The following is a 121896-nucleotide window of genomic DNA, read 5'->3' as shown; positions in this document are numbered from 1 at the left end:
TCTAAAAATAAATTCTTTGGTCTATTTTTAGCTCATTCTGGAAATCGGGTTGACATTGTTTCTTACTTCTCTGGCTAACTTAAAAAGTAAAATCCGATTATGTGCTTCTTTTCTTGTTTGCTGTGTTTTCTTATTTGTTTCCAGGAACGCTCCTTTCACCGGCCGGGCAAGCAAGATGATGCGGATTTGCAAGATGAGGGTGCTGGTGTCAGACTACAGCCCCGTACGCTCAGTTATCACAACTCGGGGTGACCACGTAACTCAGAGTAAGGTCGTCTTTGATCTCCCTGCACCTGATTTCAGGGTGTTGGTTTTGTGCAGTCATTCAGTCAATGCAAAGTCAATGACCTGCTGCCCAGGTCATTTTACACCCTCCTAGGACTCTTTAAAGGAGACCTCTAGAATCTGTCTTCTTCTAAATCCACCACTGAAGCTACCACGGCCAAGGTTATTGCCAGTTCTGGCTCACGCCTGTTACAGGAGGTCCAGATGGCCTTTCTTTGCTCCTGGTAGCCTCAGAGAAGCTGGGATGCATTTCAGCTTAGCCTTTAGCTTCCTCTAAGACGTAGTCAGTACGACTCACAGCAGTACGCCGTTGTTTGCCATTTTGTTCCACATACAAATTGTGGGAGGGCTAAAACACACTTTCTCTTCTGGAAGTAATACATTCACTTGAACAGGCCATTGTGGTTTAACTGTTAAAAAGTCCAGGAATGCCTGTGTCAGTTCTTCCCTTCCAACATTTTATTCTATCCTGTCATTTTGTCAATTATCTTTAAGGCCGTTCTGCCAGTTCAGTGCAGTCAGCAGAAAACAAAACAGAGGGGGAGATGAAAAAAAGAAAAAAGTACCCAGCATCCCAAGCCATTTTATGCCTCTGAAGTGGTAGAATGACTCAGTAAAAAATGAAAGCCAGCCCACTCAACAAGGTATCTTAACCAAATGAGATCTTACAAAAAGATTAAATGAAAGTTGTCTTAAATAAGTAAAACATATTCACTCACACAGACACACATACGCATGCTTAAATCTTGCAGTCAGAAGTTTAGCTCAAATCTTTCTTTCCTTGGTCATCTTAAACAGGGGAGAGGAAAGAGTCCTGGAACTGATGTCACACTCACTGGGGATCATACAGGGTCTTTGCAACAGTTACAGAATCATTTATTGGATTAACTCTTATCAAAACTGCATCGAAAGCTGTTCTAATTTGGATGGGAATATGCAATGCTGCTGCGGGATAGCTTTGCACCTTTCTGCATCAACAAGCTCTTGTTGCGCTACTGTAGAATGCATCTTTGGAAAAAAAATAGATCCTGCCAGGGAGAGCAGCTCCATTTAGCACAGAGTTTCTGTTTCCACAGAAACCACACCACTGAAGTCTGCAGAGGGCATATGTAGAATGAGAACATCTGTGACCACTTAGGTTAATTGCCTTTCCCAACTCTTCCCCCACTGCTGGTCTCTGATGGTCCTCTGAAGATCAATGGCAGATCACCAGACATCTTGTTGCAGGCTTTCTGCCATCCTGCCCCATCTCCTGGGGTTATCTAAAGACAGTTTTAAATCTGTACCCAGAGGGTCCCAAAGGACTACTCATAGAGAGTCTGCTGTCTCCTTTGTCCCTGGCTTTCTCTCTGTTCCTGAATAGACCACTTAGTCCCTTCGCTCCTCAGATCTACAGCTGAGCACCAGCTAGTGAAGCTTCCCAGGTCCAGTGCAGTGGTGCATTATGTCTTGTGTGATAGCTCTGATACAACTGTGACAGGAATCACGCATGTACCTGCTTTAAATTGTTATTTTACTCTTTAACATGCTTTCGTAACAAATAAATATTTTTCACATAAAAGGGATACCAAGACATTGCATTAAGTTACAGGTATTCCCAACATGCTACACGATGTTTTAATTGTTATTACTCTCTAATACATAGCCTAAGAATGCTAATATTTAAAAAAAAAAATCAAAAAATATATGGTCAGTGCTGACACATGAAAATGATTAAAGCCTTACCTCCTCTGCCGATATACGTAATCTAAACTCGAGCTACAAAAAGGAAAGAAAGAAAATGAGATTTTTTTTCTAAAGCAAGTTTGAAACCACTATTGAAAGCCACAACAGTAAAAAAAAATACTGCAGCAAATGGAAACAAGGGCTGAAATTGATACAGTTGCCATTGCCCCAGGTTTCATTGTGGTTGTACCTCAGCGCTACAGTGGCTTGGTAGTTTCCTTTTTGAAACTCGTCAGATGTGGGAAGAGGTTGGCTGTGACTGTAGCAACTGGGGGCATCAAAAGAAAGATGAGATATCAAAGCTGAAGGAAACAACCAAAACTAGTTATTTTTAGCAATGATTATGAAGAGCCAGTACAGAGATCTTTAGCAATGTAGGACCAATTTATAACACCCTTCTGTTTTTTTCAAGCCATACCTAGGGATGGAGCCTAGATTCTTCAGACCATTGCCAACCCACTTGTTCTAGAGGTGGTGAAATGGATTGGATTCTGTAAAATACATTGGTTGATACCATGCTAGAGGCCTTGGGGATGCTCAAGAAAGCTCTAGAACTACAGAGCTGTATTATGATTTTATTATACTCCTCCCAGAGGTCCAGGCTGATCTGTGGCAAATTCTGCTTTTATTTACTGTTTTCATACAAAGTTCTTACATGGACATTCTTATAGTTGCTCCTCATAATAGCATCAAAACTATAAAATCATTACCCAGAAAATGTGAAGACACAGACTTATCTACATATAGTGACAAATTTCAGTACAACTGTCGTTGAGACAAATTCTGGCCTATTAAATGTATTTAAACCTTTGTTTGCATATACTTCATAAGAGTATTCACAAAACATATGTGTTCCTATTAAAATAGAAAAAAAAAAAAAAAAAAAGCTCATTTGTTTGGAGGCTTAAGGTATTTGGGGCTAATTATACATTATTTAACTTTTAACCAAGACTGTACTTCCTAATGATTCTTATGGCAAAACTGGAATCTTGACTGTAACTAATTATATATTTCCAAAGTCTACATATATTCAGGGTACATATAATTTTGTCCTGTGTCCCTCATGAAAGTAAATAATCCATGTATCTGTATCTGCGGTTTGTAATGACCTCAGGAGTTCTTAATGCTATTGCAGTCTTATTACATGCAGATGGAGGTGCATCACTCTTGCATATTTGCCAGGTCTTTAATTTAATTTTCCACAATACAGTACATGTCCTGGTGCAATGAAAGGCAATAAAGACCAAGATTTTGCTATGTTTTATTAACATCTTAATGGTCATCTGTTCCTGCATTATTTTTGAACCTCTCACCCTTTCACTGTTGAGTATTCAATTTGAAAATTGTAGGAAAAGCTCTCACTCAAGTTAGTGTCTGAAATTGGAATTACAGTTGTGGATGGGATTCAGTTACTGTTAAGATCGTGGACAGGGCTGAAGTTCAAGCAGGTCATTAAATGAGCCACAGACCATCTGAGGTGGGCCCAGAGGAAGCACTGGAGCCTTGTGCCAGGCTGGAGGGACCAGGGTTTCTGTGCTCACCTGGCTGCGCTGCTCCCATCCAGCACATCCCTGCAAACAAAAAGAAAAGCGAGCGTACCACCCGCCAGCCGGCTTCATGGAGGAGAAGGAGGAGGTACATGGGCTTGGCTTTGACAAGGCACGAAGCAACGAGTCTGTTCTGCCTGTGTGCGGGGAAGCTGCAGCTGACTCACTGCTGGAGCTTCCCTTGGGAGGGACCAGTGCCTACAAAGCTGATTGACACCTTAGTTTCCTCACTGAACAAAGTTGTCTAGTCGTAAATAAACATGTCATTTCTGGCAAAAAATGCAGAGGATGAGTGCATTTCAGAATAATAATAATGGTGTAAGAGCTCATGTCTTGCACTCTGCATCCTCTCTCTTTGCCTGAACAACCAACCAGGAACAAAATAACCCAGTACTCACTCAGGCTCAAGCACAGGCCTGTGCAGGTTTCTCAGAGCTTGGGGTAAAAGATCTCAACTATTGCCCAGAGCTTTCTATGAATACAAGACTGTCCTTTTCACTTCTGATATGAGGAACCAAGGCTTCCTCCAGACCCTCAAAACATGGATCCCAAGTAAAACGGCCCTGCTAGTTCCCACCTTCCCAAAATGACAGCCTTTCCCTTGCTGCCTGCTGTTTGCACCCCTCCGCAGCCACAGAAGCTGTGCTGCTGCTGCCAACCAAGCCCTGCTTGTGCTCTCTGACTCACACTGGCACCAAGCAGGACTTAATGCTGTTTGAAGCAGCAAAAACTTTCTGTGTATTTCAGCACAGGCCTCAGACAGTTTGGAGCATCCTTCTTCCAGGCCATTCTGGCACTCAGCCCATTGCCCACTGTCTGTTTTGTCTCTTTGGAGAGCAGCTGGAGGACGACAGGACCATCTCTGTGGTTACCTTCTCCTCCACACAGCTCCTCAGTTCCTGCATTTTTTCAGTCGGGGAAATGAGAGGCCTGTAGTAATAACCGGACAAAAGTAAACCAAGCTATTAAATGAATGAGTGACCTTATTAATGTGAAAGAAGATGATAACAGTAGCAACTATGGCCAAAACAACTGCAAAGCAGATCTTCAGCTAACAAGAATTATTCCATTACTATACTTTTAATTTCTGCTGAACCAACATTCTCCTACGAATAACTGACCAAAACATATTCAAATCCTAAGGCAGGAAGTCTTTCTAAGCTTTCTCTTAGTGGTGCCATTAAACACATTTAGAAGACATTTGATTTTACACAACTCTCTGACCACAAGCACGTACACAAATCCATACCATGTCAGGCTCGCATCAAGAGTTTTGACCAAGTAAGTGTTGCAGAGTCAGGCCCCATGCAGAGCCCCAGACACAGCCTTGTTCTTATTTGGGATAAAAGTGAATGCATTTTGATGAGCTAAGCAACCAAACTGGGTTAATATCCAGTTTGTCAACAAACTTGTTTTGGCATGCTGGCTAGACCATGTCTGTTTACCCCAAGTAAACCCAATCCTGGATTATTTTCTTCCCAGGAAAATGAAGGACCTGGAAATTTTCTTTGCAGCTGATATTGCCAGCTATGTGAGGAGAGAGCCAGGAGGTCACAGAGGCCCTTGAAAGGATTTGGGAGGCTTTGGGCCATGGACTAGCTGGGAACTTCCATCATTCCAGACAGACAAATCATGCCTGCTCAGAGCAATGTGATGCTGAATGTGCAAAGAGCGAGTCCGGTCGCACTGCTTGTACAACGAGGGGATGTTCTCTGCCTGTGCCTGCATCAGCTACAGAGGAAGAGCTGTTCTCCCAAACATCTGGAGAACTCCACTGTTGGCTAACCAGCACTGAGGAGCTGAGGGCACCTCTTGAATCACACCAGAACTAGCACAGCCAGAACTAAAAATGTTCTATTTAGTGTGTTTACATAGAAATACAGGGACATATATATATAAAACCTATAAATATAGGTAATAAATGACAACCCATGACCTTTCACAAGCACATAAGGGCCTCCCAGACACAAACATAGGACCCACCAAGTGCCTTCCAAAGTACTTTTCATACGGAAGGCCTTTCAGAACATGGACTGTGTTAACAGTACTTATGAAGATGTTTACAGCCTCAGCTATAAAAAAATATGTCAAAATATTGCAATGGAAATTCAGGCACATTGTTTTTATTTTGGTTTTGGTGCAGGGGAGTTTTTTCTTTTTAATTTTTACAGATTATTTTTAGAATTCGGTGAGGGGTTTAGTTGGTTTAATAGCAAAAGCTGCTGTCATGTAAAAACCAGTGACTTTTCAAAGACAAAAATGCATGTATGGTTCTAATTTAAGTACATGAGGTCATCAGTCCAGTGTTTGAGGACCGTGTGCTGGTTGGACATGAGCAGAGGGATGTGTCGTACAGTCTTGTTGATCCGATTTCAGCTTCAAGTGGGTAAAGGAGGCTGGCTGGCTCAGGTGGACAAATAAACGGCTTGATTTACACAGATGCTGACACAGGGTTTTAGGAGCCTCCAGAAAATCTGCGACCTGTGTGGGAGAGAAAAAGAGCTGCCCCACTCTGCCCTCTACGAGGCCGGCTCCTGGTAACGGGAAAGTCCCCGAGGAGACCTGCTCGCCAAGCCGCACCGAGCCCCTGCACTCCCGTGGGGCCTGTCCCGCGTCCCTCAGGCAGGAGGCTGGGCGGTGGCCAGCGGGGCTCGGAGAATCAGTCACCCCGGGAGCCCCCAGCCTCCAGCCTGAGGGACGCGGGACGGGCCCCACGGGAGTGCAGCCTCCCGCCATCCCGATAGGCGGAAGGACGCGGCCGGCCCTGCCGGCGGGCCCTGATCCGGGCTCACCGGGACGCTCGCTCCCCTCGGCTTCCCGCACCAAGCAGCACACCTGCCCCGACCCGCTTCACCCCAGGCCCGCACCCAACGCGCCCCCCCGACCGGCCCCCACCCGCAAGGGTGCCGCGGCAGGAGGGACGGTGGCGCCGGCGGAGGCCGCTCGCCCGCCCAGCCCGCGTTTGCCGCGCCCGTCCGCACCGCCCGGCCCTTCCTGCGGCGCGGGGCGGTGAGCCTGGCCGGCGGGGCGGGGGCAGGCAGGAGGAAGGGAGGGGTGAGACGGCGAAGGGAGCGCGGGGCAGCGGCGGCAGGAGGAGGAGTCGGTGCCGCCGCCGGATGCTGCGAGGAGGCGCCGCGGCCCCCCCTGCGCTGCCAGCCGCTCACCTGAGCGGGCAGGAGGGAGGAGGAGGAGGAGCCGGCGGCGGAGCTGCGCGAAGCCCAGCGGCGGCGAGGCGGGCGGGAGCGCGGCGGGCGGAGGGTCGGCCGGGCGGGCGAGGCCATGGCGCCGGGCGCCTAGCGGGGCCGGCACCGCGGCAGGAGGCCCGCGTCCCGCCGTGAGCGCCCGGCTGCCGGTGGGGGCAGCCGGCGGCCTCTGCCGCGGCCTAGGAGAGCAGGCGGCCTTCCCTTCGGCGCGCCGGGCGCGGCGCCGTTGCGGCCCACAAGATGTCCACTCGGACGCCGCTGCCCACCGTCAATGAACGGGACACGGAGAACGTGAGTACCGCGCCGGGGCTCCCTCCGCCGTGCCCCTTCCCCGGCCCGCTGTCCTCTCCGTAGCCGCCTCTCCCCGGCAGCTGGCAGCAGCCCGGCCTACGCTGCCGCCCAGGCCAGGTGCCCGAGGGATGGGCGGGCCGCGGCCGTCCCCTCGCCCGCCGGGCCGGGCGCTTCCCAGCGCCGGGCCGGCACCGCCGCCTGCCCGCGCCTCAGGCTCCTCCATGCGGCGCTGCCGGGGCGGGTCCGGCGCGCTGGGCTCCACGTCGTCCCGGGCCTCCCGCAGGGTCGGCGGCGGCTGCCGCTCCGCACGGCGGCCGGGCAATCCCCTTCTACGCGTTGTTGGGTCGGGCCGGGCCGGGCTGCCCTTATATGTACTTGGCTGTAGGCGCACACAGGCGGTTGGCTTCGGTCCCCCGCCGCGGAGAGGCCTCCGGGGCCGCAGGCCCAGCTGCCCTGCCTTCACCAGGCCCCCACGCCAGGCACCCCAGTCCCTGGGTCGGGGCACACACTCCTGGGCTTTCTGACCGCCTGGCACTAGGCCCTGTCTCGCCTCTCTGGGGTTCAGACCTAGTTGCTCTTTGTTTGGTCCCCGGCGTTGCTGTTACTGTATTCCTTCCTCTGTTTTGCTTTGTGTTGCGTCTGAGAAAAGCTGTGGTCATGTCCTTGATAGTTCCCGAGCTGATTGTTTGTATCTTCCTTTGTATTCTGTTTAAACATCTTTGTGCTTTTCCTTTGCTCTGCCTGGGCTTGATGGAGGGAGTAGAAGCAGCGTTGTTCTCTGTTGTGGTGGTCTTCCTGCAGTCTTGGTTATGATAGATGTGGTACCTGAGAAATGGTAAAATCCTGGACCATGTCTGGTCCTGTCCGTCGGTGGTGATTATTTAAATAGCATGAGAGGTGTGAAATTTTCGTCTTAAGTGTGGGGACCAATATTTAGAGAGAGGTATGTTTGGAATGTGTGCTAGATATCGTTCGTTGCCTTTAGGAAGGTGGCAGAAGGTGCAGGAGAGAAAAAAAGAGTTGTAGGAAATTCGGGGTGTGCAGTCACATCCAACTTCCACTTGAGTGGAAAGTGACCAGTAAGAAATGAAGGAAGATGGCCTGGTGGGTTGAAATGGGTTGAAGAAGATGCTTGTTTGTATTGCATTAATCTATAAAAGTTCTGGCCAGCAGTAGGAGCTCATGTTTGTTACTGTGCAAGCCAAAGCAGCAGTGTCTACTGCATAGGTTACTGAGTTATATTAAATGAAAAGTGAATATGAGAAGAGGGTTTGGAAGGCAAAGGTAACAGAAATGAGATAATATAGTTAAAGAAGTAAAACCCTGGCTTACTGTCTTCATATCAGCCTGGTTACTAGTTAAAGTTTAAAGCAAATAGGTACACTTTATGTGTTGTTACTTTTTGTGGACTGATGAGACCTGTATTAGTGTCAGAAAAAAAGCAAGTCCTTGAAGTAAAAATGAAATTTTAGATTTAATTAAATGACAAAGTCCAGGTTTGAGTGATACATGTTACTCATGAATCTCCATTTTAAGTATATATCGGAATGTAGATGAGAGAGAGATGACAGGAAGGGATAAGAAATATTTATGCGCATATCTAGTAATATAGTACATAAGACTTGCAAATTACATTTGTACAAGGCTAATGGAAATATTCTTACACATCATCAACTTCTGTAGATGAAGACTTCAATTAAAGCCTTAGTAGTTCATTTAGAAAATATTACGCTACTTTTTAATGCTCTATTTTTACACCTAGAGATAAGTGAGGATGATATTATTATTATTAATAATAATAATATTTCAGAGGGTGCATTTGGTATGTAAAAAACCCCAGGTTTGTAAAGGATATCAAAATATTGAAAATTGCAGATTTGCTCCTGCAAATCTTAGCATAAGTCTGTAGCCTAATACTAATGAATATAATCCGCCAGTAAAGAGCTGTGTGGTAGTAAGTTCCCATGTCTGCACAAAGTAATTCTAGTGCTGTCATGATTATGGCATCTACTGGGTTTTGGAGCAGGTATCTCAAGGAGGTAGTTGCTTCTGCCCTGTGGGGAGCCTTGGGAAGCCCTCTCTGGCACCTGTGGTCTTCCTTACGTAGGACTTTTTGCTCCTGCGTGTCAAATGTGGGATGGAAGAGGAGGAGATCTCTTACTGATTTCCCAAACAGCAGCATTCCTTGGTTTGAAATGGACTCTGCCAGGGTGAGGTGAGACTCTTAATTTGCTTTTAATGTGCTTCCTCCTGCTAATAAATACTAATGGGCCAGGGAAGTGTTTGTGCTGATGTGTCTCGATGCAAAGTGTAGCTAGTGGGCTATGCATAACTGAGGTGGTAGAAGGGAGAAGCTATTGGAAAGAGTGAGGAGTTAAAGCACAGTGTGTATACGAGTGATTTTGTCCTGGTACTTCCAGTTCCCAAGTAAATATATTAGTGAAGCTCTCCCAAGTTCTGCAGCTAATGGTGATCTTTAGGAGAGCACTCTTTTCTTCTGTCTCATACATGTGGCTGTCTCAGCCATGTTGCTCCATTGTGTGACTCTCAGGGGACAGACTGTAGCTCTGTGTCCCAGGGAAAGCTGATTGATGGTTCTGAGTACAAACCTACATACACATCCAGCTGTGCATTGCACGTGGCGTGAGGTCGTTGCATGAAATCATGGGGAGCTATCCTACCACTACCACCCTCTGTCTCTTGGCAGCTGCTTTCCATGCTCTTTAAAGTAGAAAATAAATACAATTTCAACATATGCTCTTCTCAGTGAGTATTTAAGCATGTGTCTTGTCATTAAAAAAAAAAAATTATAGCAATTTGGTATAGCACCTATCATAAGAATATACATTCCTTGAGGACTTACTGGAGCTCCTGGTAGGATGGGTGAAAAACGTGCATATTTCTATCATTCTTTGCGCCTTTTATCCCACGGTGCCCTTTAAAAATAATCTAGAAGGCAGAAGATCGTGCGGCAGATTACTTGATAAGGTCTTATCAGAAAGCTGGAGTGAAAGGTACAGGGACCGCTGACAAGAGACAAACAACAGGTGGAGGGAAACGGTTGTAGTTAAACAGTCAGTATGTGTGTAACTGATATGCCCATGTTACAGAAATTCACCCCTTTTCTTTTCCTTTACTTTTTGCTGTTCTTTAGGTCTCCCAGTGCTATGTTTAACTTTCCTAGCATATGTCCATAAATATTTTTCATTAGAAATACTATTTTTCTTTCACAAAAGCTGTGTTTAAGGGAAAAAAAATAGAGTATGATTGTCCTTATTCGCATTGAACAGTTTATTGGGAAACTTGGGGAAATTACTGTGAGGATGCAGTGCAATGGAGATTATTTTTTTACTTATTACCAGATTTCCTTTTTTTTCAAGTGAGAGGCAAAAGTGTTCAAAATAATAATTTTCCTGTGTTTTGATTTTGTACATGTATCAAGAGGAAGCTGTAAATACTTAACATTTTACATAGGCTGTGGTAGGTAATGTTTCAGTGCATTCAGACACTTGCAGTTGGGTTTAGTTTGGATGATCTGAGCTTCCCATCTCTGAGGTAGAGAGAGATGGGAATCAAACGTTTTGAACTGGTTGCTCTTTTGCTTTCATTGGGTTGGTATTGATTGAGGAAAGTGGGGCTTTTGTGTTTTTCCTTCATGTCGTGTTATATCATGTCATTGAATTGGGGAATGGTTTTCCTGATTTAAGGCAAAATAAAAGAAATACATCAGTATATTATCTAAAATGTTGTTTGGGAGCTGCGTATAAGAAAAAGACTCGCAGTCGGCTGTATACTACTTGCTTTAGTAAAATTAATGGAAATGAGAATGCTGTAGTTTGCATTTTCTGACATAAGGACTGCTTAGTCTGGCATAAGAATACTTTTTCTTCTGTAGTAAGTGGAGTTTAATCTTTGGGAGGTGTTACTATTATTTATAAAGGTATTACTGGTTGTCTGTCTTATGGTGTCACCCACCTAGCTGTGTTTTAAGGTACTATTTTGTTTTGCATTTTTCAGACACGGGAAAGTTGGTCAGTTCTGCTTCAGAGATGTTGAATGTTTATGGCAGAAGAAGGACCAAGCAAGGCAGAAGTACTGGATGATAACACTAGCTGGAGTCAAGGAGGAATGTGGGAACTGTGGTTTATCTTGCCTAGGCACTGCCATATGAGAATGATTAAGAGATGTCATGGCAGAGGGAGTTTTAAGGACAATACAGTGACCTATGATCATGTGATTTGCTTCATTATCATACAAATAATTATAGTTTTAACACACACACCCGTTTGCAGGCTGGCAAGCGGAGGGTGATGTCTCAGATGGCAGCTAAAGTGGGTGTGGTTAAGAATGACTTTTTGGTAGTGGAGACAAGGAGACAGCTGCTTTTTTAAAGAGGAAAAAAAATTGAACAGGGTTAGAGGTAAGAGGATGGAATGGAGTGGCCAGGTTAGGGTTATAGTAATTATATCATGTTTAATTTATTTCTGTGTTTTTTTCTTCTGGAGTTGCTTTTGCACAATAAGAACACATGGTTTTGATTTGGACAGAGGGGGCGTGGGAGAAAGTATCTGACAAGAATTCTTTCTTTCAGTGCCTTAAGCAGAAGAATGGCCTAATTTCCAAGCCTTATGGGTTCAAGAGTACAGCTGTATCTTTCTTATCCACAGGAGATGGGCTTTAGCAAAGTGGAGAATGCCTGTGTGGTTTTTTTTCCTTGTAAGATTATTTTTCTTTATCATAAATACACCAGTAGGTCATATGTTTATTTGAATGGTAAGAACAGGGCATGTTCTCCTAATCTTATTTTGAAGGTTTGTGTTTTCTCTGTGCAGACTTTGGTTTTTTTTTGTTTTTGTTCAGGTCTTGAGCAAGCTCCTAGGTTGTGGGGAAAAACACATGTTTAGCTAGAACATTATGCACGGAAAGAGCAGGGTTCGTTTTGTTAGGAAGCGGGTTATCCATTTTGAAGTTAACCTACTGTGTAACTCAGAGTCATGGCACAGGTGATGCAGATCTTCAGTCTCATTTTCCCTTGGTAAAGATAAATATTTTGGAACAAATGAGTGAAAATGTAGCTTCACACTTCATTGTTCTTTCTAGGCATTGTAAATATAGCCATATAGGCGTGTAGTGTTGAAGTTCAGAAACAGTTAATGCAGTTAGATTGTACTGCTTGTTTCACTTCACTTGAGGTTCATAGGTAAACATGAAGTTGGATTGTTTGTAGTTGGCATTCTGAAAACTACTTACATGGTCAGTGGAGTTAAACACTGAACTAGAACAAGAAGATTATGTTCCATGGAGCCTTGTTATCGGTGGGGTCTCTACCATCATATTTTTCTGATCACATGGACTTACTGTTTACATCAATACAACTTTTGATTTTTCTAATTCTGCCCTTAAAATGTTTTGTTCATCAGTAAAGGCAGGATTTGTTTTTCCTTACAGCATCCAATTGTATTTAGAAATTAATCTTTCCACTAGAGTTGTGGTTTTTACCATCACAATTGCTGTTGCTTAGCAGAAGGAACTTTTTGTAATTGATATCAATATTTTAAACATAGATAAAGTAGCAATCAGTTTTTTCTTTTATGTGCATGTACAGCCATTTCTTTAAAACTATGTTCTCGATCAGGGCTTTGTATTTGCACTTGCAGAATTTTTTCTTGTTCTCAGAATTTAATACAGACCTATCCTTAATGTTTGAGAGAGAACTTTAAGCACTGTTTTCCACTAGTGCAGATTCATTGAGAAACTATCTTGTAAAAAGGAGAGATGCTTGTGGAGCTAGAAATCTATGCTGCAAATAAAGCCCAAAGGTGGATTTCTTACAAATTGGCCTACTAGCAACTTGAGAGTTTGAGCAAACCTTTCACATGTTGTGATATGCGAGAGAAGATATTTTATCACTTCTGTTTAGATATTATTTTTTAGTAGCTTCAACCTTTTTTTGTGTTTATTTTTTAAAAATATACAGTTTTGCTCTATGCTGTCTTCTGGGTTAAATACACTACTTGTAAGTTGCTGCAGACAGTGACATGTTTCAAACTGAGCTTATTTGTCTTGCGATCATGACTTGATCTATTGATTTTATTTGTTGTTGGAAACACAATGCTTGCTTACTTGCCTTCCACTCCCTTTTTTTTTAATCTTCCTGAAATTTCAGAGTCACCAAAACTTTTTATTTTTATGACTTCATAATTTTTTTCTGGGTCTTCATTTTCAAATGTTTACTTCTCTCTAGGTAGTGGTAAATTAAGTAGTGTTCTCCACAGTTGAATATTTCTGAAAAAACTATGAAAGCAGGTTTCACCGAAACATTCACATCATTCAGTGTAATGAATGTAATGCAACTGAATCTCAGTTTTAATAATAAGCTCTTTCTCCACATCAGCTACCAAGCCTGTTAAATTGTTAACATGTTTTTGTGTTCTCCTTGCTCAGTGCTAAGGAAGAAAATTTCTCTTTTCTTTTGTTTTTTTGCTAATGACTTAGTAAAATACTAAAGCTAAAAGATTGCTGAGAGCTCAAGGTCAATTTCAGACTTTGTAGCTGTATGTGATGATGCAGCTTAGGCAGTTTTGGTGTGCATCCTAGTGAATCTAAGGTTAAAAATTGCAAGAGACTAAGATTTTTTTTTTTTCTGAAGGCAGGTCTCCTTGTGCTTGTTTCACCTTATTTTTTGTAAGTAGTGACCAAACATGCTGTAGCTATCATGGCAAAATAGTTTAAGGCACAAGCAGTGGAAAGCACTCTCTGTGCTTATGATAATCCTACTTCTTTGTGAACTGAGATAGCAGTTGCAAAAGAAGTTGTGTTTTTTGGTGGTTTTCAGATGAGCATTTTGTTAGGGATTTGTTTATATAGGCTTTCAAAGAAAATGCAACTTATGCGGAAAGGCGCATGTTCATAGTCATAGTAAGGCGTCTGCACGGTTGAATTCAGCTGGGCTGCAGTTAACCTCTAAAACAATAAACTGGACGTGCTCTTGAAGCCGGGGCACAGCTTAGGCTGTAATGATTGATCAATACACTGTATTTATGTAAAAGCCAAGAGTGCAGGTTTTCTGTATATCTCTGTAGAACAGAAGATCATGATGTTATTCTAAAATTCTCAGTCTTCTCAGGACAGCTGATCGACAGTCACTTCACATCACTTAAATCATCATGGAAAGCAGGCTCTCTGTTCTGCTGGAATGAATGCATTGTCTGTGTGTTTTCAAGTTCTTGTGTTGTGTTGTTTGTTGTATATGAATAAAGGAAAAATAAATTTTCTTTCTTTCATCTTTCTGTTCCTGTGCTTGTGGGGCACCTTAGGTGTAGGCTGGGGGTGATACAATGAGAAGTTGCCTGCACTCCGCTTGTTTTGTTAGCATTAACATGGCTTGCTGTCAAGGTGATTTCTGTAAAGACTTGAGTACCAATGACTCCTGACCATTTCTGTGCCAACTATCTCAAGTTTGCAACATTTTGTAAAAATATAAGACGTATACATTCATAATACAGTAATACAATGTGTTTTGAAAGAAAGGGTTATTTTTTTTCACACTTGCATTCTTCAAAAGACAGGCAATATATCAGAAAGAGGACTTTTGGTTACAGGAAGCTTTAGCTGGTTTCATTGTTTTAATTTCCAAGCTGTTTACCCAACCTGCACTTGCAGAAAAAATAAACAGTATAACATTCTTTAAACTGCTCAGTCATTTTGGATGCCCTGTAAGTATAATACCATGACATGTGTGTTCATACTTCTAATGGTTTCCCAGGTAAGGATTGATAAACATAGTTGAGTTGTACTGAGGAGACAATGAAACACGTTAATGACTTCAGGTCAGTGTCTGTCTTGTTCACCATGACCATGGTGTTGTGTTGGCAGTAAGTGGAGTAATAATCCTGGTTTTATGTTTAAACATCTGGCATGTAGAATCCACAAAAATAGGGAAATAATCATGTTAATGAGAGCAGAGAATGATATCCAAAGTTGTTATATATTGTAATTGATTCTACATAGGAGGTTTGTCCAGTTGTGTTGCAGAATTGTATTTTAAACATACACGGTTGTGATGTGAATAGCTTGAATAATTAGACAGAACTTTATTTCATGTCTGAAAGCACTTGTGTAGCACATGGATGTTCACACAGCTGAACATAGAGTTACCTGATAGCCCATGGCAGTCTTTTGCAAGAGCAAGTGATATTACTGGTGACAGTGTCTAATTGTTTTTGTATTATAAAGTAATAGTAGTGCATGATAACTTTTAAAATCTCAAGCAGAGACAGAATTAGGCAAGGTTGTTAGAGAGAAGTGTTATCTTTCATTAAACAGATGTGGTTGGAGAAAATAGATTAGATTTGGATAGATGAGGCTCCAGCAGGGCTTGCTGTAAAGGCTCCCGCCCAAGGCTAACCTCGTGGTAAAACCTGTAGTACTTCTGCTCCGCCGTGCTTCTGTAGGAGGGCCCCCGCCTTACTCGTGATGCAGTAAAACACGCACCTTCTTGTAAGCGGAGGCACAGCCTTAGTCACTGCGATAGAATGCTATTCTCAGCTCTCTTGGAAGCTTTCCTCCCCGCTTCCTACTTTCCTCACTGTTGGTTCTTTTCCTTCTTAACCCAATGCTTAGAAAGAAAGAAAAAGAAAAACAAGGTAAAAACATATTTTGCTTGTCTCCAAGCAGCGCCCTATTTCAGAGGGGAAAGGCCATTTATTTGTCATCTTAATGTTAAAGGTTATCACATAGACTGTTTTTCTTATTTAGTCCCTCAAATATTTGACCAATTTCATTTTAAAACTTGACGGTAGTCTGTAACCTGCCATCACAGCAGCTTTATTGTTGCATACTTCCCAAATCCATCTTTCTGAGAGTCCATTTACCCATGTTCATGAACTTGCTCGCCATTTAACACCTGTAATTTCCTATCTTATCCCATTCTTTCTCCCCCACCTTGTTTTCCACCACGTTTTGCTTACTAACGTGCTTTTGTGCTTGAGCTTACGTGCTTGTTGCCGACTTCCTTACGCTTCTCACTCTTTCTGGGACCTTTTCCAGTTTTGCTCATTTAATGACATAAGCAAAACCAATACAAAGCTTTACTGAAGCTATGTAGTTGTAGCTTCTGTTTATCCTTCAAGTAATAAATATCCTTTTGTATGAATCCCAAGGAGCATTTTATTATGGGAATAATCTGAATTGTTAAGCTAAAGGGACTGAAGAAATGTTTTGCTGTGGGTGGATTGAGGGGAATTGTTTCTGGTTTGGTGACTATTCTTGAAATTATTAGCAAGAAGGATTGTTAGGACTTTAAATACTTGTCAGACACTGTTTTCCTCTCTCTGCATTTCCTTCCCTCCCCCCCAGTAAAGTTAACTGTGCTTTCTTTTCTCAGATAACAGCAGAGAGTAACCAAAGCTTTATAATGATTACTTAGAAAGGACATACAATTTTAAAATGTTCTTTGTAGAGGGAGAGATTTTTTCATAAACTTGGTAGATACGCGAGGAATTTAATGTGCGAGAATTGCAGAATTAGGGAAAGCAAAGTGTAGGGCATACTGCAGTACGTGTAGCAGCAGTGTAAATTACTTGTGCATAAACAGTAAATATCTGAAATTCCTTTTGAGAGTGCATGCTTGGCTTCAGTTGTATATAAGTATCTTCCTAATTCTTAGATGTTTCTGTCATTACTTAAAATAAGCAGAGGCATAGCTTAAAAATTCAGAGAATCTTGCACCTTAAGAAGAGTCAGATTCTTGCTGTGGAAATTACCTTAGCCTGTTAAATGCTACATTGAGCTCTTACAGAGGATATGGTTGTTTTCCACAAATGGATTACATATGTAATGTATTTACTCATATCTCTATTCCAGATAGTATTATCGATTGAAGGTAATAGAATTCTTTGAAGCATTTGGGTTTTTATTTAGTAATTTTTTGCAACTGTAATCAGATTTTCCTCCCACTGCAATTTTGGATTGTCCACCAGTGGTTAAAAAAAAAAAATCGGCAAGATGTCATTACTTGGTGAAGGACTAAAGTAGTATTTTTCTCCTTAAGATCAGGCTCCACAAGGGATAACAATTGTAATCGTTCAATACAATGAGATGTAAATAAAAATATTAATAATGCTTTCTTTGAGTAATGTTTACCAGGTATATATATGAATGATAGCTTTTCAAATTTGCTTTTCTTAATATGACATTAAATGAACAAGGCTGGCTGCTTTTGAGAGTTCTTTCTTCCAGTGATAGACATAAGATGGCTCATGGACAAAGAGAGTTTGTGAAGTGAAAGCACTTCACAATGAAGCTCTTGCTCCATCTACTGCATAGTCCAGAGAAATCTTATCTAAAGAAAGTTATGAACAATGAGGGTTGATCTAATATAGATGCTGGAATTAGTCAGTGAAAGACATAATTATTAGAGAAAGTATGCCTACAGCAGTGTTTGTAAACAGGCTAAGGGAAATTTAATCCCTCAACCTTCGCAAAGTAGACCGATAAAATAAAAACTGCATTTATAGGTTTGTTTTAATAAAGCTATTCTTGCTTATCCAGTGATGGCAGAAGTATAGCGCTCATACAAAAAGAAAATTCAATGTTTTCTAAATATAACAAGATAAAATATTTATTATTATTGCTGTTGTTATATTTTTGTTTGACCTTTTTTAAAGCTTTGTATTTTTGTATTGTGTACAAGCTTTTTCACTGTTACTTGTTTAATCAATTTCCTAGTAATGTGTAATATTTTGTTTAGATAGGATTATTTTCAAAATGTGTGGTGTCGAGCCTTCTGGGGTAGCATAGAAGAGACAAACTGGGCACCTATATCCATCTGTATGTTTTCATTTCCTTTACATAGTAATTACTAAACTAAAGAAGCTGGATTGAACATAGCACTTGACTATTAGACTAAAGCTATTATGATAAAGTGAAACATTAATGGTGTATGAGCCATTTTCTTAATTAAAAAAAAAGACAAGAAAAAGCAAACTGGGAGACTGTCAAGTATATTGGCAGGTAGTATAGTTATCATATATTGGAGTTAAATTTACCTCCAGGTAATTTTTGAGGAAAGATGGAAAGCTGTGCCTAATTTCAGATCAGCTGTCGGGGGTAGGAAGATGCTAGAAAATGAATATATTATTTGTTAGATGTGTGGTGAAACAGGAAAGATATTTTACGCAACAACTCTCATCCCCTGGGATTGGAAGGGTTCTAGTTAGTTTGGTAAATTAAGGAAACAAAATTATAAATGAAGTTCCTGGTGAGCCTAAGATGATGTAGGGATCACAGCATTGCAGAAGGGGATATGTGATCATGTCTCCTACAGTGCTGTGCCTTTCCTTATCTCCTAAAAGGCAAGGAGCATCTTAGAACTGTGAGTGGGAGAGGGACACTTGGCAGACTGATGGTGGAAGAAAGAATATGATGTTGCTGTCTGACCCATCCGAATACTCGTAATTAGTCAGTGATACCCATTTGAAATCTGTATAAGGATAACTCTCCTTTAAGGTTCTGAGGATGGAGTCCCAGTTGCCGGTTGGTAAACTGATAATCCCTGTCACCTGCTGACATTGTCCTTGGGTTCCCATGACTTCTCTGCTTTACTGACTTTCTCTTCCTTAAGACTGAATGAAATTAATTCCTGTTTTAATATGAGACGGCATCTGATTAGGTAAGACACCTCAACTGGGGATTTCCAGACTGTAAGACGCATTGCTCTAGTGTTATCCAAACTGTTGTGATGCCCAGCTCAGGACAGAACCAACGGTTGTCACTGCTAATGATGGTCTGGAGGCCACCATTGCTGCTACTGGTTATTTGCTGTACCTAACCATATAGATAAAGAAATGTGGAAATGTCTGACTTTGGCAGCTTGCAGGCTGGGGTAATGTCTGAAGATCATAGCTGGGGATCTGGGATTCCTCGCCTGCGGATTGTCAAGGACTCAAGAGAGAAAGTCATACTTTCCTTTTTTTTTAAAAAAAAGTATACTTTTTTCCTTGCTGTTGGGTTGGCCGTCTGTTTTAATGACTGTATTCATTTTGAATGCATATTAGTTTTTGCTCAAACCTTTAATTGTAGATTCTTTGACTTGTATTCTTAAGCTTCATCAGTATATATGCACATAATTTCTTCCACGTTTTCTTACCTTTTTGTTTTAATGGGTTGAGTAAATTGAGCAGCTGTTGGTTTTAGTATTTTCTTTGCATCCTCTGATGTTTTTTCTTTTACTTCCTTTCCTGAGTTATGTAACACAGATTATTTCATTTATGTTCATTCTTTTTCTTGTGCTTGGATTTTTACATCTCAACTGTATTCACACATGATTTCTGTTTATGGTTTGAATTCAGTACATTGACAGATACCTGGGGTATATATGCAATTGTCACTGTTCATTATCTACTGTATTACTGTATCTACCAGTTTAAAGCATACAAAGAAATGTACTATTGTTTTCTAGCTGTATTAGAAACTTTGCAAAATCTTTGAGGAATATTGCTGGTGTTTGCTTTATATTTCCTTTTTTCAGTTTAGGTTCCTAGTTGCATGTATTTGTAAAGTGCTAAATTGTGATAGCTTGTGATCATAAATAATTGAACTCTAAAGGTTAAAATAGGTGGTTGCATGAGTTTAGGAACAAGGGACTTTGAGGATATTACAGTCCAAGCTCTGTGTAGAGCACACTCTTTGATCATAAGACGTGAGCTGGTCCAAGGGGCTTACAATGTTTGGACAGCTTAAAGTTAACTGTAAATCTGTACAGAGTTGGGAATACGTTTGCTGAGTTGAAATGTGGTGTAGTGTTATCCATATAAAGGTAAATGCTTACTACAGCCCAACCGAGGATATTTTATTTGATCTGTTAATTAACAGTTACTTGAAAAACAAGGCAGAAGGCACTCAGCAGAAGATTCTCTTCAGTTTGCTTTGTGTCGTTTGTTTTTGGTTTTGTTTTCTTTGGGTTCACTATGTCCCACTATACCAGCTGGCTTCAATACATCATCATAATCTTGCCCTGTATCTAAAGTATGGTTTACACTTTCAGAAGACCAACAATGTTCAATGGTGCCTACAGCTCCTACCATCAGATCAGACCCTGCTAGAGTGTTCTCTGTAGACAAAGTCATGGAACCTTAGTGCAGCTTGAGCACAGGCTCTTTGGTAAAAGCGTCCTACACCATATAAGGTGCTTCCTTTTCTTAGGAAGGTGGCTCGTTTTCCCAAACCAAAATATACGTTCCTCCTCAAAGTCAATCTTTGTATCAATGCTTATAAAAAAAATATGTGTTTGCAGAATGCTGAGTCTGATTATGTCCTAGCTTAAATATTAAAACTGCATCTCCCTGTCAGGTGTGGTCCAGTAGGCACTGTGCACTTCTGTCTTCTGAGACAAGACTTGTTAATGACACCAGAAGGCCTTGATGTAGAGAAATTGACCAGAAAATATTATCAAACCTTGAAGCTGAAGAAGCAAAGCTATTAATAGTATGCTGTAGTGCAAGAGGCCATGCAAGTGCTTCCTGGCTCAAGGACTCCCTTCCCCTCCCCAAAGGCTGCAGCTCCAGTGGAAGGCCATGGGATAGGCATTTTGATCTGCTGTAGATCCATGCATTATTTTCCTCTTCTGATTCTCAGCATTTGCTGGTTGCTCAACTACTTTTAGATAATTTTGTGTTGTATATACTGTATTATATGAAGGGAACTATTAAGATGAGTCTCCATGACCTTTAGATTAGACTTCCAAGATCCCTAAAAGCTGTGTCAAAAGAACATTGGAAAATTCTTCAGAATACTGGGTAGCTTCATTCAAAACATAGCTTGATGTGATCCTCAAACATCAGAGACTGCACTGCCCTGTTCTAGGGTTTCTTTTCTAGGACATGTGTGCATCAATGAGTATGTATTGCTATCAGTTTGGATATTTTAATTGGCCATCTCATCACTTTCTAGAAGCAGGCTTTACTACAGAAAGTTAATAAGACCTTCAGGTAAAATAATCTTCAAAATAAGATGGTGATCTATCTTGATGGATTCACCATTGGATCCATTGGATGAATCTAGTAATGGGGATGTAAAGACGTTAGAAATGCTGCCCAGCTTGCTACAGAAGTAACTTAATTTTCCCTTTTATGTAGCAGAAATGTTAAGGGTGCTTTGCCCATGCACATCGCTCCTGAATGATAGCTTTGTAAGCTCGTATTGTGTGCTCTTCTGTCTCGCACACCTTGTGCAGGTACACAACACAAATAAGCAAGTCTCCTTATTTGTTTGTGGGATTTCCTTTGGTTTGGGTTTGTTTGTGTGTGTGTGGGAGGTGTTCCCCCCCCCAGTCCTTTTCTTTTTTTTTTTTCTTTCTACCTTGTTGTAGAACGTAAGTATCTCCTAGCTTAAGTTTCACTACTGGTGTCAATTTGCCTCTGGTTTATCAAGAAAAGCGGTGTGATCAGTTTTCTTTTCCATGTGGAAGCATGCTGTCAGGACAGGAATAAGGAGAGCTTAACGTGGAGCTGCTGTGGCCCCATCTTACCGGTGCTGGGTGTTCCCCTTCCTCCTTTGGCCTGTACTGATGCTTGGGAAACTCTCTGGGGGTGCTCGTGCTCGGAGAGCTGGGGGTTACCCTGGCAGAAGGGCAGTCGGGTTTTGTCTGGCTTTGATCCCTGTGTTGACTCTCTATCCTGCTGCCCCAGTTGTGGTGCGGTTGTAAGTGGGTTGCGAGCACGTGAGCTGCTTCAGCAGCCATCATGCCACATGTGGACTCTTGCAGAGTTGTTTTAGGTGTGCAGTGGGCAAGGAGAAAATTCCCATTTTGTAACCATTGAGAGAAAGAATGAGTTGGGATTTGGAACCTGGTCTCAATTAGCTGTGTGTGTGTTTTCCTTCTGTAGAGGAAACCTCAGCTGGGCCAGAAAACTGGTTGTTTGGTCACGAATGTCAGAGAGACTTAGCTCTAGAATCAAGTAGCCCATTTGTGAGTAAACGTTGCCTCTTGCTGCCATTCTCCTCATCTGGAGAAAAGCCTCGCATCTCCAGATTGTAGTCTGCAGATTGTAAAAACAGCCTTTTCCTCTTAGTCTTGAAGTTTGGTATTTAAGCATTTTCTGTTTCTTGTAGTCCTCCAAGCACCTGAGAAGCTCCATGTGCTTGACATGATCCTGAACTGTAAGTTGTTTCATGTCTCCATTCTCCTGCCTTTCATCAGGCCGTTGCAAAATGACCTGACTGCATCATTTATAAGTGCAATAAAAACTCCTGCCAATTTTCTTTGCCAGAAGTTTTGCTTTCTGGGTGTGTTCATGTTCCTGTTTGGTTGGTTCAATTAATGATCAACGTTAGCATTTCGTTTTCTTTTCTGAGGATTTTTGAGCAAACTGTGTCATGTCATTCAGTAGCAGTACCCTGTAGCTGCCTGCATCTCTGGCTGCTGGTAGGGTGTTCTGGGTGAACTGGGAATGCTCACTGGGAGCTCTGTGCTGGAGAGTTTGAAAATCTCATGTAATAAGTTCAAAAAAAGTCTGGTGAGGTTAAACTGATCGCCTCCTGAGGAAAGAGCGGTGGCTGGCAAGAAATGGTGAAAGAACTCTTTCTGTGTGAAGGGCAGTGTTTAATTGTGTCCAGGAGGTTCCAGCAGGAATGGCCTTTCTCCTTCCTTCCCCCTCCTGTAACTGCTGCTTTACAAAAACACAGGTTCGTGTTAAGTTTTGTGGGTAAGGGACTTTAATAATTTTGTTTTGACAAGCTAGGGAATGTTTTACTCTTTTGCTTAGTAGGAGTGACTGTAGCTTTCAGTAGTATACCAAATTACAAATAAAAATGAGTAAATGTGAGATAATTTTAAGAAAAACTCTTGTTGTTGTTGTTTTTGTTTTTCCTTCCCTCAGTTCTATCTGTGGTTTACTGCAGCAGCTTTTAGCTGGCTTGTCTCAGTTTTCACTGGGGCTACAGGGAGGGCTCAGCTTTGTTGTAGCAGTTAATGGCTATGGTATGGGCCGACTGTCCTGAATTAGCCCTGGAAAATCTTGTTTGTGTGTTTGGGATGAGTCAGGAAGGAAAGTGCCAGGTTGAAATAACTGTGCCAATTCTGAGTGAAATGGAACAAAAGCAGGAAGGTCCTGTTCTGCTGCACCTGCGTGCCTGGCCAGGCTGAGGGCTTCAGGCCCAGGGAGAGGAGGAAGCACGTTAGTGAGTTCAGGTTATGAGACCTGATTTAATGCTACAAAGGTATTTGTTTTTCTTACTTCTCAGGGAATGACCAGCATATTATATAATTTTTTCTAATACTTAAAAAGTATCTGTGATTCCATGTGATAATGAATGTCACTCTTCCATATGACATTACTGCTGTGTTAAAAACATAAAAGTGGGAGCAAGCTTACTATAACATGGACAAGGATTTATGACAGGTTAGTGTCACCATATGAAAGTTGAGTGTTCTGAAGCACCTTGTGTATGAACTTCTGAAACTCACATTAGCTATGTATGGTGCTGCACTGGTAGATCGTGGCCTCCATTTTCTATCCTAGATTGCTTCAAGTATGGAGCTGTAAACATTGCATCCTGTGTAGTTTGTGATTAGAAAAACAGTTCTGTATCAGAGTTGGCAAACTTATTTCTGATATGTCTCAGAAAGCTATATTAAGTACTTAAAAACAAATGAACCAAAACAAAACAACAAAAATGCTACCAAAACTTCTAAGGGCCTTAGATACCATAATAAGAAGCACAAGATGAGATTTACTGAATGTTCAGCATAAGTTTACCCATCACCAGCATATATTTATGCTTTTAGAAAGGAATCTTTATTGTGTATTGACATGAAGGGATTGCATTTCACCTTGCAATAGAAATATTTTACCATTAGCTTTGAAGTTGTTTTTGAAATATAGAATACTTCAATTGGGAAGAAGAAGGAAGAGATACAAGAGTAAGGGAAAGTTATTTTGTTTGGTATCTCACCTGATGCTGCATACTGAACTCCATGCTCATAGTTTGAGGGGTTTTTTTTGTTTGTTTGTTTGTTTTTGTTTGGTTTTTTTTGTTGTTGTTGTTTTTTTATTTGTTTTGTTTTTGTTTTTTAAGTATTATATAAAATGCTTTTCAGAGTTACAGCATCAGTTAATGAAATGTTTCCATATGCTTGACCGAGATAGCTTTACTCAAAATCATTATTACTTATTGCTGATAGCTTCAAGCTCTTTCAAAAGTTCATGCCTGGAATTCCTACATATTATGTAAATCTGCACATATGTGGGTTTGATGATTTTCCTTGTGTACTTCTGGAAAGCCTGCATGTGCAGGCTCAGAGTACAGGTACAAGTTAAAGACAAACATCACAATTTTGTCTGATTCTCTTCTGTCTCTGCCATACATTGACCTTGGTATTGGATTTAAAATCTGTATGTATTTTTTCCCTCACTCTGTGTGTGCTTCTTGGGTTTTCCTGAACTGAGTCCTGCATATTATCGTGTTTCAGTGGAGCAGGTTGATTGCTTTGGGCCTTGGTTGTTGTTTTTAGTTTGTTTGTTTTGTTTTTTAAATAACAAAATTTTTGTCATGTATAGACAATCTAGTATGCATTTAATTGCTGATAAGAAGTCATGGAATCATGTGTGCATACATTTAGTCTTTTTCATTGTTCCCTCCAAAGCAGTTTTCCACGTCTGAAAGATATGAAAAATTAGAGTACGTAGTGCTCTATTAATGTTTTGGTTGAGATTAGAGGTGTTTTGGTAATTGCAGTGTGATGTGATTGGTATGTGTGGCAAAAGTAAGCTGTGCAGATGTGAGATTTACCTGGAAGAGGAGTGCCAGAGCCCTGGAACAGGCTGCCCAGAGAGGTTGTGGAGTCTCCTTCTCTGGAGACATTCAAAACCTGCCTGGACACATTCCTGTGCGATCTGCTCTGGGTGAACCTGCTTTAGCAGGTGGGTTGGACTAGATGATCACCAGAAGTTCCTTCCAACCCCAACCAGTCTGTGATTCTGGGAATCCTCTTCTTCTGGCACTACCTGATGGATCAGGTACTATCATGTTGTGCAGTTTGAAGTTGCACCATGCTTCATAACTGCAAAGCTGCACCTCTTGATGCTCTTGATATATGATGCAGAACAAGCTGATCTGGAGATTTTGGTTTGTTTCTACATTGAGATTTACCAAGACCTTTCAAAAAATTGGACTCTTCTAGTTTAGTTTGATTATTTCAGCGACAGGAAGACTTGCTTGAGGTGGTTTGCTAGAAGCTCCTAGGTCCTAAAGTAGTTATGGACAGCAAGCACTTAAAACATGAAAACAGCTGGACGTCCAGGACATTACTTCCTACCTTTCTACCCTTTCCTTCCTGTATTGTGAATCAAAGCTGGTGCAGGTCAGTACTGTTCAGAAGACAGTCTTCTAAACCCTTCAGAGTTCCTCTGTCTGGGCTAGATATTTTGATTACCTTGCAAAATATGACAGGTAGTAGAAATGTTCATGTGTACGGCACATACTTCAAAATGTTTGGAATTACAGATATAAAAAATTGGCTGCAAGAAACGTAAGTTCATAACAGGAGGTAATAGTGAGAGAAGGAGTGTGATGGTGTGCCTTTTCTAGCACCATGTGTGCACACTTTGCTTTCATGGGCTGACTGTACCAAGGAATTTACCATGTAGTAATTCAAGAAGGGGAAAATTCAGGACTAAGATGTTTGTTTAATCAAGCGAGGTGTATTTGTAGGCAGATCAATGTGTGGAAGCTGCCCTGTTACTAGAGAGGCCTTCAGTGTTGTTTGATTGAGAAAGTCTTTGTGGTTTGGTGTCCGGAATGGTTTTGGGGACTTTTTAAAACTTAACTGTAAGAGCAGTTAATATATGTGATGATGTCAGTTTAATATTAGTGTCTACTCTGTGAGAAAACTACTCCAGTGGCTAAGTAACCAAAGGATGCTGAATTAGTGAAGCACACACTTTGTGTCTACTTGGTGGGGTTAGTTCTTCTGCAGTTTCTCGAAGATAATGTGTCTGGGCATCAGGTCATCTTGCTTTTGCAAAGCTGCCTGGGGTAAACAAGGAAAGCGATAGCTTTGAGTCTTGGGAAGCACTGGGTCAGGTTAGTTCTCTTGTGATTTTAGTGCTGTTGACTTTCTGTAATTAATGGGACGTGTCAGGAACAAGCCTAGTTATGAGTAATAAGTTTTAACTGAGCTCTCTTCAGTCAACAGTCTAAAAATTGAATACTAAAATTATTTTTTGGAGATTTCTGAAAAGGCGATGGATTTGGTTTTGTGTGGGATTTTTCTTCTTTTAATAGTTGCCCGACATGCACAGTACCTAAATGGCTGCTCTAATATACTGTTTCAGCGCTAAACTTTTGTCACTGATGGACCTTCTTTGTTTAAAATTTCATTTTCTTTTAAGAAACTTAGAATTTTATGTTGATTTCTAGACGTTTTATTTAGCACTGACATGAAGTGACCATACTGGAAGTCATGTTTATGATGTACTAGTAAGATAGTGTTTCCCACTAAATTATATATATATCTTGAGATATATCATCAAGGTATCTAGAGAAATATCAGAATCTTTCATTAAAATCCTGTGTAGGCAATACAGGTTATTAGCTGGAATTGGTTTTAGATGGCAGTGAACTTCAAGGAGAGTGTTGGTTTTTACAGCCTTCTTGTTTCCCGCACCCTGACAAATTTCTCAGAATTTAGAGATCGTTCTTCTGAAATGGCATTTTATGTATCAGCTACTATGTGGCTGTTCAAATGAATGAACATATTGTAATAACCAGAAAGATCTTAAAACTACATATCTTGTCTTTCTAGACACTGTGGATATTACATCCTTCTGTGGAATTCAGCTTTAGCACTGTTTGGAAATAATCTCTGAGATATCATTATTTGACCTGATTTTTTTTCAATATCTTTATTATATTTTGATTTTGTAGAATGCTTATTTGTAGAAGTTGATGAGTTTCTAGTTTAAATTCCTCTGTACTTTCCAACGATAGCAACATGTTTATGTGCAAAAGAGAGACCTATTTCGAGACTTAAGAAGAATAATTTGAATTTCATTCAGTGTTGTTAAAAATTCAAAACTTATGTATATGTGGCTTACAAGCTAAGAAACTTGACCTTCTTTATGCATGTTTTCTGTCATCCCTGTGCATAGCTGGGGCAAATGGTTGACTCTGAAGGTAATCTAGGAGGGAATAATTAAGAAGCTATCTGGAGGGGCTTAGTTTCTCCATCATAGAAAGACCAAAATCAAGAATAGTCATGACCATGAACCTTGTTACCTTTTTTCGGATTTGGTTCTGTGTTATATTGTCATTAGGATTAAATAATTGCTTTGTCTGTTAAATCTGCATTAAAATGATCTATGCTGTAAAGCCATCTTTCGCTTTGCCTATGGCATTGGTTTTGTTTGCCTATCCAACTGTTTATCTAAAAGACCCCTTCCAGTATCTCCAGGCAGTGGGCGAATCCTATGACGTGTATAAAATTGGCAATTGATATTAGGGTTGCTTCTGGTAGGCGTTGTATTACAAGTAGTGAAAAACTAATTGTGTGCATAAATGGGCTTGAAGACTTTTAAAACTTGCTTGTTTAGCATAGTGCCGTAGCCCTGGACAAGTTTCTAGGTATGGCTATAATATATTAATTATTATATTAATATAATATATTAACTATTAGCACCATACAAGTATTGATTTTTCAGGGTGTTTTCTTAGGCAAGACATATTTGGGCTCTGGTTTATTGCATGTAGGACTCGTATCTGATGTTGAAGGAATGTTTCAAAACCTCTTTGCCTGGAGCTGTCCGTCTGATCCTCTTTCCAAGTCCACAGAAAGTATTTTAATTATGTGCTTCCAAAGGATAAATACTATTGCTAGTGTGCTATTTCATGGTTGAATAAATCTGTCTGATATACAGAATCTAAACGTGTCTGGCTTGCTTGGTTCTGCAGTAATTTGGAAATTGTTCAGCAGTGGGAGTAAAGTAGTATTTTGCAGAGAGACTCAGGTAATGAAAAGACAAACAGAAAATTCTATTTAGGACTGTTCTCCTGGCCATAGTGAATAATTAATAATGCTGGAGGTGATGTAAGCAGAGTTGTGCTACATTTGGGAAGAACATTCTGGTTGTGGTCTACTCCTTGTTTTTTCCGTTTGCGTTGCAGCTGTTTGCTAGTTTTCCCAATTCTACTAGTGCTTATGTCCTGAAATAACTGTGCCGGGCTCAGTGGGACTATCTGTAAGCCTGGGTGTTTACAGGAGGGAATTGACTTAGGTCTATAATAAATGCAGTCTGAAGTTGGAAGCACTGCTTTGAATTCTGTTTTGTATAAGAAAATAGCTACTTGCGTAAGGGATGACGAGATCAGCATAGGCTGGTGTTAGGTTGGGTATTGCGAGAAAGAGTGGAACCTCCTGCCGCCTTCTGACTCTGCTTTCAGTGTCAGGCGAAAGATCTGGGGGCCTTCGGTCTGTAAAGAAACAGGATCTGTATAAAGACACCAAGATACCCACTTTTTGATTGTAGCAGTGAATAGTGGGAAAATATTCAGGTGTCTTTTGAGTTTCGTTGATGCTTTATGCTTAGCTGGAACTGGCTGAGCTGGGAGTAGGCATCCCATTCTGTTACAAAATCTAAACACTGGGTCTGAGAAGACTGTTTCTGCCTACAGTATTTGCCTACCTTAAAAGCTGTAACTTAAAAGATCAGAGGCTAAATTTTACCTGTTAAACATTTGTATCCATCTACCACTAACGTCAGAAAGCATTTGGTATACTGAAACACTTAACACTCCTTTGACATCTTCCCTTACTTTGGTTTCTCCTTGGAACGTGTCCAAGCCCCATCTGTATCTTGCCTCTTACATACTTGGAAGTAAAGAGAGTTACAGAAGCACTGCAGATTTCAGTGACTAACGTTTAATGTGGGATGATGTGTGGCATGCATTAAAAATAACAGCCTTTTAGTTCTTCAGACTTTTTGAGATTTAAAATATATTTATATCGTGGAGTTTTCTTCAAGAATATATTATTATTTTTAAAGATGTAGATTATTACTTGAATGAGAACTTCTGTGACTTACAAAAATATACAAACAGGTTTGAGGAACAAAGCTTACTTGAAACAATATTTTTCTCATAATGCTGAGTGAAGAAAGTTAAGGAAAAATAATTGAGTGAAACTTTGTTTCCAAATATGCCGAAGTACAAATATTTTTTTGTACTGTGTATTTTTAAAATACTAAATTTGGTTATTAGACAAGTTTATTTGTAACATAGTGGTGTAGTGTGTAGTTTGGCATAGTTTCATATTTTTAAAAGTCTAATTGTTTCTTGATTACTGCCTAGGTGTATCTAGTTTTGTTTTTGGAGCTGGTAAAATTTTTCTGCAGATGTTTTTTCTGGAAACATTCATCAAACTCTGCCTGAAAACAGCATGTCCTGCTTGGGCTAGCATCCAAAGTTGTCAGTTATATTGTAAAAGTAAATAAGTTACTCCCCCTACACCTCTTTATACAGTCTGTTCTGCTGCAACTGTCTAAAATCCCAGTAGTTAAATTCCCAACTATTTTATCTGTCTTCCAGCATACCTCTGTGGATGGGTACACTGAACCACATGTCCAGCCTATCAAGTCGAGTAGCAGACAAAACATCCCCCGATGTAGAAACTCCATTACATCTACCAATGAAGAGCATCCTCACATTGGAAATTATCGTTTACTGAAAACAATAGGAAAAGGAAATTTTGCCAAAGTGAAACTGGCAAGGCATGTGCTTACTGGAAGAGAGGTAAGCCTTTAAAAAAAGGCTGATAGAATGTTTTATATTCTCTTTGACTATCTTTGCTTTTATATTACCTTTCTCTTCTGAATAGAAAAAAGTGCATATTTTGTCATCACAAAGGAAAGTGCAGAAAGCTTATTTTAGAATATAGGAAAAGTTACCTGATGTGCATGAGTTTTCTCCATCTAATGGCTCCTTTTCTTAAGAATGTAAATTCTTGGTAAAGAGATCAAAAAGTTTATTGCGCATCAAGGGGTATTTTGGGGCTGGGAGTGGGTCAGTTCATCCCCAACCATTTCCAGAACCGAAGAGAATTATAATGGTAGTTAGATTTCATTGGTATTGATAATCTTATTGATAGATAGATCCTTGATATTGAAATCTATTGAGAGATAGATTGATCTTGTGTTTGAAGGCCCTGGTTTTGCAGTAGACAGGATAACATTATTCAGTCCAAACACTGACATAAGTATAAAACTGGTTCCTTGGTGGTACCATCTGGTGGCAAAGTTCTGAACTCCTGCTGGTAGATCATAATAGGTGAGGAAGTTTTGCTTGATAAAATGCATAAAAGCAGACACATACACACGTCTTATAGGCACATCTATGCTTTTGCTCACAGAGGTGTGATATATTTTTGTTCAAACATTTTTCTGAGTTTTGTAATCCATGGTTTGCTTTGTGTTTTTCCCCAAAGGTCGCTGTGAAAATAATAGATAAAACCCAGCTAAATCCTACTAGTCTTCAAAAGGTAAGAATACACCATAATATCTGAAATTCTATAAATGGTTGAACTGTGACCTTTTATTTACTTGTCAAAATGTTTGGTCCCTTTATCTTGCTAAATAAACATCTTTGTGTACCTATGACCTTAGGAGACAGTGGTATCCTACTGGCTTTGCTATAATGTGCATGTGCAATTTGTCTGAGGGCAATTGCTCTGTGTGGTTCCTATCTAAACATCACTTCTTTGCTCTTCCTTCTTCCTTCAGCTTTAATCTTTGCTGACAAGAAAATATCTTAAGTACACAAGTAGTTTGTCTACATACTAAATCAAGATATAATGCTGTAAAGGATAGTATTTTTCTTGGATTTTTCTTGAATGTAGTAATTAGGTTTTGTGGACATAAGAGTGCCAATTGTATGGCTTTAATTTTTTTTTTACCTTTTGTTTTTATATTCTTTCAGCTTGAATAAAATATTTGTTAAGCTAAATGGACCTTTAGCAAATACTTCTTGTATATAGAATTGACAAAATGGCTGAAAATAATCAGAACATTCTTGTTTATTTGTAACTGTAGACAAATACAGAAGTCCTTTCTAACCATTGTGATGAGTGTTTTTACAAAACCCTGAGGGATTTTTGTTTGGTTTGGGCTTTTTTTACTATTTATGCATATGTTTGGTTTTGGCTGAAGCACAGAAATTTTTGCATTGTCCTATTGGAGGGTGCCCCTTATTTAAAAAAAAAAAAAGAGGGATTTTTTTTCTTTACAAATACTGGACTGCTGCTGTCTGCAGCTGTAAAATGAGAGAGAGAGAGAAGCCAGGGCTTGTTGCTCTTTTATCTCTGGCTGCCATTACATTTATTTTATTGTGTAACTTTGGTTATGGGAAGTTAAATATGACTTTGCTTCAATTCCGTTTTTGCTTTGATGTCTTTTAATTCTTTGATTTATTTGCTTTAATTTCTCTTCTGTAGTATTTTTGAGTGTGGGTTCTTCGGGTTTATTTTTTTTAATTCAACGTGCTGTGCAGAGTCCATCCAAAATTTCACTGTCCTTACATTCTATATCCTATATTAAGCAAACCTCTTTGCTAATACTTGGGCTAGTGAAGAGGGCCACACAGAGGCAGGATGTGACAGAGCATACTGGGGAAATCCTCTGCTGCTCATGTAGCTAGTTTCCTACCTAGCTTGGTATTTATGCTTGGAAGAGCTAGCTGAATTTGTCTCATTGTTGAACAAAGAGAGGATAAAAAGCATTAAAACTTCCAGGAAAATGAAGCATGAAAAAGTTAGTTCTAGGGTAATTGCTTTAGTGATAAGATATATTTACACAAAAATATTCAACAATAGTTTGCTAAATCATTCCAAGTATAAATGAAACTTTCATAGCTTACAAAAGATGCTGTCACACTGCACCAGTAGTACACAAAACACTCGTGTAATAGGACATTGCTGCTGAGTGGGAAGATGATAAGAGAAACACTTATAGGTGCAGGTAGAAGCAGCTTATCATAGAGCTAAGGACAGAAATTGAATTAAGTGATTTAACAACAATTCTGTTCTTCTTCAACAACTTCTAGAAATATTTATCCCATGCATCTTCTGCTTACACTGGAAAGTGTGATAACTTGTTGGTATAAAGTTTTCCTTTGTAACATCTTAATTGTAATTTTCAGAAAAAATAATCTTTGTTTTGAAGCTCTAAGTGTCTTCAGCTTCCTACAATTTTCTGATAATTTTGAGTGAAGCTGAATATTGATTCCCTGAAAGCTTTTAAGTAAATGTAAGCACAGTTTTTGCACAGTCACTCAGGCAATTGTAGTTTTTTTAAAGCAAATAAGGGTGGGAGGGTGGTTCATCAGCATGCTTGGAATTATTTCTTATAGTATTCTGATAGATCATTTGTGTATTGTAGATAAAACAATTTAAAAAATCTTATTCTGTTCCATTAAATCAGTCATCTTTATTTTTATTTCTGCAGTGAACTATTACGTAAAGTTTGTGATTCTTTATGTACAATGTAGTATCATTGTAATGTGAATTTTTATGATTTGTCAGCAGGGTTATACTGTATGTAGCACTGTTAAGTAGTCAATTTTTATTTCAAGAGGTAACATTGGAAATGGGAAGTGGTGATAATAGGAACAGACACTTTTCTAATTACTGTTTATAGAGGAATACTGGAGTATGTTATTGCCACAAAAATACCACTCCTAAGTTTGAACTCATCTAAATTAGCATAGTTGACAGGACAGTCTTTAAAACTTCAAAGCTGGTACGTTGTATGCAGGTTGGCAAAACTTTAGGCCTTTCATCACTATTGATTATTATTAATCAAGCAAGGCGAATATGTAGTGATCTTAGGCACAGGGTTATTCACAAAACCATCCTCCTGCCATTCGCTGTACTATAAGGGATACCAAGTGCAAGTAGGTTTTGCCATAGTACTTGCTACTGACTTAATTGAGTTGAGGCATTGTAGCTTCTCCTGCATTATTCTGTTTTGTAAACAGAAATATTTGAGCACGTACCTGAGTTTCTGAAAGTGTCATAGAAGCTGGGTCTGTAGTTAGTCACGGATATGAAAGCAAAGACAGTGTTTAGTTTGTTCTTAGCCACTCTCCAATGTTATTTATGCTGCATAGTATGGACAGGGTACTTCAGACTTAGTTATTTTGACTTAAAACATTGAATGTTAGGAGGTGGCACAAGTAAGGTGACCTTACAAATTTTAAAATTTGTGTCCTTGTGCATGCAACATGATAGTCTGAAGTTATATTGTATTTCTTGCTTTAGGCTCTCTACCTCTTTAAACAGATAAACAATATTAAATTAAGGGCACTGCCTTTTATTTTGTTTTCAATTTGTTCAGTATGTGGTTCTCATCTTAGTGAGCACCCATTTAGAAGATAGAGCTGGCTTTTTTGTGAACTTGCTGTCTTGATTGTAACATAGTATGCTGACTCAGCTTTTTCCAGTCATGACTGTAATTTGTTCCCAAATGTTAGTATTTGGGTTTCATCATAACTAGAATTTATATCAAAATAGCTGTTCTATTTTCTGCATGTCTGCTACACTGGAAATGTCGTCTTGTACTGGCTGTGCTAGGGCTGTTTCTGAAGTAGCATTCTGTCGCTCTTCTGCAAAATGCTAGCACAGCAGAAGGTGGTTTTCTTTTTTTCTTAAAGAGTTTGATTAGCAAGTGGCATTTCAGATTTTCCCTTTTTTAGGGGGTTGGAGGGCTTCTTTTTATTTTTAGATGTATCTAAATCAAACTTAGATTCCTTCTCCCTACTGCACCTTTGAGAGACCCTTACACATCCCCTTGAACCGTATGGGCCAAGAACTACACAAGGTGGAATGTGGCTGTGTTCATGGTGCCTATACGGTGCTGTTCCATTACTTCTGTTCTTTTAGCCTTGCAAACAGTTTCTTTCTTTCTGGGTTGGAAAGTATCTGTCAAGCCAAGCAGGTTTAGCAAAGTTGCTTGACTTAGTTAAGTAGCAGTATTATGGAATATATGAGTTACATCTGCCTGAATTACAACATGCCTATACCTGAGTTACTTCAGAAAAAGGTCTGAAAATATCAGGTTCCAAGTACACAACTGCTAGAAGCTTGTCAGAAGCCAATAACAACTGCAAAACACTGACTCTGAGAGAACGTGGATCTCCCCATGAAGAAGGCAAACTTGTGTGCTGTAGTTTCAGCAATGGGCAGGCAGCTGGGGAGGATTTCTGTGGGGAGTACCATCACCTGGGGTCTTTCGATCTTTTCTAGGGCAAGCTGTTTAATCAGCAGGTGCCTGCAGGTAGATTCCAAGATTTCAAATATTCTTTCAGTCTTACTCTACTGATTTCTCTCTCCGTGTTCTCATATGTTTGGAGGGAGGCTGACACTGTCCCATCTGAATAATAAAATAGCCACTATCCATTCAGTTGGTGCTGGACGTGATTTGTGTGGATGAGCATCTTCTAAGATAACTTTGGCTGCTCCAGCCTTGTCCAGTAGTTGCTCTAAACATGCAAGTGCATTTCAACCAGCGCTAAAAGTGCCTTTGAGTCAAAATCCCCAAACAAACAAGAAGCCCACCTCAGAGTCACCAACCAGCAAGATTCACTTTGTGACTTTGAATACATTTAGAATTTGCCTTAGAATAGCTGCTTTCTTTCAAAAGGTTGAGACTAACTACTTCATTTCTGCAAAATATCTATTCAACGGGATGTATAATACAAGATGTTGTAAAAAATTGTATTAGTGTTTGTATGGAATAAAGCCATGCTTTAGGTCTTGGTGATGTCTTATATTCAGAATCAGAGCAAGTAAAGGTTTCTTCCATGTAACGAAGTATCTGCATCAGGCAAGAAGTCACTAATATACTGTATTGAGGAAAATAGACTTTTATTCTATTTCCTGATAGGATTTTTCCTTTATGGAAGAAAAAATTGTGTATCATGTGGAACAAAATTTAGTGTCCCTGTAAAATCAATTTGAATCTTAAACCAATTAGATCCTGTGAGAATAGTGAGTAGAATGATGCACATCAATTTATTTTCAATTGCTGTACTTCACGTTATTTGTAAAATTTGGTTTATTAATAATACTTTTTCTAGATTTGAAATTATTTTATTTATAGAAGCCAAATATTGTAATCCTGCTTATGAAGACGTTTGTTCATTGCTGTAACTGTTAAGTTATGAAATATGAAATATCTTTCTAATCTTCTGGCAGGAATTGCAGTTTTCCACATACCTGCTTGAAAGCTCTTCTGAAGCTATACCACCTACTGTTTTAGATTTGTTAGCTTCTGACTAATTGATGTTGATTTAACTGAGAAACCTTTTCTTGTGCAACAAATTGAAATACTTAGAAAAACATAAATGCACAAAGAACAGCCTGGTATGAGGGGTTTTTTCATGAGTATTACTGGCTTTATGAGGAAACAAGATTCACTGAAGTTATTTCTAGTGCATAGTATTACATACCCATGTGTTACACTTTGAACACAAGCAAATGGTATCGTACTGTTTGTGTTTTCTCAGAAAAGTGCTTTTAGAGTCTTTGATTCCTTCTGAAATCATTTTAAGGGCAATTATAAGGCAAGTGGATAGTAACTAGCTTGAAATAATTAATGTAGATCTACAATAATGTTACTTGATCAAAAGCTGAATTTCAAAAAGATGTTACTCTCTAGTCTTGTAGAATAAACTCAAAATTCTAGAAGTGTCATGAGTAACTTGCACAAATGGAGTGAAGAAACATCACTGTTGTCTAAGCAAAAGAATTTCTCTTAACTCGTAGCTTCAGGCATCATAAAATAGAAACTAAAGTGCTACTATTTGATGAGGTGTTCAGTCTCTGGCTTACATCTTTGTACCCTTTTGCAAAAGTAATATCTGAACAAATAGGACTAATTTTGAAAATGGAGGGAGGCAAGTCCCCCGAGACATCAGGCGAGCAAAATAGCGACAGTGCACTTCTGTGTGTTGAACCAAGCTTCTCCATAAGGAGGACTGTAGTGCTGAGATGTTTCCAAAATATCTGAACATTAGGCTGAAGCCAGCAAGCTTTTCTTCCTTCATTTCAGGATCCTGCTTCAGCCCAATATGGGACTAAAGAGCATGCAGCACAGTAAATGGATGTGATGATGCACATATGCTGTTCACTTGAAGTAAAACAGTGCAAGCTTAGACATCCTCAAGTATAGAGTAACAGGACTATGTAGTAGTTTAGGATTCCTTTTGTTTGCCGCCTTCCCTTCGAGTCCCTAGGTTAGTCTTGCTTCAGCTCTTATTTAATCAATAAACCCATGAATGCTAGAAATTTAAGAGCAAGGATGCCTTGTTTCTGATTTTAAGGGGAAAAAAAAAAGGCAAACTCACCATTTTCTTGAGTATATACACTTGGGGCTATGAGTTTGTCCAGTTCTTTTTAATTATGTGACTCAGGATTGTAAAGCAGACTGTAATTAATCATAAACCTTCAGGCCTTGCTGTGGGGAGAGGGGACATCTCTGTGTAAGTTTTGGTAGTTGTGAGAAAAGTGAACTCACCTGCTTTGCATCTGTGGAGTGGCAGGACTGCAGAACATCAGGATTACCGGTCTCTTATTTGTGTTTCAACATTTGTGTGTTTGACTTTTCTGTAGTGCTACACCTTATGTTTGCACCTGCAGTTATGTATGTGTTCAGGGTGGTTACCTGAGCTTCCCGATCACCAAAGAAATGAGAGCAAAGATGTAACAAAAACCTCTGTGAATGATCTGTTGGGTTTGGTCAATGTGAAAATCCAGAAAGGGCTTTAAAACTTATCTGTGTCTCTATAAAGCTTAAAAATCAGTTTGGTTTTGATATGCAGTTGGTAGTGGTTATTTTTATCTAATGTATAAGGTATAGCTTACCTGTTCTGCAGTTCAGTGCACTATATTTATCTATAGTCTATGCTAGTGCTATTTTCTGTGGCTTATGCTGCTCCTTTTTGCCATCTAAAATTGCGTATCTTGTATAACTTTTCCATCATAAATACACACTAAGAAAATTCTTTCTTCCTTAACAGTTGTTTCGAGAAGTACGAATAATGAAGATACTGAATCATCCCAATATTGGTAGGAGCCCTGCATTTCTGCAAACTTTTATTATTATTATACTGTTTATATTTTAGTCTCTTTGGCTTTATTTGAATCTTTATTTGAATGTACTTTATGTTACGCTTTTGTTCATGAAACTTTTTTGAGATAACAGGACAGTGGGCATTCAGGAAATGCTTCATTGTCTCCCCTGCTTTATTGACTCTGGTTGGAACAAGAATTTTGCTCTGAGGAGATCAGCTGCTCAGTCCAGGAAGGCCTTAACACGGAGTAGGAGATGCTGAGCGCTCCAGTCTCTTGAGGGTCCTAACTCCCCTCGTCCATTGAAATTACTCTTGAGGCCAAAGAGCATGAGTTTCTTGGGTGAAAGTAGCAGAACTCCGTTGAGTCTAGGAAAGACTCCCATTGACTGATGTTTCCAGAAAATCAGAATTGCAAAGTATGTAATTTTCCCTTTCTGCTTTAGTTCTTTCACCTGCCCCACAGCTTCAGGGCCCTACTTTGTGATGACAATTCTTCTGGCTGAGGAGGGCTGGACAGTCTTGTTCCAGAGACACTTAATGGTCCTGAATCGGCCAGAGGGCTTGTTGCATACAAGGTATGGATGAGGTGTACAAGTTATTACATGCTAGGCACTCCCTTCTCATCCCTCAAATTGTTTGTTGCTTTTCCAGCATTCTTAGCTTCTGCTGTTTTTTGTTTTCTTGGGGGTGGCGGTGGGAGTGTGTTTGCTTTAAACAAATAGGTACTATTACAAGCTGAGGAAAGTCTTTTAAACTTAACTTTTCTGGTATCCACTCAGTTTTTAGTTGGTCAGAATCTCAGATTTCTAACTGGGAGCAGTTTAATAGTGAAACAGGGAAGGTTTGTATGATCTTAAAGACGTCTGTGTCAAATTAAACACTAATTTCAGCATGAACTCGTTTGTACAGTGTGCATAAACTTTGGAGAAAATTGTGAATTAATATGCTTTATTATCAACCATGATTTAGAAATTAATTTCGCTTTTTTCCCCTCAAAAGAATGCTAACCTAGAGGATATAAGGTTTTCATATGGTTTACTATTATCACTGGCCATAAATTATACTCTCTTCATCAGTATAATTTTTTGGTTGTGCTGTGCTTTTGCTCCCTGCTGCAATCTCTCTCTCATTCATTTTTCTTGCAGTAAAATTATTTGAAGTTATTGAAACTGAAAAGACGTTGTATTTGGTAATGGAATATGCCAGCGGGGGTAAGTGGATCCTTAATTCTGCTTTAAGGATAAACTGAAATACAAAAAACCATGCCCATTCCATGGCTAGGAACGATTTGAGGATTTTATGGTCTATGGGTTATTCCAGTCTGACTTTCTCAACAGTCCCAGTGGACCTCCAAGAGCTGACTTTCTTGCTTGCATCCAGTTCTGTAAAGTAACCTGCTAGGTTTGCTTAAGGGTAGTTACTGCTCTGAGGTTTCTGCTGGAATATCAGGAGATAACCTGGTGCAGATCTTGGCAAGAACTTCACTCAGGATTTATCTGCTATATTTAGGCAACCACTGGTGCCTCATTTTGTCTTGCAAATGTGTGCCAGAGCACTTGGAGAGGCAGGTCTGGGGGATGGAAATAAGGATCCCAAGGAAAGGGACAGGCAGGACCACAGGGAGTGAGAGGGTCAGTGAGTCCCCGCACGAGGAGCTGTTCAACATCTGCATGGGAAATGCGTGAGTGCGGGAAGGGAGCCCAGCTCGCGGATAGGGACCCACTAGGAAAGACTGCTCCTCAGCCATCCCAAAGGTGGGGATCCGAGAGGCACTGAAACAGCTTTATTAGAGAATAAGAAGGAAAAAGCTGAAGTAATACAGATACTGTCAAGTGAACCCACTAGAGATAAGTGAAACAAATTTGGTAGATAAGAAATTGCCTGTTTCCCAGTTTGTCTCATATGCAATGTAGATGTTTTTCATTATTAGTCTTTGTTGTTTCAGTGTTTTTTAAGTAGATTTATCTTTTAAAATTGAAGAAGCCTTAGTATGAAGGGCCCCTTTTTTGTATGTCTTGACTATTACATGTCTGAAAAATAAAACCCAACGCAAAAAGGAATTTTTCTTGTCTGCTTCCTTTCCCACCAAGGGCGGGGGGGGGAGGGGGATGTTGTTTACAAGCATTATTTCATTGTGCATGACAGTCAAAAGTAGAACCTGGGCAACAGGACTGATGTTTTGTGCTTGTCATGGTCAGGAGAAGTGTTTGACTACCTAGTTGCACATGGAAGGATGAAAGAGAAGGAAGCTCGTGCAAAATTCAGGCAGGTATGAAATTAACGTTTGCTTTTTCTTTTTCTGTTTATGGTGTTTTCAGATAGACGAGAGTGTGAGCATACGTTTTTTGCTTTAAAGAAATATTCGTTGTTGTGATAATGTTTATTAAAGCTGGAGTGGAAAAAATCCCCGAAGAGAAAAATATCTTCTTCTTACGTATTATCTAAAAATAGTTACATTCTTTTTTAGTGGATGTTCCTAAGAGCCACATTTTTTTATTGTGACTCACTTGAGGTTTTAATCCTTTTCTGAATATTTTAGAATTTAACAGCTCTTGTATGTAGAGATGTTATGTTGACATGTATTGCTGTATCATGTCACGCTGTTTCATGTGAAGGATATTCTGTAAGAGGTTTTTATGTTCTTGTTACAAACTTTCTCATATTAATCTTTTTCTTGCCCTGTTTTTAGTGATTATTTTGTGAAAAGCTTTAATTGGATAAATAAAAAAGATCTGATATTTTTCAGAATTAAGGTATATAGTTAACATGTAAAGCAACTACTTTTAACTTGCTGTTTCAGACTTGGTTTTTGTTACACATATATGAAAGTTGATATGAAAATGTTGAGTAAGCTATTCTGTTAGGAATGAATTGCAGAGATATGCTGCAGATATTTCCGAATATAAAATCTGAGATGGTACATCCCACTATGGGGTTACGAGATGGAATAATGTCCTTTTATAGTTATTGCTATTGGATAATCTGCATTTAATATAATAGATGTTTCTCTTATTACCTTAAGGAGTATGTATTTTTTTAATAAGAACATGAGCTGCTTTTTAGGGATGTTTTAGTATTTGAGCTTTAGTGACATTTACATGAATAGTTTCTAAAGTGAAAGCTCTATTTATTAATTTCTTATGTTCTACTGAATCATATCATGAGCCAAAATTGCTAAGTCATATACAAAAACTTATACTGAGACTGAAATAAAATATTTCACTGCTTGTGGTGTTTCAGATTGTATCTGCTGTGCAGTACTGTCATCAGAAATGCATAGTTCATCGGGATCTTAAGGTAGGCTGTTACTTATTGTTCATTTGCTGGTTGATAATATAGACTCAATTTCTTTCTATACACTTGTCCTTGCCACTGTTTCTGAATGCCTCAAATATGTGAATGAGGGAACTGTAACTATCACTTGTATTTTACTCTCAGTTTTCTGAAGCACAAAAATAATGTAGCTTGCCTGTTGGAACAGGGGAGAGACAAGAATAGAACATGTTAGTTTCGTTCCAGTTTTGGCTTTAAAAAAGAGACACGCGCTTCAAAGAATTGTACCTCCTGGCATGCAGATATCTATACGCTGAAGCTATAGAAGCTCAGTGATACCAGTCAGCACTACTTAATGAAAATATTTTCAGTTAAAACATATTGCAAGATATATAAAATGGTCTTTTCTTGGTGATTCATAAGAAATATGTTCTTAATCCACATAAACTTCTCATTTATACTCTACTATTTAATTGAGGCAGAAAAGTCTAAGGTGAAGAGAAATTAGTTGAACTTCCTTTTTTTGATGCTTTGTAGTAACCTATCTGCATAAACATACCAGACCATGTTAAAGAGTTCAACGTTTGCAGGTGCAACCTAAGGCTTCAGTCCGGAGTCTTCTTCGTGCCAAGTTTAGATATCATGGGACTTGGACGCAAGATCTTCACTCACTTAAAAGTTGCCTTGTGGTCTGGCTTTGGTGTCTCTGTATATTTACAAAGAAAACACACTAGTGTAGGTTCTTTTTTACTGATGTGTCTAAATACTTGTGAAAAGCTGGGGTTTAGTTATACCCAAGGGTTTTTTTTCCACCAGTATCTTTTGTCTTAACTTTCTTATAATACACTGCAGCATATGCTCATCCTGTGTCTTACAAATCTGTTCCTTAATACCTCTCAATCTGCCAGCTCCTGTGTGTGCATATGGTGCTAGATAACACATCCTTCTCTGCTGAGTCCTCCCTGCCCCAGGACTCTTGTCATCTGCTGATGGAGATGCCTGGCCAGTGCTCTGAAGTCAGAATGCGAGGAAGGAAAGGGCTGGATCTCATTGAAATCTTGATTTAAACAAAAAAAAAAAAAAAAACAAACATCTTACATGGTGGTTTGGAGACTGTGAATATTTTGTCAAGCTCCCTGGAGCTTACTGTGGTTACTGTTGTTGAGCTTTTCAGAAGGCTGTACCCAGGGACCCAGTGGCTTGGCCGGACAAGCTGCTTTCCCTGGTTGCCTCTGCACTGTGCTTGGCTGGGAGCAGGGAGCCAGCCGGCTCCTCATGTATCTGGCACTGCCTGGCTCAGCCCAGCGATGTTACTGAGTCTTATTGCGTTAACCTCTGCAGTGATTTAGCATCCTGCATCTCATGCTTTCTCCTGGAGCCTGTTACAACCTCCACCCCTCATTCATGTCTCAGTTCCACAGCACATACACAGCTCACAGTATTGCTTGCTAGACTATCCAAAACCGCTTTGCAGCATTTGCACAGGATCCCTTTTACCATCTGTCACAAGTATTCTGCTGCTGATCTTCCTATTTACAACACAGGCAGGCAGAGTCCAAAGTATTTTCTTTGTTTGCTTTTCTCTATCATCTCTTGGATGGAGTTATGCTAGACTCATTTGAAAAATTCAGTCTTAGGTGTGATTGAGAGCCAGTCAGCCTAGCTGATGAAAAATGCATTCCCCAAATAAAAAAACGACTAAACCTGTGGCTTTGAGGAGGTGTTTCCACTTAATCTCTTCTTTCCAAATATTATGTGTCATCTGTCTCATTTAAAACTCTTTGCATGGAGCTGCAGAGAAGGAAGAAGCAACTTGAAAGTTGTGTCTGCATTCACATCTTCTCTTGACTTTCACCCTGGTATCAGCACGCTGACCAGTTGACGTTGTTAGCACTGCAAGGCAGAGCACCACTTTGGGGATTTTTTATAAGCCTTTTTGGCTTTAATAACAGTAATGGTAAATTTCATCAAATACATCAGACTAAACTAGGAAGACATGTAAGAAAATGTGCCAGTTTGTCCAGGCTGTTCTGGCAGAAGAGGAAGGAGTGCAAGGTCCATGGGTACTAAAACTGTCTCCTTTTAATTTTCTAGTATTATAAACAGCTTGCGTAGAAAGAGCTATAACCAACTCCAACTTTGCTCATCCTGTTATGCACAAAACTTACCTTTTCAGTGAATGTTAATGCTTTTTGCTCTGAACATGTAGCCAACAAGAGCATAGTCTTTCTATTTGGCACATTAAAAAGGTTTTATTGGTGGTTTTGTTTGAAGTAAGAAACCTAAAAGCGTGGGGTACTTGGGTAGCAGTGTACTGTTGGACTAGGAGGACTATTGTAATCGCAGAGCAGCTGCACTAACAGTAATGTTTTCACCACAAGAAAAATGAAGTCTTTGTGCACTAATGTAGAAGGCTGTCAAATATAGAAAATATCTCTGTCTGCAGGCACATCAGCTGGAACAAGCTGCGATTAGAGGTTATGAGTTGGGAAAATAAAGTATTTTCCAAGACAGTTAGTTTATAAAAACAGGGCCTATTTTACTCCTGAAAAAAGGCTAAATTATTAAAAACAAAACCTACAAACAAATAAAACCAAACAAAATCATGTTTACCCTTTTAAATCAAAGCAACTAACAAGTCGATTACTGTTTCTCTGATCCTGAACTAAGATACTATTTTCTGAGCGCAGTATCCGATGAGAGGTGCCTGTATTTGCTATAAAACTCATGTTTGGCAATTAGGTGAATCCTCTGCTCTGGCTGGTGTCTGTCCCCCAGTTGGAAAAGGATTCTTGCACTGCTCAGTGCTGCTCCTGTGTTGCTGATATGCAGATCAGGAGCCAAGACCCAGTGAGGTGGGTAAATATTGCCCAGTTCTGCTGCTCTCCTTGCACAGCATCCTTGCATTTTGAGAAATGCGCTTTATTTTTTTCCAGTAAAGTATTAGTATTCCTCTAACCCCACTCTTAATCTTCTGACCTACCTTTGATACTCAGTATCTGAATACTTGCATCTATGTATGTGTGATGCATTGTATTCACATGATGATTGTTGCACAGGCATTAATATTCTTAGATGTACAATACATGCATTTTTTCATACAGAATATTATACCTGAGTGTTAAACACCTTGATGCTGTCATTGCTGAAGCAAACACTGATACTTACAGGGAGGTTTTTTTTTTTTGTATACAAAATGCTGAGATACAACACGTAGCTTGAAGTGTTTCATCTTGCAAGCAGGGAGAGATCTTCTTTTAAAGTCTTAAATCCCTTCTAACATTTACCCCACCAAAATGGTAGATGATGTCTGGGATTAGATTTATGCTCTTTGGCATCAGAAGTTGGCATGAACCTGTCAAAAGCTGAAGCTGCTGTTCTGAAATGTCTGGATACTTCAGTCTAAAGCTGAACTAGGTTATTTCTTCCAAAGCAGAAAGTCTTCATAGCTGATTCACTAGTTGACTTTAAAGTCTGTTTAGCTGCTTTTAACAGCTGTATTTTCCTGAGTAAACATAGTCAGTTTTCAATCTTTGTAGTGTTTTAAGGGGGATTAGTTTCTTTTGTTCTGCAAGAAAGATACAGATGGTGAACCATTGTAGAAAAAGAAACATTCTTGCATTTATTCATAAATGATACACTCTAATATATTGATCTTATTCTGATACCTAAATTGTCCTTTTCCTCTTCTGTTTTTCTCTTAGGCAGAAAACCTCCTACTTGATGCAGACATGAACATTAAAATTGCAGACTTTGGTTTTAGTAACGAATTTACGGTTGGTAATAAACTGGACACGTTTTGTGGAAGCCCGCCTTATGCCGCTCCTGAACTTTTCCAAGGAAAGAAGTACGATGGTCCCGAAGTGGATGTGTGGAGCCTTGGGGTGATTTTGTACACACTAGTGAGCGGGTCGTTGCCATTCGATGGTCAGAATCTAAAGGTACAACTGAAGTATGAAAGCCTGGCTTTTATTCTGTTTAAATCTTCTATGTCATTAGTAGGCTCACCTTTTAAAACTTTATTTTAAAGGAACTGAGGGAGCGAGTACTGAGGGGGAAGTACCGCATTCCATTCTATATGTCCACAGACTGTGAAAATCTACTTAAGAAGCTGCTAGTACTGAATCCAATAAAAAGAGGCAGCTTAGAAGTAAGTAGTTTCATCGTGGGGGGGGGGGAAGGGGATTTCAAATTAAGAAAAAATATAATAATTGCTTAAGACTTCTTTATTTTTCATTATAGGTACTTGCTGTTTTAAGCACCCAAAAGTCTTAGTGTTTTGTTTGGTTTTTAAACAGTGCAGCTTGAAAATATAAAGTGTTAATGAATGAAAGTCTAACCTTAATTGCAGCTGACTACAGACTATCGTTTAAGAGCAATTCAAAGTGCCAACTGTTCCCACTTGTTTTGGTCAGATAATGGAGCTAGTTCAAACCGTCTGGAAAGCAGAACAAGATTGTAAATATCTTCTGCTTAGAGTTTTTCCGAAAAGAAAAAAACAAACAAAAAAACCAAAACCAGCAGGCAGTACTGTAAGCATTTTTGACTTAAGGAGTCATCGTGGAAACCGTAAAAAGGGTAGATACAAGAGGAATAACTGTGATGGAATACTACATAGGGTTTTTGTTTGTTTGAGTGCTGTAATACAGATGAAGACTAAGAACTTTTTGAATTATAAGCTAATAATTGCTAGTTATTTGTGTTCAGCCTGCTCTTGCCCCCATCTGGTAGCTTTGTTTCAGAATAGCTGAAAAATTAACATGTATAATACTACCTGCTGTGTCACTCAGCTGAAACCTGTTTTGAGATTTTTTTACAGAGTTATGATTTTTTTTTTTGTTAGTAAGTTAGGTTTTCTCTTCACAGGATATGGAGAATATCTGTGCATCATTTGCAAGGTGTCTAAAAGGTTCATTGTTTTTAAGGGGCTGTTTTCTTCGGGATTGCTGTATTGGCAGATACTTGTGCGGTAACTCTGGAGCTGATATTTAACGTATACTTTGTGTAGAGTTCACTCTAAATGCTGTTCTGTTCTATTTTGTGAGTTCTTTAACAAAGAGCCTTCTAAAAATAACATCTGCTTACCATAGACATGAAAGTAGAGCAGAAGGTAAATAGAATGGTTTTAAAATAGTCTTTGTATGAGTTAATCACCGGTGACTTTTGTTTCATCTTTCTGTGCCTACTTGTGCAGCAGTGGATGGTGTTCCAAAGAATGAATCCCATTTAAGCAGCTTTTTATTTGTAGTGGCCTGAATTACGTTTCCTGGCATGAATGCTACCTGTGCAAGGAAGCCGGCAGTTACTGAGCTCTGCCTGCATGCAGTTTATTTCAAGCTGATGCTGGTTTGTGACTTGTTATAACTAGTTTTAACGTGAAAAAAATAGGTGCTGTAGAGAATAGCGAGTGATGGCTTCTGCTTTACTGATATTCGTTAACTATGTTGTATTTATTACTGTCTAGAGGACGCAAAGATAGGAGTGTGGTCACTCAAAGGTAGTGAAAGATCACTTTTTTCCCGTGTCGTGTTTAAGTCTTAGGAAAATAGATTTTCCTTTTATTGAACTTTCCTCTGGATTTACAGCAATTTCTCTTCAAATCTAATTTCGCTTTCACTCTGGATATTTTAGTGTTCTTTCAAAATTCCTTCTTGTACCTGGAGAGAGGTGTTGGATGGCAGCCTCGTTGCAATGGTGTAGTTGTCACATTGTATGGAAGAGAGCCAATAAACGATATGTGTAACAAAGGATCTTGAGCCAGTACCAAAATACTGCTGATCGTGGACACTGATCAGTATGCTAATCTGAGGGAAAGAGACATCACAAACTTTTTAAACATTAATGTTCCTGAGGTCACATGTTTGTTGAATTAGAAAGCAGTGGTGCATGATTTGGAAAGCAATGACTATTTCTTCTGTCTGAGCACTTCTGAAAATACATATTTAGAATCAGAGTGTATACTTATTAGAAGTTCCTAAAAGTGGAAAGACTATGTCATCTTAGGTGGGGAGGATTTTTGTTTGTGCTTTGTCTTTTAATTACTTGCTCAGTCCCAGCCATGCATCTGCTCCATTCCCATGCCTGTTTTTCCCAGACTGTCCATTAGGATGTTTGGTGACATTAACACCAAAGCTGAGCCTGCCACAGACTCAGCACCATTTGGGTTAGGCTTAGCACTTTTCCTCTGGTAAGGACCAGGTAAATTTTTCTTAAAATGGTTCATCTAGACTTTTTTATGGTTGCAGCAGAGAGAACACATTTTAGAAGCAAGAGAATGTTGTTGTAACACAGTAAATCTTCACAGGAAGAGATGGAAAAAATGCATCGTCAGAAAATATATGGATCTCTCTTAACTATCAGTATTTCAACAAATTCCTCCTCTCTGCCCAGTCTTCAGTTCTTTCCAATTAACACTATGTGAAATTCCCACAGAGCAGATTTATGCTTGCAGAGAGTAATAAAGCAAATAATTTTGAGATGGACATATCTTGAGCCAGGCCAGCTTTTTTTATTTGATGGTTTTTCTGAAAATTGAGGGAAACATCATCAATAACATATAGTTGGTTGAAATTCGGTTTGGGTTGATCTTTAAGAAATACATTTTGGGTCAGATCTTTAAATTCCCTGACCAAGGCTGCTGCTCCTTAATCAGCTGAACTTAAACAGATCCTGGAACTGGATCATATGTGTCCCTTCAAAACACTTGATGGCAAGAGCCTGTTTTAAGAGTTGTGCAATAACTCAGGATGCCTACAAGATCATGTATTGAAGACAGAAGCTATGAAAAGTTTAGATATTTAACAGATCAAAACCTAGAGTAGACTGTATGGAACAATAGATCCACCTAATGAAGAGACATGAAAAACTGGAAGTGGGAATTGTTTGGTTTGCCTCTGAATTCAAGAAGGATCAAGAAAGGGGAGGTGGGATTCAAGCAGTGTGATTCCTGGCATCCAAACACCTCATTGTGCTTAAACTTTAGATTTAATTAACAGTATCTTTTAAAAACTGTAATGGCAGATGCTGCATACTCTTCGGGGAGCCTTATCATGTTACTGCAAGGCTCCAAATACATAACCAAAATCTATTGTCAAATAGATTCATGCTCTGTGTGCCAGAAATGTGATATAGCAATATGTGTTCACAATTCCTTCCCTTTTATCCCTCTGAAAAGCCAAAAAAATCAATTCTGTGCCAGAACTTTGAACAAATCTTTAAGTCTTATTGTCAGCAAAATGTTAACTGGCCCAAATACAAAGTTCTGTATTGTTCTTATGAAGATACAGCTATTTGGGTCTGTAATTTGGCAGCAGTGTTATATACAAAGAATTTGGTTATATCAGTGGAAAACTGACTCTTTTCCTCTTTGTGAGAGAGAACTAAATTCGGTGTTTGTGAGGCATATTTGGAGCCTGTGGGCAACTTGACTTGCTGGCACTTGTTTCACTCTTCTGTCAATCTAGTGAGCAGTATTAGCATCTGTCCCTAAAGAGGCGTGTGTGCCTGTTGCTGTAGGAGGTAAAATGTTTTTAGCTGATGTAAAAATATGGAATATATCCTGAAGAAGAAATTGTGGTGGTGGCTATGGATTCCAGCTTGGAATGCCTTGCAGACATATCAAAAATCCAGGCCAAAGCAGAGGAAATTTTCCGAAGAATGCATGAGAATTTTTTTTTAGGAAATATCTGCATGGCATAGAGAGAGTTAAGAGGCATTTCTCCCTCCAGCCAAACTGTGAATGTATTTAGGTCAAGTGCAGTGAGAGGATCTATAGGAAAAAATGGCCAGTTGGCATCGTGATCTAGAGAGCAATGACTGTAGGAAGCATCGGCACACTCCTGAAATATTCCTTAGCTTCTAGACGCTTCCTTTGTTATTATTTGAAGGAGTTATTTATTGTGTTAGAGTTGGTATTGTAGTAACATCTAGGCATCTCAACCAAAATTAGAGCATGAGTGTTGGGCACTTGGCAAGACAAGATTAAGAGACGATGAAAGTGAAGGGTACAAAAGATTTTTGTGTGTTGGAGCTGCAGGGTTTTTTTCTCTCAGGAGATTTTTCTGATATTTTGGGTAGGGGGATTGTATTGTAAAGGGTAAATATTAGGTGGAGATTGAACAAAAGGATGCAAAAGATAAAAGAAGAAACTAGTAAGATGTGAGGGGAAAAGGTGTGAGCGAAAGAGCAGCATTCAGATTATTATGAGTTTTAAAGTTTGTTTTTTTTTTTTTTCCCAGTGTAGCTAGCATGGATTTAATTTGGTATGGTAAACGGCATATAGACCTAAAGTTGATTTATTTTCTTAGCAAATTATGAAGGATCGGTGGATGAATGTTGGCCATGAGGAAGAAGAACTAAAGCCATATACTGAGCCTGAACCAGATTTTAATGACACCAAGAGAATAGGTAAGACTTTTACAAGGATGTTGCAGCTGAGGTACATTGGCAATTTTATCTTTAAGTCAAACTAAAATTTGAGATACAATCTCATCATACAACTGTTTTCTTTTTATTTGAGAAATTCCATTATAATGGCGCTGCTGTGACTTCACTGAACTGACATGAATCTACAAGCATAGCAAAAGACGAGATTACAGAATTTAACAGGCAGAAGAAAACAGATTTTGTTATGACGGCAACAATTTTTATCAACCGTTGTCAGAAAAAGATATTGTTTTGGCCCTGTAGCTATTCATACTTTCTATTTGCCACTATTTTATTTGTTTATTGAATAACACTTAATGTTGAATAATGTTGAAATATGTTGAATAACATAACTGAGAGTTTTCAAGAAGAAAATGACCACGAAAGAGGAGAGTTGCAGCCTTCTTGATTTTGCATAGAGAAGATGATGGTGGTTGAGTTGAACCTAGTTACCTGTTAAAGTGTAAGGGTTTTTTCTGTTTTCCTTATTCTTAAGTTGTCGGCAAACCCAAGCACTTATTCTGCTAATGTATCTGCTTCTTTTTCCTTTTAGACATTATGGTTACAATGGGCTTTTCAAGAGAAGAAATCCATGAATCTTTAGTAAACCAAAAGTATGATGAAGTCATGGCTACTTATTTGCTTCTGGGTAGAAAACCACCTGAAGTAAGTGCCATCTAATTTATATCTTCTGTTTTGGCCTTTATACCTAACTGGGTTGAATATTCTGGTAGTTGATGCTTTTATGAACTGTTCTGTAACATCTTTTAAAAAAAACAAACTGTGACTGATAACTTATTAGTGTCTTTCCTTTTTCATATCTTCTTGGATATTTTGTTAGTTCCCATATGAAGAAATAGATTGAATATGATGTCTTCATGTTTGCTTGTAAATGTGTTAAATTGTTTTTTTAAAAGGCTGGCTATTAATCTGAAGTGGCATGACTTCTAAATGCTGAGTCTTCTTCCTGTCATGTGTGTCTACAGTTAAAACCAGAAATAGTTGATTTGACTAGAGCAATTATTCTTCTAGCTACTAAGATGTGACAACCTTTGTGTCTCAGAGATTTACTCACCCTTTCTAACTCAGATATTATATTATGGTATATTTTATCATTTAATAAATAATTACGTTGTCATTAATAAATTTGTCATAGAAAACCTTTTGACTGATTTGGAACTGGAGGAATCTGTAGATCTTTTGGGATCACAGAGATTTTCAAGAAATGAAGCTCAGACCATGGCTTTTCTTTTAGAAGTATTTTTTTCCTGCTGCTTCATTGCCTTCTTTCATTTCTAAGGTAGCATAGATCTGATATGTGCATCCTTGAGTGCATTTTCCCACAACATCTCTGAATGAGAATTCCCTTGTGATGGCAGAACATGGAGGAAATCTGTCAAAAATTATTTTGACTTAAACTGCTTGGAAGAGGAGATTTGTCTTTTTCACTGCTCTTACTTAAAACTTAGGCTTCTTAGACACCAACAAACCAGTGGCTGAGTTACATACCTTATAAAGATATGTTGAAGTCCAGAAAGAATCCTTGAATCCCTAGTACTTGCCTTTTTAGCCCTTTTGACTCAGTCCAGTGCGTTTTGAAATTGTTCTGAAGCTATAAATGCTCCTTAAGCTTAAAAAAAAAAAAAGCAGGGGAAGCCATTCTTTGGTTTAGGTTTTAGAATAGCACAGTTTTTGTTGCCAGAAAGATTCTTCTAATTTTATTTTGAGCATTCATTAACTTCTTAGCTTTAGCTGTGTATTTTTTAAAGCACATTAAACACAGATGAAGTGATAAAACTCATCTTGAAGAAAATGGAACTCCGGATACAATTTTAAATTTCAAAAAATGCCTTTGATTGCAACGCTTTGCTTTATTAAGCCATGAAAGTACCAGTAATGTTGAATTTTGTTTACACTCTGAAAAAATGTTTTTCCTGTAGTTTGAAGGAGGCGATTCCTTGTCCAGCAGCAATTTGGGTCAAAGGTCTCGTCCCAGCAGTGACCTCAACAACAGTTCGGTGCAGTCTCCCGCTCACCTGAAGGTCCAGCGGAGTATATCGACTAACCAGAAACAGCGGCGGTTCAGTGATCATGGTGGGGATGACATTCCAACAAGTAAAGTAACATACACAATTAAAGTCTGAATGTGCAGTGCTTTGTGAACCTGGCAGGTCCACCACTCTGTGCATTTGTTGTGTATCTCGTCATGCTCCGCTGTGATGCTTTTATTTGTATGAGTGCTTCTATGGTAAATCCGGGTCAATGTAATCTACAGATTACGTTTTTTGGACTTGTTACTTGGTTGATTCACTAAATAATGAGCTTGAGGATGTTTCCTGTTTAGGAAGTAATAGCAAAATATTGGTCTGGATAAACTCAAAGGCAGCAAACCGTTGTGTTTATCAGTACATTTGGAGTTGGGGACAAATTGTTTGTTTCCAAGTGGCAATGATTTTACCAAGTATTCAGGAAACATTTTCAGGTGAAGGTGGTTACATCAGAAAGGATTGCGTATTTAAAACAACTTTTTTTTTTTTTTCAAAGAGAACTGTCAAATTACTAGAAATGTTTCTAGAATGTTTGGCCTTTTTCTCTGCCTAATTTACGGTTTTATTTCTGATATTTTTCCCCCCCTTTTTGTTCTTTTCCATCTGTGTTAGCGTGGTGGTGTTTTTTTTCCAAAAGAGCAACTAATATTGTGAAGATCGTCAGCCGATGGGATTTTATTTCAAGGGAATGTAAAATTATAGTGATGGAGGATTTGCCCCAAAGCATTTTTAAAGAATGACAAGAGGAAAAGAATTGCAACTTTTCCAAGTATAGACATGCTTTTAAACAAAGTCCTTGAGTTTCCAGGGGAAAAGGATCTTTCACAGTGTTTAGAAGAAAAGATATGTGGCAAAAAGTACTAAGAAAATTTTGGACAGTGTTCTTTTATGCCTTTCTTTGTAATATCGCACAAATTGCGTGGATTTAAAATGAGAATTCAAATACTCTTCTAGATTTTACATATTGATGTGAAATGGGAACTAATTCTGAACTGCAAATTGGTCTTGAGGAGCGAGTGGGTAAAAAGAGTGTAGGCTGTCAAAGCTCAGTTTAATAGGTTGGTGCTGAGTTTGCAGTCATAGTTGTTCAAATGCTTTTTTTAGACTCAGGGAATTATATTTAGACTATTTTGGCCAAGAAAAACGCAGTGATTATTTTTAGGTATTTATTAATACTGCTTTTATTTGGCAGTTGGTCCCTCAATTCCTCCTGCGGTGTCGTACACAAAAAGGGCTCAGGCAAACAGTGTGGAAAGTGAGCAGAAAGAAGACTGGGACAAGGACGTCTCCCGCAAACTTGGCAGCACTACAGTGGGATCCAAAGGAGAGATGGCTGCAAGTCCACTTGTGGGTCCAGAAAGAAAGAAATCAACCACAGTTCCCAGTGTGAGTGTGTTGTGCTTTGGGCGTATTATATTTATTTTTCCCTATTTAAACAAAATCTGCAGCATAAGGTTACTATAGACATAACGGTTACTGAATAAGCCACTAAGTCTATTTCTGGTGACTTTTACTGGCAGACAGAAATAAGCTACAGTGGGTGTCTTTTAAAATAAACCTTTCACTTCCCCATTCCATGAGAATGTCTACACTTGGGCAAACTGAAGATCTGTCAAGACAAATAGTGGATATTCAGGGAAAAAACATAAGAGCGGAGCCAATACGGAGTGTTCTTTTTCTGTTTTTTGATGCTTGTGTGTCTACAAGGAAGTCAAGGGACTTCCTGAATCAGAGATTTCATCTGAATAATCCTACATAATGTCCCTCATGAACTTTTTCTCTGTAAATTTATCTGTTTAGCTTTCTGAAATCACTTCATTTTGGACTTGAGAAATGGGGTGAGGTGAGGAGAAGAAACCCACTTGTTCCCTGGTGTGTGTGCCTGTTGATGTTATGATTTACAACCTGGTTCTTGAATTAAGAAATTATTAAATTGCTAGTTCTTCTATTATGATATCATTCATAGTTTTGTAAATTGCTATCATATTACTGCCTCAGACATCTTTGTTCCAAATAGGACAGTCTGTCTCTCCTAATGTGAAAGCATCTTTCTTTGCCTTGTAGAAGTTCATGTGCAGTAGTATCAATATTTAGGGTACACAATGAAAAAATATCGCATAGTGTTTAAACAGCTACTTAGGAGTGAGAGTTCATGGTGGGGGAGGCGGGGAGAAAAATAAATATGCATTAATCATCATTTAAGATACTTTTTTCTATTTAAGAGACACTATATTAAATACAGGAATTCTGGCCATCTTTTAGTACAGTCGACGGGCAGCAGGAATTCTCATTGTCCTTTGGGATTCTATGTGCTGGCTCCCATCTTGGTTATTCTGGGAAGATGATACACATTTCTGCTAGAATTCTCTTTAAACAAAATAAATGCTGAAGTTCATTTAACTCTTCATGTTCCACAGGCTGTGTCTACAATACATCTGCAGATGCTTTAAACTTTTTTTTTTTTCAAATTTGAAGTAGAGCTTTTTTCCCCCCACAAAGTCTTTGGAATTATGACTATGTGGATTGCATTCAGGGACTTTGAGTCTTCTAAGATTAGATTTCATATCTGAGCTTTCCCAAAACTATATTGCCCCAAAGCTGTTTACAGTTACGTGTAGGACAAGCTGATATGTCAAAAGCATTTCTCTGCTTTGTGATAATTAGATGGAGTATCTTTGAGAAATTGATGTACTTGCTAATGGCAACTTCAGTATTTGTACATTTTTAGCTCTGTTACTGTTTTGGGGATTTTGTGAAAGGCTTTGTGATGGGCATGATTAAGGAATAGTGGTGTCTGATATTGCAGCAGTAGTTAAAGTTGAGCAGCTTGCCCAGGAAAAAAAGAGTTTGTTTTTTAAAAATAATTAAAAATGAACAAAGCTAATGTGGACAATTTTTAAATACTGATATGTAACTTTGAGGATAACAGGATGTTAGGGAAGGCAGGATTTCTTTAAAACATACTTATCAGCTTGTCATATTAGTCTAACTTACGAGAGTTTCATAAACAGTTACTGCAGTTGTTAATCTTCCTTACAAACTGGCTTTGAAAACAGCTTTTTCAGTAGTCTCTGCAGGGTGATCATCATGCCAAAAAGTTCTGGATGAGGGAGACCTAAACACACAGCAAATCTCGCAGAGTTCATGATGTCCTACAGTACCCAAGTTTATTTGAAATCTTTTGCCAGCTTGCACAAGTATGTAATGTCAGTACTTCGCAAACCATCTCCAATTCAGTATTGAAATGTATTGAAAACTGAGACTTGTACCTCGTGTACTGAAAGTTAAGGCTTCAGCAGCTCGTCTGTGTGTGGCAGGGGGAGAAGGATATTTGTCGGGATCTTACGAAGTGTGGGCAAACAAAGTCTCATCAGTATTTGTTGCTGCAAGACCTATTTGCCATGTTATTGGTATCATAATTTCTGGGTTGCTGACACAGATCAATAATCTTTCAATTTTTCTCTTGGAAACTCATTTGACAGGCAGCAACAAACTGTGAAGCTGGAGGCTTGGTTGGCAAATTAATTTTCATAGAGAATCCTTTCAACCAGCCAAATAGATGCATTCTCTGGGATTCCAGTTTGTTCCTTTGATCCCAGAGACAAATAATTCAGTTAACACAATATGTGAGAATTGGATAATAACACTTAGTAAAGCAAGTGTCAGGAAAATTAAATTTCTCTGTTTTCTTTTAGTGTACTCTTAAAGGTAAACTAATGACATGGTGAAAGAGCTATTGGAAAAAAAAAACTGATGATATAAATTATTTGTGTCAACAGATTGCCTAGTACATTTGAAGATATTAAGAATATACATAAATGGCTGAAATTCTAGTTTGATTTGCTTCCAGTGCTTACATTTTTGTAGGCTGTAATATACAGTAAAAGAAAATACTTCATTTAATTTTAGTCTCAATTTTCTTCTAGAATAATGTATTTTCTGGTAGTGGAATGACAAGGAGGAACACTTACGTTTGTGAACGTTCTTCAGATCGCTATTCTGCAATACAGAATGGGAAGGACAACAGGTATTCTTCAGCTTTTCTTGCTCATTAATTTGGGTAGAAGAACTGAGGCATAGAAGAAACATGTTTCTGAAATTAATATATTCCATTATGAAGCATGGCATGAAATACATAAAGTCTGACTGTATGTTTTCAACTCATCTTCCACTGCATTTTCCAGGTTTAGGGTGAAATTTATAACTAAATGTGTAGATCTGCCTTTGCCTCTCTACATGGAATCATGTTTATTACCAAGGGTTGTCTTCCAACACAGAGTAAAGTAGCTCTGCTCACAACTAATTAGGCAGTTCTGCTGTGGACACCTTGAAATGGATTTGCCCTAACACTTTAACATGATCCTTTCTCATTTCTCCTATTAATCACTCAGAAGTTGAAATTGTTAAGACTTGTCAATCCTCTTCAATATAATTTTTTGGCCTATATAATGTTTTAGCAGTGATGGTAATCATTTATACGTGTATGTGGGATGATAGTTACACTCAGTTTAGTATGTTTTATTAAAAACAATAGTATTTAACACTGCCACAATTACTGTTTTTTTGAAATATGTTCTTTGTTCATCCTTGATGTTAGTTAACCCATGTACCTGACTGCAAAATGAAACACTGCCTTTAATGGAAATTAATATACTAGGTTTGGTGGTTTTTTTAGTTTTGTGCGTGTGTGTTTGGTTGGTGGTTGTTTGCTTTTTTGGTTGTTTTGGGGTGGTTTTTTAGTTTACAGCAATAGATGTTACTCTGATTTTTTTAAGCTGTTTGAATAAAACAGTTGTGGTAAAACGAAACAAAAAATTGCAAGCATGAAATAACATTATCTAGTAAAGTGGTTTGGTTTAGTTTTCTATTTTAATGTTTAAATTTTTTAATGATGCATTGAATTTTAAAAATAGGAAAAGTATTGGGCCGTTGATCTATAGCAAAACGAGCTGTGGAACATGTAAAGTACAGCTATTTAAAGTGCTTTAAAGAGTTGTTTTAAAAAGGCGAACACTGATTTTAGTATTTAATTTCAAATTTTCTAGATAGGTACTTTCAAATGTCATCATTACAATCTTTGTGTATAGTTTAAAATATTTGAAAAAATTTTGAACAAAATTGAACAACAATCCTTCTTTAAAAAGAATGACGAAAACATTTTTTTTTAGATTTAGGGTTAAAATATGTACTACAATAATACTTCTGACTAACAAAGACTGATAAGCTTTTTCTTTGATTAGATTTAATACCAAAAACGCTATAATGAGAAGGGATTTTATTTCAAAGTTATTCATTTCACAGTTACGGTACTTTTTTTCTATAGTATGGAAAAGACAGGCAACTCTTAATCCTTATTGCTTTCATGAGTGCAATGGATATGCCTAGCTCTTCCAGCATATTCTGAAAAAAGGAGATTAATTTTCTTTTGAGTTGTGTATTTGCCTTTCCTACAATACATTGTGTTGCAGTTGACTTTAGATTTGGTGTAGTTGAACATTTTGTCATCAGATTTTTTTGTCCAAAATCTTTACCACTTTGCTACAGATATTATTTAGCTTTGGGACTGTTGTTGCTAATATATCATTAATGTAATTTCATTTATGCTTGTAGAGGCAAAGCTGTAGTTTGGCTTAAGTGACTTTTGTTTTAAAAATTAATGACACATTAGTTTTACCACTACTTTCATCTCTTCCTTGCCACTTAGGCGAAGCAGAAATAAAAGTACTGGTAGGTGGAACTGTATCTTGTAAGAGTTGGCTCAGCCTCAGCCTTGCAGTGCCTGGGATAGTCCAGAGAAATACAACTTGGTCCTTCAAAATCGCGATCTCTTCCAAGAGATATTGTGACAGCGGTTCCAAATGTTTTAGGTGTTTGTTTTAACTGAAACTAAGGGTATTCACTTCACACAAGGAGAGTCTGTTCAATCTATTTTAAGTCTTTTGCATATTTCTTTTTTGGTATTTTTTACGTTTTCCATGTACTCTTTGTAGTCTTTCTTCAGTACTTTGAATAATGTGTGTGTAAGCTTTAATCTTGGGAGGAATGAAAAGGCCTAATTGAACACGCGTGGCGATTTGATTTATGGGCAAACATAACTGTCTCAGAATTCTGTATTCTTTAATTTAGCTGACTAAGGCAGCCTGGTCACCCCATCTTCTGGTTATTTAAACAGCACTTGCTATGTTCTGAAAGAAAAAAAAAATAGTTATTTTCCCTGTTTTCTGTGGGGTTTTACACTAACCTTTTCCCTTTTCATTTGTCCATCCCCCCCGCCTTGCTCTGGTGGCAAAAGCCTCACAGAAATGTCTGCGAGCAGCACGTCTTCTGCAGGCTCCGCAGTGGCTTCTGCCGTATCGACACGGCCTCGACATCAAAAGTCCATGTCTGCCTCTGGTCATCCTATAAAAGTTACACTGCCAACCATCAAAGATGGCACTGAAGCTTACCGACCAAGGTAATAAATTGATTTTGTTTTTAGTGACATGCCCTTTAAAAATGTGGTTGTTCAGTTCATTATACGCTTCAATATGGTTGCAGTGAATTCAAAACTGTCATGTTGCGTTCTGTTTCGGAACAGTAGCTTGCTTAAGTAGTGTGGGTATTACAGGTGATTTAAGCCTGATTTTGTTCATCACACGTGTTTGCACACAGTTAAAGAAGTTCCTTGACTGCCTCCTTCTGGAAGCTTCTGGAAAACTTAAGCAGTTAAAAATTTAACTAATTTAGACAGGAGCATACAACACAGGCCACCATGAATTCAAAAGAAATAACTGAAATGCTAACCTCTTAGTTTTGTAGATTGCTGGGTTCATTTCTGTCTAAAGGCACCATAGTATAGTTGCTCTTACTGTTACCTGCCTGTATAGCTTTATACATTTATTTGTGCCAGACGATTACTTCTTCAGAAATATCTCTTAGGTTTTGTGGAGTGCTTGTGTGTTAAAGCTTTTGATGAATATATTTTTCTGGAAGAGGGCTGTGAACATTTCAGATCTTACTACAGGCTTTTCTATCTTTTTCCTCTGGCATATTATCTGTGTATACTTTTTTAAAAACTGCTTTTAATACTTGAGATAATTTGATCTTTCAATGAAAATATCTCTTGATTATTTTGAAGTGTGAATCGTAAGAACAAATCAGTAACAGATCCAGGTTTAAAAAAAAAAGAATCAAGTGGGGATTTTGTCCTGTCTTTGAGAAATGGTTGTCATGTAGGAGGGTTTCTGGCATATAGTCTTTCTCTTTATTTATGCTTCTGTTTTCCCAGCAGTGCAACTCAAAGAGTGCCTGCTGCTTCCCCGTCTGCTCATAGTATTAGCACTACCACTCCAGACCGAACCCGCTTTCCTCGGGGGAGTTCAAGTCGAAGCACTTTCCATGGTGAGCAGCTCAGGGAGCGGCGTAATGCCACTTACAATGGACCGCCCGCCTCACCATCCCATGAAACCGGTGCTTTTGCACATGCTAGAAGAGGGACATCAACTGGTATAATAAGCAAGATAACTTCCAAGTTTGTTCGCAGGTTAGTACCTCGATTTTTAAGAGAAAGAAAAAAAAGGTGCCCAGCCTATAACTAGGGCCATAATTGCAAAATCATTGAGAATTTCCAGTTTAAGTCTGAAGTAAATGTAAATTTAGTTAGAATGCTGCTTGTTTTGTGTTTTCCTTCCAGAACCTGCCTTGTTTTACTTTTCTGTGTATATTGTAACCATTCTGTTTGACCAGCTATTCTGATGCTTTATCCTGAAGGAGCAAGAGAAAGCTACTCAGAAGGTTTTAACATTCATGCTTTACAGCTAGAATGCTAAGATGCTAAAATAAAGTTGAAATCACATGAACTTAAATACTGAAATCAGCGACTTAAAAATGAGTCATTACTTAATATTAACAATATTTTGCTTAAAGCAGTTTGTTGCAAGGGCTATATTTACAACGATGTTATTGCTGTACTTAGGGGAAATTTGTATTTACAAATTGTTTCAGAGAATTCTAAAATATTTGAATAAATGAGAAGCTTAGAAGTGGGCAGAAGTCCAGATGTCTGAAAATACTGATGTTTTGGCATCACGTTATCAGCTTTTTCACACGTGAGTTCAGGATTCTGAAAGAAGAGAATTGGCACATCCTGGACCTCCCTTCATTCCTGTGGTGATGCTACCAGTAATAATACTGTGAGGAGAGGTGCTGGGAACGATTTTCAAATACACTGTTTAATAGCAAGTGACTGACTTGGCAGTCACAACAGCTTTCCCAAAAGGGGACTTAGCTTTCAGTTTGCCTCTTTCTAACAGTGATTTACCTCTAATCCTTAAGCCTGTTTATTGACGTATCTTTACTCTGTTATTGTCAGTTTTACAGCAATTGTATCTTGGAAACTGTTTTGTTTTGTTTTCAGAATTATGCTGTTAGGTACAATTCTATCATTTGTATGTAAAAGAGTGATAAATTCAAAGCTAGGTTAAGCCAGTAGTTGCAAATTTGTAAATAAGGTATTACAAGGGAAAAGAAGCAAGAAAGCTAGAAATACATTGATGTTCCTCATAAAATTAATTTAACTTGGTGAGCTGGTACTGCATCAATGTGTATCTAATACCTCCTGCGGTGACCTAAAAAAAAAAGAAAAAGTGAATGATTTTCTTTTTTCAGAAACATGAAGATACAGGACTATGATCCTCATTGTTGGTATCTCCAGCACTCATGTAGTTGGAGGGAAAGAGTCTGTTACCTGGTTTTGGAGAGAAAAAAGTTTACAGCGAAGTTAGTCAACTGTGTTGGCAGTATAGATTTCCAAATGGGAAGAATGATATCTGCTGTTAAGTAACTCCCCAGTTCCAAGAGCACAAGATCACAGGATGTTTTTTTGCATTACAGTTCATTGTTATTTGCAAGGAACAGTGTCTTGAATTTTTTTAAGAGTCACATCAGAGAATTAATATTTTCATTATGTTAAACTACGATATTATAGTAACATTGTAAACCATGTATTTCGAATTAGCCTACTGTAAATTGATGTATTTTTAAATGATCTTTACTTTAGAACATTTTTATACCGTTTCCTATTATGTTTCATACTGCTAAAAATACATTTTCCTTTAGTGAAGGCCCTGTAGGGTTTTTGTTTGGTTTTGTTGTTATTGTTGGGGTTTTCTTGTTTGTGTTTTGTTTTTCTTTTTTTAACCTTTGGACTGTATGAGACTTTTAGTGGCTGGGATTACGTGGATGGGAGTTATGGGGGGGGGGGGTTGCTGTTCTTTTAGTTGGATCACATAACTGCATGCCTTTTAACGTCTGTACTGTTCAGGAAATAATGGTTTAAAGCATACTTTGATTAGAAGGTGTCATTAAAAGACTTTTTTGACTTTATCATTTGGCAAAGGTAAATGCTTTTCTGGTAAGTATATGAAACAAATGCATAATGAGAATGCTTAGTCAATAGGATATTGAAGTATTTTATATCAGTGGTTTATGTCAAATGATACTTCTTTGTTAGTTACTAAAGTGTTTGTGTTTTGAAGGTATTAATTTAATTAACTAATGGAAATGGGGTGCTAAAATGTACAGCAGCACTAGGAACATACCTAGGTGGCTTATACAATCTATGGATATTTTTCAAGTTGTTCCACACTGAAAAGGCGTAATACAAAACAGTTCCTTGGTAAAGTACAGCTCTAATTCAACAAGATTAGAAAGATACATTTAACCGCAAGCTCACCGGTAATCTTACCAAAGGCAGTGTAACAGCTGATTGGCTTAAAGTTAAGCAGATGTCGAAGTCATCTTCCTCAACTGGGCTCCAAACATTTGGTCTCGCAAACTCTTAGGCACGTCGTATGTTTAATTACTTGAGTGTGCTTAAGCACCCGCAAGAACCTGAGTAGGCTGGGGACTGAGGTCTAAAGGCCTGGCCAGGAAGGGTGTGAAGTGGAGCCCCCATGGACCACCTTGATCGACTGCTCCTCTGTGCTTGCTGGAACTATATATGGCTGTTGCTCTGTCTGCAGGAGGCTGAGAATAATGTGTTGATTTTACCACCAGTTAAAAAAAAATAAACAACTACATGTCAGAGCTGAAAGAAGTTATGATATAAGGGAAAATTAAAATTACAGCTATGAAAAAACTATTAAACACTATCAGGCTTGACTTTATTATACTGATTATTTTTTTTTTTTTTTGTTCAATAGCTATTTAACATTGTTTTAGATGTAGGTTATCTTAACTTTAATTTTTCACCTTTATCATTGAATCTCAACCTTAACTTTGTTTTGAGGGATCCAAGTGAAGGCGAAGCCAGTGGCAGAACTGACACCTCAAGGTGAGGAGCCACTATTAATACTTCGCTCCTAGGTCTTTCGCATCAAGGTTTAAGTGATTTCTTAGAGATTTTTAATCAGGATGTAAAATAGAATAGTGCTTAAAGAATTTGCTTTTTAAAAATGTTTTTATTTGGGGGGAGGGGGGTTTGGTGAGGTCTTTTATCCCTTATTTTTTGCTTTCTTGCAAGTATTTTATAAAAAACTTTATTTATACACATCCCTTTGACTATTAAAGCCCCTTGTAGGAGTTAACCAATCATATAGGCACTTAAAATCCTGGTTTGGCTTATAAATGTTTAATGGTGTTTACTTTTGGTTTCAGTGGAAAACGTAGTATACTTCGTGTATGTGTGTGTGTATGTATATGTATATATTAAATTCTTACCGTAGTTACATACTGTGTTCATTACTTAAGCTGCTGTTTGCCAGAAGTAAACACCTTATAGTCCCTGAGAAATGAATGTCACTTCGCTCTGGGAAATAAAATAAGTGACATTCAGACAAAAAGGGTGATGACTGCTAAATATTGAATTTGTATGGCAACTGCTGTACACAAATCTCTAGATGCTTCGTTAGTAATAAAGCATTCCTTCATGTGCTCATTTTCCAGTATATCTGCTCTTTTGCCATGTTTCAGCATTTGGTTCTGCATTTTTGGTGTGCTTAGCACAGTGCATAACATTTTATTTTTATGCTTTCTAATGAACAGGCATTGTAGTTTGCATTCTAAACTTGCCACTTCCAGAAATTATTGACTTAGTTTTGAAAACAGAAAGCCTTTATTTAAAAAGAAAAAAAAGGCAGCAAGTTCTTAACAGGATACATTGTATAATACACAATGCATTTTATCTACGTTAGCCCTTTTCAATTCCAAGTCTATTAGCTGTCAGTTTCTTGACGTGGAAAGAGAGAAGACATGAATCAAATGTTCAAATCAAGTGTGAAGTTGCTTTCAGCTCTTGCTTTCATTCTCCAGCTTCCTCTACTTTTTGTCATCCTACAGTGTCTGTTTTGGGCTAAAAGTCGTTTGAGATCTTCTCTCTGCCATGCTCTATCCCTTAATATCGATGTGGTTCTCTGGGGATCACACTGAAAGTTAAATGAAAAATGCTTGTTTTGACTCCTCTCTGAATAGCAACAGTTCATAGACTATCAAAATGAGAACAGCAGCTTTCCGCAGTGACGGATGGGAAGGCATCAGGCATATTAAATATCTGGGACAAGAGCAGAAATAGCTGTGGAATTGCCTTAAAATAATCAGTGCTGTTTCTCAGAATGCTTTCCATAATGGAATAAGTTATCTATTTGGTATGGTAACGTCAGTAAGAACATTCATTGGAAATTACTCCCTTGAAATTTTGTCCAAGTCATTTATCAAGTAAAGTACTTTGTGTCTATATGTCACTGTTTCTTCTTGTGAAAAAGCTGCTGACTGTGTACTCAACTGCTTGACAAACAAGCTGTTTACAACCAAGTTACAGCACAAAATTCTGCTTCATCAGTTAAAATAAAGTGCATTATTATGAAGTCTTTTTTACAGAGAGAGGTCAAAAATACATTATAGATGCCAAAGGGGATAAACGTGGAAAAGAGGGGTGGGAACTAACTGAAGACATGTGAATCGCAGGGTGGGATTTCTTCCTCTGCTGCTTTTACAGTATGGGTTACGCTTCAGGGTGGTGTCCCTCAACTTCAGTTTTGTTGGTGTATGGCATGCTCCAGATCATGAAATCAGCAGAACTCCAGTCATGCTTTTACATAGATTCCACTTTCTTTGGAGCAGTATGGAGTAACATGTGTCTGCCGCAGTTACCATTGCACATCTTCTCATCAGAATGTTTTGGAGCAGGGGTTTCCAAACTTGCTTTGCTTCTGTGCCGCTGCTGGGAGCTGCACCAGCGCTGGTGGCAGCTGCCAGCGCTGCGCTGAAGCGCCCGTGCGTGCGGGAGATGGTGCACAACTGTTCCAACAGTTCCCACCTAACTCTTTTTGAAGAAGCTTGCGTGTGACAATCGGAGTTTAGAAACCCCTGTTCAAGAACTGTATTTCTCTTCTGTCTCCTGGCTGAACTGCTTTTGGTTTTGACTGCTCTGTACGTCGCTTCTTCCAGGAGCACTTCTGGGGAGCCAAAAGACAGAGAGAAGGAGGATAGCAAAGATTCGAAGCCACGCTCCTTGCGGTTCACGTGGAGTATGAAGACCACTAGTTCTATGGACCCAAATGATATGATGAGAGAGATTCGAAAAGTGTTAGATGCTAACAACTGTGATTACGAACAGAAAGAGAGGTTTTTGCTCTTCTGTGTCCACGGTGACGCACGACAAGAGAGCCTTGTTCAGTGGGAGATGGAAGTCTGCAAACTGCCACGATTGTCGCTCAATGGAGTTCGTTTCAAGAGAATATCTGGGACTTCTATTGCATTTAAGAACATTGCATCCAAGATAGCGAACGAGCTTAAGCTGTAAAGAGAACCTAAATTTTTTGGGATCAGGGAAGATTCATACATGATCTACACTTTGAATGTACTGGTTACGCCTAATGTGATTGGCCTGTGAAACTCCCCATGTAGAAATTGCCCTTATTGCAATAAGGTTATACATAGTTATTCAGAATTGTAAAGTTAAATCCAGTATGACCTATATTAAATAACTGTAGCTAAAGAAGTTATGTTCACATGTACAGGTAAGTATATAGAGCATTCTGTTCATTTTATGTTCATAGAGTTGTATAATAAAAAGATGACTGCTTAAATTCAGATCTTGTATAGTTGTCTAGATTTCTGCACAGAAATGTATGTTTGATGCTTTGAGTTGGAAAAGTTCTTCCCTATCATTTACATTTTTGGTGGTTTTTATAAGTCTTACCTCTATCATGCGTTTTTTAAAAAACTTGTGTCCGGAGTCAAATGCACAAAAATAGTTTTCACAACTGTAGCCTGACCATTTTTAATTGTTTAAAGATTGTTCGTGATCTGAAGCAAAAGTCGATGAATAATCGGCTTTTGTTCTGCACGAGACTGTTCCTGCTTATCTTTGGCTCTTATCCTTGTTATTGGACAGTGGTTGGTTGGGGAAAAAACAATACAAACATGTTTACAGTGTTGGCACTTAGAATTTAAAAACTTTGTTCTGCCTTGGGTCAGCCCAAAGCTGTGGGGGAACAGAAACCAGGCGTAAGTGATGCTCTGCCTGCAAATCACCGCGCTTACTCCCATGGCCCATCAACAAATGTAGCACCAAAATGGAGAACCGCAACTATTTCATTTGAATATCATGGTGTAAAATATCACTTGTTTGCTGCCTTCAGAATACTATAAATTCCATTTTATGGAAATCTATTAATATTGGGACTGTTTAATAGCACAAGATAATCTGAAGTGTTGACCAATTGTATAAGTTACTAATACCACCTCAGGAATTAGCTTGGCTTTTGGAACATGTGCCCCCAAAGAGTACATGTAATTCCACATAATATTTTACAGCTAAACATACATTGTTTATAATGATAAATTGTTGATTTATGCTTTTGTGGTTGTACAGTTTGTTCCCATGTAACCTGTTTGTGTTTAATATTTTACCAGATTTCTTGTATTTATTCCACATCATTATGCTTGTAATGTGCAGCTTTGTAATTAGGCACTTGCCTACAGAAAAGAAGAAAAAAAACCCCACAACACATTTTTTTCCTTCATAATTAATGATTATAAACTATGTAAAACCACTAGTACTGGTACATTTTAATACTTGTTATTTTGTACTGAATTAACCATAGAGGTTGGTTGTGCAATGTTATTTAATGTCGTAATTACTGTAATATCAACATATGGGCCCCATCTGCACACTCTTGTGAAGAATAGAAAGTTCATTAAGAAATTGTCACTTTAAAAAATAAAAATTAAAAAAAAAAAGCTGTGGTAAACTCTGTAACCCTAAGTTAGAAGGCTGTAAGTGTAGTAAATGTGCCATTCTCTAATGGCTTCTTGACCGAGATGGATTTTTACATGCTGTACTGTGATGTAGCTTTCCTATGTAACAGTTATTTTTGAAAATGGACGTGTATTGTTGCCTTAGAAAAAGGGTGGTGTTTGGAAAGAAAGAACTGTAGCCCCTTTTCTTATTTTTTTTTTTTTAATCTGATGTTCGTTGAAACAAAATCTGATGCAAGTCATCTTGATTCACTGGTGCACTCTATTAAAACTTACTTGAACAGTTCTCATACTAAAATACTTGTTGTTTGCCCTTTATAAAAGCATGATAGTTACTGCAGGTAGCCAAGTAGCCTGCAGGTGGACAGACTTTGGCTTCGACACTGTGAATTTGGGTTGAGCGTTGCCTCGGTTCTGTGGTCTTGCACTGGCCAGAGAGTATCGGGGGTTCAGCACTTCCTTACAAATGTGTGTCCAGGAGCTTTTCCAGAAATTCACCACAAATCAGCTTCAGGAAGGGGTTTGTGCATCTGCTTAATTTACACATAAATGTCCGTGAATGTTTAATTATCCTTGAAAATACACCACTGGAACATAACCATGATGCTAATCGAAGATCATGTGTGAACTTAGTCATGAAACAAAACCCTTCGCCTTTTCGGAAGGTTCAGTGGAAAAAAATATAGGTCATGCTGTGAGACGGTAGATTAAGCGCTTAGGAAGGCTTCCCGCTGTACAGGCCCTGTGTTTACACGGCTGACTTTGCCCTAGATTGTCGCTGTTTTTCACCGCTTCGTGTAACCAGAGATGCATGAACATTACACAAAACAGCCTTGCAGGAGGACAGAGGTTACAGATTTTAGTTCCGCTCTCCCATGAAACATGGTACCCCAAAGTGCCAATTTAATGTTTCTGTATATGGATGGTTTACAAATGGTATTATTTCCAGTAACTGCCAGCAGTGCGGAATTGCCCTGATTCCCAGCCCCTGCTCACCTCCCTCCTTCGGCCTGTTGGATGATGAGCTGTGAACCATGTTCTGCTCCCTGTAACAGATACACCGAGAGCTTCAGCGAGGGTGCGATCTGAGTGCAAAAGGTGTAGCTGCACCCAAACGCCTCTTTTGGCTCCCTACATCTCCTGTTCCTGGCAGGAATAAGATGGGAAGATCCAAGAAAGAGGCTTTTTTTCAGAACTGCTGGTTTTATTGGCAAGAAGAGGGTACTTGGCATGGAAATGAGAGAGATGTCACACACCGAATCCCCAGGGCCTGTTTTTTGGTTCCCTCAACAGCTGCCTTGTTATGCAGCCTTTATGTGTAAGCTACTCCTTGGGTAAAAGTGAGATAACATTTGGATCTGAAGTGCAGCTTGACTTCAATATGGAAGGGAATCAGCATAGCATTTTATCAGCATGGTTTTAACTTGGGAAATCCAAAAGAATATTAAATGCCACACGTCACATTCCACGGCTCCAGGAAGGGATGGGGATGTCTTGGATCTTCAGGGGACTTACACATTCCATTGGAATTCCTTGGCAGCATTTCTAGGGGGTGGTTGGGGTGGTGGTGAGGGGGTAAACAGTTCTGCTGTCTTGGGTTGGGGTTGTGGTGTCTTCATTTATTTATTTAAGGTATACAGACACTTCCAAACTGAGGAGATTCCTTTGCATGCACGCCAGTTTAAAACGTTACAATGTATGTAGGTCAATGAAAGGACTACAAACGTGCATTCTTGCTTCTGTGGATGAAAAAATGATGCTTGATAAGCAAGTGGCATCGTTAATGCCATGTAGTTATGATAATGCTAAAATTCCACGGGCTGTTAGATATGAGACTTTTGATACCCAGGGTCATACACCTAAGAGGTACCTCAGGCCTCTCAATCTCGGTGGTTCCCCTGCTGGCCACTCAGACATGTAAATCTCCATCAAGAGATGTATTCTCTGGGGTTTTGATAGCTGAACTCTGGAAAATAAAACAAGCTCAGGTACAAATCCCATGTGTGGGGAAAGGCCTGCCCTTCTTGAGAAGACAGATTATCTTTCACTGTCCTTGCACTTCTCATTTAGGGGCAAAGTATACCTTTAGTAATGGATCTATAAATAGAAAACCTAGACGCAAACACTTTTCAAAACCCCAGAAAAATACTTAATGCCATTTTTTTTCTCCAAGGTGGCTTGAGGTTAACAAGATGCAAGATACCATTCAACAGCTACTAACACATTACTGGTATTTTATTTTTTGATGCTGCTCCTTAGTCAGCATCAGGTGATTCCTTCATCTGTCAAACTATCAAAGGAAGCAGCACATGAAAATCTACAGTCATACAAGAGCATGCAGAATTCAACTCCCCCATCTTGCTCTTTCTGGCATCCTACCTTGTGACTGTCATAAAAACAGGTATTTAGGAGGGGACCTACAGTGCTACTCTGTTTCACCATCTCTGCAGTGCTTAGGACATAGCTGCACCTCCAGGACATGGCGTATGAAACCCTGTCCTGGTGTCAGGTCTTCATCTCAGCCTTCTGGAGATTTAAATTAAAACCCTGATGATGCTAGCAGGAGTGGTGATGCCTTTAGTATAAAATAGGGGAAGAGACACCTGAGACTTGGCTCATGCTTTCCACCCTTCAGAGGACTGGCCAAGCTCTCCATTACACAGCTTTCCAGCTGGAGCCGTCACGACGGTGAAACAACATCCCCGTGACACAGAACTACACTGGGTGCAGGATTTACTTGCTGAATGTTATGGGCACGTCCCAGGGAGACTCAGGTTCAAGGCTTTGCTCCCTGGTAAGAAAATTCCACAGTAAAGGATTGATCTGTCCCTTTATTGCATCTGCTCACGTGAAATATTTGTACATGCATCAAATGCTGATAAATGCACCAACTGGATTAATAAACGATACCAATCCTCCCTGTAGAATTGTGTGTTTCGTGATTTACCGCAGCTCCACGAATACTGTTGAGGATGCGCAGCAGTTGAACTGCAGCCCGGGCAGCTGCAGAGGCACAGAGCTGTCAGCCTCCCCCCGTCTTTGGGCAAAAACTTCGCCTTTAAATGAGCGCTCCGCTATTTTCCCCTTGGCCCGGGGTAGCAAAACGGAGCCCCCCCAACCGTCGGAGATGCTGTTCACCCGAGGCTGTAGGCAGGAACACCTTTCATACAGGGATCACCAGGGCGTTTGGCCTTTTTTCTGGAGGGGAAAACAGCGTGATCTCCCAAACGCGCTGCTGGCACGGAGCGGTGCGTGGGATGCCAGGGAAGGAGCCATTGCAGTGTTTCGCTGGGGTCACGGCGCGGAGGCCGAAGCGGCCGGGGCGCAGTGCGTGGGCTGCGTCCTCCTGTCCCACCGCCGGCGACAGCGCGGGTTTCCCTCTCCCGAGCTAAGGCGGGGCGCGTCCCGGGCTCCCCGTGCAACTTCGCAGCAAAGCGGGACACGGTTTTCCGCACAAGAGCCGCGGCGGCGCCGGGGGTGCCGGTGCCCAGCGCCGCGGTCCCGCCAGCCCTCGCCCGGCTGCTCCGGGCCGGTTTCCGCGGGCACAACCCGCAGGACGGCGGGGACCGGGGCGCCTCTTCCCGCCGCCGTCCCGCCCCGGGGAGGGGGCAGTGGCCGCCTCCGGCCACACCTGTGGCTCGGCGGAGGCGGCCGGAGGTCCGCGCAGACCGGCCGGCGCCCGGCGGCAGCATGACGGTGGGTGCGCGGCTGGGAGCCAAGGTGAGGGGCAGGTACTCCCGCCGCGGGCCCGGCGACGACCAGGTCTCCATCCTGCCCGGCGAGGAGGAGGAAGAGGAGGCGGCAGCAGCAGCAGCAGCGGGGGGCAGCGCGGGGCCCCCGCAGCCGGCGGCGCCGGAGGAGGAGGGCACTGCCTCCAGGAAGGTTCGCTTCGCCCTCCTGCCCGGCTCCTACGAGCCCCTGCGCCCGCCGCGGGCCCCCAGCAAGCGGCCCTACGGGAAGCGGCTGAAGAAGTACGGCAAGGTGAGGGCAGGGCGCTCCCGGACCGGGCGGGCGGCGGAGTCTAAGTACCGGCTTCTCCGAGGGGCTCTCGGGAGGCCCCCGTGTCCTTCGGGCGCTTTAGGCGGCAGCGCTCAGCCCGCCCGCCCGCTCTTGTCCTTGCAGGGGAGCAGCGGGTCCCGCTGGGGAAGGCACGATCGTCACCGACCCTCGCCTAGATCAGAGGGTCGAAAATCTGCCGTTTCGGAGTGAAAATGACACTAAGCTGATCCATGTGACGGGGGCTTTGCCTGTCTTTGTTCTGCATGTCCCTTGGCGTCATTGTTTTGACACCATTCCTTAAAACTTCTAGTTAATTGGCCTGCGGCTTTTTTTTTCCTTCTGCTTAAGTGACCGAAAGAAAAGCTAATACCATCCCTCCAGTACAGTAATTTGCCACTTTGCCTTCTAGGTGTTCCCGGAAAAATCAGTGCTGTGAATTAAAGAAAAAAAAAATGCAACATGTTCTTTATTGTGTGACTACCATTTTGGATCAAAATTGTTCCTTTTCCTTTCCTGTGTGGAAAGTCACGGGTCCTGCAGTCTGGTGGTTTATTTTTGTTTCTCCCTCAAGGGTGGGTGCTGTTGATTACCAAAGTGATATCTGGAATAATTCGGTTATTTTTCTCTTGTTCGTGTCACTTAAATGCAGTTCGGGTATGTCTTGTAGCAGAGAATAGTTTCTGTGTTAGCAGGAAAAACCTGTTTGGTGCCTGGAATCTTTTCCTGCCGGGGAGATTACAGATATCAGTACAATACCTGACTTTCTACTGCATTCTTTTAAAAAATGATGATTTTGCTACATATATGCTTGCTATGTCTGACATGCAAAAAATGCCAGTTACGTTGGCAAAGTTACTTTTGAAATTCCCAGAGTTTACAGATGACAGCACAGTGGTGAGCTGCCTCACAACTGCTACTGTTTCACAAAGGGATTAACAGAATATTTCATTATTTCGTGATGGTTTTGATACTTGGAGTTTCTGACACTGTGATTTCCAAGTCACAAAAAACACGTAGTATGAAGCAGTCTGGAGTCCAAAGAGCTTCCAGCGTAGGCGTGATTCATACAGAGCAGTTTGGTGAGCGCCGTTGTGTCGCAGAAGTTCACAGATCTGTTGTTGTGCTATCGCTATACGTGCTGGTGGTATAAGGGTGCTTGTGATGGCATTTAGAGCACGGGGATATTCCCTTTTGTACCAGTCAGACGACATCCCCGTGGGGAAGGTTTTCCAGTTTGGCTTTGGCAGTAAAGACCAACTCGTGGAAGCATTGGTGAGGTTGGGGTGGGTAAGTTGTGTAGGGTGCAGATGTGGGAAGGGAAAAAAAAGAAAGGGAAGGCCCTGCATCTCCTCCTTTGTCCTCAGGCTCTAACGCTGGGTTCAAGCTGCCTTTTTATTTTGCCATCCATACTCCTTCCAAAAGTTTCCATAGGAGTAAATACAGAAAATTTAGCTATGTAGTGGCATCGTGACAGCTGAAGATTTCCATGTGCTGGTACCACTGTAAGCCAAGTTTAAGAGATCCTAGGAATATAATAGATATTGACTGGATTTCACCAATTTAAAAGTGTGTCCTCTGTTTCAGTGTTTTCCATAGTACAAAAGATGGTTTTGATCTAGTCCCACACAACCACAGTGTGTTGTAACAATTAATTCTGGTGTTCGTCCCAAACTGACCACATTGTATTAATTCTCCAGTCATGACCCAACCATATGAGCAAAAACTGTCAAGAGTGAAATTGAAATTATGTTAAGGTTTTTTGTTTAAATAACCTGTTGCAAGTTATTTCTAATGCAGTACACAGATGAGTTTTTAAATGTGTACAGACATGAAAGTGGCTCAAAACATTCTTATTTTGACCAAAACAATATTGGTTTGACAACAAGCTATGAAATTTCCATAGAACTATTCTCAGTGATTTACTACCTTTTTGTTCACCGCTAGTTTTAATAGCTTATGTGCTTTTAAAAGTTGCTAACATACTCAGAAGAAACACGTACCTCTAGAAATTAGGTGTGAATTTAAACTCATTTTACTCTTGAATAGAAGCCCACGTAAAAGCCCGGCTTCCTGTGGAGGCTGCATCCGTTCGGTTTAACTATACCCTGTGGGTGTGTATTTCGATATAAAAATAGATGGTAAAATGTCGTTCCATGCCCAAGCCCTCGCTAGCTGTGGAAGAAGTTTGTTTTCTGGGTGGGTGATGCTGTGGGATAAAGAAGCTGTTGGAACAATTTTATGTGAAGGTGTCCTTTATTTTTTTTTAATGTATCCCCTTCTCCCCGTCTGTCTCCGCAGAACGTCGGCAAAGCTCTGCAGAAGGGATGTCGCTACTTGGTGGTCGGCCTGCAGGGGTTGGCCATGGCCTATTCTGCTCCCTTTGGGGTGGCAACTCAGGTGGCATCCGCCATCCGCTAGCGCAGCCCCACGTGCCCCGCCGGGGTGGACACGACCCCATTGCTGCTTTCTTCACCTTAAACCTGAGACCCGCACCTGAGAAACCTCTTGGACAAACCAGCCCCTTCCCCCTGACCGACTGCTCTTCCCTGCAAAAAAAGCCTTCCAGCGCTTTATAAAAATCAGACCAGGTTGGAGAAGTGCAAGGATGAGGAAATAATCTTCGACTAATTGAGCTGAAGTTGGTTCTCAGACATGAGCTGTATTTCTACGGCTATGCGTGGAATGAAGCCAAGAATGGATGGAAAAGCAAGTAGATGAGGGAGAGAGAAATGAAGGGAAGCAGAGGATTTGGGTGCAGCTGGGGAGGTGGAGATCGGAGTCTGGCTACAGAGAGGAATTGTCGAAGCAGTGGAGGAAACAGATAACGAGAGATCAGGAAAAGAGGGTTAAGATTACGAGTATACTTAAAAATATACTCAGATATAAGTGGACTGTGGTCTGAGACATAGTGAACTTGGCTGCATCGTGGTTGTTCATCTCAAACACTAGAAATCAATGGCCTTTAAATCTTAAAACTGATGTAAAAATCCAGAAAGAAAATGAGGCGTGTTTGTCTTCTGATTTTGAAGCATTAAATCATAGAATCATTTCAGTTGGAAGAGACCCTCAGGATCATCGAGTCCAACCAAAGGTTCACTGTGATTAGTATTTTAAACTTTTTCTCTGCTGCTGTGAAACCTGCATATATATATTTTTTTTACTGAGAATGTTCTTTCTATCTGACATACCTGATTTTGGAAGCTGGGACTGTAAGAAAACCCAGTTCTGTGGTGTTCACTGGAAAAGAAAATGGATTACCAGCTGCATCTGAAAAAACCCCTACATACAGCATTTGGTATAAGAATGTACGACTGTTTTTGTAAAAGAATGGGGCCAAATAACCTGCCAGCACCATCTTAATTTCCATAGGTGGAAGTTGTAGCTAGAGAATGTCAACATCAGATGGCCCAGCTCAGTAGTGCAGATGGAGCAGCTTCCGTGTCACACCTCCAGGGATAGAAACTTTGGATTGATGACACAGGAACAAGGAGTTTTATGGACTTTCAACATTCTACGGGTTTTGTGGTTTGTTGTTTGTGGTTTGTTTTGTTTTGTTTTTTCTGTCAAGTCTTTTGTGGTATCACTCAGTTATTTCCCTGCTAGCATTTTCTTTGTATTATAGATCTTTCTAGTTTTGATAGTGGTTTTGTAATCAAGGAATTGACTTATCTGGAAAAAAAATACTGTTCATTTGTGTGTGGTTTTTTTCCTTTTTGGAGCAAAGGGGTTTGTGTTAGCAAACCACACTTTCTTTCAAATGTAGCAATGAAACAAAAGTGGATCCATGTGGCATGTTTCCCTACAAGCATTAGCGCAGAAAGGAGGCGTCGCTCAGCGGTGGCCCGGGCAGCAAGGGGAAGCTGCCCTGTAAACTTCCCCGCGTTGTTCTGCCCGTGGCCTCAGCCGTCACCCAGAAGGACACGGTTGTGGGAATGCTTGGGAAAACTGGACCAGATGATCTTTCGAGGTCCCTTCCAATCTCTAACATTCTGTGATTCTGTGTGAAAGGCAAGGTCTGGAGATGAGGCCGCAGAGGATCCGAGGTTGCATGAGTTGGGGCAGGAATAGCCACAAAGGGATTTCACTCATTGATTTCATGCCTTTAGTTGTTTCCTTTGGCTTCCTTGTGGGGACAGATCTGCCCCCCTGATCTGTCCTGCCAGCATGCCAGAGGGTATTGATCACTGCTGTGTCTTCTGCAGGAAAAACAGGGCTGCCTTGACACCCACATGCCACACCAGCCTATGTGTTTTGGGATTAACTTCACAGTTTGTTACACCTCTCTGTTCCGCAGTGCACGAATCATTAGGTTGGTTTGTTTGGGCATTTTTATGACTAAAGCAATGCAGGGGGGATTTGTGTCTCCATTTTTCTGTGTGAAATGAGTGTCCATCTATTTGTTCATGTGTCTTCTGAATAGCAAGGCTGCTCCCTCATTGCAACATCCAGGGTCCAACCCATTCAGTGCAGAGAGTTTCCACGAAAGTAAACATGAACTTTAACTCATGAACCGCTCAGCACAGTGGTTACCACTGACTTTTGCCTGCTTATCTATGGTCTCTGCTCCCCTGGTGCAACTTTAAGGGAATAACCTAGTTGCCATCCATACAGAACAAGAATGATACGTAAATGGTGTGTCTGTGTGAACCTAAGAAATTAAAAGCTTGATGTATATTGGAGAGTCAGCTTCTGCAGAACTGTGTTTCTAAAACAGACCAAAAAAAGAAAGAGGAAAGATAAAGAAAAGTAATCAAGTAACCTCTATTGTTGCTATAAAAGACCTGATGATTCATGCCAGCCTACTTTCTTTCCTCAAAACGAACTGACGGTTCTCACTGAGACTACCAATTTTGCTGCTGATCAGTCCTCCTTGAGCAGTAATTCACTCCTCAGCTGGCTCAGTGAATTTGTGAGGCCAAACCTTGGCCTGAGGGCTTGTTACTCTCTTCACCAGCCCAGCAGCATCTAGAAAATCTAAATCTGAAGGGGGTGAGGTTCATTTTTCAGTAGGCTGGATGGCAGAGGGCTGTTGTTCCTGTCAATCATGGAATCATTTTGGTTGGAAGAGACCCTTAAGATCATTGAGTCCAGCCTTAACTTAACTCTGTCACTAAACCATGTCTTAAGAGTCTCATCAACACATCTTTTAAACACCTCCAGGGATGGTGACTCCACCACTGCCCTGGGCAGCCCGTTCCAGTGCTTGACAACCGTTTCTGCGAAGAAATTTTTCCTAAAATCCAATATAATGGCAGCATCACTACTGGTGCAACATCTTGGTGGCTTGAGAGACAAGAGGAAATATTCCCCGACTCACTCAGTATGGGTTGGGGGGTCATCCTGCTCAGACCACAGGAAATGGCAACCTCCATCTGAAGAAGAGCTGTTGTGCTGGAATTCTGCGGGTGACTCGGAGGAGAGTGAGATGTCAGTGACGGTGAGGAGCCTGGGCTCTCCAGGACAGCCCTGATGGTGTGACAAGCCAGGAGATCACTGCAGGATGAACTCTCGGCTTCTGCACGGGCTTTATGTGCTCCTGGAGAGACTGGCCTTGGAGGAGCCACCCCAGCAGGCTCAAGCCATGGGTGCAAGCAGGCTCTTTTATTAAAACAGTCTTGTCTGCAGCTTGTTTCCAACTTCCTTTTAGGAATACAATGGACATTTGACCCTCTTGTTGACAGAAGTGAGATGTGGTGGATATTACTGCTGGATGAAATGCATTCCTCCCTTCAGGCGCCTGCTTGGCACCCCTACCCATCGCCTCACCTCACAGGTTTCTGTTTTCAGTGGTGTGCTACTGTGCTATCGGGTTCCCTTCAGATTTCTACCCACCTTTCACCATGCTTTATAGCAAACAGCACAATATGTAAGTGTGGGAAGCTGAACACATGCAAGAGTGGCAAGAAATAGTCAACTTGTCCAAGCTTGTCTCAGGAATGAACTCCACTAACCTGACAGCCTGGCAAGTCACTTCTGAATTAAATCCATGGCTATTCCTGTTGCCTGCTCAATGAGTCATGGAGCAGAATAAAGCTTATTTCTGCTGTTTTTGCCAGAGCATTTAATTACTACTCTGGCTTACTGTAAGCTCTGAGGAAATGGCAGAGGACTCGCAGCTATTGTCCTTTGTCCTGCAACATTAGCAGCGAGGAAGCACTCTGGCACAGCTTGCTTTTGAAGTGCTGGAACTGAGGAGAGCTGCACCACACCACGTCACTTCCAGGGCTTTGCCAGTCCCAGGCCAAGGTTCACTTCAGGGATGAATGGCCTTTCTGTCCTTTGCCTGTCTGTAACACTGGGAAGGGGGTAGGATTTGTCTTGGGTTGCTGTAAAACCAGTTGTCTCTTTTTCTGTATCCCAAATCCCTTGTTAGCTAAGCACTGGCCTCTTCCAAGACAAAACTGGTCCTAAAATGTGTACCAAGTTGCTGCAGTTACCTGTGCAGAGTGTGCTTTGGAAATCCTCTTTTTTCAAGTAGCAGTAGAGAGCCTAAAGAGCTTGTAGATTAATGGAGACCATTAAATTAAAAGAAGTAAAGGAATAACATTCTCCCCTTCTCCTTGTAGGAAGTAGTATGAGGCTACCAGGCCTGTTTTGGGGTGAAGTCTAGCTTGAGCTCAGAGAGGGTGATGCTCCTTCCTGAAATCCTGTGTCGCCTACGAGGATCTGCTCAGGGCTCTGGGCTTGTTCAGTGCGAGAAGGGAACACTTAGGAGGGACCTGACAGCAGCTTTTCCATATATCTAAGAAGGAGTTGCCAAGAAGATGGAGCCAGGCTCTTTTACTGAGCTTTGCAGCCAGATGGCAAGAGGCCATGGTCATAAATTGAAAGCGGGAAATTTCCAGCCAGATACAAGCAGGAAAAAGAACACTAATATGATAATTAAGCACGAGAAAAGTTACTTCAGGAGGCTGGGGAGTGTCTGACCCTGGAGGCTCTCAAGGCATGACTGTACAATCATAGAATCGTTAAGGTTGGAAAGAACCTTTAAGATCATCAAATCCAACCATTAACCTCAGTCTGCCAAGTCCACCACTAAACCATGTCCCAGAGCACCTCATCTACACATCTTTTAAATACCCTCAGGGACAGTGACTCAACCACTTTCCTGGGCAGCCTGTCCCAATGTCTTGCAGCCCTTTCAGTGAATAAATTTTTTCTAATATCCAATCTAAACCTCCCCTAGTGCAACTTGAGGCCTTTTCCTCTTGTCCTATCTCTTGCTACTTGGGAGAAGAGCCCAACCCCCTCCATGCTACAACCTCCTTTCAGGCAGTTGCAGACAGCGATCAGGTCTCCCCTCAGCCTCCTTTTCTCCAGGCTGAACAGCCCCAGTTCCCTCAGCCGCTCCTCATCAGACTTGTGCTCCAGACCCCTCACCAGCTTCGTTGCCCTTCTCTGAACTCCCTCCAGCACCTCAATGTCTTTCCTGTAGTGAGGGGCCCAAAACTGAACACAGGGTTCAAGGTGGGACCTCACCAGTGCTGAATACAAGGGGATGATCAGTGTCCTGGTCCTGCTGGCCACACTATTCCTGATACAAGCCAGGATGCTGTTGGCCTTTTTGGCCACCTGGGCACACTGCTGGCCCAATGATCCAGCCAGTCTAGATCCCTCTGTATGGCCATCCTGCCCTCCAGCAGATCAACACTCCCACCCAGCTTGGTGTTGTCTGCAAACTCACTGAGGGTGCACTCAACGTTTCTTCATCCAGAACATTGATAAAGAGATTAAACAGAATTGTCCCCAATACTGAGCCCTGGGGAACACCACTCGTGACCAACTGTCTACTGGATTTGACTCCGTTCCCCACAACCCTTTGGGCCCCGCCATCTAGCCAGTTCTTTACCCAGCAAACAGTGTGCCCGTCTAAGCCATAAGCAGCCAGTTTCTCCAGGAGAATGCTGTGAGAAACAGTGTCAAAGGCTTTACTAAACCCCAAGTAAACAACATTCATAGCCTTTCCCTCGCTCACAGGTCACCTTGTCATAAAAGGAGATGAGGCTGGTTAAACAGGACCTGCCTTTCATAAACCCATGCTGACTGAGCCTGATTCCTTGGTTGTCCTGTACATGCGATGTGATAGCACTCAGGATGATCTGTTCCATGACCTTCCCTGGCACTGAGGTTAGACTGACATGCCTTCTCTTTTTGGCCCTTCTTGTAGATGGGGATCACATTTGCCAACCTCCAGTCAACTGGGACCTCCCCAGTTAGCCTGGACTGCTGATAAATGATGGAAAGTGGCTTGATGAGCACCTCTGCCAGCTCCTTCAGTACCCTGGGTGGATCCCACCCAGCTCCTTAGACTTGTATGTGTCAAAGTGCTGTAGCAGGTTGCTAACCATTTCCCCTTGGATTATGGGGGCTTCATACTGCTCCCTATCATTGTCTTCCAGCTCAGGGGGCTGGGTACCCAGAGAATAACTGGTCTTACTATTAAAGACTGAGGCAAAGTGGAGAACAACCCGGTGCAAATTCAATGTTGACCCTGCTGTGAGCAGGAGGCTGGAGGAGAGACCTCCTGAGGTCCTTCCAGCCTGGGTGACTGAGGCTGTGAGTGGGATCCTGCCATGATAAGCAGAAAGCTTATATTTACCTACTGTATGGAGATGTAAAAGATCGACATCCTCACCCTTGCTAGAAGCACAGACGTTAAGAATAAAGCTTGGCTTCTTCTAACAAGGAGCAGCTTCAGGATATGGCAGCACAAACTGCCTGAGGAACAGTTTGGCCTCCAGCAAAGTTTCCACTGCATTGCACACGGTGCCGGCTAAAAGGCAACTGTCCTTTAGTGCCATCTCCTGGGAAAAAATCAGATTTCCAGCCTTGTCAGCCTGCTTTGTTGTTCTGCCTCATCTCCTGCAGGGATTTCCTGCCATCCCCTAGGCTGGCCTCCTGGTTTGGCCAGACCCACCTTCAGGATGTTGAGTCCCAGAAACGTGATGTGTGTCTCCATATACCAGTGTTTTCTACCCAGTTGAATCCTGAGCCTCCTGTTTGCAAGTGTTTCAAACAGGAAGCCATAGGAACATTGTTCTTACGTTGCTGGAGTTGATTTTTTTTGTATGTGTGTGTAGTTGTTTGTTTGTTTGTTTTTTTTTCCTTCAACCCCTAAAAACACATTACACTTTGCCCTGAGGTTCTTGCTCTGCTTTAAAAATGTTCATTAAGGATGCTTCACTGCAGGAAGGGATAAGCCACGGCCACTTCTTGTTTCTGAATCTCATCCTCTGCTGGAGAGATCACAGCTGCTTAAGACAGGATGTGTAAATTCAAACACAGGGGGAAAAGAGGTGAGCAGACTGGAGTGACCATCCCCAGGAGCTGCCTTGGACCCCAGCTCCAGTATACCATCTGTACTTGGCTCCTGATGCTTTCTGTTTTCCCATGTTTCTGCCACCCATAAAACAATCCTTGCTCCTTTCTTTCCTGGGACACTAAGCTAGCATCAGATTGCTTTTTCAGCTCTGTTTGAATTGGGGTGGGGACTTTCCTGTCCTTGGTGAATGCTGACCACCCCTATGATAGCTGCTGAACCACAGCTGCAAAGTGGGTTAGTCCTCAGGCTGCAGAAGGAATTACCTGCTCCCCAGTAAAGCCCCTCCTTTGGTCCTTACCTGCTCTCCCAGATGACATGCAGCTCTGCTCCGACTATTCAGACTCCTAAAGCTGCCTGACTGATGTTATATTCACCTGGAGAACCACATTTTCAGAACACGAGGAGAACTACTAATGTCATTAGCCTGCGTTAGTTAATACTGGGCTGAACATCTGCCTGGAACAACCCTTTCTATAATGTTCTGGTGAATTTAGAGCACCTGAAGTTTAGCATTTGACTGGAGGAAAAAGACAAATTTCAATTCATCTTCTTACATGACTGGACAGTGACTGAAGTAGCCTACCAACCTGCCTGGCTTTTATGTATTTATGATTCTCTGTGTAGGAAAAACCTCAGCAAAAACAAACAAACAAAACATCCCTTTATCTCATTACTCTGCCTCCATTAAAAGGTATCTATCATTAATGACTCTATTTTTAATTCTATCATCACCAATTATTCGCCTGAGATTTTTCCATACGTGAATTTCACTGAGCTCATTTCTAGTGCATGACTCACTGAACTCTGATTTCCTTGAAGATTATGAGAGGAAGCAGCAAAGCTTTTATCCTCCCCTCCTTTCTACAAAGGAATCTTTTGAATTTACCATTTGTTCTAAGTTTGGAAGAAGGTTAAAGTTTGTGCATGTGTGTGGGCGTAACATAATTTTTATCATATCTTGCTGGAATCAGAACAGGATGACTGTATACATGGCCGTGTCATCCCCTCATCCCTGCCTTTTGCTGAATTACCAGAGAGTCACTGGAAAAATACCTGGCACAACCCTGGTGTGGGCATTTAACCCCTATTCCTTCACTGAGACAAGCCAGATCCACATTTAGATCTCTCCTAACACCTTGTCACCTAATCTAGGCCAGCATTTTGCTATCTTTGTCACCAGGATTTTTCTTGTAATGTCTATTCAAATCTCCCCCTCAGCACAGTATTTTATGACTTTCCAAACTACAGCACTGTGCACATATCTGAAGACCTGCAGGATCCCTAGTCACTTGTCTTTTTTAGTTGAAGCAAGTAAAATTCTTGAACTCTTTTCTCATCAGTCACCCTTCTTAGACCTCTGATTGAGCCACTGCTACAAGAGTCTAGTTTCACTTCTAGAATTATCTCCAGTTGCCCACTGCATCTGAAAGCAGATATGTCATTACTTTTTCCATAAAATCTCTTCCACTTGAAAATCTGTCACATGGATGCTTCTGAGTTGACACCATACTTTTTCAACATAAGCCAGCATCAACTGGCTTTCAGGATCGAGAGAGCCCAGCCCCAGCTTGCTGTGGGGTTGATGCTGCAAATCCTCCATCTGATCAGACACATTTTAAGCAGCCTGAGGCAAAGACCTGCTGTGGAGAATTTCAGCACAACTGTCTTGAGGTTTGATGAAGTTAAAAGCAGTGGAAAACACAGTAATTTCCTGCTGAGTGCAGGTTTACTGTGCCCACTCTGGCTACAAGCACACACAGTCCTGTTACATGAGAGACTATGGATTGCAACAAAAGCAGCACCTATGTTTTGTCTGAATTGCTCTATTCACATTGCTTTATAGCAGAAGGAGTTGTCGGCTCCTAAGTAAGCACAGGTACACCTGGGATGGAGGATTAGAAAAACCTGATGGTCAAGTTATTTACTGGAAGCTTTTTGAGAGGTGCTTGTTGTATGGGTGAAGGTTTTTCTCAAAGGCTGCAGTAGTAGGACTGAGACATTAAGCCACAGCCATGTGCTCTGTAGCTATTTCTAATTTTGCATTCCTTGTATCACAGCAGGAGAGGAGAGATTATGCAGATGCTGCCGCCTTCTGTTGTTCCTTTTTAAGCTCCTTCATGCCACAGTCTCCAAGAAGAGTCAGGGCTGAATGTAGCAGCTGCTTTTCAGGGCTGGTCTGAACAAAATCTCCTTAGGCTCCAGGCTCGAAGATTTAGGGAGTGAAAGTTTAAGGTCCTTCTTGGATTTCAATTTTTTTTTCTCTAAAGTAATCTGTAATCCTAAGCAAAGGTGAGTTATTTCTGAATTTAGTTAACAAATCCTTCAAACTGAAAGAATTTGCTTTTGTACACCATTGTGCTGCCCATAATGTATAACTAGGGAGGAGCTGTAGCTACTCACAATGCTATTGCACTATATAGCTCCATACTTCTCCAAATCCTCATGCTTATAAAGCATGTATCACTCCAGACCTATTTTCTCTGGTACCCAGAAGAAGGGAGCAACTAGTAAATCACCCAAATTTTTTAATTTTTATTCCAAATCCTGTCCTTTTGGTGTCTCATAGACTGAAGTTTGGAGGGCAAAAGCGTTCTGCATTTTGTGGTTTGCAGAGAATACTACCAGTGATTGAGAAATCACAGGAGATAGTTACTCATTTTTGTCTCAAGCTTGTGAAAATAAGCATCAATGTTCATGAGGAACGCCCATGCCTTTTAAAAAACTTCTGGTCAGCATAATTTTTTTTTTTCATTTATTGCATTTGATGCATTGCTTTTATTGTTAGATTCTAAAACTAGTTTGTGTACTTGTGTTTTTATCCCTTTAGTACTTACGTTAATTTGTTTTGATTCATACTTGTAAGCACAGCTTATCAGACAGTGTTTACCGATTAGACAGTCACTGCAGCTTTGTTGAACATTTGCTAATACAATAGATGCCTGGTTCCCCGTATAGCGTTTTCTGCTCCTGTGGGTACAGTTGCAGATTAAAGAAGTCTGTGTGAATTCAATTAAATTACAAAATATTGACTCCGTGTTAAATGAGAAGATTAACGGTTATCGAAGAGCATTCAAGTGCTCTCAGTCTGCTCATCAAGGCTGGCTCTCCTCTTGTGTCTGTGGCAGTCATAAAAGCCACCATGAGTAATTAGTTTTGACTCAGTGGGTCAATGATATGAAGGTGGTGTGGGAAGTCTGGTCAAACCAGACCAAGCAGTTTAGCACCTGCTATTTACCTGGCACAATGTGGGGGTCCCAAGGGTATGGAGGATGGGATGTCTCACTGTGGGTGAGCGGTCACAGCCTGCCCGTGCTGCAGCAGGATGGCGTGTGGTGGATTTGGGCTTGTTGCCAGGCAGCTGCCAAGGCTGCCAGGAGCAATGAAGCAAGGAAAGCCTGTACATGAGGAGACTGGCCCTGCTGGAGACAACCTTCAAGTCTTCCTCGCATCGGTCCCATCTCAAGTGCACCAGTTCTGCCCCATTTCAGACTGGGTGCTCGGGGTTACAAGCAGGATTAGGCAGGGAGGGCTCTACTGGTGAATGGAGGAGGAAATCTGCAATGCTTGGCACAAGTCCACGTCCTCCCGGGTGTCCTGGAGGGCTTACAGGGACTCATGATCTCACAGCCAGACAGTGCGCCACAGATTCAAGACAAATAACTTACCTCGTAAAAAACCCAATTTGCTCAGTACAGTAGCGTAAGAAGGGGTTTCAAATGATGTGGAAGGTGAGCAGGTCTGTCTCTGCACATGCCTTGCACACAGTCCAGCAGCAGCACAAGGCTCTGTTGATCAGCAGTTAATCTCCAGAACAAACTGGGCCTGTTCCAGGGGCAAATTCAACCTGAACAGTAAGTCCTGCTCATCTTTATGTTGTGGCCTACTTGTAGAAGGAGAAAGGTCTCAAAACTCACGTATGGCATTACGGCAAGATTTAAACAGTGAGCGGTGAACAAGAGGGCAAAGGGATTGCCTTCCCTCCTGCCTTTTCCCAAAGCTAATGTTATCAGAGACCTTCACCCCAAAATCAGTCAGTAAAATGAGAATAACAGGGAATTATCACCCAAGAGGGCAGGGAGACCACTCAAGTAATACTGAGCATCTAATGAGGAATGTAGATGTTACCTCCTTGTGCACCACAGCTGGTCAGGTAGCCTGTCAGTATCCCAGCACTGCTGCCTGCCCAACACCCCACCACCTGAAAGAAGCAGGCAAAGACATACGCAACAAAATTAGGTATATTTCTCTTCTCTGATATAGCAACAACCGTGCCCCTGTGCTCAGGCAAAAGATGTCTGTCTCTTTGGCACTATTTGCTTCATACTTTCATGCCCACAATGATATTGTGGACCTTTTGGTTGAGGGCTCCTCCATGGACTCCCTTCTTGCCCATGAGGAAGATCAGGGCTTGGATGGTCTTGCCAATACAGATGGATCTGCTGTCACTGCCCTTGCTTCTGACATCCATCACATTGTCTTCATCCACAAGCAGGTTGTCACGAATCACACTGCACTTTTTGCCAGCTACGGTGATCCCCGTTAGCAGGAGCGTTTTCCGATCCTGGCCTGTGATCAAGCCCACTTCTTGAGGCGAGATGGCTGCAAGAATCCCTCCTGGCTTGGCGGCCCACACACATTTGTTGTCGAAGAGGCCCACAATAGCCACATCTTCTACGTTCCTGTCTGCCAGGATGCTGTTGATGTAGTAATTCCAGTAATCCATCGTGGCCCAGCTACCCAAATCTTTGAAATGCCCAATGCCAAGCTTTCTTATTTTCCGCCTGCTGGGACTTTGGTCTCGGCACGCTGAGCCTAAACCTTCTGAGCCCTGCAAGCTCGAGTTGGGGAGCTGGGTGAAATCAACAGCCAAGGCTCTTCCTTTGCCTGTGACGAAAACCCCGTGACGATAGTGGCGTTTGCCACTCCAGCCTGTTCTGTGATGTCATATTTGCCTTGCAGCTGCCTGTCTCACCAAGTGACTTCCCCATGACCCTACCAACAAGAGGGAAACTCTTGGAGGGTCCTCATTGGCACCAGGCAACTGGCATGGGCAGTCAAATTGCATGGGACAACCCTACTCCAGCCTCACAGAAGCACAGAACAGTTTGGGTTGGAAGGCACCTTCAAAGGTCATCTAGTCCAACCCCCCTGCAATGAGCAGGGACATCTTCAACCAGATCAGGTTGCTCAGAGCCCCGTCCAGCCCGGCCTTGAGTGTCTCCAGGGACGGGGCATCTGCCACCTCCCCGGGCAACCTGGGCTGGTTTTTCACCATCCTCATTGTAAAAATTTTTTCCTCATGTGCTGCCGTTTTCCACCCCCACACCAGCTCTTCACCTCCCGTTTCCCCCTTTTTCTCTGAGCTGCCCCGAAAGGCTGAGTTTCACGAACTCGTGTGTCCCTGCACAGCTGATACTTTCCTGCAACGTTGCTTTCTATAAAAGCCCAGATACTAAAAGAAACGCATGTGCCGCCTGTATTTTCGCAAGCTAGACGCTGCCAGCGAGCACTCAAACTTTTATTTTCCGCGCTGTGATCGCAACTCTTTCTTCCGCCGACGCTCTTGGCCCCGCGGAGGCCCCCGGCTAAGAGAAGACGCACCGGCCGCCCACCCGCAGCGAGACCCGGCAGGCGGCAGGCGCGGCGGGGCCGGAAGGGGCGGCCGCGCCCCGGCCCCTTCAGCCGCCGCCGCCGCCGCCGCGGCCCAGTCGCCATGAACGGGGCGCGGGGCGCTCTGGGCCTGTCGCTGCAGTCGGCGCGGCCGCGCTGGCTGTGGGGGGCGGCGGCGCTGCTGGCGCTGGGCGCCGTGTTGGGCGCCTGGCGCTGGAGGAGAGGGGCTGGGCGCCGCCGCCGCTGCCGCCTGCAGCGGGTGGGGACGGTGTTGAAGCTCTTCGTGTACCCGGTGAAGTCGTTCCGGGGGTTGGCGGTGCCGCAGGCGCGGGTGACGCTGATGGGGCTGCAGAGCGGGGAGCTGCGGGACAGGTACGGCGGGGCGGGCTGGGGAGCGGGGGTTGGCGTGGTGCTCTTGCCCGGCCTCAGCCCCGCTGCCGGGCTCGCTTCGGGCTCCGCGGTTGTGGGGTGTTCTCTTTGGAGAGGCACCTGTTATGCGAGGGTTGCGGGGGGACCCTGCGCCCGACCTCGGCCTTTAGCCCTGTCCGGTGCGTTTCTGTCCCCTGTCACGCGACAGGTTTTGGCTTGTGACCAAGGAAGATGGGCACATGGTGACAGCTCGCCAGGAGCCGCGGCTGGTCCTCATTTCTGTGGGCTCTGAAGATGGGTACTTGACCTTGGAGGCTCCCGAGATGAAGAAGGTGTGCGTGCCTGTGAAACTCCCCAGGAAAAATCCCGTGCGGAACTGCAGGTACTGAAGGACCTCAGTGTGGAGGAGTTGTGTGGAGTTGTGTGACTTCCCTGGCTTTAGAGGCTTCCCCTGCCTCACCCCATCTCCTTTCCATAAATACTCTTACTTACACACTACGTTATTTCAAGACTGTAGTGGTTTCCATTTTCTTGTGCAGGAGTTGGAGGGTGAAACTTCCTGCCATGTGTTATTCAGGAGTCCGGGATTAATTGTTGTAGTGAGAGGTCTAGTCTTAGTCTGCTAAACACTGCTGAAAACAAACCTTGAAAAAGATGACACAGTATTCAAAGACCGTACATTATATATCTGCCAAATGAACTGTGCTCTTCAGTCTTCATAGACTGTCAAGGTTACTCATTTGTGTTTAGTGTTTTCATTTTGCTTGGGTGAGCAGTTGCATCTCGGAGCCTTAGTCGCACATATTGGTATTTCTTGATCACTACCAGTATATGTGTCAGCATTTTTGGATACATGCTGGCCATTTGGAATTGGTGAGATGTTGACGTTTAGATTACCTCACCCCTGTCTGTAGGCATTTCACTGACGTGCCTAAATTAATAACTCGGTTGCCAGAGGCGCGCTCTGTGATCACAGGGGAAAGATGGGCATCCCCACAGCAAGTCATTCCCTGCGCGTTGTATCTCAAAGCAATTTCATGTGAGCAGCTTCCAAAAGTAGTCATTCAGCTGTGTGCCTAGAGTTATGCTGGTCAAATTCAGGACTAGTTATTTTATCCATATATTGAAATCCATCCTGGAAGATTGCTAAGGGAAAGCAGAAAACCTTTTCACTGTTAAAATGTCAATTAATATGTAAGGCTGTTTAGTAAGTGTAAATGGTGTTAGCCAATACAAAGATACTGATAAGTGTTTTTCCTTTAGATAGCAGAGAAGGTTAATGTACGAGCTGCTATAATTAAAAATAAGAGAGAGCTGGGAAAGAGCTGCATTGGCTAGCTTTTAGCATAAATCTGTTGCTGTGGAAACCTTTGGTTAGCATAGCTCAGTATCTCTGTATACAAAGAAGGTGTGAGTTACGAATGATAATGGAGAAATAGGACAGTCTTTTAAAAATCCGTCTATAATGTGTGTATGTTAACCAAAGACACACACACTGCAAAAACATGTCATTTTCAAGATGTTATTTTTCTAAAATTCATTGTGCCATTAGAAAAAGATTTAAATAGACTGCATGCATTTCAGTAATAAAAATATACCTTGGACTTTTGAATTTTGAATTTTTTTTCCCATAACAAACTATTGCCCTCACTGGCTTTAAAATTGACAGATTTAGGGAACGTAAATAAGCAAGAGTTAGGTACATATAAATGGACTTCAAAAATTACCACTTTGCCTGGTATTATAGGTGGTGTCATAGGATGTGAAATGAGCGATACCCGTAGTTAGACATTGCCTTACACTTTTCAGGACGAATCCTGGTGTTTTGGATGACTGTGCTCTCCTTAAACAATTTACTGTTTTTCAGCTTGAGGCTGATGCCTTCTCATCCGTTCGTGAGAGGTTTGGGAACAGGAATGTATTCAGGAAAATGAAGATTTGGCATTTGCTCTGAAGTTCTTCCCTCCCAGGTTTTGAGTGGGAATAGCTTTTTTGCTCTGTGGTTCGTGCTGCTGGCAGGGCCCTCTGCACAGACTTGTGTGTTTATTCTGCCGCTGGGCGAGCATGGTGCCTTCAGATTGGGATGCAATAACGCATCTGGCTGAAAAAAGCTACACAGGCGTTAATCTTTAAAACTGCTAAATCCAGTTGCAGGTTTTACTTGGATATTTTAAAAGCCTGTGTTTTCAGGAGCCAAATGTAGGACTGAAGCCATTGTGTAGGCACAATTTCTTTTTCTGCAAATGTTGGAGGGTGTGGGTTTTTTTTATAGCCCTCTGGGATATTGCTACAGGCACCCTAACACTTCATCTCTCCCTGAGATGAGTAAAGGAAGACTCCTAGAAGCTGGGCTCAGGCTAGATGAGCTACCTGAGCATCTCTATCCTTTAAGCTGTCCCAGGTATGATTGCAGAGGTAGAAGAAACCGCAGCGCATTTGGATGAAAATCACTACTTTGAAGACCATAGTAAAACTGTTCATGACTGGTGTTGAAGCTCGTTGGAATGTTGAGTTGAGGTTTACTTTTTCTTGCCGGTGAAGTGTTTCTTGCGTAAACTTGTTTGTGTCCTGCGGCCCAGTGGCTTTTTGTGCCCTGTGGACTTGGCCTCTGTTGTAAATGTTTAACCATGCTTAGCATATAGAACAGCTCCAAATCTTAGGTTTGAGCTTGGAAGTTTCACTCAGCTCTGGCTAAATTTTTATAGCACTAAAATCTGAAGGAAAGCTTCCTTAATAATCAGTGACATTTGCAATGAGTAATATTTGTGAAATGTTAATTATGGTAATTGACCACGTCCTTTCAAACTGTTGTTCATTTTCTGAAATTAATTACCTTATAGCTGATTTCTGGGTGAAATCTTTTGGTGTTGCAGTCACATGCGAATGCAAGAGTGGACTCTTTTCGCTTGAAAGTGTGTCAAACAGGTGGGTTTGTTGCTGGTCACTGATGTTATAGTTAGCTCTGAGCACCTAAAGGCTATTTCATGGCTCATTCTTTCACCAGCTGGTATCTTCTGGCCTTGTCCATGTTCCTTAACTTTCAAAACAAGGTGGGCACCAGGAGGTTGCACACTGGGAATGACTGTGGTGCCAAATTCAGAAGCCAACTCCACCTTGTTAGAATCCAGGCGGTTTGTTTACTGTACTTTGCTACTACTGTTAGAACAAGTTATTTGCCTTTAAATAATAAACATGCTGAAGCCTTCAGCTTTCCAGCTAACTTGCTGATGTGTCTTGTGACCCTTTAGGGTCTTTGGACTGGATATCCAAGGCAGGGACTGTGGAGATGAAGTGGCTCAGTGGATCAGCACTTTCTTGAATTCAGGACCGTATCGACTGGTGCACTTTGAGTCCTCCATGGTGCCAAGAAAGTCCAAGGACATCATAAACCTTTTCCGAACCACAGATGAGGTAAATTAATGGTCTTTTACTCAGAAGTACTTTCTTTTAACCATTTCCACCCACCAAAACTTAGCCGTTCCATCATTGGTGATTAAGCCTAGTTTAGCAAGCTCTGTGTTCATCTCCTTAAACCACATTAATATTCTCCTTTCCTGTGATGATAGAATGTGCGCAAATTTTACTTTATATCTGTTCTAAGCTATTGACCATTCTCAGGTAAAAAATCTGATACTGATATTTGAAGAGGTGCTATTACATTGCAGAATTTAATAGCATTCCTTTTACGTCTCAGTGAACAGAAAAAGTCACATTTTTAGAGATGTTTTGACAGTGTAATCAGTGTTGCACAGAAAACCTCCATTCCCTATCCCTTGTTAACGTCTAGGGATGTACTGATGGGTGTTGTGTTACCTCATATTTTGTTTTAAGGAATGGTGCTGAACCCAGGGCTCTGTAGTTGTGGGCCTAGGAATTAAAATCCAAAGAAGGTTACAGAGGTTTCATATCTCTCTTTCTTGCTGTGGGAAGTGGCTTGAAGGTGTGATATTAGAGAAAGTTAGTGCACATAGGGAAGAGAGATGCTGTGCTCAGACATCCTCATGTCGTTGGGACCACTGATGCCCATCTTTTTATCTGAAAAACTCTCACATGTGAAGATGGTTTCAACTGTAGCTGATAAGTGTAAGCTCTTTAAGCAAATGTAAATTGTGAGTACCTTGCCTTACTGATGTGATATTATCTATGGGGCATCAGTGTTTTCCTTGTTGCAGAACAAGAAGAAGGTGTATTCAATTATGGACTTGTATACAAATGCATTTATTGTGAAAGGACAGTAAAACCAATACAGAAGACTAGGTTTCAGCAAAAAGGGTTGCAAATTAAAAGGGGTGACATTCAGGTATCCTGGCATGAAAAGAGGGCAGAATTTTTTACATAGTTATTTTAATACTCATCTCTTGTGGTTGTAAAGGTGTGTACAAGGGGAGGAAAAAGATAATGTAAGAGAAAGACAGGAGTGCTATACACTAAAATTCTTGCCAAAATTTATCTTTTTTTTTTCTTCTTCCTGTGGAACTGACATACATAGGAGTTTTCTTTTAATACTATTCTTCAGCCCTGTTTGCTAAAATGGCAGCTCTCCCAGTTCCACGCAAACTTAGACTGGTGAATGCACAGTTGCAATTTAGTGTTGTTATTCTGTATGTGAAACTCCCCCTGGTGTTGTTATAAGGTAGATTCATTATGCAGAGACATTTACTTACTTGATTATAGTCAACAACATAAGTTCAGCAGGTCCATAAACATTTTAAGTGCCTTTCATAACTTAACATGTTTTACTGATATACTTAGTTCTGTCTGTAACTGATAGAATAGATGTCCGGGGCATGCATAGATTATTATTTTGTAAGAAGTTGTGGTACCTTATATAATTTTGGTTTCGTTCTATGAGTAGAAGTTTAGTTTTACAATTCAAACAAATGAAACTTGCTGAGGTTACTGAACTGGGAAAAGGCATATTATTTTACTTGTTAACCTACTTGCAGGAAAATTAAAACCTGAGTGCAGCAGCCTAACACTGTCAAGCTAATATGTGGCCACTGATTCCAACATATCTGTCCTTGTGCCATTCAGTAACTTGGCTCCTGTGCTTTCGCAGCAGCCTCAGGATTTGTTTGTGTTTGTTTATGTAGGTTGCCTATCCTGACTGTAGCCCAGTCTTGATAATCTCGGAAGCTTCACTGGAAGATCTAAATACCAGGCTGGAGAAGAAAGTAAAGATAGAGAATTTCCGACCAAATATTCTTGTGGCAGATTGCGGTGCTTTTGAGGAGGTAAGATAACTGTCTTAAACGTCTTTTTGAAGCCTAGGTTATGTTTTATTGTAACTTGATTTCCTTGTGTGATGGTGCCTACAAGGATGAGGAAAGCTGCTATTCTGTGATTTTTATTTATTTATTTGTTTATTTTTACAACTGGATTCCAGTGAGGTACAGTTTCTGCTCACGTCAGTGCATGTGAAACACTGAGGAAGGAGGCAGGTCTGTGAAACACTTATTTTATCCTTTGCTAAGCTAAATAAGTGATCTAAATGACAGGCTCCTGCTGAGAGCTCATCTTTAAGTGTGAAGTTGAGAAAGCTATCCATGCTGTAATTGATCCATGATTCAAATGAACAATTTGTAAATTGACGGTGTGATGTTTTATAGCCTTTGGCAGAAGAGTAAAACTGACCCTTGAAATACTGCAGTCTGTCACTGCATCTCTGACAATATTCTGGAAGTTCAAAAATACTATCTAGGAAGATATCTGGTGATGAAGTAAAATTATGATGGTGGCTTTTAAGTGTTTTTGTGTCATATTGCCATTTATTTCTAAAGAATTTGCTCTGGATAGATCTGATCGTTTCCCAAAGCTAAGAAATGCCTAATATAGGAATGGTTTTTTGTCTTCCAAGAAAGATTATAACAGGAAGGTTGTGTAGACAAGAAGCAAAAGCTTACTTCCACTGAAAATTCATTTTCTGCAAAAACAGTGATTTATGAGAGGTCACAGATCAGATTATCACAAATACAGGAAGAATAATCTTCCTTTAGGTTCAGACAGGTGCATGCTGCAGAACAGGTTTTATTACTTGTGGATCTTTCTTTTCAGATATAATTACTAGTGGGTCCTTAACTGTATGAATGCAGTGACCACAGAATTTTCATTAAAATAGTACAATAATATAGTTGTACTTTACTTTGAAGGTGTAAGTAAAGGTGATCATCTGGAATGATACTGCTTTTTCTAGGAATGGCTGTGCCACTCCAGGAAAAAGGGTTGCATGTGGATATGTCTAATCTATGCATAATATTTACCTTCCTTCAGGACACCTGGGAGGATATTCTTATTGGCGATGTAGAGCTGAAAGGGACCGTGTGTTGTGCCAGGTAAACATTTGAGACGGTTATTTTATATCGATGTATAGAGATTCATAATAAGAAGCAGTTATTGATTTGGCACTGTCTGTCATTGCAGGTGTATTTTAACAACTGTTAACCCAGACACTGGGGTCCTCGACAGGAAGGAGCCCCTGGAAACATTGAAAAGGTTGTAAAAATACCTTTGCTGCTTAGACTGTGGGAGTGGGTTTAGGCTAGATCCCAACAGATGTTAGACTGGTGTTTTAAGAGTGGTTTGAAGTATGTGTGGGACATAATAATGCAGTGTAAAGGTCTGTGTATATTGGCTTTCATTCTGCTTTCTGCAATTCTATATGGTAAGAAAATTCAGGAAGTTCTCTCTTCTTTCTTGCAAACTTTACATTCCCTGTCTCTTTCATCTCTGCTAGGGTGAATGCCTGGGATAACAGGTATTTCGAGTATTTAAAGGTCTAACTTTGCAACTTTGGCATTTCTTGTTATAAAGTCTTTTGTATGTGTATTATACATGGGTATGTGAATACAGTCCGGCTTTTTTTCTCCATTTCAACAGCTTGGTTCTCTTAACTGTAGTGTTTGTTTAGTTTTTTGTCTAGTATGGTGACCAAAACAGGGCATCACTGTTCATATGTCCTTTTTCTCATCACTGATATTTTGATGTTTAGAATTTTCTACCACTGATCCTAAAGCAGTGCTCTCCCTCTGCAGTTACCGCTTATGTGATCCATCTGAGCGACACATACACAAATCCAGCCCTCTCTTTGGAAAATACTTTGCCGTTGACAAAACTGGAACGATTCGAGTTGGAGACCCTGTGTACAAGATGGTCCAGGAGTGAGAGAGACTTTGATCAGAAGATGCCTTTTCACTTCGATATGCAAATTGTTTTCCCATGAACATGTTCACCAGCATAACTTTTTCTTATTCATTGTAATATTTTCTGTGCTATGTTCCTTTGTAAGGTGCAGGTTCTTTGAGGCTATCAAGTGCCAGTGATTTCAGATCATGTCGTCTACTAGCATGCCTATAGCAAGCACATCTTTAGTATTTTTGGAGGTTGTAATAGAAGAAACTCTAATCCAAGATAGACTTCACAGCACTACTAAGAGTATCACACCTTGTAAAATTTTATGTCAAGCTCGATATCAGAGTCCAAAATCATGTACGAGGACTTTGCATGGTATATTAGATACACTCAGTGCCTATAAAGAGCCACAAAAGCCATTTATGCCAAGTATAAAGTAAGTAAGTTGGCCACAGAGCTGCCTTTACAGGTAAACAGGGAGTGCAGATGACAAAGCTCTGTCCTAGATTCCAGCCTTCTTTGGTCCCAAGCATCTTACCCTGCGTATGTCTGGAGGTTTGCGATGTTTCCTACACTGCAGTCATTTCCTGAATATTGCTGCTGTCTTTTGAGATTGGAGCAGGATCAGAAGGTGAGGGGTTTGTGAGCTGATGAAATGCTACTCTTAATCTGCAGGTGGGAACACTGGCTGACGATGAGTGACACTGGATGTTCACTTAGTTTCTGACCTCTGCTTGATAGAATTTGAACCATCAGTTCTCCTGTGAAGCACACCATCACAGCTAGGCTGCAGACTAGTGATGCATTTGCTAATGTATCAGTAGAACTTCCAGTTTGACTAAAAGAATTAAGTGTTCACTGGATCAGAGACTTTATGCACGTTGGTGGAGAAGAAAAACTATTGGGAGCGATCTGATTCTGAGCCTGCCCTGTTGCAGCTGGTGTGCGGGTCAATGCTGTAGGACTCTGTGTTCATGCATAGTTCCTCTCTGGCTTAGTGACTCTCTTACTATGGAAAGTTAGGCTGCTAAGCACATGTTTGGGAAGCTGTGGTTTTAAGCTGAGCATGTTAACATCCTTACTGGTTATGCACCTAGATCTCTGGTTGCCCCCCATCCCTGCCCCTATTCTAACAAAGATATCAGCCATTTGTGTGAAGCTGATAAGTATGTTTTATACTGCATAAAACATGGCAGGAGGCTGGTTGGATTATGGCAGTAGTGTCTTTTCTTTAAATATTACTTTTTTTTTTTTTTTTTTTTTTTTTAAGTGGCCTCCAGCGCAAAAGCCAGATGCCTTTCAAATGCTTGGATGTCTGTTGCTTTGCTATGGATTACTGGATCTAGAAAGAGCATTGAACTAGCCAAAAAGAGGAATCTAATTAAGTGCGAAGAAGGACAAATCATGACCCAGTTTGGTGTTTAGATTCGTTTTCTGTTGTGAATATGAAACCGCATGTTCACAACTCAGACCTGTAAAATGAAGAGCCGTCGTGCCTTTGAGCAGATTTGGACAGATGTACATGGCAAGCCTGAAGCAGGCGTGGGGAAAAGATAGTTTTCTGTTATTTGCAAACTCGGAGTTACACCAGATTTCCTTTCCTTAGCAGAGTCCTCTGTAAGTGTTAAGTTTTCATGTGACAGACAAGTGCCCAATTCAGACTGCATGTTACATGTTTGTGCATTGTTATGCCTGATGCAGCAACTAGTGGGAGGAAGTGAGAGAAAAGGCATCTTTCAAAAAGCATAGGTTGAAGATCCTTAACATTAGAAGCTCAAACCTGTGGAATTCCTAATGGTGTTACTAAAGAAAGACAGCCTGCTGGCCTACCGGAGTAATTAGTTAAGTGTGTGTCTCTTAAGTCAAAGAACTGGAAGGAAAGAGAGCTGAATTTTTGCCTCTAGTCAAACATTTTTTCACTGTTGTTTTAGCATCACATTAAGATTTATGTAATGCAAATTGTTTGGTTATAGATCGTGTTGCTTCATGTTAGGCTATCATCGATAGGGCTAATTTGGAAGTGCGGCTGCCTTTCCAATGAGAAACTGCAGCTGCATTCCTGTTAAGAAAATGCCATGTGTCTAAAATCCTGATATATCCCTGTAAAAGCCCCTTAGAAGAATTTGGCTATAATCCTAAAACAGGTGCGTGTCTTGAGTACAACACATTTCAGAAATTACTCTTAAATCAATGATGTGATGAAAGAGGGCCATTCCAGGAAGTGGAGAGTATAACTTAGGAACATTGCAATATAAATATCTTAATGTAAGTGTTGAACTGCTGTAACTGTAGGAATTGTATTTGATTTTGCTAAAACCATTTAGGAAATTGATTGAAAACATGTCAGTCATAAACCACTGTTTTTTAAAATGTGCACTTAAAAATGTTAATTGCTTTTTTAACTCCGGAGGAAGAAAACGGAAGTATAAACTTCTATTGTATCCAAACTCTTGTAACGTGTCAAACTTGTGAATCTTCTATTTTCTTTGTTTTCTGCTTTGACATTAAACTTCTGTTGCTTTTTCCAGGACCTCGTATATGATTAACAGTTATGATTATTTTTTAAAATCTTATCTCTAAGTTCAGGAAAATATGCAGTTAACTAGAGGAAGCCATATGCGTAAAAGAGCAGAACCAGCAGATTTAAGTGGTCTTCAGGCTCAATTTTACAACTTTGTGATCTAGATGATTAAAAAAAATGTGTATAGACTATGTTATTTTTTTCCACGGACTTATGCAAATAGAGAAAAATGCATTTGAAAGTAGAGAAGTTTAGTACACTCAACAGAAGGTCACGTGTCCTATTTCAAGTCTCTAAGTATAAAGTCAAAACTTCCTTTAGAGTACTTAATGCACCGATGTAGTTCTTGCAGAAGATTCTGTGAGAGAGGGACGGTCCTTGTGCAAGAAATTTCTTGGTTGCTTAAGATTTGAGGTAGGTACATCTTCAGCCAAGACTCCTCCCCCAAAAAAAAGAGAAAGATCTGTGCTTCTGCCTCTTAATGAGGAAAGCAGCCTTCCAAAGGCATTGCTCCACTTCTCCATTAAAATATAAAAGACTTTCCTAGTCCTTGCCACTCCAAATGGCAGAGGTTTCAAAAAGGCCTACCACAGGGTGTTCATTTCTGGTCTGTTCCAGCACCTGAGTGTATTTGAGTACTTGGTCACCTTTTCTGCAGGTTGAACATCTTTCCTAGAACTACAGTGGCTCTTTCTTCATTTGTTCACGTAGCCTTTCGGGGTGTAGTGCAGCCAGATAAAAGCGAGTGGTGGGACGGCCTTGGGACGCTAATGGGAGATACTCGCTGCTGATGGCTGTCTTCTTGCCTTCTCTGGAGAATGATGTTCCTTATCTTGGTTTACAACTTCAGTAAATCTTTTACTGTCTTTTCCAAGTGTCCTCTTAGGTGTGCTATGCTGGGACATGTGGGATTTTGATTAATGTATCGCCTGACTGTTCCGTAGGTGCATGCCAAATTTTGACCTCTTGAAGATGATATACTGGGAAAGAAAGATGCAAAATCAGTTTGGGATGTAGGATGTCCCAGGCTTATTGGTTTAGAGTGAATGTATTTATGGTTAATCCCACTGGTGTCAGGAGTTCTGCTTCTGTGCTTTGAATCTTCACCCCATATTGAACCTGAAGTCTTGGCAATCAGCAGCACCTAGAGGTAAATAACTGAGTGAAATTCTCTCTTCAAGCCTGTCCCAAGTCAAGTTTTGTGCCTGGCTACTTCTGTTTTGGTTGCATCTGTGACTGGAAGCGGGCCCTGCCAGTGCAGTGACTGAACAGCAGCCTGTGCTTTAGGGAACCTTCCATCAGTTGTGTGGGACAAGCCCAAGCCAGGCAGGGGCACAAGGCTGACAGTAAGCACATGAAGATGTCACACGAATCAGCTTCTTGAGAATACCGAGCACGCTATCAATCTCTGAGAAGGAATAACTACATTAGGCAAAATCTTGCAAGATGCTTTTCTACTTTGAGATGCCTTCACAAATTCCACAGTAGGGACAAAACGAGTGGGAAAACAATCAGCCAGGAAGGAAATCTCTGGAAGCTGCTTTCAAGGCAGGTATGACACTGCAGCAATGATGCTTCATTCAACAAAGCAGTTCTTTCAGGGAGTTTTTTCTAAAGTCGGCAGGATTTATTTGTAATAACCTCTGCTGAAATGACATATGAATAGTTGAAGCTGTCTGTGGAGATTAACACACTGAATGACTGGGCAGCACACCCTGAATGAAGGTGCTGCGGTAATGGCATTCCTGGGGTTCCAGTAGCGGTGAGGGGAGGAAAAGAGGCTCCTGTTTTTGAGAGCATGGCTTCTTGAAATTGGTTTTGCTTCTCGTATGCCTTCCTTTTTGCCAAAAGTTCAGTATTTTTAGCACTGTTCTTTTAACATCGTTTTGATGGATCAGAAAAAATAGGAAAAAGCACCCTCCATGTTTTACAAAAAACCAAAAACAACAACAAAACCCCACACCTCTCAGGTGCACTTTCACACCATTTTGGAAGAGCACTGGGGAAATCACTCTGAGCACCGGGGTGCTGTGTCTCAGCCCCAGACACCAGCCAGCTGCCTCCTGGCTGTGCTGCAACAGCTGTATGCAATGGAGGTGGCACCAGCGGGTGGTGGAGAGTGCTGAAAGTCTCCAGTCTCTCTTGAGTTTTGTCACTGTATAGTAACAAACTTGTGGAAAATGTTGTTGAGTGTCATTTCTGCAGCCAACTTGTAGAGCAGGAACCACTTCTGAATGACAGCCAGGAGTCACTTGTAAAATACTCTGGTGACCAGAGTCCAGCAGTGGGCTACAAAGATGATGAGGGGCCTAGAGCACCTTCCTTATGAAGAGAGATTGAGAGAGCTGGGTCTGTTCAGCCTGGAGAAGAGAAGGCTCAGAGGGAATCTTATCAATGTTTATAAACATCTCGGGGGTGGATGTAGAGAAGATGGGACCAGACTCTTTTCAGTGGTGCCCAATGATAGGATGAGGGGCAATGGGCACAGACTGAAGCACAGGAGGTTCCATCTGAGTGTGAGGAGAAACTTCTTTACTCTGAGGGTGCCAGAGCCCTGGAACAGGCTGCCCAGAGAGGTTGTGGAGTCTCCTCTGGAGACATTCAAACCAGCCTGGACACATTCCTATGCAATCTGCTCTGGGTGAACCTGCTTTAGCAGGTGGGTTGGACTGGATGATCTCCAGAGGTCCTTTCAAACTCCAGCCATTCTGTGATTCTGTGACTACCCTGTGAAGGGCTTGCAGCACCTTGGACATGTTAATTCAGCACCTGGCAAGCTTTGGGCTTCCTTCAAACCCCAGGAGAATGGATGATCATCCTCACTCTCTCAGAGAGGACCAGAGTGAAACAGGAGAGTTGAAATGCTCTGATAACGGCAGTGTCAGCTCCTGCCAGCATTTTGCTGTTAGAAAGTGGTGGCTTGGCTATGCTGTAAGAAGCTTGGGTTGGTGCTGTGGGGGGTATTTTTGTCTTGTGTTTGGCACTGTGGGATAGAGACACCTTTAGCTCTTCTTCCCTCAAGGTATGGGTTGTAGTTGTTTCCTTTTCTGAAGCAAAGGCTGGTGATAATGGTGTGTTGTCACTAGTAGCTGGGGCTGATCCACAGCTTCTCTGCGATGGAGGCAGAACTGTATTTTGTTCCTTCCAGGCGGAGGGCAAAAGGCTGATTCTAAGATTTAATGCTGCCTGTTGGAACAGGAATAGGAATGGCTTCTCTGCAAGTCGTCCTATCTTCCTAACTTTACTGCAGCCCAAGCATTTTGCTCTCATAAACAGATAGGATTTAAGCAGACCTGTATGTACAGCAGCCCTCAGTTTGTGGGTAGCTGAGCAAGAGAGCTCATCCAGGTTGGGCAACAGAAAAACATTAGTAAGTGGTAAAGACTGGGAGAAGCTGGACTGGATTGTGCAGGTATTGGGAGAGGCTTTGTTATTGGAAATCTTTAAGGGCAAGTTGGGCAAACTTTGCCCAGAAATAACATACATGATCATGCCTTGGGGCAGGGATTAAATCAGAGGATTTGCCAGTCCTTTCCAGCCCTTTGTTTTCTTTCCTTCGCTACTTTATTCTGTGAATTCTTTCTACATGTGCTAGTGCATCAACTACCGTAGTGATGTCCTTTCCCAAGGGCGCTGTCAGCATAGATGTGTTATGACCTCTATCTTCCCTGCTTGGAGAAACATGTTAACCTGTGCTGATGCACTCTCCCAAATCAAATTGGTCTTTGGAGGATGTGAATAAAAGTAATGTGTAGGTATAGCACAACTGGCAGGGGCTGGAAAGGTGCGTAAAACGTTGTACCTGATAGGTTCAGCCGTTTACTGTATAGATCTGGCACTTTAAGTTGTTAAAAAAATGCTAATTCCTGCCTATGCTGGAACAGATAGCTTTGGAGAGAAAACCGTGCAAAGAATTGACAGTCTAAAAGTGATTTAGATTGTCACTTAACTCTCACCTTCTGGGAAAACAAAAAACCACAACAAAACAAACCTATGGCATATGTAATGTGTGGACACAGTGAAAAGCTGAAATAGCCTCCTATATCCACAGAGCACAATAGACCGGTGTGGTTTCACTTCAGGTTTTATTTCTGCTTGTCAAAACTCACAGCACAATATGGTACATTTTCACCCTCAATTTCCACTGGAAATTGCTTTTAGAGTGACTCACTCCTTATTTGTTTCCTTTTTATGGTTCCTGACATGTTCCACATTTCAGTAGCTCATTGTTTGAGTACACACAGCCTTAATCACTGGCACCTTTGGTTCTTTCCTTTGAACTGGTAAAGTTAAGGGATGTATGGCTTACACATCCAGCCTCTCCAAGAGTGAGACCTGAACCGAAGAATCATTTCACCTGAATACAGTAAGATTTGACTTGAGATCTCAGTGTGCTGCAGATGATCTTCACCTTTCTCCTTCATGGATTTGTGCTGCTTCAGAGCTCTGGGTTTTGAGGGTTTTTTGTGTGTGTGAGCTGTTTAGCCTGATAAGCTTTCAACACAGGAGCATCTCCATTACCATGTTGTTTACATACAAAAATGCAGCACTGGAAATGTAGCACTTTTGCTGCGAAACCTGTTCCAGCTGGAGTCCACATCCAAGAAGTTCCAATGCAGTTGTCTGCTGTGTACCTGCTCATTAGGACAGCTATTTGTGGATAAATGAGAACTGTGTCTATAAGGAACTTCAACGCAATAAACCAAACTCTTCCCGTTTTCGACCATCTTACGAAACTCATAAACTTCTCCTACATAAAAGAGTTCAGCGTGCACTCTCTAGCCCATTTTAGGACTGCGCATGAACTCAAAGCTCCCATAAATATAACAAAGCGTAGGTTTCCAGGAAAGGGAATAATTAATTTGAGGGACTGATGTCCTTTGCTGCATCCCGGAGGACAGATCCAGCTGAGGATCCTTCACTCTTGCCTGGAGAAGCTCTGTATTTGGCAACACTGGGTCCTAAATCTGTGCTAGCTCTACGGTTGTCAGCAAACTATTCTCCTACCCCTATCCTTTTCCAGATGTTCAAGAAGTAAAGCTGCATTTTACTCTTATTGTCAGCTGTTTGACAGCGCTGCTGCTTTTTAAATAAATACAAAAGTTAAGATCTTAAATCACTGATAAAGTATAAATACACTTTAAAACTACATTTGGATACAGTCACTGTTGTTCACCTGTCAGGGCTCTGTTGCTGTTAGTGGAGCTCAGCTCACCCTTGGCTGAATGTTTCAAGGAGTTTGCTTTGCTCCCCTTACTGTTATATTTAGGTGTTTCGGTGTCACTGGAGATGCCACTCTTTCCACTGGGGTCTTGGAAGGGATCTCCGTCTCCCATGTGCTGCTTGTAGTGTGCCCACAAACACACCACTGGTTGTTTTACTGTTTAATTTTCTGCCCTGAGCATCAGTGGAAGTTCTGACATTGTTTTCCATAGAAAGAGGATCGGGCCTTCGACAATTTAAGATTGTATGTGCTTTCCTTGTTTTACAGTATTTCAATTCACTTATTGAACTCTAGGAAAAATGTATAATAAAACTGGTGAAAGAGGCCACCCACACTAGGCAACCTGTAGCCTTACAAATTCTCCCAGATATACTTTGCTGCTCCTTGTAAATCCAGAAAGCACCTTTGGTATCAGGTGAGGGGTTTTAATGATGAGCGGGGAAAGCAGAGCTTTGCATATCTCCAAACAGGCATTGCAAACATATTATTATACTGCAATATAATTTGCCCTCTTGTTGCTGGTGGAAGAAAAGTGCCAGCTAAAAAACTGTGCTTTAGAGACAGTGTTTCTGCTTTTCTGATGCGGAGTTTAACTTTTACTGGTATTTGAGGCACAGTTTAAATGATCCTTCTCTGAATCATCTTAAACTGGTTTCACTTCCCGTGAGGGTATTTCTTAAAACATTAGCTGCTTCAAGAAGCATTTCAGTGAGGAGATGCCCCTTCTTGAACACTTCCCACTTAGCTGTAGGGCCCAGCAGAAGAGTTTGGAGTTAGTGGTGCCAAGGCACCCTCAAGAGATGCCTCTGTCTTCTCCTAACTATGAAGAAAGCAAAGACAATCAGGTGCATGGGGAAATCCAGGCTCCCACTTACAAACTGAGCAAAGGAATACACTTTCAGCTATCTGACAATATTTTTTTTTCTGAACCACGTTTCTGAAATTACTACTGTATTCCTGTTGGATTTGGGGTTTGCATCACATAGACCTCTGGAAAAATAATATCCCTGTACAGATCTTATGACTCACCAAAATTTATTTATTCTTTCCTGTCATGTCATGAGGTAATATATTGATGTTTGATCTTCAAGTTTTCTTTGTGGCATGAACTTATCCATTCTAGTAGAACAACAGTCCTGAAATGAATATGAAGTATGGTTTAGATCATATGTTTTATCTGATCAGCAGAGTTATGAGGCAGAAGGAATAGGACAAGGAAGGCAGTCCTGGTTTACTGTACTTTTTCTAGGAGACCAGTGTAACTAGAAGACAGGTTAGAGGAGAGGGATGGGATGGTTTTGCTTTCTTTTCTATGCTATTATAGCTTGGACAATGTCCTGAAAAAATATTGTCAAGCTGTCAAATGGCTGTGGTGAATCATTTCATCATGAGTGTCACTATCTGTATTGCAACAGTATTTATTCATTTGCTTCCCTCACCACCTGTCTGCTCTCCCTGTGCTAGTATGTCCTTGTGGTTTTGCTTTGCCTGTGCTCACGTGGTTGCTCCTTGCCCTTGCTCTCTTTCCTAACAACACCCAGGAGTTGTTGTAGCTGGTAATGAATAATTCTTGCTCAGGCTCCACTTAACTTCAACAAGACCTCATTTCCCTGTGTTTTTCCTGAAGGGGCAGGTACTCCGGCAAGTGCCAAGGTTCTGGAGAGCAAGTGCCGAGTTTCTGGGCTTTGCTGCCGTCTGAGGGGTGCTGAGCAGAGTCTTGAGCAGGTTCTGCTGAGCTGGCTGCACCTTTGTGCAAGCGCTGAGAGGAGATGCTCCCTCCTGCAGCCACAACCAGTACGTAGCATGGTAGCAGGTGTGGATGTCAGTGCCAGCTTCCAGAAATTAAGAATATGTTGGGGCAGCAATTATCTACCTCTGTATCACTAATGTCCCCCGTATAGCCACCCTTTCTTCAACTGGGCTGCTTGACACAAGAGTGGTCAGAGTACCAGAGAGGCTTAATCATCTGTGACAAAAGTGGGTATGGGAAGGTGAAATAAATCAAAAGATTATTTCATCTACATACCCCCAGTCAGCCTTTTTAGGAAAAGAAAGTTCAGGCAGCAATATTACCTTCATGCTACACATTATTGGGTTCCATTACCTTGTTAGAATTACATTAGAAATATAATAATATTATCCAGTCATTATTACCATTGAAAAGGCATTACTTTCTGGGATCAATTTTCCAACTGCCTGCATTAAATGGTATACTGTCTGTTGCAGATGGGACTGTAACTCAGATATTCAAAAGGTGGAGACTCTTTTGAGGGTATGTGACCTTAGGAAGGTTCAACCTTTTGTGAGTGATAGCTCGCACTTTTTATTCATGGCTGCTTCATTCTGTGATTTGAATAAGCAGCTCAGATCTTGTGCAAATGAACAGCGTTTCCAGTAAGTGTGTATATTTACAGTGCATTTCATGTATAAGAGTTCAAATCAAGGGAAATGCTAAAAAGTTTGTTTAAATCAGATTTTTTTTTTTTTTCAAAGGATTCTAGATATACATGGCTTCATGTTACGGGTTTTCATTTTGATCAGCTCTTAGACTTTGTATGTGTTTTGTACATCTCCATCCATAAACTTATGTATGAAGCCACAAAACAAACGCAACCAATCAAAAAAAAAAAAAAAAAAAACCAACACAAAATTCAAACAAACAAAACCCCCCATAATTCTCAGGTAACAGTCACACACTTGAAAGAAGAGATGACTGCTTGTACAGGTGTGTCTATCAAAAGCAACATTGACTGGGGTCCTTCTTCACAGACTTTTGTGTTAGATGGTTAGGTATCTTGAGAAGCAGCTTGTGGTAATAGAGATTAATATATTGGAAGGGTGGTGATGCACTTTTTATCCATCTGTTTTCTGCCTGTAGCTGCACGATGGGAATCAGGATTTCTCTGTTCTCCTGAATTTCCTCTTTGCAGTGGCTAATGCAGAACTCATTTGCTTTTTCTTTTGTTAATGGTTATATCTTCATTTGTTTGTTAGTGAAAGTAGACATGTGGGATTTACCTGTAGGCAGCCTAAAGCTCATAGGACTGGCATAATCATTTGGAGAAGAGCAGTGGAGCAAAATGGATGAGGCTTTTGTTTAGATGGGGATTCTGTTCCTGGCTCTGCCTGAAGTGACCCGGCACAGCCTGAGCCTCCTGTATTTTATCTCTGACATGGGTGGATTGGTACTCGCTTTCTTCATAAAGTAGGAAGGTGGAGCTGGGCTTACTTATGAACTATCTGAAGTGTCAGTGTTATTAGGTGTAATGAGGGTAAGAAATAAAAGTCAGACTTCTGGGTCCTCTTCAAGCCTTCCCCTGGCTAGCAAGGCACTCCAGCAATACCTGCTGCTCTTCCAGTACGTGCTGGAGTTTACTGGTTTTCTTTGGTTGGTTTTATAAACGATGGAGAAGGCACAGCAGGTTGAAGAAACATGCTCGAAGTGGGCAGGTGAGGCCTCATTGGAAGTGCCAAAAAAGCATCCAGAAAGTCAGGTGATTCTTTTATTTTTCAGTGAGGGGATTTCGCAGCGGTGCCACGCCACCTCTCAAATCCTGTTGGACTCTCTTCTTGTCAGAATCTGAATTCTTACTACAAACCCTAGAAATGCAACGGGCTTTTTAAAGGTGTGCTCTTAAAACAGTGTAGTTTTTACCATCCTTATTTCTAGAAGTTGATGCAAGTCAATATAAAGGTTGAAGTGTTTCCCAAAGTACGGACATATTTTTTACATTGTCTGAAAAGAAAAATAAAATGAAATTGAGGCTGACTGATCAGGGTAAATATCAAAAGGTTAAGGTAGGATTTTTGATTTGCTAGCAATTTTGCAGGGTTAAAATCTCCAACTCCCTAATTACTTCTTTTTGGTATCACAGATGACATCTTGAGAATCTAGCCTGACCACAACAGGAATGTCAGCATGAAAGATTTTACTCTTTCAGGTTTTTCTCAGTTTGTTTCATCTAGAAATATGAATGGGGTTCAGATGTAATTCAGTAGGGACCCATGAATAAACATTTTTCTACTGTCTGCATTTATCCTAAGCTTTAGTGTTGCTCATCTTTTTTATCAAAGGGAACTCTCTTAAATAAAAAAAAAAAAAATTGGCTCTTTTCAGATCAGCAATTTTTAGGTGCTTGCTTTGCACTTGATTGCACTGTATTTATGTCCAGATTTTCTCAGTTCCTTTTGTTATGGCAGTTTTCCTTGGTTTGGATGGGTCTTTCAAACCAAAAAAGGCTAAAAGAACATCAATTAAAGAGAGTTGAAGGTGTGATATTTAAACCTCTTTAAATCATACTCATTTGTGGTTGAAAAAGAATTCAGTGTATGAACTTTGTTAGGGTCTAGGGTAAACAATCACTACAAAATGAGAAAAATGTAATTTAATCAGAGTTAGAGCAGATTAATTGTGTGTATTAATGTGACAAAAGTGTGTATATGTGTCCTCAATAAGCCATGTACAGAAAAGCTTACTTGGGATTTCATGTACCGAATTTTGAGCAAGAGCTAGATTTTGGTTGCTAAAACCTTCTTTTCCCTGCCCCAATCTCCCATTTTATCATCACCCGAGCCCTGAGTCTTTGATATTTTGACACCTGCTGAGTCTCAGGTTGAACCCAGTTAATTAGTCCACGTGTTGTTGTTTATTTCAATAAAAATACCAGATTACGTACAGAGAAATTAAGCAATCTTTTCAGCCGCTGAGCACAGCCTCACAGGACAGCCAAGGACAGCTGTAAAGTTCTTCTTTTTAAGAAGTTCTGGTTAATGTCAGCTGAGAAAGCTCTCAGTAAACAAATGAATAATTGATTGCTCAGCTTTCACATAGCTACTGCGTTTCTGGGCTCACATGACTCATTTGTGAACCATTCCTGTCGTCTTAATGCCATAACATTGGAGAAATGATGATTGTTTCTTGGAGGATTCTTCTGCGGACATGGTTGCCAAGACCAAAGCTGTAATGGTTTGTTATTATGACCTTTGTTATTCCATTAGGCTCAATAGCTTTAAAAAAAATGATGTGTGCATACTTTAGGAAAGTTTTTACCCTTTACATTGACCTGACATCATAGTTGATACTACAAAATGTATTAATGACAAAGTAGTGTTTTCATGTCAGGAGGACAAATTTTAACAACTATAATCTGCCCTTAGTCATCATAAATACGAATGTATTGGTAAAACAGACCTTGTTAATGCAGCCAAGACAAATGCTAGAGCATATATCAAATCAATTGAAGCACTAGTCTATACACTCCACAATTTTTTTGTGCAGCTTCAAATGCATTATTGTCAAACCACTGTTAACATGCGTTTTCCAGGGGGTATTATAGAACAGTAATGGCCCATCAGATGCAAACAATCTAGGTAGTTTTTCTCGATTACTTGAAGATGTGTAAATGTCTTTGAGAAGATGGAAGGGCATGGGAGCATTCCATTAATATTGTTTTGATGGTTTTTTAATACTTGAAAAATCAACAGTAAAAACATTGTGAGCATGACAGGACTTGCAAATTGCCTTGTACAGTAAACAGTTTAATTTGCAATAAATTCTGTGCATTATAGTTAACTGAAGTACACCCTGTTCAGTACCCTCTGCTCACTGCAGCGATGATACAAAGTAGGCTTGCTATTTCCAGTTGCTGTAGCACTTCAAAGCCAATACACTGTCCACAAGTGCTCCTTTCTGCTTCCATAAATTCATTAACCATATGCAAAAGGCAGGTTTGCTTTCTTCCTCGGCTTGTACCCTTCCTTGGGCACACAGGGGCAGAACGGGACCATGGAAGAAGCTATAAAGCAGAAAAGCTACGTGCTTTCTTCCAGCTCTCATTCGTGTTTTTCTAGCTAGCATTCAAAGAGCTTTTGTCATGTGGATAGACCTGCTAGGAGAGGTCCTGAGGAGATGTGTAAGAAACTCTTGAGTCTCTGTTTTTTCTAATGCCTTTCTGGAGGGAAACCACTTGTCACCGTACCTGGCTCTGACCACCAGTGTGCTACCTACACAACTGAGTCTCTCCTTGTGGAGACTTTGCTGTAAGGAATTCATGCAGAAAAAGGAAATAATGAACTTTCAAAACTCTTTCATAGACTTGCAAGAAAGCAGCATCGAGGGAAATCTGGGTGTTTGTGTGTGGGTTTGGAGCAAAGAGAAGTTTCTTCACTTTGTTTGCAGGAGGTGTTGAGCTGACCAAATAGATGTTTACAGGGGAAATGCAGCAGAAGGTCTCACTCCTGCTAACAGTGATACCAAATAAATGTTTCTATCACTTAACACTGCAGTAAGGCAGTGAGAATACTTTCCCTACCCAGAATGTAAACTGAGGACCAGGTATTTACTCCAACAAAAAGTGATGAGGAATTCTTAACGTCAGGGAGCAAGAAGAAACTTAGCTCAGCATCTGTGCAAGCAGAAAACATCCAGTGCATGTTGTTATCCCATACAAATGGATAAGAGACTCCTCTTTCTGGTTTTAGACCTAAATCCTTGTGGAAAACAGTATGCATCTTAGGAATCCTGAATGTGAAGTTATCATGCTTCTGCTTGGTGCTGTTTAACTGCTGAATTAATCAAGCACAATTGCTTAAGGCCCTGGAGGAAAGGATGTAATAAATCTTGGGAGTATTTGTTCTGGCTTATGGCTGAGAGAAGCTGCGTAACATTAAATCAAACGTTATAAACATTTGCAGTGGCACATTTTCCTTACCCGGGGCACTGTGGCATGAGTCTTGAGAAACTAAAGAGGGTATGCCCTAAGGGATGGATGCTTTTTTTTTTTTTAAATAAGTGAGGGCGTTGCTCGGTGAGGGGAGGGATGGGGCGGGTTGCTCGGCCAGCCATGCCGAGCGCTGCCGGGTAGAGGGCAGTCGGACACCGTGGACGCTGTGGGGAGCCCGGCGTGGGCTGCGCCTGCTGCTGGCTTCCCTGGCCTGCCTGCCCTGGCCCAAATAAACTTGCACTGCCTTGGAGAGACAGAGAGATGGATTAATTGTACCCGGAGTCTGATATTCCTCAGGAGTTGGACAAATTGCTGCTGGTACAGGGAGCTTCTACTTCGCGCTGGGAGCAGGGCCCACAGGGATGTGCTACAACGAGGTGCAAAATTGTCCTCCCTAAAAGTTGTATCTTCCTGAGTTTAAAATGGAGCTGCCTTCAGTTGTTTTACTCGCTGCAGTGGGGGACAGTCCCAGCGCTCTGCACTGAGCAGAACATGTGCTGTTCTCATGCGTGGCACGTCCTGCCCTCTGGGACCTTGGTTGCTGGAAGCAGAGCAGGGAGGCAGATCCTCTCTTCCCAGAAAAAAAAATAAAAATAAAAACAAAAAACAACAAACAAAACACTTGCCTGCCATTCCAGCAAAGGGAGCTTTGTCTCCACTTCAGCAAATATTGTCCTGTTAGAGCTGTGGGGTTTTTTTACTCCTCATTTACAAGTACGTGCACAGACTGGTTGCACCACTCCTGCTCACTGCAGGATTTGCTCTGAGCTCTTCAAGGCTGCTTATGACCCTTGAAAAGTGTTTATGTTGTCAGCCCGTATAGGGCACCAAGGCTGGACCCCTCTTGTTCCAGGGAGGGAATGGTGAGCTGAAGTGTCTGGCTGAATCTCCATCCCTCTTCCTTCTGTTCCAGCCAGGGGTGGGCGAGGAGCTGCTGTTTCTGCATCCCAGCATCCTTCCCTCCACGACAGTCACTTGCTGGGTGAAGCAGGCAGGAGGGCTGTGATAATTGTCTTGCCATGGTAGTCTGTGGCCCTAGATCCAGTGCCAAGAGCCAGTGGTGGTTGGTGCTCCCAGGTCAACATCAGAACTGTGAAGGCCTGGTCTGTTCCTTGCGGAGTAAGGAGAAACAGTATACCCCGAGGAATCACACCCTGTGGTACAAAGTTCTTGCTTGGATATTTGAGAGCATCTGGATGATGGGAGTATGCAGCTGCTTGAATTGCTAGAAAGCGTCACTTGTGAAATGGCTGCAGTAGCTGCCTTGCAGAATTTGAGCTTTTATCATTCCATTTGTTTAAAGGAAGGCAGAAGAGGAAAGGCAACCAGACTTTTGTGGTAGGGAAGAACATGGTGTTCCCAGTATAAATCTGTGTGTTGTCATAAGTACAAGTCTGCAGCCAGCCTGAAACAAGAAGCTAGCAGCCCTGTTTACTACAGGGCTACTTAAAAAACGTCAGTGCTGTCTCTTGGCTTAGGGCTGAAAGGTGTAGCTGTTACTTCAAATATTTCAGTATTTCGTGGACATGAGGTGGATGGTGGGCAAGCAGGGACAAGTGTCTGCTGCCAGGGCTGAGAAGGTACTGTTCATCCATCCCCTTGGACTGTGGAAGCCCAGCAGGGGCCAGTGGGATCACTGTGCTTGCAATAATCCCCAGTCTGGTCCCCGTGCTACTCCGTGTGCCGGGCCGTCTCACCCAGCTTCTGCAGGCTGCCCAGATTTTCCCAGTAGGAGCCATACAGTCACCAGGCAGCATACCAACAGAGAAATCAGCTGCACTTCGAAAAGGCAACTGAAAACATAAACTATGTGGAATGGACCTGCATCTGGGGGGCTGGCCAGGGGCTCTTCTGCTTCACATCTTGCAGTGGCTGCAGCATGAAGAACATCCCCAGAGCTGCACAAGGCAGGAGCTGCCTGCCCCAGCAGCCTTGCAAGCACCTCAGCTGGCTGGGTGTTTCTCAGCTGGTGTTAGAAATATATTTAGGAAAGTGCTCCCAGCTGAGAGACTTTTACTCATCAGAGTGATATTTTTGTCATGTTTCCTATTGGGTTGGTGAGAGGATGGCTTGTGAGCATCTGCATGTGCTTGGGCAGCTGAGGGACCTGTGCCTCAGGGGCAGTGGTGAGGGTGCCCAGGCAGGAGCTGCAATGCTGAAATGTCTCTGAGTTTGCCTTTTGCAGCCTCAAATCCAAACAAATAAACTCCTGGCCCTGATGCTGGCAGTGCTGGATGCTGCTGGTGCCCACAGGCACAGCCTTGGCCGGTGACTCTGTCTTTGCTCCCCAGTGGATCTGGACCACGTGGACCACGTGTGTACATCTCATGCGTGGTGCCTCGGTCCTGACCGCTCAACGCCACACTGGTTATGTTTGCAACAGCTGTAGAGAGCAGCAAGGCCACACCATGAAGTATAATCATTTTTTTATTAGAACAATTTCCTGGAGAGCTTTTTTAATTTTTTTTTCCTCTCTTTTTCCTTCTGTAACATTGCTTTAGGTTTTAAGAGGGAAAGGAAAATAATAAATAGTCTAGAGAAAATAAATTGGCGGGACTGTGTCATATAACACTGGAACAAAGGGGCATTCAATGAAATTAGAAGGTGGCAAATTCCAAACAGATAGAGGAAGTATTTTCATACGCTGTGTGTTCAGGCTGAGGAGCTCCCCACCACAGGAGATAGCAAAGACCAGCAACATGAGAGGTTTTGAAAAGGATTGGCGTTTGGGTGGGCAGTGTGAATGCTGAGTCCAGAGAGGGTATGTTGCATTAATTGGGTAAAAATACTAAGTTTTTTGCCTAGCTTTTGCTAGGCAAAAGTTGACCTCAGATTATCATAAGCTAGGTTCTGAAGTGGGATGGGTTACTTCAGCACTTGGTGGGACTCCAGGAACAGGTCTGAACATCCTCGGGATAAGCCAGTGATGTGGAGAGGGTCGCGCAGGGAGCCTGTGGCAGCACCAAAATATGAGCATGGGTCCCCTGAATGCCAACCAGCGGGCCATCCTTCCTCTTACAGCCAGGCTCTGGCTGTAAGAGGTGTTCTTTGTGTGAACAAGGTGAGCAAGGCTTGGCCACAGACACTCCAGACTTGCCTCTGGTGAGAAATCGTAATTGCAAGTGTCAAGAAACTCGGGTTTTATTCCTTTACTTCAATCTTGTCATAAAAATAAATCTCTTTGGAGATATTAATAAAAATTAATGTAAGACTTGAATAGAGCTGCTTTTTTTTTACCTCTTTCCAACCTAATAAAATGTATTGCTTTTTCTCCCAAGTATTTTTATATTAGCAAGCGGGGGCTGCCACTGGAGGAGAACCATTCTAGTGCTATAAAATTACTCCAGATGGAGACCCTCTCGCCGACCGCTGACTTCAGGCCCAAGCAAAGTTGAAATGTAATGCTTGTCTTGATGGTCACCATCCTTGGCCAGGAAATAAAGGAATGTGTTTGGCTCAGGGAACAGCAGCATTCTCCCCTTAGGATGTCTGATTTATTGTATGTCTGTTAAAACAATAGTTTTGATATAATTTTTAGAGTTGCTTTAAGGAAAGCAAGAAAATGAAGATGGATGAAATGGGATTGGTGCTCTGGGCTTGATAGGCGAAGCACAGAAATCGGTCCCCAAAGACCTGATGCTAAAAGTCACACTGAACGTCTGGATCCAGCTCTCCTTGGCAGATCATTTTCCCATCTGCTTGGGAAAGTCACCGCCGCTCTCTCCCAACAGCTGACACAGGGATGCAGCCAAAGCTTCCTTCTGGCAGGCTGAGGAAGCAAGGACTGTGGCTGCCCGCCACAATCGGGACCGAATGCCGAAAAATAAATCAAAAATACAAAACATGAGTGGTGTGCAGGGAAAGAAACCTTTTCCTGCATGCAGAGGCAAGATCACTGCCACGGTGGCAGTGAAGTGAGGGGCTGAGCAAGCCCAGGGTGAGCTCAGCCCTGCTCAGGACATCTCTCCAGAGAATCCAGTGTTCAGACACACTGCTGCAGCACCAGGGGGGCATCCAGGCTGGAAACACGATGCCACCGCCAAGAGACTCAGCAGCAGTAATGGAATAAGGATTTTCTGTGCCTTAGCGCTGAGATGCTGAAATGCTTCGGGATTTACCTATCACGGTCTCAAATCCAAATGAAGAAAATCCTGGCTCTGGTGGGGCAGTGAACAGATGCTGCCTCTTGTTCTTTCTGCTCTGGAGAAGGCAAAGGAAGTTATCTGTTAGTCGATCCAAGCTAAGGCATATAGTCTAAAGGATCTTTTGCGTCATCCCTCATTTTTACCCTTGCAGAAACCCCACCCTTTCATGTCTAGCAGATAATTTATGCATGCTACATGTTTTATTTGGAAATTACTTGCGCTGCACTAAATTTTGATTCTTTTTCTGTAGTCTGCCAGGTTTTCTGCACTTTTCTAAGTGACCCGCACTTAAACAGCTTGTCCTGGCTGCTGTGCTATTGTTCTGCACACATGTGCTATTGCCGCTATTGCTGCCGGACTGTTTGTCTTTTGATTACGTGTGACTTGAAGATTAAGCCTCAATGAGCCAGCACCCTCAGGTTCACATGAGTTTTCCTCTCCTGCAGCAGCTCAGCCTGGCAGGTGACTTGGGCATTGTTGTGCTGTGTGGGGCTACGTATGCACGTAGGAAGTTCTAAGCTTTTATTTCCTGGTGAGTGATCTGTAAACACGTTGTCGAAGCCAAGCATTTGATTCTTCTGTTGTCCTCATGGCAACACGCTGAGGATCAGCTGTGAGCCGCGTTTTCTTCCCCGCTTCAGAAAAACTGGAGATTTCAAGGCGGTGAATTGTAATCCATTGTTGGATACCAGTTCTGTCGGGTTTCCTTCTCCGCCAAAAACAGACAGGAAAGTAATTACAAGAGCAGATGTGGCTTGTGACGTAAATGTTACTTCTGGCCATTTTTTTTTTTTCTTTCTTTCTCTTTTCTCTTTTTTTGAAGTAATCCAATGGGCTGATTCCAAAGCAACAGTCGACTGGGCCTGTGGTGGTAATTTCAAGCTTTTCCTTGATTCAGGTATGTCCAGGGACAATTTGCAATACCTTACAAGTCACTTTTAAAAATAAATTAACAAGTAAGATGGAATTTTGGAGCAGCTTCAATGTGCATCCTGCTTAACTGCCTGTGTGAATCTCACCGCTCTACCTGCTGACTTACTGAAGTCTCTGTCCTGAGAAAGATATTGAAGTGCTGCTTGTAAATCCTTTGGAGTCATAAATCAGTCAGTATTTTGCATCTCACATTTCCCTTGAAGACAAGTTAATTCCATGGTCTAAAGTCTGGAAATAGAGCTGGATTAAACTGTTTAGGTCTTTTAAATCACTTCAATTTCAGGATGTCATGTAGTTTCTGCTGAATCAGATCTGGCTATAACAGAGTGCATTTGTAACCTTTTTAGGTGTTCACTTGTCCAGGTGTTTTGTATGGAGAAGCCCAGTGAGCTGTCACATTTGATGTCCCTTTGTGCCTGCGTTGAGACCAGCAGTCCAGCTGACTGCTGTCCTCTTGGCACAGCCCCTTTCCTGGGCATTCTGTGCCAGTGTGTCACTCCAGGGCTGTGAACAACCCCCTCCCGTGGAAGCTACAACCCCATAGCTTGTGTCTTGCACCAACAGCTGGATGTGATCCTGGACTTCCTCGGTGCCTTGGTGCTGTTGCTGAGCTGCACAGCAGCCTCAGGGAGCACTAACCACCACTGCTGGAGCCCCAGGAACTGGGCACTGAGGGTGCTCATCTCTTTATGTACAAGACTTTAATTCTTCCCAAACTCATCTGGCAACATCTACCCAAAGCTCATATATCAACTGGAAGATGGAAGCAGAGGCTATAACCAACTGGCACACCATCAGCTGGTGGCAGAGCCAGGAGCAATGGCTGTGCATCTCGTGTGGGGTCTAATATCAGTGAATGTCCCATGAGGGAGGGAGCGTACCTGCTGCTGACCCAGCACCATGGAGTCCCTCTCCCTGCCCCCAGCCCCCGAGTGCTATAGCAGCACAGAGAGTTTCCAAATAGTAGTGGACATAAAACCCTCACAAAGTAGGGCGCTCTGAAGCTTGATTTATTTCATAGAATGGTTTGAGTTGGAAGGGACCTTCAAAGCTCATCTAGTCCACACCCCCTGCAATGAGCAGGAATATCTTCAACCAGATCAGGTTGCTCAGAGCCCCATGCAGGCTGGACTTGAATGTCTTCAGGGATGGGGCATCTACCACCCCTCTGGGCCACCTGCTCCAGAGTTTCATCACCCTCATCATAAAAACTTCTTCCTTATATCTAGTCTGAATCTACCCTCTTCTAGTTTAAAACTATTACCTTTGTCCTATTGCTACAGGCCCTACAAAAAGATTTGTCTCATCTTTCTTATAAGCCCACTTTAGGTACTGAAAGGGTGCAATAAGATCTCCCAGGAGCCTTCTTCAGGTTGAACAACCCCAACTTTCTCAGCCTGTCCTCGCAGGAGAGGTGTTCCATCTCCTTGATCATTTTCATGGCCCTCCTCTGTCACTTCTCCAACAGGTCCGTGTCTTTCCTGTACTGAGGGCCCCAGAGATGAACTCAGAGGTCCAGGTGGGGTTTCACCAGAGCAGAGGGGCAGAGTCACCTCCCTCTAACTGCTGGCCACACTCCTTTTGATGCAGCCCAGGACGTGGTTGACCTTCTGGGCTGTGAGCACACATTGCCAGGTCATGTCCATTTCGTGCCTTTTGCTGGCAAAGGAATTGCTTTCTTGTCCTGGAGGGGTGGCAGAGGACAGGAGGGGGATGGCTTTTCTGGGGTAGGAGGAGGGTGCAGCCACAGCTGGCAGGAATGGCTGCCAGAGCGCTGCAGCTCCGAGTGGCACCTGTTTACATGAGGGCTGACTTTGTCTCACATTAAATTATTCATATGCTCTTATTTCTGGCCAGAAAAACATTCTTCCAAAATCTGCCCTGCCTCATTTACAGTCCCCACCCAGAGACCTCCTTTCAACTTGTCCAGGCTTCCCAGCACCTCACCACAGGGACCAGTCGGGGACACAATAGCTCCAGCCTGTTTATTTCATTTCACTTTTCCTCTCCGCTTGGCCGGCAGCCAGCAGAGATGCTCTTTGCAAAGATAATAGTTTCAACTTAATCATTCACCTCTCGTGTGTCTAAAAGGAGTTAAGGATCCTGGATGTTTCCAAGAAAAATAAATGAACAGAACTCATTGAGGGGCCACTTTAAGGATGTTTTATTGATTTTTAAAAAGGGAGAAGCAGCAATCCTGTCCGTGTAGATCACCCATGCCTTATTTATTTTTTAAATGCGCATTTAAATTTGCAGGGATGATCACAAATGGAAAGATTATGAAGTGCTTCTCATTGTGGACGGATTTGCAGCATGTTTGGAGAGATGAGTCCAAAGAGAAATACTAGTCCTCTTCATTTTGGGGGTTGTAGAGCTAGAGCTGGACCTTGGGGGGCTCCTTCCTATGCCTGCATGTGAATGGGAAGCAAAAACTCAGCTATGTATCAATTTCTTTAGGGACTGTGATTCTGTCTTTTTCCATTTTGGGCTGTTCATTTTGGTCTGATGTTTCAGAAAGTTTGAGGAGCCAGTCTCTCAATGATGGATCCCATTGCTATCGCCAATTTCTTTTAGAAATTAAGCCTCCGTTTAAGCCACAGAAAAACCATCTTTCTTCTACTTGGCCAGGCTGAGGAACAGTGATTAAAACTTGTGTCTTTCTCACTCACATAGCCTGTCCATAGAGCTGTTGAGAAAATGCATGTCCTTGCGAACTGTTGATAAAAAGGAAAGGTTTCTCTTTTGGCAGCATTTAGTGTGGACATTTTCCAGTTTTACTGAAAACTTGAAAGATTGGCTGTTCTCACTGATGGCATTTTTGGGGAAGAAGGAAATCTCTTCTCACTTGTAGTTGGGGGTGAATTAAGACACCAGCAGCAGGTCTGAACCTGAGGAATGAACTCTTAAATCTTATGACTTTCATTTAACCATCAAACCAAAAGCGACATTATGTTTGGGACTAAGTCTTAGGAGTGTGCCCTGGTAAGAAATAGTGCACTCTGGAAGTGCTCTGTGAGCTGCCCTGGGCTCGGGGCAGGGAGCCTGGCTGAGGGGTCTGCTTTTCTTCCCACTCAGGTTTCCCAGCTCCAGCACTGATGAGGCTGCACCTTGAATCCTGTGTTCAGTTTTGTGCCTCTCACTACAAGAAGGACACCGAGGTACTGGAGGGAGTTCAGAGAAGGGCAATGAGGCTGGAGCACAAGTCTGATGAGGAGCGGCTGAGGGAACTGGGGCTGTTCAGCCTGGAGAAAAGGAGGCTGAGGGGAGACCTTATCGCTGTCTGCAACTGCCTGAAAGGAGGTTGTAGCATGGAGGGGGTTGGGCTCTTCTCTCAAGTAGCAAGTGATAGGACAAGAGGAAAAGGCCTCAAGTTGCTCCAGGGGAGGTTTAGATTGGATATTAGGGAAAAATTTCTTCATGGAAAGGGTTGTCAGGCATTGGAACAGGCTGCCCAGGGAAGTGGTTGAGTCACCATCCCTTGCAGATGTTTAAAAGATGCAGAGATGAAGTTCTTAGTGACATGGTTTAGTGACAGTTAATGAACTTGAGGGTCTCTTCCAACCAAAGTGATTCTCTGATTCTATTCTATGATTCTCCGGAGCATCTCCAAGAGGAGAGATTGCTTCTGATGCTACTGTCATTTCTGCCAGAGGTGGGAGAGGCAGCACCTGCTGCTGCAGAGACACGACGAGAGAACAGCGTGGGATCCACTGCGGAGATCTACTGCAATCCAGTCAAACCGGTAATGTAGCCAGATCCCTCGTCCCCTGCTGTGTCTTCCTGTGTCTTTCCCTACCTTCAAAGAAGCTCCTTGCTTGAAAAAAGCAAAATACCTGAATCCATTCCTCCCCTTTCGTCACCCCAGCTCCAGCCTCCAAGCAAAGTGTCTGTGCGGTGCTCTGGGTTCTCTCATGCGGTGCTGCCCTTTGCCCCATGCCAGCGTGTGTATGTGTGATCACATGTGTACTTATCACCCTCTCCTTGCAGGTATGGAGGGTCTCTGCCTGATCCCACCTTTAGGAAACGGGCTTTCTTGTGTGTAGGGATTGGAGGACTCACTTAAATCTCCATAACATAGTGGAAAAAGGAATAAAGCTGTAACTGTCATCACCTATTCAGAAAAATTCCTGCAGTGCAGACACCCGTTTTCCAGCCTTTGATGACGAGGGGAAAAAATTATCTTGCCAGGTGGAGTGTGATTTCTAGTTTTCTTCAGCAAATGAAGGGCTGAATTTAGCAACTTTGGAGTGAAATGGAAATGAACCTTCCCTCCTCCTCTTCACCTTCTTTTTCCCTCTCTCCCTAGGCAAGGAGCAACCTCCTCCTTAGAGAACAGATCTCCACAGACATGTTAATTATCATGATGGGGCTCTAGGCTGGGAGCTTGTTTCCCTTCCCCCTCCCAGCACTCCAGTAACCACAAGCTACCCAAGCCGAGCACTTTCTGCATGACTCAGATATTTTTTTTTAAGAACTAGAATCCAATGGATGCTTTCCTCACTGATACCACTGGGACTAGAAGGTCTTTTTTTTCCCACCAACCTTAAAAACATGCTGATATGCTGCAATTTTTTTCCTTTTCAATATTTTGTTGTTATTATTATTAAAACAGCACCAAGTCCCACAGCACCAAAGGATGGATCTCTCCTGCTCTCTTTTCCCTTCCTCAGCAGCTAAATAATAATAAAAAAGGGTAATTATCCATAAAAGAAAACATTAAAGGACACTTGGACCATTCCTGATGTATGGGATGAACTAGGGGTGCTTGTTGGGCAAGAAGGGGCCGTGGCACAGGTACCCATCACCTGCAGCTGAATCACCCCCACCTTAGGGTGCAAATGCAAGGAGGGGGAGCAGGCAAGGACTAGTGTCCTGTCATCACCGCCATCCTGAGGATGGGTCATGCTGGACACAACCCGCACTGTTCTTAGACATGAAGTATTTGACTAAGGCTGCATACCTGCCGGCCAATGCCAGATGGAGTGACAAATGCCATAGTGAAGGCAACAGTAGTGACCTGCTGTCCCTCTGTGAGCCAGGACCTTGGTCTCGAAACCAAACAAAAGTGCCAAGCAGACAATGAGGTTGAACACCAAGGCAGTGAGCTCCCACATAGGGATGTCTGAAGCCAAGGAGACGGATTTTTCAAGGACTTCAGCCAGCTTGGGTTGCACCATAAGGTGGCACATACAACCTGCATGACCTCCTGTGCTGGAAACTCAGCTCTCTGGTGGGTGTCCAGCTGGCTGCACACTTGTGCCTGCTTGGCAGTGGGGATAGCCCAGCTCTGAGCTGCTCCTGAAACCACATGCAATTCGGACAGTCAGTGTGTGTTTTATCATGTGAATCCCGACAAGCTCAAATGACCAGGTTTGGGGCCACAGTTCACATCTGACATTGGCTGCTTGATGTGATTATTCAATCCTAAATTCCTCCAATTGACAGCCGTGCTATTTCCACTTTCTTAGTCAGCATATACCATTCCACTTCCCAGTCTGAGGAGACCTGAATTTTCCCACACTCCCCCTTAAATGGAAACACATTGTTCATCTTCATTTTATTTATTTATTTGGTACAAAAAAAACCCCCACAAGATACTGCTCTAACTTTGAAGTGCTGGCTCTACAATGGTTGGTTCCTTTTTGGAGCAATGGGGTTTTCCTAAAAGCCACTCTCAGCAAGATCCTTATCAAACTTTCCTTAGCAGGACACAATGAACATTTCACAGCATGAAGAGGAAAGAAAAGGTCGGTGAGGAGACAAATGCTCTATGTGAGGAGATAGCCAGGGTGCAGATGAGCTCCCCCAGCCTTGTAAACACAGATTATTTTCTGTCTAACCTGCAGTTTCAGAATGTTTCACTCGTTGAGTCAGCTCCAAGGTTTATTGAGAGGTGAAAATGGGGACCCGAGTGTCGTCTGGACACTTCCATCTGAGACCTATAAACCTCACTCTGACGTGTCCGAATACCAAGAGCCCCACTGCCTGCAGCTGCCAGGGGTGACAATTAGGATGGGATTTGGGGGGACACATGTGCCTCTGCAAGCTGTCACGGGTGACTTTTCACAACAGGTTGTACTGGGACCAGTTTATTTCTTGAGCTGCAAAACCAGTGGATGACCTGCATGGTGGCACAGGACTTTCCCATGGCTCAGGGTGGTGGGGAGAAAAAGGGGCCAAGGAGACCTCCCAGGGGACCCCCGCTGCCAAACCTTGTAGTGAAGGGGCACCTTCTTCTCCGACAACCCACCCAAAACCTCTTCTGTGTCCGATGAGTGCTAAGGGATGCTCTGAGCAGGGACAGCCTGAGGTCAACTTCAGACCTGACGTCTCCTAAAAATGCCAGTGCCACTGTGTAGCTGATCTGGGAAATAAGCAATCATGCTAAGGGGTCATCTCAACCCAGCACCTGCCAAATTTGAACTGAACCCCCAGCTCAGCTCCACAAGAGCCTCCGTGGGGGCAGGCACTGGGGGAAAGGCCAATGCACTGGGTCTGGGTAAGGGGTAGGGTGCTGGTTTTGCTGGGGGCAATCACTGCTTTGCTCTGGCCGAGTCAGAGCAGCTCTGGGCAGGCGGGTGGCAGCTTTGTGTGGAGGAAACATGTTGGCTGGCATCTGCCATGGGATTTTTTTCTTCTATCTTAATTGTATTTTTAATTATTTGTCAGATGGTTTTGAGCCAAGGCTATGCAATCCATCAATGTTTGTTGATTAAAATAGAAGTAAACACTAGGTTAATATAAACAAAGGAGTGCTCTGGTTTATTGCCCAGGGATAATGCTGGCATTGTTGCATGGATCCTCATCTGAGGGCTTTGAAGATCACTTGCTCTATTTATTTTTGTAAAGATGGGTAACTTTGTGCTATTTGCTCAGCTTCTTACCAGCTTGAATAGAAAAGGGGTAAAGTGCGGTAAAGGTGGATCTGGCTCCAAATGAGCCTGGAGGGAAAATGTGGTTTTGGATTCTGATCTCATCCAAAAAGTGTCCTGCATTTCAGTACCCTTAGATAACTTACAAGTTGGAAATGCCGAGGAACTGGAAACTTTTACTGCAAAGTCAATTCTGCTTTCATTAATAATTATTTTAAGATGGCATTCACAGAACAAAACAGTACTATATGGAGCAGAAAGAGACCCATGGGGAATTCAGTGCTGAGCAAGAGTTCAGCCAACCGCCCCCACTCTCAGGCTGGCTGTTGAGGATTAGCATCCTGAGGTGTGGGTGAGGTGACGGTGAGGGACATGATGAAGGGAAGAAAGCAGAGTCACCCTCCGAACATCAAGAGCCACAGCAGAGCCCAGCCACTGGTGGAGACAGCCAGTGGTGGGACGGGCAGGACTGTGCTCCCGGGGACACGGAGGGGCTGAGCCTTACGCAGAAGACACCCAGCATGTACCAAGGCAAAGTCTGGGAAGCACATGTCCTCCTAATTTCTTTGAGTGGTAGAGATGTTTGCTTGGCCCCATTTTACAGATGGAAAAAACGAGCCACAGTACATGAAGATGCACATTTTATTGACAAGCATGGGTCCTGACTTCTTCATTTGGACCTGACCTGGTGTCATGCCTCACCTTGTTTTCCTGGAGGCTGCTGCCTGTGCCTGTAAACTGCTTCTGTGAGTCCTGTAGATCATTACAAATGGTATCAGATTTATCACTTCTGTACGTAATGCACCAATCCTGGCAGCACGTTTTGAAAGCACAACAGCAACAAGAAGCATATGTTCTGAGAGTCAAGTTAGTGGGATTTTTTTTTTCTGCCAAGGACAATAATTTCTTTTCCTTTTTTTTTTTTTTTTTCAAAATAAACATCACTCTGGAATGTGCTGCAGCAAATGGCTTGGGCTCTATTATATTTCATGCAGCTTTCTAAACAATTTTCAACCCTGCTGGCCTGGTGTCAAACAGAAGGCAACCAACAATAGCAAAATCCCATTAAAGCTGAGAAGGTTCCTTCCTGAGGTGAACACGGCCAGAAATAGTAATCTTGGCTCTCTTTTCAATTTGGCATTGGGGACTAATAATGCCTGTTCTCCTAATGGAAATTATCTAATTTCATCCAAGTGTAGCTCCAGAGAGAGCTGGGCTGACGCACAAACAGTCAATATAACAACATTCTTCTTGAAGAGCTGAACAATGGGGCTTTGGTGGGACCGTGATTAACAACGTCAAACTAAGAACAAACAGAAGGTGTAAAAATAGGCATCTGAGGAGTTGACACAACGCACTATTTTTCATCTGTAAGGCCAGAGGAGAATAGCTTGTTAAATTGTATGCTTGGAGCACTTCATCAGATGTTGTGTGGAAGGACAAAAAAGAAAAAAAAAAATATCATTTCCCATCTGGGTCTGAATGTACTAAGGAACTGCACATGCCTTATTAATATAAATCACGCCAGGAGTATAATTCCCATTAGCATTTAAGAACCATTTTTCAATGAAATGCTCTTGCACCAGGAACACCTAACGGGAAATAATGATGTTTGCTTCATTTGAAGAAAATAGTAAAATACAGTGTGGAGACGGAGAAGGTACAGAGCCGTTTCTTCTCTCCAATGCTATGGGGTTTTGTGGCTGTTGTAAGATATCCCCTTCCAAGCCCAGCAGTGCTGTATCCAGCTGTGGTGCAGAGGCTCCTAGAGGTGGTAGGGAGCAGGGCTGGAAGCAAAGGGAAAACTGGAGCATCCCTATGGCCCCAGGCAAAGTGCTGCTGCCCCTTTTCCTGCAGACCCCGCTGGCTGGGTGAGGGAAGGGGTCCAACCTCCCTCCAGCCACCCCTGCTTCCTCCCCAAAGCGGCCTCAAATTTGGAGAGTACTGGGATGGCTTTGGGCTACCTCCACCCCCTTATCCACATGATCCAACCTCACCCTGGAACTCGTTGTTGTCAACCTAAAAATAGCACTCCCCCAAAACAAATCTCAGCCCGGGACATTATTTATCACATCTCAAGAAAAAGCATCACTCCTTACATTCCCCTTTAACACTGAAGCCACAAATAGACTGAAAATGTGCCTGATACATTAAAGAGCAGAAGCATTAGAAGGAAGGTGGAACCACCACATAGCTCATTAGCTCTGGTGCTTCGCCTGTTCTTCCCAGGGCTCTGGCGCTTGGCTTTGCTGCTTTGGTATTTGTCCTGTAAGGACCTGCATGTGCCCTGGGCAAAAGCTCCCTCCCATGTTTGTGCAGCCACATGCTGGCTCCTGATCCTCAGCAGCACGTTGGTTTGGCACTGAGGGTTTCCTTCTTCTTCCCCAAATTGAGCACCACAGCTCCCTTCTAGTTCTTAATGAAAGGAAGGTCTAGCCTTGAAATGTTTGAGAAAATTTCCACCTCTCATTAAGCAGGTATGTTTTTTTAATAATTTTTATGAAATTTGGAGTAGCTGTTTACTCACTGTTATTTCTAGAGCATGAGAAGGGAGATCCATGTTTTCCTAACTAGATGTGCCCTGCGGTGATGGGATTTTGCATGGGACACAACACAGTTAACTTGCCTCCACGTTGTGGCCGATAGCATCCAGGAATGACCCTGTTCCCCCTTACTCACCCCAACCTTCTCAGTGTCTGCCAAAATCATGTTGTTTTCTTGTTCTCCTTCCTCCTAACAGCAGTAAAACTGATGAAACCTATGGAAATTGCTAGTAATGAGAGAAAAGTGCACCAGAAGTAATACAACACCGTGTTACCATCAGCCTCAGCTTTCACACCCAGTTAGTCCCGAACTCTCCCAGCAACCGTCACCTTTCTCCATCTGAAAGTCCAGGTCCTCCCTCCACAACCCCAGCCCTGCTTCCTGTAGCCCAGCCCCAGGCTTGGCCCCCTCCCTGCATCAGCTGACCCCTTTTTCACCTTCTCTTTTGCCCCTGGTACTTTCAAAATCCATTGAGGTGCTGGAGAGAGTTCAGAGAAGGGCAACGAAGCTGGTGAGGGGCCTGGAGAACAAGTCCGATGAAGAGTGGCTGAGGGAACTGGGGCTGTTCAGCCTGGAGAAAAGGAGGCTGAGGGGAGACCTTATCGCTGTCTGCAACTGCCTGAAAGGAGGTTGTAGCATGGAGAGGGTTGGGCTCTTCTCCCAGGTAACAAGTGATAGGACAAGAGAAAATGGCCTCAAGTTGTGCCATGACAGGTTCAGATTGGATATTAGGAAAAATTTTCTTCGTGGAAAGGGTTGTGAAGCTGCCCAGGGAAGTGGTTGAGTCACAATCCCTGGAGGTGTTTAAAACATCTGTAGATGAGATTCTTAGGGACATAGTTTAGTGCTGTAGCTAGGTTAATGGTTGAGCCCCATGATCTTCAGAGTCTCTTCCAACCAAAATGATTCTATGAAACCGGGTGGGATTCCTCTTGCAGATCTCAAACCACCCCAGATGTGAGGCAGACTCTGGGCAACGAACATTTGTTACCTCCAGGCTTCCTCAGGCAGCAGCATCCCATAGAAATGAAGGCAGCATGGCACAATGGTGAGCCTGTGCTGCCTGTCTATGGCCAGTGCTGCACCTGGGTCTGCTTGAGATTTGAGCCATGTTCAGCATCTGACGGGTGCGCAAAGCACCCATGGGTGTCCAAGCAGAGGAAAGCTGGGAAAGCTTTAGAGTACAGAAGGGAAAAACCTTGCGACTGACCTCATCCCCAGCAGTTCCAGTGGTGATGCACCAAGACTCAACTTGACCCAGGAGAGTTGTTGTTGTTATTGTGGATTTTATTGTTAGCTTGTGCTAGAGGGTACTGCTCCATCAGTGTTTGCAAAAGGTTGCAGTAATGAGATAGT

At 41.7% G+C, this 121896-nt stretch overlaps 4 protein-coding genes and 1 long non-coding RNA gene across 12 annotated transcripts; 3 read left to right on the top strand and 2 right to left on the bottom strand.

Moving 5' to 3' along the window:
- Positions 1-5664: 5664 nt before the first annotated feature.
- Positions 5665-6859, bottom strand: LOC136099256 (uncharacterized). The gene is made up of 2 exons (XR_010651061.2): positions 6722-6859; positions 5665-6038 (listed from the first exon to the last, which is right to left on the bottom strand). It is a non-coding gene; the product is annotated as an uncharacterized lncRNA (long non-coding RNA).
- A 55-nt stretch (positions 6860-6914) lies between these two features.
- On the top strand, positions 6915-65449 carry MARK1 (microtubule affinity regulating kinase 1). Of its 8 annotated transcripts, none has more exons than XM_065833241.2 (18): positions 6915-7051; positions 29633-29836; positions 30528-30581; positions 37115-37163; positions 38314-38379; positions 39367-39437; positions 40409-40465; positions 44146-44382; positions 44472-44591; positions 48748-48847; positions 49419-49531; positions 50806-50959; positions 52106-52299; positions 54840-54940; positions 57206-57367; positions 58184-58435; positions 61181-61225; positions 63337-65449. In XM_065833241.2, exons 1-18 carry the CDS (start codon positions 7001-7003, stop codon positions 63689-63691), a joined length of 2385 nt encoding a protein of 794 aa, XP_065689313.1. In that variant the 5' UTR covers positions 6915-7000; the 3' UTR covers positions 63692-65449. The 8 variants fall into 8 exon arrangements, 7 of the variants coding, with proteins under 7 accessions (XP_065689313.1, XP_065689312.1, XP_065689311.1 ...); XM_065833240.2 differs by having other exon boundaries at positions 58181-58435; XM_065833239.2 differs by having other exon boundaries at positions 50806-50980.
- Positions 65450-68649: 3200 nt separating this feature from the next.
- Positions 68650-75215, top strand: C3H1orf115 (chromosome 3 C1orf115 homolog). Its single transcript, XM_065836040.2, has 2 exons — positions 68650-69132; positions 71449-75215. The coding sequence occupies exons 1-2, from the start codon at positions 68842-68844 to the stop codon at positions 71566-71568; spliced, it is 411 nt and encodes a 136-aa protein (XP_065692112.1). The 5' UTR covers positions 68650-68841; the 3' UTR covers positions 71569-75215.
- A 7575-nt stretch (positions 75216-82790) lies between these two features.
- PFN3 (profilin 3) lies at positions 82791-83264 on the bottom strand. The gene has a single exon (XM_065833181.2). It carries the CDS (start codon positions 83193-83195, stop codon positions 82791-82793), a length of 405 nt encoding a protein of 134 aa, XP_065689253.1. The 5' UTR covers positions 83196-83264.
- An 897-nt stretch (positions 83265-84161) lies between these two features.
- Positions 84162-94109, top strand: MTARC2 (mitochondrial amidoxime reducing component 2). Its single transcript, XM_065834194.2, has 7 exons — positions 84162-84454; positions 84660-84833; positions 87700-87862; positions 89545-89685; positions 90722-90783; positions 90872-90943; positions 91483-94109. The coding sequence occupies exons 1-7, from the start codon at positions 84186-84188 to the stop codon at positions 91610-91612; spliced, it is 1011 nt and encodes a 336-aa protein (XP_065690266.1). The 5' UTR covers positions 84162-84185; the 3' UTR covers positions 91613-94109.
- The last annotated feature ends 27787 nt before the right edge of the window (positions 94110-121896 follow it).

This window comes from Patagioenas fasciata, chromosome 3 (genome assembly GCF_037038585.1).
Source record: "Patagioenas fasciata isolate bPatFas1 chromosome 3, bPatFas1.hap1, whole genome shotgun sequence".
Taxonomy (NCBI): Eukaryota; Metazoa; Chordata; class Aves; order Columbiformes; family Columbidae; genus Patagioenas; species Patagioenas fasciata.
This window is presented reverse-complemented; position numbering and strand designations above follow the sequence as displayed.

Excerpts from the sequence above, each read along its gene's own strand:
- MARK1 (XM_065833238.2), top strand. The coding sequence starts at position 7,001 with ATGTCCACTCGGACGCCGCTGCCCACCGTCAATGAACGGGACACGGAG. Across the intron at positions 48,848-49,418 it reads TAATGACACCAAGAGAATAG|ACATTATGGTTACAATGGGC; the intron begins GTAAGACTTTTA and ends TTTTCCTTTTAG. Across the intron at positions 54,941-57,205 it reads CAGAATGGGAAGGACAACAG|CCTCACAGAAATGTCTGCGA; the intron begins GTATTCTTCAGC and ends TGGTGGCAAAAG.
- C3H1orf115 (XM_065836040.2), top strand. The coding sequence starts at position 68,842 with ATGACGGTGGGTGCGCGGCTGGGAGCCAAGGTGAGGGGCAGGTACTCC. Across the intron at positions 69,133-71,448 it reads GGCTGAAGAAGTACGGCAAG|AACGTCGGCAAAGCTCTGCA; the intron begins GTGAGGGCAGGG and ends CTGTCTCCGCAG.
- PFN3 (XM_065833181.2), bottom strand. The coding sequence starts at position 83,195 with ATGGATTACTGGAATTACTACATCAACAGCATCCTGGCAGACAGGAAC.
- MTARC2 (XM_065834194.2), top strand. The coding sequence starts at position 84,186 with ATGAACGGGGCGCGGGGCGCTCTGGGCCTGTCGCTGCAGTCGGCGCGG. Across the intron at positions 84,455-84,659 it reads AGCGGGGAGCTGCGGGACAG|GTTTTGGCTTGTGACCAAGG; the intron begins GTACGGCGGGGC and ends GTCACGCGACAG. Across the intron at positions 90,944-91,482 it reads CCCCTGGAAACATTGAAAAG|TTACCGCTTATGTGATCCAT; the intron begins GTTGTAAAAATA and ends CTCCCTCTGCAG.